The 102,195-nt window shown below is 42.2% G+C and overlaps 1 protein-coding gene across 3 annotated transcripts; it reads left to right on the top strand.

Annotated features, from left to right (window-relative positions):
• Positions 1 to 14,261: 14,261 nt before the first annotated feature.
• On the top strand, positions 14,262 to 83,589 carry ZFC3H1 (zinc finger C3H1-type containing). 3 transcript variants are annotated; one of them, XM_075856956.1, is made up of 35 exons: positions 14,262 to 14,778; positions 18,217 to 18,627; positions 19,439 to 19,494; positions 25,828 to 26,062; positions 26,156 to 26,400; positions 28,601 to 28,721; positions 29,191 to 29,270; positions 29,399 to 29,602; positions 29,775 to 29,933; positions 32,584 to 32,721; positions 35,978 to 36,096; positions 36,704 to 36,847; positions 43,715 to 43,889; positions 44,940 to 45,071; positions 46,530 to 47,084; positions 48,733 to 48,842; positions 50,501 to 50,632; positions 51,610 to 51,731; positions 56,837 to 56,938; positions 58,124 to 58,240; positions 58,415 to 58,598; positions 65,069 to 65,255; positions 66,220 to 66,411; positions 71,941 to 72,178; positions 73,337 to 73,442; positions 73,525 to 73,723; positions 75,319 to 75,413; positions 77,692 to 77,802; positions 78,094 to 78,198; positions 78,276 to 78,441; positions 78,991 to 79,091; positions 80,912 to 81,013; positions 81,377 to 81,416; positions 82,402 to 82,464; positions 82,588 to 83,589. In XM_075856956.1, exons 1-35 carry the CDS (start codon positions 14,376 to 14,378, stop codon positions 82,714 to 82,716), a joined length of 5,778 nt encoding a protein of 1,925 aa, XP_075713071.1. In that variant the 5' UTR covers positions 14,262 to 14,375; the 3' UTR covers positions 82,717 to 83,589. The 3 variants fall into 3 exon arrangements, with proteins under 3 accessions (XP_075713071.1, XP_075713070.1, XP_075713072.1); XM_075856955.1 differs by having other exon boundaries at positions 14,263 to 14,778; positions 65,066 to 65,255; XM_075856957.1 differs by having other exon boundaries at positions 14,265 to 14,778; positions 26,177 to 26,400.
• The last annotated feature ends 18,606 nt before the right edge of the window (positions 83,590 to 102,195 follow it).

The raw sequence follows: 102,195 nt of genomic DNA, 5'->3' as shown, positions 1-102,195 counted from the left end.
GACTATAGAAAAACAGCTCCAAAATCACGAGTGGCTTAAAAAACGTCTGAAAATCAGGAGCTGTTTTCCCTTGAAAACAGCTCCGTATTTTCAGACGTTTTTGATTTTGTGTGTGCACATACCCTTAGACCCCCTTCACACGAGCGTGAATCACGTCCATGTGCTGTGCGTTGAAACAACGCGCGGCACACGGACTCATTGATTTCAATGGGGCCGTTCACACATGCGTGATTTTTCACGCAACAAGTGTCCGCTGCGTGAAAGATACTGCATGCCCTATATTGGTGCACTATCACGCACCTACGCGCCCATTGAAGTTAATGGGTGCATGAAAACCACACACCGCACATGCGTGTTCGGTGCGTGATGTACACATCAATTCAGTTGAGAATAGAAAAAGTGCTTTGCGAGTGCATGAGGCCTTAGGCCTCATTCACACGGCAGGGTTTCCCGGCCGGGTGCCGGCCGTTCATAAATCGGCCGGCACCCGGCTGCATTAGGAATGATAGACCCCTAATGGGGCTATTCACACGACCGATTTTTTGACGGCCGGAAAATCCGGCCGTCAAAAAATAGGACATGCTCTATCTTTGCCCGGACACCCGGCCGCCCGGCTCCCATAGAAGTCTATGGGGCCGGGTATTACACGGCCATCACCGGAATGTGTTCCGAGTGATGGCCGGGTTTCCCGGCGCTTGCGCTCTATCTCCTCCTCCTCACAGCGCAGAGTGCATGTGAGGAGGAGGAGTTGATGCCATTCTGACGAATGGCATCACTGTACACTGTGTTGCAGGGCCGGGGTGTACAGCAGGTGGAGGGAGCGCTGCGCTGGCTCCCTTCCCCTGCTTGTTAAAAGCACCCTGGCTCGGCGACACCTTCGATGGCGCCGCTAGTAGTAGTAGCAGCAGCTGCTGCTGCTACTACTGTAGCGACGCCACTATAGCAGAGCAGGGAGGTATCTCCCCGCTCTGCTATGTGCTAGCCGCACTTTAGCTCCTTGAAGGAGCGGAATCCCCGTGTTTTCGGGGATTCCGCTCCTGGACAGAGCGCTTGATGTCTCTGTCCATATCTGGGCAGTGACATCAGGGGAAACTCCTGAAGCGGAATCCCCGAACACATGGGGATTCCCCTTCAGGAGCTGCCGCTGATGTCACTGTCCGGATCTGCCCGGCCCGGCACGGATGCATAACTTTATGCAAACCGGCCGGGCAAAATGGCCGATTTTACCGGCCGGGCAAAATGGCCGATTTTACCGGCCGACACTCGGGCTCGGGAACGACCCGGTCGTGTGAATCCCGCCTTAGTCTTTTTTGAGCCTCCCAAACCTCGCTCCCCAAACCACACCCACGTTTAACATGCAAAATTGCAGGAAAAAACGCTACGTGTAAATACACCCTGATCTTGTTCGGTATTTTCGGATGGAAGAGGTGGCAACCCTACATGTGAGTCTGTGTTCACATCACTGTCGCTTTCCACTGATGGGTTCTGTCTGAGGTTTCCGTCGGGTTAACCCCTCAGTGGAAAGGCAAACGGATACCTCAGCTTCTGTTTCCCTCACCATTGAACTCAATGGTGACGGAAACCTACCTAATGGTTTCCATCTGTCACCGTTGTGACAGGGTTACGTTGTTTAGAAATAGCGCAGCCGACTGCGCTATTGGTTCCATCAAGAACAACAGAACCCTGTCACAACGGTGACAGACGGAAACCATTAGCTCAGATAGAACCCCTCAGCGGACGGGCAACGGTGATGTGAACAAGCCCGGACTCGCAAAGTATGGGGGCACGGTTCTATGGCACGGACACCTATCCGTAGCGATACAGAAAGGTGTCCACAGCCAATAGGACCAGGTGGGTCCGTAATTGCGGACCGTATTACGGTTCGCAATTAAGGAGATTTTTTACGGTCATGTGCATGGGGCCTTAGTAAGGCGAGAGCTACATCGCGACTGGCTGCAACACAAGTCGCACAACTAAAGATCACTGTGTTTCATGCTGCCTGTATCGCAGGTAATGAAAGTAAATGCGGTCACTATGACCTGTAAGTTGCTACCACTGCTACACCACAGTCGCGTGGAAACCAAACCAGCTGGATTTCTTGCGGCTGTGGTGTCACGGTCGCAGCAAATCACTTTCGTTACCTGCATTGCAGCCAGCGCAAATCACAGCAATCTTTGGCTACCATGCGGGCTGCGGCTGGCGTGCGGGCTGTGATTACGGGCACGGCCGTGTGCATGAGGCCTAATACTGAGGCAGATTTTCTACTGTCTGTGTCTAGAAAGACACGAAAAATGTGTGAAAACACACTAGACAGTTTCCCTTATGCAAATGCACCAAAAAGAACAAATATTTGCGCCTCCCTAGACACTTTTAGGGCTTGTCCACACACAACGAAATTGCTGCAGAATGCCGTTGAAGGTAGCAGACTTAATGCAGCAGAAAAAACGCACCATTTACTGCATTTTTTACTGCAGAAAATTGTGCGTATTGTGCTGCGTTTTTCACAATGTAAGGAGATGGTGACATCTCCTTTGGAAAACGCAGCAATTCAGTCCTCTTTCCGCAGCATGAATTGACATGCTGCGGTCTGAAATATACACACCGCAGGTCAAGTTCAACTTGGAATTTTTACGCAGCGTGTAGATGAGATTTCTTAAATCTCATCCACTGTATTTGCGTTTTTTTCATCTGCAATTCCGGATGCAAAAAACGCATTAATTCCGCAACGTGTGGACGAGCCTTTAGGCTATTTTCACACGCTTAGCCAAAAACTTCTGAAAATATGGAGCTGTTTTCCCTTGAAAACAGCTCCTGATTTTCAGATGTTTTTTATGGCTGTTTTTCTATAGAGTCAATGAAAAAGGCTCCAAAAATGGCTCAAGAAGTGACATGTACCTCTATTTCGCGGGCGTTTTTTTACGCGGCCGTTTTCCAAAAGGGCCGTGTGAAAAATGCCCCATCGGAACAGAACGCCGTATTTCCCATTGAAATCAATGGGCAGATGTTTGGAGGCGTTCTGCTTCCGATTTTTCAGCCGTTTTTCGAACGTTTACGGCCCGAAAAACAGCCGAAAATAGGCTGTGCGAACATACCCTTATAGTGCAGTCACATGTGGCATATTTGCCTATTGAGTTGCGGAATATTTTTCTCATAGGATTACATTGTGTATTATTAGGGTATGTTCACACGCTTAGCAAAAAACATCTGAAAATACGGAGCTGGTTTCAGAGAAAACAGCTGATTTTGAGGCGTTTTTGAAGCTGAAAATGAAGCTTATTTTAGGCTGGATTCACACGAGCATGTTACGTCCGTAAAGGACGGAACGTATTTCGGCCGCAAATCCTGGACGGAACACACTGCAGGGAGCCAGGCTCCTAGCATCATAATTATGTACGACGCTAGGAGTCCCTGCCTCGCTGCGGGACAACTGTCTAGTACTGAAAACATGATAGTCGCTTGGATTACATCCTCCTTCAACATCATGCCCTTCCCTAGGTTGTCTCTACGTCCATCGGTAGTCTCCTCTGGTCCGATCATGCCCCTGTGTATTGTACCTTCCACCATCCTTTCCTCACTAAGGGCCCCTGGTCCTGGAAACTTAATGAGTCTCTGCTCTTGGACGGGGTTTGCAATGCTGAACTGCTACAAACGGTTGAGCATCTCACATCCGATCACGACCATGTTGCCACGTCTCCTATGATACGGTGGGAGGCCCTTAAGTGTGTACTCAGGGGTGTCCTCATAAAACATGGAGCGCGCCTTAAAGGACGAGTGTCGCGGAAATTTTTTTTTTATATCAATTTGCTTTTAGTGTTTTATTAAAAAAAAAAATATTTATTTGTGTGTTTGTGTTTTACTTTTTTTTATTTTTTCACTTTTTCTTGTCTATGGGGGCTGCCATTTTTTGTCCATCTCTGTATGTGTCGATTAACGACACATACAGACATGGAATACAGCACATACAGTCCCATAGTGAATGCGAACGGGGCCCGTTCCATCCACTATGCTGTACGCCGTCTGTGTGGGAACGGCGCATGCGCCGCTCCCACACAGTCCAAATTGAAGGTCTTCGGCCGAGCGACGTCCGGCGCCATTTTCTTGTGGACCGGAAGCCGCGGCCGGACAGTAAGATTACTACTTACGGTCGCGGCTTCCGGACTTGTGCACTTGGAGCGGAGGGAGCGGCGGCGGCAGGAGCAGGTAAGTGATTTCTATGTATGTTCGTGTTTTACTGTGTGTTTACTACTGTATGTTAACCTACTACACTGTGTTAGCTCAAAAAATGGCAACACACAGTGTAGGAGGTTTGACCGTTCAATCCCCTCCTTTCTCCTGGCACTAGCCAGGATAAAGGAGGGGGGATTCTGTGAGCTCACTAGAGCGAGTGTGTATTCTCAAATTTTGCAGCATAAAGCAATGTGGTTGCTTTACCACATGCCAATGCTGCAATTTTGGGAATTGCTCCATCTAGTGACCAGCACTGGGAAATGTTATAAATTAGAATCTAATTTATAATATTTCCTGACTCGTGAAAAAATTAAAAAAATTAGAACAATGTTTAATCACCTACACACTAAATGTTTAACTAAAAAAAAAAAAATGTCATTTTCTAGTGGCACATTACCTTTAAAAGAGAGAGGGCTCACTCCCTTAAAATTGCTCTCCAAAAAAACTGTTCCCTTGAACTGGCTCACAAGCGTGCGCTTTCCCTTCCAATATTACGGGAGTTACAGAATGCCTGGCAGGAAGCCCGACGGCTATTAGACCCGGCCCAAAAGCGTACCCTCCAAGTATGTCGCAGTAAGTTTTATGAATTTGGTAACAAAAGCTTTAAAGGCTTGGATGGCCCAGTCGCATATACCGAACACTAAATTTCCCTCTGTCCATGTTGTCCATATGACCCCAGAGATTTCATACATTTTATTCTAACCTGCGTCCTTCCACTCACTCACCCCCACCGGGTCAGGACTCTTTGGCCTCTCCCTTCACACCTTTGTCCAGTGAAAGGGCTGAGGAGTTCTATATGCATTTCACCTCTCCAGAGATCCTTGCAGTTATCACAGATCTTCCCTGGGGAAAGAGTCCTGGACCGCATGGATACACTGCCAAGTTCTACAAAGCATTAGCTGAGCGTCTGCTGCCACTTCTGCTCCAAGCTTTTAATTATATTTCCCCCGAAGGCCTGTTCCCTCCTAGCTCCACTTTGACCCATGTCGCTGTTATCCCCAAACCGGACAAAGAGCCTCAACTTTGCTCTAGTTACCGTCCCATCTCATTACTCAATGTGGACCTTAAAATATACGCCAAATTGCTTGCCTCCCCTGGTTCACCCGGATCAAGTCGGGTTTGTGCCCGGTCGGGAAGCACGCGACAACACCCTTAAAATTTTAGATATTATTCATCATGCCCAGACTCAACGCATTCCACTCATGATCCTGTCCCTCGATGCTGAAAATGCGTTTGACAGAATATCCTGGCCAGCCCTCTACCAAACCCTTCATCACATAGGACTAGGACCTTCCCTCCTTGCTAAAATGATGGCCCTCTATCACTCTCCTTCCGCCCAATTAAAAATAAATTGCTCCCTCTGCACCTTTCACTATTCATAATGGCACCAGGCAGGGATGCCCCCTATCCCCATTGTTGTATGTCCTGATCATGGAACATCTCATGGCCTCCATTCGGAACAGCCGGGATATTACAGGCATTACCATAGGAGAGACGGAATATAAGTGCTCTGCTTTTGCTGATGACTTATTGGTTTACCTCACGGACCCGCATGTCTCTCTCCCCTCGTTGATGTCCGAGCTGTCCCGTTTTGGAGCATGGCTTAACTTCAAGTTCAAGTTCTTCAAGTCTGAGGCTTTGAATGTCTCCCTCCCGGCCTCGGTAGTATCACTTCTCAAATGTAATTTCCCCTTCTCTTTGCCCTCTAGGGGTATAACATATTTGGGTACACGTATAAGTAGTGATCTCACACAACTGTTTACCAATAACTTCATTCCCCTGCTAGCCAAATTTCGCAATCTTAATTCCTGGCATAAGAAGGAATTCTCCTGGTTTGGCCGTATCAATATTATAAAAATGTCTCTCCTCCCCAGATTTCTGTTCCTCCTGCAGACGATCCCCATTTCCATCCCATCCTCTTATTGGTTACATATCCAACAATGCTTTGGATCCTTCATATGGCCAACGGGTCGTCCCCGTGTGAGTAGGACTGTTCTTACTCGATCCAGAGATGCGGGTGGGGTTGGTCTGCCGGACTGTCGTCTCTATTACCTGGCGTCGACTCACGCTCGTGTTCTTGATTTTTTTCACAATCGCGACTCGGAAACTTTGATTCGCTTAGCCCAACGACTCTGCCCTCATACTCTATCTACCCTGCCGTGGACCCTGTCCGGGAACAGACTGACTCAAGCCTCATTTGTTGTTTACCACACTCTCCTGACATTGCGGTCTTCTGGGGTGGGAGGCTTACTCATAGACCCTTTGGGCCCTTTAAACCCTATTACTGACAATCCAGCCTTTCCTGCTGGTAGCGCTCGTCTCTCCTTCCTGGGCAGGTCATCCACCAATCCTATGTATTTTACTCAGGTCCTGTCCGATTCCTCTTTACTCCTTTTAGCCCCCATTTACCCAGCTGATACACTCTCCCCACGCCACATGTTTGAATAATCCCAATTAAGGGTAAGTTCACACAGAGTTTTTTTTACACGTTTTTTGACGTGGAAACCGCGTCGGAAAATGCGCCAAAAAACTTCAGAAAATGCCTCCCATTGATTACAATGGGAGGCGGAGGCGTTATTTTGCCATGAGTGGAAAAAACGGCTCTCGGGAAAGAGAAGCGACATGCCCTATCTTCGGGCGTTTACGTCTCTGACCTCCCATTGACATCAAAGGGAGGCAGAGAAAGCGTATTTCAAAAAACGCTGCGAAAATCGGCATGCAGGCAGAGTAAAATCTGCCTCAAAATTCAAAACGGAATTTTGAGGCAGATTTTGTACCTGCAAAAAACTCTGTGTGAACCCAGCCTAAAGCATTTTTATGGTGTTACTAATCGCCGCACTCATCTTCACCGGCCGCTTACTGACTTTGAACGATTATGTGTTTTCACCCTGTCCCCTACCCACGCCATCTTCACGTTATACAAACTACTCTGCTGCCAACGATCCCAGCATCTCCCATCCTTCTGCCGGGCTTGGGAGAAAGAATTGAACACGCCATTTACTGACACATAATGGAAAAGGTGTTTCTCCCTTTCCCAAAAAGCCTCTATAGCCATAAGGGCCCAGGAAACTAGTTACAAAATTGTTTCCAGATGGTACCGGGTTCCTGCTGCCCTTCATAAATGGTATTCATCCGTGCCAGACACTTGTTGGCGCTGTGGAGCTATGGGTGGCTCCATGTCTCATGTTTGGTGGAGTTGCCCCTCTTTGCAGAGTTTTTGGGATGTGGTCCTTAACCCCTTAATGACCGCCGATAAGCCTTTTCACAGCGGTCATTAGTGGGCTTTATTCTGATGCAATAGCCTTTTCACGGCGCTGCATCAAAATAAACAGAGCAGGGAGCCGTTAAATCTCCCTGCTCTCAGCTACCAGCGGTAGCTGAGGGCTGGGGGAGTCCCTGCCCGAACAGATGAGATTGATATTTAAATCGATCTCACCTGTTTAACCGCTCAGATGCGGCACTCACTAGCGAGCGCTGCATCTGAGTGGTTTTGGAGAGAGGGAGGGAGCACCCTCTCATCCCACTGACACCCGGCGATAAGATCGCCGAGTGTCTGTGTCTCCGATGGCAGCCGGGGGCCTAATAAAGGCCCCCAGGTCTGCCTGTAGTGAATGCCTGCTAGGTCATGCCAGAGGCATGGCCTAGCAGATGCCTGTCCGTTGTAAACGGACAGGCAGTAATACACTGCAATACAAAACTATTGCAGTGTATTATAAATGCGATCGGAGAATCGCATATTAAAGTCCCCTAGTGGGACTAGTAAAAAAGTTAAAAAAAAGTTTCAGAAAGTTAATAAAAAAAATGAAAAACCCACTCATTCCCCTTACAAAATGCTTTACTATTATAAAAAACAAAAGAAAGCAAAAAAGTTACACATATTTGGTATCGCCGCGTCCGTAACGACCCCGACTATAAAGCTATTACATTATTTAACCCGCACGGTGAACGCCGTGAAAAATAAAATAAAAAACAATGGAAAAATTGCTGTTTTCTGTGAATCCTGACAAACAAAATGTGATAAAAAGTGATCAAAAAGTCGCATCTACTCCAAAATGGTGCTATTAAAAAATACAACTTGTCTCGCAAAAAACAAGACCTTATACAGCTATGTCGACGCAAAAATAAAAAAGTTATAGCTCTTCGAATGTGACGATGGAAATCTATAAAAATTGCTTGGTTATTAGGGCCCAAAATGCAAGCAGGAGGAAGGGGTTAAAATAATATTAGAAATCACTGGAGTCTCGGTCCCGAACTCCCCTGAGGTGGCTCTTTTATTTATGTTCCCTATGCCATTACCCATTTATAAACGTTCCTTAACCAGGCATCTCCTCCAGGCTGAAAAATCGGTAATCCCACATAGGTGGAAAACTTCAGTCCCCCCATCATTAGATGAGTGGTTTCAGGAGGTTGCCTTAATACAGAGAATTAAACATCTGTTGGCCCATTCCCCAGCTGCTTCTACTAGGTACTGTCACGGCGCGAGGTGTGGACCCTCTGGGCCGTACCGCGTAGCGGAATAGCAGCTAGCCAAACCGGTTATATGCAAAGTCTATAGTTCTGAAAGTATACCTGAGGAAATGTAGACATTAGCGGTGGTTTCAGGCTAAGATGAGGCTCCGGCAGTAGACAGACCCGGCGAGGTGCGACACAGTAGATGCAGCGGAAAGCACAACACGACTCCAACTCTTCAAGGCACGGTAGCACGGGATACAGGGTACAGGCAGCAGGAACGGGGAAACACTCCCACTGGGAACTGGAAAACACTTAGGAGACCATTTGCAAAGACAAACTATGCTAACAACAATGCTCGGGCAATGATTGGGAGGGCAAAGCCCCTTTTATAGTCCAGAGGCATTCTGGGCTAATTTTCAGCTATTCTGCATTTGCGTGTACTAGCCCTTTAAGGCCAGGCACGCGCGGGTGCCGTCAGAGGGTAAGTTAGGACGACGGTCCGCGGCCATAGACGTTACAGGTACACGTCCACATGGTCTCAATGGATTACATTCCTCTCTTCTTCCACCTATCTTAACCCCTTCCCGTTCCTGGACTTACTATTAGGTCATGGTAACTATCGTTCGCGCTCCATGACCTAATAGTACGCCATTACGGCTGTCCTCCCGACACATGCAGGAGCTGCATCAGAATAAATAGAGCAGGGAGCCGTTAAATCTCCCTGCACTCAGCTACCTCCCTCAATAGCGAGCGCCGCATCTGAGTGGTTTTGGAGGGAGGGAGCTACCTATCTCACCCCACCGGCATAATGCGATAAGATCGCAGGGTGCCAGTGTCCCCTATGGCAGCCATGGGCCTAATAAATACCCCCAGATCTGCCTCTAGTAAAGAGGCTCTGTCACCAGATTATCAAATCCCTATCTCCTATTGCATGTGATCGGCGCTGCAATGTAGATAACAGTAAAGTTTTTTGTTTGTTTTTTAAAAACGATCATTTTTGGCCAAGTTATGAGCAATTTTATATTTATGCAAATGAGCCATTCTAATGGCCAACTGGGCGTGTTTTCTCTTATTTCCAACTGGGCGTGTATTGTGTTTGTAACATCTGGGCGTGTTTACTTGTTTTACTAGCTGGGCGTTGTGAATAGAAGTGGATGATGCTGACATATGATTCTGACAAACACTTCTATTCACAACGCCCAGCTAGTAAAACAAGTAAACACGCCCAGATGTTACAAACACAAGACACGCCCAGTTGGAAATAAGAGAAAACACGCCCAGTTGGCCATTAGAAAGGCTCATTTGCATAAATATAAAATTGCTCATAGCTTGGCAAAAAATGATTGTTTTAAAAAAACAAAACACGTTACTGTTATCTACATTGCAGCGCCGATCACATGGAATAGGAGATAGGGATTTGATAATCTGGTGACAGAGCCTCTTTAATGCCTGCTAGGCCTAGCAGATGCCTGTCCGTTTTACATGGACAGGCAGTAATACACTGCAATACGAGCGAGGACACATCGGCACCAGAGGCTACAGTTGATTCTGCAGCAGCATCAGCATTTGCAGGTAAGTAGCTACATCGATTTACCTGCAAACGCCGATGCTGCTGCAGAATCAAATGTAGCCTCTGGTGCCGATGTGTCCTCGCTCGTCCGACACGATGCAGGACCTGTGAGTGACGTCACAGCGTGATCTGCCAGAAGCTGGGCGTTCTGAAGAGAAGTGGATGATACTTCTCGTCAGAACGCCCAGCTAGTAAAAGAAGTAAACACGCCCCGATGTACGCACATAATACACGCCCACTTGGACTTTTACTTTTAAACACACCCACTTGGACTTTTGCAAGCCTCATTTGCATAAATACAAAAATGGTCATAACTTGGCCAAAAATGCTCGTTTTTTAAAAATAAAAACGTTACTGTAATCTACATTGCAGCGCCTATCTCCTGCAATAGCAGATAGGGGTTGCAAAATCTGGTGACAGAGCCTCTTTAACCTACTCGGCGAACGCCATAAAATAATAAAATAAAAATAATGCAAGAATTGCTGTTTTCTGTGAATCCTGCCTTAAAAAATTTTGATAAAAAGTGAGCAAAAAGTCGCATGTGGTCCAAAATGGCACCAATAAAAACGACAAGTCGTCCCGCAAAAAAAAAGTCGTCATACAATTGCATTGCTCTTGAAATATGGAGACACAAAATCAAATAATTTTGAAAAAAAAAGGGTTTTTACTGTGTAAAAGCAGTAAAACATACAAAAGCTATATAAATTTGGTATCGTTGCATTCGCAACGACCCACTGAATAAAGTTATTGTGTTATTTATACCACACGGTAAACGGCGTAGATTTAGGACGCAAAACAATTGGCAAAATTGCTGTTTTTTCTATCCCCCCAAAAAAAGCAAATAAAAAAATTATATGTACCTCAAAAAATACATCTTGTCTAACAAAAAACAAGACCTTATACAGCTATGCGACGCAAAAATAAAAAGGTTATAGCTCTTTGAATGGGACGATGGAAAAACTTAAAAAATAGCTTGGTCGTTAAGGCCTACAATAGGCTGGTCACTAAAGGGTTAATAAAAAAAGTTTTGGATCGTCACTTATCGTGAGGTTGTTCCTTCATCACGGATTATCTTGGTAAATGAATTTTGCGCAGGAGCGCCTTCACAAAGGAGCGATCCCCTTTTTTAAACATTTGGAGTAGTCCTTTTCATCTGACCACGCTGGTCCTGACAAGCTAACGTTGCCCACTCCGAAGGCCAGCAGACTGCCCACCGATTAAGTCTACGTATTCTACACGCTCTAAGGCCTCATTTACACGAGCGTGTGCGTTTTGCGCGCGCAAAAAACGCTGCGTTTTGCGCGCGCAAAAGGCACTTGGCAGCTCCGTGTGTCATCCGTGTATGATGCGCGGCTGCGTGATTTTCGCGCAGCCGCCATCATAGAGATGAGGCTAGTCGACGCCCGTCACTGTCCAAGGTGCTGAAAGAGCTAACTGATCGGCAGTAACTCTTTCAGCACCCTCGACAGTGAATGCCGAACACAATATACACCAACCTGTGAATAAAAAAAGACTTTCATACTTACCAAGAACTTCCTGCTTCCCCCAGTCCGGGCTCCCGGCCGTTGCCTTGGTGACGCGTCCCTCTCTTATCATCCGGCCCCACCTCCCAGGATGACGCCGCAGTCCATGAGACCGCTGCAGCCTGTGATTGGCTGCAGCCTGTGCTTGGCCTGTGATTGGCTGCAGCTGTCACTTGGACTGAACTGTCATCCCGGGAGGTCGGACCGGAGTTATCGGTAAGTCAGAACGTCTTTTTTTTTTACAGGTTCATGGATTTTCGGAGCGGAAGTCACTGTCCATGGTGCTGAACCAGTTTAACGCTTTCAGCACCGTGGACAGTGATTGTCTCCTGACGTCGCGTTCCCGAACATTTTTTACCGGTTTCGGTCAAAACGAGTTTGGCCGAACCCGGTGAAGTTCGGTGCGCTCATCTCGAATTTGACACTCCGTTTGGATGTTTGTAAACAGAAAAGCACGTGGTGCTTTTCTGTTTACATTCAGGAGTTTGACAGCTCTTGCGCGAATCACGCAGTTCGCACGGAAGTGCTTCCGTGCGGCATGCGTGGTTTTCACGCACCCATTGACTTCAATGGGTGCGTGAGTGCGCGAAAAACGCACGATTATAGAACATGTCGTGAGTTTTTTTCTGCGCACACGCGCTGAGCGCAATTCACGCATCGTCTAAACTGCCCCATTGACTAATATAGGTGCGTACGACATGCGTGCAAAGCACGCGCGTCGCACGCGCGTATATTACGTTCGTGTAAATGAGGCCTAAGTTTGTGTTGTGCCGACTATCATGCACAACTAAAGAAGGTGAGTGTGCTCCAAACCCTTTGTTCACACACTCTTCTGTCTATCTATCCCTTTTACCCTTTGATATCACCTTAGAGGAGCGCCTTGTCTCTCCTTATTTCCCACTCTACACATACGATATATTTTTTGGAATGCGCGATTATCCCACGTATAATTCCTGTATAGCCCTGGCCTTAAAGACCCATAGTTGAAATCAGTGTGCCGGACACTACTGCGTGCTGCTGTCAGACAGCGCAGTATGAAGTGGTGACAGATTCACTTCATTTGCACAGAATGTAAATCTTTTTAGATTGAAAAATGTATATTGTATTCAATGGTGGCCATTCCCTTCAAGGTCCTCATCACTAGCTCTAAGGTTTTGATATATTCCTTATTAACAATTCCCATCAGGTTTCCATTTTTGCTTTTTTAGGATGGATCCACACATTGCATACTCAGGCTGGGCTCACATGACCTATTTTCAGACGTAAACGAGGCGTATTATGCCTCGTTTTACGTCTGAAAATAAGGCTACAATACGTCGGCAAACATCTGCCCATTCATTTGAATGGGTTTGCCGACGTACTGTGCAGACAACCTGTCATTTACGCGTCGTCGTTTGACAGCTGTCAAACGACGACGCGTAAAATTACAGCCTCGTCAAAAGAAGTGCAGGACACTTCTTTCAGACGTAATTTGAGCCGTTCTTCATTGAAGTCAATGAAGCACAGCTCAAAATTTACGAGCGTCGAAGACGCCTCGCATAATGCGAGGAGGAGCTTTTAAGTCTGAAACGAGGCAGCTGTTTTCTCCTGAAAACAGTGTCATTTCAGATGTAAATGCCTGCTATCGTGTGCACATACCCTTATAGTTTTAACAAACCCCATTTACTAGTGTAAAAAATGCAAATTGTAGACATGCGTATTTTCAAATCTGCAGCGTGCCCGTTCTGTGTCGCTGAAATGTTGCAGATTTCATTCTTTGTAAAGGAATGAAAACCCACGGGTAACTGCACAAAACTCCACACTGAAATACATGTACCCTTCATTGCAGATTTTGGTACAGATTTTTAAAACGGTTCCACAACATAATATAAGGATCAAGTAACAGTTTTTCGGCACTGATTTTGATGTGGAAATCGCGTCGGAATCAGCGCCAAAAAACTGACAAAATCAACCATTGATTTCAATGGGAGGCAGCAGCATTTTTTTTCCGAGTGGCATTTGGCAGCTCGCGGGAAAAAAGCAGTATGTTCTTTCCGGCCACGGTTTCCTATTGAAATCAATGGGAGGCAGAAAAATCTGCGGCGCTCCTTCCTGAGTGTTTTTTTGCAGCGTTTTTTGCCCACGGTCCTTAAATTATATTCAATGGCCACGGGTGAAGGAGTTCTGATTAAGATTTTTTCTTCCTCCAAAAAACTCAGTGTGTGCCTGAAAAAAATCCACTGTGAACAGCACCTAACACAATGTGTGAACCTTGGCTGTCTGGGGAGAATAAACGCAGCAGACTGCACTATCGCCATAATGTGGATATGCACAACATTGCAATGTCTCTAGCTGGCTGTATTCCAGGCTATGGACCATTTTATAGGATCTGAGCTTCTCCGGTCACTAGCCTATGAATAATATTGTCTCGTTTCCTACAGCTTTCATTTCTCCAGGATGACGTACATGAACGGGGAATTCCGCCACTCCAGGCAGATTGACGGCGTGAAATGACGTAACGTGGGTGGAAAAAACCTCTCGCGAGAGCTCAGCAGGTCGAGCCTGGATCTCGCACTTTCCTGGTAGCAGCTGACTCTTCGTTGCGCTTCGGACCGCTGTGAGCCATGACTGAAGCGGCTCGCCGCTGCGCTTCTCCCAGAGAAGAGGGTGAGCTGGAGGATGGGGAGATCAGCGATGACAGCGTCAGACCCGAGAGCCCGAAACTCGTCCGCCGCCGACCTAGCAGTCGTGGACACCCGCACCAGTACCGAGCTCGTCCTTCACGGCCGCTGCCTCACGGCTATAGGCCTAAGGAGCAATACCGAATGCCTCCCCGAATTCCGCAGCACCCGCCATTAGGGGATATCGGCTCCAGGCCTTCCTTCTGGGAGCGCAGCCATGACACCCTGGGACGGTTCCGGTCCCGGGGAAGGGGGGGTCGCTTCTGGGAAAGAGAGTGGATGGACCGGGGTGTGAAGCCCGGTAGGCCGAGCAACTGCGGGTGGAGGGACCCTTCCCCCAGAAAACGTATCCTTTCTTATCGCATGCTGCCAGGGATCATGGTGGGTGGGCTAGACAGCATGGTGATCCTGAGGCCTACTGGATGATCGCATTACTGCTGACCACACTACTAAATGTACAAGTATTGCCTCACCCTGTACAGCTCCTCCAGCTCTTCCCTATGTCTAGACCGTAAAACTGGCTACATATGAGAGAAAAGTCACACAAATGAACGGGTCAGGCCAGCGCTCGCGTGTATTGGGGACTGCAATTTTAAAAAGACCCTGTCCGCTCCTATTTGCCTGTCAAACTGGTCCCAGCGTTTGGTATGTCTTGTAACACTATGTGCCCACATCCCTTCTGATTACTTTGTATTCCCTTGTTTGTCCAGATATACAGCTTTATTGGCATAAGCAAATGACTGCAGGTGCCACTAGGGCGGAACTGCAAGTGCCACTCGGGGCGTTCCGTTTACCCGCAAGGGCTCCTGTTCTCGCCATTTTAGCTTGCTCAACTCTGCCCCCTGCGCAGGATTGATGTCAGCACGCTATGGCAAGATGGAGGAGATGAGCAGGTGAAATGGTGATAATAGGAGTCCGTGCGGCGAAACGGACCGTCTGAGTGGCACTTGCAGAGTCATTTGCTTATGCCAATAAAGCCGTATATCTGGAGTAATACAAAGCAATCAGAAGGTATGTGGGTGCAAAGTCTGATGAGCTACCAAACGCTGGGACCGGTTTTAGAGGCAAATGGGAGCTGACGGGTGCACGATAACATGTCTAATCCTATGTTCCTGTGGGAGATGAGCCGGGGTCTGTCAGCAGATTATTCCCTTCTCATTTTAGAGGCTCTGTCACCACATTATAAGTGCCCTATCTCTCACATAAGGAGATCGGCCCTATAATGTAGGTGCCGGTAATGCTTTTTATTTAATAAAACAATCTATTTTCACCACTTTATTAGCGATTTTAGATTTGTGCTAATGAGTTGCTTAATGCCCAAGTGGGCGTGTTTTTACTTTAGACCAAGTGGGCATTGCACAGGGGAGTTTATGACGCTGACCAATCAGCGTCATACACTCCTCTCCATTCATTTACTCAGCGCATAGGGATCCTGGTAGATCCTTATGTGCTGTCTTATACTGACACATTGACAATACTGAAGTGTTTAGACAGTGAATAGACATTCCACGGGATGTCTATTCACAATCTCTGCACTTCGTTACTCCGTCTGTGTTTGTTACAGCAGAGGAAGCGTAATCTCGTGAGATTACGCGCTAAATGACAGGTTACAACGAGATCACGCTTCCTCTGCTGTAACTACCATAGAAACAGTAACGGAGTGCAGAGATTGTGAATAGACATCCCGTGGAATGTCTATTCACTGTCTAAACACTTCAGTATTGTTAATGTGTCAGTATAAGACAGCACATAAGGATCTACCAGGATCCCTATGCGCTGAGTAAATGAATGGAGAGGAGTGCATGATGCTGATTGGTCAGCGTCATAAACTCCCCTGTGCAACGCCCACTTGGTCTAAAGTAAAAACACGCCCACTTGGGCATTAAGCAACTCATTAGCATAAATCTAAAATCGCTAATAACGTGGTAAAAATAGATCGTTTTATTAAATAGCATTGCTGTCACCTACATTATAGCGCCGATCTCCTTATGTAGGAAATAGGACACTTATAATGTGGTGACAGTCTCTTTAAATAAACCTACACAGGCAGCTGAGAGAACATTTAGGGCATGTTCACACAGTTTTTTTGACGCGGAAACCGCAATGCAAAACTTGTCAAAAACGGCCCTAAAATGACTCCCATTGATTTCAATGGGAGGTGGGGGCGGTTTTCTCCCGCGAGCGGTAAAACCGCCTCGCGGGAGAAAGAAGGGACATGCCCTATCTTCGAGCGTTTACGCCTCTGATCTCCCATTGACTTCAATGGGAGTCAGAGAAAGCGTATTTCGTGGCGTTTTATGCCCGCGGCGCTCAATGGTTGGGGGTGAAAATCGGCGTGCAGGGAGAGGAATATCTGCCTCAAACTTCCAAACGGAGAATTTTGAGGCAGATTTTCCGCCTGCAAAAAACTCAGTGTGAACCCAGCCTTATGGTGTTGGTGCACATAGCTGCTTGGACCCCATTACTGCACGTAATGGGGTCCAAGAGTATGTTATTTTCATGTGATCGCAAAATGCCTGACGGTATTTGTTCAGTCATCGCTTGGCTTTCCCTGGGGCCACACATCAGGCCCACGAGGACTGCCATTGGGGCATCTCTTAGGGTAAGGCCACACTGCGGTCACGGTGCGTTTATGTTGCGTTTTTAAACTGCAGCAAGTCATTTTTCAATAGAAGTCAATGGTGAAATGTTTATGGACAGACGGCTGCTATTATATTACAATGTGTGTTTTGTGCAGTTAACTGCATCTTCATAATGTCCGACCGCATGCAGTTAATGACCGCGCTGCCAAAGTGGTTGCTGAACAACTTTCGTTTTTGCTACCAGTTCTGCAATGCCTTGTAATGAACTATATACAGGAAGCACCTAACAAACTTCAACACGGGTGAAAACTATGTCCATCAATTATTTCCTTCAAAAACGCAACAGAACTGCAGCATTACAGAGACAAAAAAAACGCATGCAGTTTTCAATCGCAACAAAACTGCATCGACGAAGCACTGTGTGGCCTTACCCTTATGTGCACTCACAAACTCCACCTTGGTAGGGTACTGTTTAGTGGAATAAAAGACAACCCTTTTTGCTCTGATGAAACATTTAGCTTAGAAAATAGGGACTGGCAGACATCCTGTGGATGATCGATGGCTCCCATACCCATGTATCTTGTGGCTTTGTATTACAGTTTATTCAGAAGAGCGCGTTCCGCGTCTGTGTGCTGTCCGTTACAATAACGTCCCATTCAAGTCAATAGGTCTGTTTGGACATGTTATTGTTTTCACGCAGCGAGTGACCGTTGCGTGAAACTCACTGCATGTTCTATTTTGGTCTGTTTTTGCGGACCTTGTCGCCCATTGAGATTTATGGGTGCGTGAAAAACATGCATAGCACATGGACGACGTGTTCTGTCTGTTTTACGCATCAGTTGCTATAAGAAATGCAGAGAAGTGGAGGGGAAAAAAAAAGGGCTTGCAGAGGAGAATCACGGACGTGAAAAACTGATGCCATACGCAAAGCACGCTGGTGTGGAACAGATGGCACATGGACATGAAATGCAGGAAATACGGTCTGTTTTTTGGGCAAGCAAATAGGACACGCTGGTGTTTATGTAGCCTTAATGGGACAGTCTGTCTATGGGTACTTTTAGTTCGGCATACAAGGATGTTTTTACTGCTAAACCAATACACTACAATTACTTCACTGTGTTTATTTGGTAACGGATTTGTATGTTTTGTATTGCCCCCTGCAATCGTTTTTCATAGTTATGATTTTTAAGCATGCTCTTCAGTTAAAGGAAGATCTCCACCAAGGAAATTTACTCATATATCAAAAAATGAGAACTGTGAAGAAACCTTTGAGGAACTGCTCCTAAAATATAAGCAGATCAAACTTGAACTTGAATCGATAAACAAGGATGAGAAACTAGCTCTCAAAGAAGATTATGTTAAAGGAGTAGTAAGTGTTGTGGAAAAAACTGCAGCGCCCCCTGCTCCAGAAGAAAAAACTATTGTGGATGAAGTAACCCCTGTGGTAGAAGAGAAACCACCAGTCAAGACATTTCAGGCGTTTGAGATTAAACCTCTTAGGCAAAAGTTAAAACCAATCCCTGAACAAAAGAAACCAAGCGCCTTGGAAGAAACCAAGCCAAATGAAAGTACACCTGAGGGAGATACTCTGCTAAATACTGTATGTTTAATGGGTATGTCCACCTTTTATAATTATTATTATTATTTAGCATTTATTGTTGCTCCAATGCGTCTAAAATAAAGAAGCAACTTATCAAATAGTTTTGATTAAAAATATCCTGCTGTTTTCGTGTTTACAGCTCTTATGCACACCTATGCATCTCCATGGTAACAGACTACAAACAAACCCTCTGTAGTCTGAAACTGCAGTTACAGTTATTCTCCCTTACATCATTCATTTTAACACACATTTCATAGGATAGCAAGAAGTAAGGGATAGATAGAACGGGGAATCTTTGCAGGATCAGTCTAACGAGTTTTTATGGTTACAAACCGTGAGCAAAGCCACTGTTACCAGAGAGCAGTGCATTGTGGAAGCTCAAGTAAGTTAGATGTAACGGGACAGCTTAGCTTTAGCTGTGTGACGAGATATATAGATAAGCCAGTGGGCAACCAACCGAAGTAGCTTTGATTTATGAATATAAGAGCAACGTGAAATGGATCATAGACCTTCGAATACTTGTGTAGTTACGCAACATCTGTTCTATCTTCGAATAACTTATATTGTGCGCTATCTCTGGAAGAAAGCAGCCATGTTTTTCTAAACCTGTATGAACATTTAGAATCTGCAGGTTTTGTTACATCTTTGCAAAGAAAAATTAGAGATCTATTGAACTTGTCAGTTAATATATGTTCAACCCAAAACTAAATGAGAAACGTAGCGCGCTGCCCTATTTGGGACAAAGCCCTAGGTTAATATATTTATACAAAATTTTATTGCTATGAAATCTGCAAAAACCTCTAAATGCTTTGTTTTTTTTCCAGAACCTGATCAGATTGAGCAGACCATTCCTTCTGAAAACAACGCTGCAGATTTAGTTGTAAGTAAATTTTTTTTTTCTTTGGTGTAAGGCTGTGTTCACATCACCGTTGCCCTTCCATTGAGGGGTTAGATTAGAGGGTTAACCCCCTCAACGGAAAGGCAAATGGAAACCTAAGCTTCCGTTTGCATCACCATTGATATCAATGGTGACGGAAACGTTGCTAAAGGTTTCCATTTGTCACCGTTGTGACAGGGTTCCATCGTTTTTGACTGAATCAATAGTGCAGTCGACTGCGGTATTGATTCCGTCAAAACAACGGAACCCTGTAAACGGTGACCAACGGTAACCATTAGCGTTTCCGTCACCATTGATATCAATGGTGATGCAAACGGAAGCTTAGGTTTCAGTTTCCCTTTCCGTTGATGGGTTAACCCGACGGAAACCTCTGACTGAACCCCTCAACAGAAGGGCAACGTTGATGTGAACAGGCCCTTAGTTGGGGAACCAGTTTTGCAATATTGAAATTGAATTGTAAGATTGGGGTTTTAATAATGAAACTGCTACGTTGTGTTAGTCGTTAATTTCTCTGTACAGCAGTATTTTTATATAGTATGTCAGTTTTCTATCTATACCAATTAGCTCTATACTTGTAGCGACCTTCTGAAGACTTTTACATTAACCCATGTTGTGCCATTAAATTTAGGTTCAGCTACCTCTGCCTCCTTTTACTAAGCACAAAGGATAGGCAGGGTTTCAAATAACTTAGACTTCACATCAATCACGATTTTCAATTGAGTGCCACTATTTTATTAAGCCTATTATTAAAAGTTCTATTTTATTTTCCACTTTTGCTTCAGTGATGGGATTTTCATTCAAGTGGATACTAACTTACCTACTTCATTCAATGATGGCTAGTTGGGGAACCGGTTTTGCGGTATTGAAATTGAACTGTAAGATTGGGCTTTTAACAATGAAACTTATTTTGCCATTGCAAAGAGTATACCTAGTGCAACCCCCAAAAAAGGTGTAATGACTATAAATTGTTTGTAGTTTCAAATTTTAATTTCCAGCTCTTCTGGGTAGGTCGAGTGCCTTGCTGAGGGATCTTGAAAATGTAACATTTATATAAGGTTTGTGTAGAGCTATAGATAGATATATTGTTACAGGTAAGGACTTGGATAATATTAAGTAGTGTGTCTAGCAGAGGGTGAGTGGTTGTCAATAAAATATAAACAAAGTACGTGTCCAGATTCTTTACTCTGGGTAGAAAAAAGATTCTGAGGCGGTGTATCATTGTAATGGCCGAAAAGCAATTCTGTATATTTCACTTTCTTTTAGTCACATAGCAAACATGATAGACAAAATTCCAATTTTCCTGAAGAAAAAACAAACAAACCGGTTTTCTTGCTGTTTAACCCCTTCCCGACATGCGCCGTACATGTACGGCGCTGTCGGGAGGTGCTTCCCGCAAAGCGCCGTACATGTACGGCGCAGTGATTGTGCGGGCTCAGAAGCAGAGCCGGCACCATCACCGCGGGGTGACAGCTGTATTATACAGCTGGCACCCTCCTGTAACTGCCAGGACCGGAGCTATTCTCCGATCCGGCAGATTAACCCCTCAGATGCTGCGCTCAATAGAGCGCAGCATCTGATAGGTTTTCACCCGATCGGCAACCCAGTGATGCAATCGCTGGGTTGCTGTGGCAATCGGACGCCAGAAAATGGCGTCCGAGTCTGCCTTGTACGGGAGCCCATGAGGACCCGCCTTCGGCGTGTCCTCATAGGCTTGCTGTCAGTGAATAACTGACAGCGCTAATACACTGCACTACGTCTGTAGTGCAGTGTATTAGAGTAGCGATCGGGGCATCAGGCCCTCATGTCCCCTAGTGGGACAAGTAAGAAAAGTAAAAAAAAGTTAATAAAAATGTGGTAAAACAATAAAAACACACACATTTCAAATAAAAATAAAGCTAAACTGACTTTTTTCCCATAGTTAGTCTTTTATTATGGGAAAAACCGTAAAAATTAAAACTATACATAATTGGTATCGCCGCGTCCGTAACGACCCAAACTACAAAACTATTATGTAATTTATCCCGCACGGTGAACGCCGTAAAAAAAAAACATGAAAAACAACGCCAGAATCTTTGTTTTTAGGTCACATCTCCTTCCAAAAAATGCTATAAAAAGTGATCAAAAAGTCACATTTACTCCAAAATAGTACTAATAAAAACGGCAATCCGTCCCGCAAAAAATAATCCCTGACACCGTTTAGTGCACGCAAAAATAAAAAAGTTATGGGTCTTAGAATATGGCGACACAGAAAACAAATGATTTTATAAAAAGTGATTTTATTTTGCAAAAGCCGCAATACATAAAAAAAACCTATATAAATTTGGTATCGCCGTAATCGTATCGACCCGCAGAATAAAGCAAACATGTAATTTAGGGCGCACTGTGGATGCCGATAAAAAAACCAATAAAAAACTATTCCAGAATTGATTGTTTTTGGTAATTTCCTTTACCAAAAAATGAAATAAAAAGTGATCAAAAAGTCGTATGTGTTCTAAAATGATACCAATAAAATCTACAGCCCGTCTCGCAAAAAACAAGCCCGCACACCGCTCAATCAACTGAAAAACAAAAAAGTTACGGCACTAGTAATGCGGTGATGAAAAACATCTCAATGCGCAGGCCGGAGGGTAACATTCCTTCAGTTTCAGGGCCCGAGTATTGAGGAACTAGGAAAGGGAAGGGACACAGAACATCCGCTGGAAGCGAGGGCGCCCGTATTATACCAGCGCAAAACTTTCCCAGTAATATTTCCCAAACTAGGAAGGAGAAAAAGTCCCCAAAAGGTGCAGAGCGTTACAAAAGGGGGATAAGAAAGAAAACCGTTTATCAGTGCGACACCGGCCTGTGCATAATGGATCGCTTCACAGCGTAACACACATCTATGGATAATTGTATTATTTACCCCATGATTATACCCTCTTATTATGCCCTGATGTACTCCGCACAGATTACATATACCCCTGATGTACTCCGCACAGATTACATATACTCTGATGTACTCTGCACAGATTACATATGCCACCACATTATAAACTGAAATACCAGCAAAACCCCAAACAGAACTATTACCAAGCAAAATCCATGCTCAAAATGGCGGTCTATTTCTTCTTAGCCCTACAGTGTGCCCAAACGGCAATTTATGTTCACAAGTAAGGCATTACCATACCCGGGAGAACCCGCTTAACAATTTATGGGGTAAGATTCTCTAGGGGCACAACATATTGTGCGATGAATAGGCAGATCAGTGGAGAAATTGCAATTTTCACTTTGCACCATCCACTGCGTATTCATTTCTGAAAAACACCTGTGATGTCTAAATTCTCACTACACCCCTTGATAAATGCCTTTAGGGGTGTAGTTTCTAAAACGGGGTCACTTTTGTTTGGTACATCAGGGGTTTTGCAAATGCAACATGGCGTCCGCAAACCATTCCAGCATAATCTACGCTCCAAAAGATAAATACCGCTCCTTTTCTTCTGAATGCTCCCATATATGTAAACAGCTGATTCTAACCACATATGGGGTGTTACCGTACTCGGGAGAAATTACTTTACAAATGTTGGGGTGCTTTTTCTTCTCTATTCCTTGTAAAAATGAAAAATGTTGATCTAAAACTACATCTTGTTGGAAAAAAAAAATATTTTTCATTTTCATAGCTTAATTCTAATTAATTCAGCAAAAAACCTTTGGGATCAAAATTTTCACTATAACCCTAGATAATTCCTCAGGGGGTGCAGTTTCCCAAATGGAGTCACTTTTGGGGTGTTTCCACTGTACTAGTACTACAGGGGCTCAGCAAATGTGACATGGCGCCCAGACACTATCCAAAATCCAAATGGTGCTAGTTCCATTCTGAGCCCTACCGTGTGTCCAAACAGCCGTTTATGACCACATGTGGGGTATTGTTTTACTCGGGAGAAGTTGCTTTACTAATTTTACGGTGATTTTTCTCCTTCAGTCCTTGTGGAAATGAAAAAAAAATACCTAAACCTACATTTTATTTGAAAAAAATGTAGATTTTCATTTTTACGGCCTACTTCCAATAAGTTCTGTAAAACACCTGTGCGGTCAAACTGCTCACTATACTCCTAGATAATTTCCTCATGGGGAGTAGTTTCCAAAATGGGGTCACTTGTTGGGGGTTTCCACTGTTTTATCCCCTCAGGAGCTTTGCAAATGCGACATGGCCTCCGCAAACCATTTCTGCTAAATTTGAGTTCCAAAAGCCAAATGGCGCTCTTTCCCTTCTCAGCCTCGCCGTGTCTCCAAACAGCCGTTTATTACTACATGTGGGGTATTGTTTTACTCGGGAGAAATTTCTTTACAAATTTTATAGTGCTTTTTCTCCTTCAGTCCTTGTGGAAATGAAAAAAAATTAGCTAAACCTACATTTTTTTTGAAAAAATGTAGATTTTTCATTTTCACAGCCTAATTCCAAAAATTTCTGCAAAAAACCTGTGGGGTCAAAATGCTCACTATACCCCTAGATAATTTCCTCAAGGGGTATAGTTTCCAAAATGGGGTCACTTGTTGGGGGTTTCCACTGTTTTGTCCCCTCGGGGGCTTTGCAAATGCGACATGGCCTCCGCAAACCATTCCTGCAAAATTTGAGCTCCAAGAGCCAAATGGCGCTCTTTCCCTGCTAGCCCTGCCGTGTGTCCAAACAACCGTTTATTACCACATGTGGGGTATTTTTTTACTCGGGAGAAATTTCTTTACAAATTTTATGGTGCTTTTTCTCCTTTAGTCCTTGTGGAAATGAAAAAAAATTAGCTAAACCTACATTTTATTTGAACAAAAATGTAGATTTTCATTTTCATGGCCTAGTTCCAAAACTTTTTGCAAAAAAACTGGCCGGTCAAAATGCTTGCTACACCCCTAGATAAATTCCTCGAGGGGTATAGTTTCCAAAATGGGGTCACTTGTTGGGGGTTTCCACTGTTTTGTCCCCTAGGGGGCTTTGCAAATGCGACATGGCCTCCGCAAACCATTCCTGCTAAATTTGAGCTCCAAGAGCCAAATGGCGCTCTTTCCATTCTAAGCCCTGCCGTGTGTCTAAATAACCGTTTATTACCACATGTGGGGTATTGTTTTACTCGGGAGAAATTGCTCTACAAATGTTGTGGTGCTTTTTCTACTTTAGTTCTTTTGGAAATGAAAAAAAATTAGCTAAACCTACATTTTATTTGAAAAAATTTAGATTTTCATTTTCATGGCCTAGTTCCAAAAATTTTTGCAAAAAAACTGGCCTGTCAAAATGCTTGCTACACCCCTAGATAAATTCCTCGAGGGGTGTAGTTTCCCAAATGGGGTCACTTTTGGGGGGTTTCCACTGTTTTAGTTCCACAAGACCTGTTCAAAGCTGACATGGTGCCTAAAATATATTCTAATAAAAAGGAGACCCAAAATCCACTAGGTGCTCCTTTGCTTCTGAGGCCGGTGCTTCAGTCCAGTAGCGCACTAAAGCCACATGTGGGATATTTCCTAAAACTGCAGAACCTGGGCAATAAATATTGAGTTGCATTTCTTGGGTAAAACCTTCTGTGGTACAAAAAAAAATGGATTCAAAATGAATTTCTGGAAAAAAATAATGAACTTTGTAAATTTCACCTCTACATTGCCTTAATTCCTGTGCAATGTCTAAAGGGTTAAGAAACTTTCTAAATGCTGTTTTGAATACTTTGAGGGGTGCAGTTTTTAAAATGGGGTGACTTATTGGGGGTTTCTAATATCTAAGGACCTCAAAGCCACTTCACAACTGAACTGGCCCCTGTAAAAATAGCATTTTGAAATTTTCTTGAAAATGTGAGAAATTGCTGCTAAAGTTCTAAGCCTTGTAACGTCCTAGAAAAATAAAATGATGTTCAAAAAACGATGCCAATCTAAAGTAGACATATGGGGGATGTTAGTTAGCAACATTTTTGTGTGGTATAACTGCCTGTCTTACAAGCAGATACATTTAAATTGAGAAAAATGCGAATTTTTGCAATTTTTCGCTAAATTTTGGTGTTTTTCACAATTAAATACTGAATGTATCGGGCAAATTTTGCCAGTAACATAAAGTCCAATGTGTCACGAGAAAACAATCTCAGAATCACTTGGATAGGTAAAAGCATTCCGGAGTTATTACCATATAAAGTGAAACATGTCAGATTTGAAAAATGAGGCTCTGTCAGGAAGGTCAAAAGCGGCCAAAGAGGGAAGGGGTTAACTATTGGCGTTGAGTTCATTCTGCTAGAATGTTTTTTTTAAAAAATGTAAACGGTTTGTGACCAACATGCTTTCTTTGTAAACAAATGTTTCAATCCATTCCAGATACCTGTCGTAGAGGAAGAGGAATTGTCAGAACTCCACTTACGGCTATTGGCTTTGCAATCTGCAAGTAAAAAATGGCAGCAGAAAGAACAATTGGTAATGAAAGAAAGCAAGGAGAAACTGTCCAAGGGCAGGGTAGAGCCTCAGAAAGATGGGGTAAAGCCGGAACCTCAGAAGGAAAAGAGCAATACAAACTCTGTTTTGCCGCGCAAAGTCAGTATTGCTGCTAACGCAGGTAAGACAACAAACTACACAACTACGAGGGTCAGGTGTGGGATTTCCACTAGGCTTTTAATGGTGTGTCTGATATGTGCATTGTTTCTGGAAGGCAAATGTTCTCTCCTTCCAGCTAAGCAAGCACGAAGAAGGCAGCAGACAAAAGCTTGGAAAAAACTGCAACAACAGAAAGCTGAAGAAAAACGTAAAGAGGACGACGAGAAAAAGAAACAAGCTGAGGAGGAGGAGAGAAGAAAACGAGAAGAAGAAATCCGAAAGATTAGAGATCTCTCAAATCAAGAAGAGCAGTACAATAGATTTATGAAGCTTGTAGGGGATAAGAGTAAACGCAGCAAGGTGCGCTTCGTATGATACATGTTACAAAGACTGGGCAGTATAACCTGTTAAAACATAGTCAAGCGCTTCTACAGGTCTAACCTGTTTAACCCGAGCTTCACATTTACAAGCTAAAATTTTGTCTTTAGATATTAACAAAAATAGGCTGCACAGCTGCAACGCACAAGACCTAACCCTGCCACATCCTTGTTGCACCCCTTTTTAAAGACACAATTCAAAATGGGCTTGGGCAGGCATGAACACATTTTTTTCATATCTAAGAGCCAGCAAAAGGTATTCCCGCCTGAGATATTATGGCATAACCCGTGTACATGCCGTTAAATGTCTAATAGGTGGAGGGCCCAGCTTGGAGACGTCCATCTAACTGGAGCATTACCCTAAGGCTAGATTCACAGGATGGTGGGGAATCTCTGACATGAAAAACTTGAGATTCTTCACGTCCGAGGTGCCCCCGTGCGTGTTCCGTTTTCACGGATCCCCATAGACCTGAGTCTATGGAGGGTTCCGTGAAAACAGAACAAAATAGGGCATGTTCTAATTTTCAACGGACCCTTCACAGGCTCCGTTGAAACAATGGCCGTGTAAACGGCCCCATTGAAATAAATGCGTCTGTTTGATGGCTGTTGTTTTTAACGGTCGTCACACAAACATAAAATACTTTCGTGTGAATCTGACCTTACGCTGGTTACCTGATGTGGCTGCTCATGTGCGCAACTCTCCAAGTCTATAGGAATTTTGCAAAGAGATGAGCGTGCTTGGTTTTCTGTACCTGTGACCCCCAGGCACATGCATGGCTACCTTTTCATTTGGTCTGTGACTGGATGCAGCCACCTCGACTAGTAGACTGGCATCGGGGTATCCCCCGCCCCCCCCCCCCCAAGTGGCTGGTACCCAAACCTGTCAGATATTTAAGTGTTTAGTGTATGTGCTCCTGTCCCGCAAAAAAACACTTGAATTGTATCCAAAGGGAAAAGGGATGTTAACCAGTTCAGGACCGGGCTATTTTGAGCCTTCAGGACCAGACACCGTTTAGCCATTTTTAGCACGTGTTAGTTAAATGGCTATAACTTTTTTATTTGTTGGGCTAACGACGTGATTTTTGCGACGTTTTTTCCGTAGACAATGCAGGTTTCATTTTTTATCGTTTTTATACGCACCTTTTTTGCTATTTTAGAATTTTTATTCATAAAGTTTGAAAATAATAGTAAAAAAATAAGCTTTTTTACGTTTCAGCTATTTTTTTTGGCTAATAACATAGTTTTACCCTAAAATAGACCTTTTATTTGTGATCGTCATTGTCTACCGTAAATTTTAATTTATTACATGTCTATATTAGGGTAATTGGGTCAGCGCTAGCGTTACAACAATGATTGGCGGGGGGAACGTTTTTTTTTTGGGGGTGGGTATTTTATGTGTATTTATTATTACATTTTTTTTGCACTTTACTTTATTATTTTTTTATTACTATGGTCTGTTCCCCAAAGGTCAAAAAAGACCTTTGGGGAACTTTATATATATTTTTTCTTTCTTTTACACCATCTTTTTCCACACTGACTGAGCTGCACAGCTGCCCCAGTTACAGGGGAAATCAGCCCTCTCATAGTGACGATTGTCACTAATAGGGCTGTGCTGGGTCTAGTAAGACAGTCTGTCACTAACGGCACCCGGCGATCATGTGACCAGTCACATGATCACCGGGAGGAATAGAGACAGCGCCGCTGCTGTCTCTATTCCTATACACAGCGTTCATTGAACGCTGTGTAAGAAGACATCGGAGAAGACAGAAGCAGCGAAAGCTGCTTCTGTCTTCTCCTCCGGGTCCCCGGCAGTCACTGACAGCCGGAGACCCGACATTCAGCTGCCCGATCGCGCGGGCAGCAAGTTAAAACCCGAGCCGTAAAAAGTCTATGGCTCGGGTTTTAAGGACCCTGACCGCAGGCCGTAAATATACAGCCAGCGGTCGGGAACCAGTTAATTAATCTAATTGATCTCTTCTGTTAGACCCAACCTGAATAGTGTTAAAAACAAATGCCCCCCCAAAATTAAAGGGAGTCTGTGAATAGACTTCACGCTATCAATCGTCTGACACTGCTAGGTAATTGTCAGGTAACCGATAAGGGACATACCTGTGTGGCTGCCGGTAGTTTCACTATTAACAGGACTTTGTCAACTACTTATTGTGTATCCTACTTTTCTCCAGTCTTATGATGCAGAGCAAAAACGAGCTGAAAAGCAGAGCTTGGAAAACTCTGGTGGTATTTACCAGTATGATAACTATGAGGAGGTTGCAATGGACACAGATAGTGAAACAAATTCTCCAGGTAATTTCACCAGCCTACATGTGGTTTCTGATCAATTTCAAAAAGCGTATAGCATTAAATGTTTGATACCCCATCATGCTTATCGTTTTAGGGTAAGGCCACATGTTGCGGTACATTTTTTTTACCACCAATCGGCACAAGTTTTGCAGGTGAAACTGCTGTGTACCTGCAAAAAAATGCTTGAACATAAACAAAGATTCAAGCAAGCACTAATGTGTGGTAAAAAAATACATGCCAGCGTGGTTTAGGGCCGCACATTTGATAGGTGTGGCCTTATCCCGACATTGTCATTTTCTGGACTCTTGGGTGTTGTATGTTCTTCAACAACTTACCAATATTGATGATTTCTCATTTTTAGCTAATGTGAAGCTTTAAATAAACATGTTCCGTATATTCTAAAGATTGGGGCATAAACGTTTGTGTAAAATCTATATTCTATTCCTATTTTGTATATTTATCTTCTGCCTAGGAGCTTCCCCATCTAGATCACCTTATTTTCCTGGAAGTACAGTAGGATGTGTAACTGAGAAATTCCCTTCAGAAAGTCGGGTACGTTTTTTTTTTTTTTTTTTTTCCTTGTGATTTTTAGCGCTAATTCTCAATGCTAGAACATATTGATATGCTCCATAGTTTCAGTAAACATGTTTTATGTAAACAGTCATATGTTTATTTTGCAGCCTTCCCGTTGTGAGGGTTCACTGTATGACCCAGTCATTTCAAAGAGTTCTCCAGATGTGCAACTACCGCTTCCCCCACTTCCACCTGAGGAACCGGAGCAGCCGCCTAAACCGCCATTTGCAGATGAAGAGGAGGAAGAGGAAATGCTACTGCGCGAGGAGCTTCTAAAGTCTTTGGCGTGCAAAAGGGCTAACCGAGTAGAGGTATAATTGAATTCTTTATGATTATTGTGCTCAATTATTAACCTAGAAAATGAGAGCAAAATATGAGGATGACCCAACAGTACAAAGCCTTTTCTTAAGATGGTTTCGTCCTTAAAAAAAAAAAATTACACTGGTAGTAAATTCTATTTTTATATGTTTATTTTGTTTGTAGGAACAAACCAGTAACAGTCCACCTCCATCACCACCTCTCACCAATATCATGCCTGTACAAAGAATTATACTGACGTCAGCGATTGCTAATTCTACCACACATCGCAAAACAACCACTCAGATAGTAAGAGTTCTGAGACCAATCAGGCGTGTAATAAAGGTATGCATTTCTCTACCAGCTAGCTGTATTCATTTACATAGTCTAGGATGTGGACACCTGTCTGCAACTGAAGTGAATGTAAAGTGCTTTATTTATGAATAATATGCTAGATGTCTGAATAGGAAGATGGAAAGAAATTTCCTTCAGGTGCTCATTTCATCACATGACCATATTCCCAATGGATTTAGTGTTGCATCGGGTCCAGAATAAGAACTTCTTTTTTCTACTAGCGCACAATATATTTGGGTGCATGAATAATTATGTAGCACTGGAAAGTATGTTGAGGTATTGCAGCATCTTGTTTATATGCATGTTCATGTGGCTGTAAAACTTAAAGGTCTTAGCTACTGGGCCTAATCTCCAATATACATGCTGCTGTCATGTTATATCTGATCAGTATTGAGTGTGTGTGTATGTATGTATGTATATATATATATATATATATATATATATATATATATATATATATATATATTATTGATAAAGAAAATCTCCGGGCATCAATAGTATTATAAATGTTGATGTTGGATAGCCAGTCCCAATTCCTTGATGCTGAGTGCTTATCTGATACCTGAAGCATTTAGATTGACAACACCACCTAAATTATCCTTCACAATAACTGAAAGCCTTCTTTACCATGAGAACTAAATGTAACGTTATGCATCTGGGGACAAATAATCTGCAGGCACCATATGTCCTAGGGGGAGATACACTGGGGGAGTCACTTGTTGAGAAGGATCTGGGTGTACGTGTAGAGCATAGACTAAATAACTGCATGTAATGTCAATTGGCTGCTTCTAAAGTCAGCAGGATAATGTATAAAAAGAGGCATGGATTTGCGGGACAGGGATATGATATATTACCACTGTACAAAGCATTAGTGCGGCCTCATCTAGAATATGAAGTTCAGTTCTGGGCTCCAGTTCATAGAATGGATGACCTAGGGATGGAAAAAATACGAAGAAGAGCAACTAAACTGATAAGGGGCATGGAGAATCTAGTTATGGGGAAAAATTAAAAAAAATAATGTTTATTTTACCCATTCCAAAAAATATGGTGAAATCCTGTTCCATGTAAAATCCCTTCAAAAGGCAAGGACTCACACCCTCTGTCTAGAGAAAAAAAACTTTCAATCTCCAGAGGGGCCTTCTTTACTGTGAGAATGGTGAATCTATGGAATAGTCTACCGCAGGAGCTGTCACAGCAGGGACAGTAGATGGCTTTAAAAAAGTCTTAGATAATTTCCTAGAACGAAAAAATATCCGCTCCTATGTCAATGTGTAGAATTCTTGTTTAAAAGGTGATCCAGTCTCATAACGCTTTGAACCAGGAGGGAATTTTTTCTTTTTTTAGGGCAGACTGGATTATGCCTCGTCTTTTTTTAACCTTCCTTTGGATTAATAGGGGTGAAGCAAAGTTCTATAGTTTCTCCCATCCCTTTCCTTTCTGCCATCTCTTGGTTGAACTTGATGGAGATATATCTTTTTTTCAACCATAGTAACTATGAACCAGAACTCGAGCCATCCATGTATTACATGGATGGCCATTCATCTGAATGGCCACCATATATAACACTACATTTCCCCTGCATCGGCTGTCAAAGGGGATGTGTCTAAGGGTGGATTCACATATATCAGTTGGGTCCGGCCAGTATTACCCAAGCCGGACATAACTGATTTATATTTTTATGCAGGTCCGCAGTCTATAGTCGGGCAGGAAAGTGCTGCATTCAATGGCGAATTTAGACATTCGGTGTTAAAGCAGAAGCAACTCATGCCAGAAATGATCCCAAAGGGAACCATTGAATCAGTTATGGCATCCATTTCCATCTGCCGTTTCTGTCGGAGAAACGCCAGGTCGGAGGAAAATTATGCCGGATCGCCGGACATATAGGAACAGGGCCTGACTTGGCCGCAGCTTACCTTGGCAAAATCTGCTTTTTGTTGGGGTAGTTGGGAGCTCGACCTGTAATCAGTTGATCATCATGGCATCTCCCATATGAAAGGAGCGGTCTGTGGTGATACAACCCGGTTAAGACAATCCTATTTTCTCAGTCAGATCGGTTACAGCGAATGATGCGAATGACACCCCTACATTGTATACCCTATAAATGTAAATAGTGCTACTAATAGCAGAATGCCTCCACATTGGGGCCACATAGTACCTATAAAGTAGTGTCATCTTTCAGCTATTTCTGCTGAAATCAAGAAGTTAAGGCCAAATAGTAGTGCCTGTGCAGTTATAATATAAACCCATTTGGCCCATAGTATTGAGCCTGTAACACAAAATTGCCCATAATAGTATGCCGATCACAAAGCAATGTATTTACCGTTGCATCAATTCCCATTTTAAAGTACCAGCCAGTACTTTAAAAAGTCGTGGCAATCTGTTAAGGTATGCGGGTCAAACCAGTTTCTTCCAACCCTACATCCTCATCGATAGTCATGAGACCTAAACATGTCCTCACTCATTTTGAACTTCATGAAAGCTGAGGTGTACTCTGTCAGATTTCTATAAAGAAAGAAAATCACGTTGCACTTTGAGCTTCTAATAGTACCTTTCAACAAGGTACTATATGAATATTTAACTTAATTGTATAATACACTTATGATATATATATATATATATCTTTTTATTTTTTTCTCAAAAGCTTCCAAAGCACAAATCAGTTGTTGTTACTCTGAATGCATCTGATGACAGCGAATCTGATGCAGAGCCAGCTAGTCCACTAGTTGGTGTTTTTGGAGGACTGGAGTCTATGATCAAAGAAGCCAGAAGATCTGCTGAAGTAAGAAATCATTAAAAATATATATGTGAACACCCCTCTCGATTATTGACTTCAGGAGTTTCATCCACAGTGAATAAAATCGAACACACAGCCATGAAGTGTCCATGACAAACAAACATTTAGTAGTAGTTGAAGTATGGTTCATAGTAAAGACTCCTGCATACTCAGTGTGTTTCACTGGATGAATACCAATGGGAATTTTTTGGGTTAGAGCCTAACCTTTAATGTGAGATTTATTTCACTTTTTAGCAATTTAAGATAGTGATACAATTGTATCCATAAAGTTCGTTCACTAGCGCTTGCGCACTTTACATTGACATATGTAATAAGTTCAGATAGGACAAGGATGAGATTTAAATGGTTAATACCATCACACTCTAGTATTTATATTTTATTTTAGAATTTTCCTGGTTTTTATTTATTTTTATATTTTTTCCAAAAATATTATGTTTAAATATTTTAGTTCCAAGTTGGGACCGGTGCCCTCCTTGTCACCAGGTGTGTGCCAGGAACTGAAGCAACATGAGCAGCTGCTCTAGGAGTTCCTCTATATGAATCTCTTGTATTTCAGCTACTGCTGCTATAGAGATCTCTGTGCAGCTCTCTTATTAGCAGATCAGCTGCTTTATCAAGCCCAGTACGTGCCAGGAGCTGATACAGCTTCAGCTGCTGCTGCTGTGGATTTAGCAACACACTAATCCTGCCTATCTGTAGTTATCTAGCCCTACGCGTTTCCTTACTCATAAGTAACTCTGCAGTAATTCATCAGGGGCTCACAGAGTTAATAGATTAGACCTTCTGGCATTCCAGAGGTCTGTGTAGACAATGCACTGATTCTATGATCAAATGTGGACATAGTTGCTAGCCTACATACTCAGTGACTTGAAACGTGGCACTCCTAGGATGCCACGTTTGCGACAAGTCAGTTTGTAAAATTTCTTATCTGTTCGTCAACTAGAAGTACTATTCTTGTTGAGCAGAAACGTGTAAGGCCTCATGCACACGACCGTAAAAACTCCCGTTATTACGGGTCGTAATTACGACCCGTAATAACGGGCTCATAGACTTCTATTGGCGACGGGTGCCTTCCCGTTTTCTCACGGGAAGGTGCCCGTGCCGTTGAAAAAGATAGAACATGTCCTATTTCAGACCGTAATAACGGCACGGACAGTCCATAGAAGTCTATGGAGCTCTCGTAATGACGGGTGGCTACATGTGTGCACCCGTCATTACGGCAGCGTTGCTAAGCGACGTCAGTAAATAGTCACTGTCCAGGGTGCTGAAAGAGTTAACTGATCGACAGTAACTCTTTCAGCACCCTGGACAGTGACTACCGATCAGTATAAACCTGTAAAAAATAAAAATAAAAGACGTTCATACTTACCGACAACTTCCTGCTTCCTCCAGTCCGGTCTCCCGCCCGTTGCCTTGGTGACGCGTCCCTCTCGACATCCGGCCCGACGTCCTGGATGACGTTTCAGGCCATGTGACCGCTGCAGCCAATCACAGGTCAATCACAGGCTGCAGCGGTCACATGGACTGCCGCGTCATCCAGGGATGTCGGGCTGGATGTGAAGAGAGGGACGCGTCACCAAGACAACGGCCGGGTAAGTATGAATTTCTTTTACTTTTATTACAGAAAAGGCTGTCCCTTCTCTCTATCCTGCACTGATAGAGAGAAGGGGCTGCCGATTAGTGCAGTGCTATTTTGCCGCCAAAAACGTGCTCGTAAATACGGGTGGAATACGGGTGACACCGGACCCATATTTACGGGCACGGGTTCGTAAATACTGGTGCAAAACGGGTGGAATACGTGTGACACCGGACCCGTATTTACGGGTGGGAAAAAATACGGTCGTGTGCATGAGGCCTAAGAGTAACAATAGCTCAGCCGTGAAGTGGCAGACAATCAAACTCCAGAGCAGGGATGATGAGTGCTGAAGCGCGTGGCGTGTAAAAGTCTTCTATCCTCTGCATCACTCACTACAGACTTCAACTCAAGAACTGTACGTCGAGCTGATGTTCATGAAATAGGTTTTCATGGTCCAGTGACTGCACACAAGCCTTGAAATCACCATGCGCAATTAGTGGACCTCTCATTAGCTGTCCTCCGGTATGGAGGACACTGGATGGAATGGCTCCATCCAAATTTTATAGGAATGACGGACACAGCAGAGTATGGCGCTCGGCCCTTTAAATCAGTCCTGTAGACATTTAATGGAGCGGCGTGCATGCACGACCGCTGCTCCATATAGGCTCTTTGTCACTGCAGGGGGGGCAGTGAGTAGGAACGGGTATTCGGAACCTCCATTCTTGCGATTGGTGGGAATTCCAACAGTGGGGGTCCCAGCATTTAAACTATTATCAACTTCTCTGCGGATAGGCGACAATTGACGAATATCCCTTTTAATGATTCGTTAGCATACAGCGCGTGAGTAATTTTAAAGATAATTGTCTCCGGTATACTTGGTTTATGATCACAAAGATGAGGATGTTTAAACTGGTTTCCCCAGCACCTATTTAGCAGTGTTAAGTTTTATGGGGGTCAGATCTACTGAAAGAATCCTTTTTAAAGCCATTGAAAAGGTTTAAAGAACTTTGCAATTTGTTTTAATTGGAGATATTTACCCATAAAAAAAATCTTGTGCGAGGAGGTTCACTTATCAAAGCTAATGGTGAACCATTCTGTTAACATTGGCCTGTCTGTGTCCTAACGCATCCTTGTTGCTTGTCTCTACGGGCAGCCGGCGTCCACAGTGTTTCTGCGTGGACTTAAGGAGCATGTTATGCCGCCATTATTGAGGCAATCTACTGAGGGAGAGAGTGCGGCATCAGCTTGTAGTCCATGCATTCCGCTATTTGTAGTCCATGCTTACTTTCTGCAAGATACAGAATGGTTTGCAGTAGTCTCAATGTTCTCTAGTCAAATAGGTATTCTTGGAGAGACTCTTTTGGAAGGAAGAATCCAGTCAAAAATAAGTTGGCTCCTTGCAAGCTTTTGTGCTGCCTTGATGATCTGTTATAGCGGGGTCTCAACAACACAGTAGCTCATCATTGATCTTCATGAAACACTTTTTTTTTTTTTTCCCCTCACTAGCAAATGTTCCGTCCCTTTGAGGCTTTTCCACTATCAAGGACCTAATTTTCATACGGATGTGACTACTAAACTTCACCACTATAAGAACAATAAATAGTAATATTTTATATTCTTGCCATAGCAGAATACATTTGAGTTGATTTTACTATGTATTTCTAGGCATCCAAACCAAAGGCACCTTCTAAGTCTGAAAAAGAAAATGACCCAATGAGGACCCCAGAAGCTTTGCCAGATGACAAGAAAATGGAGTATCGTCTGCTGAGAGAAGAGATTGCCAGGTAACCGTGCTGTCCAGCTTCTCTTATGTTGCTTTCTTAGGTTCAGTTTATATGTTAGTGGTTGGCCAAGAATAATTAGTATTTTTATTTTGCTTTAAATTGCCTTTTAAGAGTAATTTTGTAATATACTACCTGTTTCCCGGTGCCGGCGTTACTTTGTTCTGTAATGTGGTCACGTGACCGCGTCGGCTGTGAAATTTTTACTTCCTGTGCCGTTCCTCAGCCCAGCCTGCACTTTCGGCTGAACCAAGGCACGGCTCGTTGTCAATTACGTCAACAGGCAGTGGGCATGGCTGGGTGGCTGTAATTAGAGCGGGGGGGACCCTGGGAACATAGAGGGGCATGGAGGTAGGAAGGGGGGTGGGACGGTAAGCTGTCTTCTCAACTGCAGCAAGGGTATGGTGGGTTACAAGATGGGAAACAGCCAGAACCGGAAGCAAGGGATGTAAACTAAAAGAGCAGCAGCGACGATTGAGATCAAACAGAAACTGGTTAGGTTAGTAGGGTGTATTGGGGAAGGCAAACCAAGGCTGGGGGATACTTTTGTTTAAAAAAAAAACAAAAGCAACCCCTGTAACTTACATTTTTTGGTCTTGTTTTTGTTCAGTCGAGAAAAGCAGAAACTCTTAAAAACGGACCAGTCAATGGCAAGTTCATCTCCAACAAATTCTGACTTGGAAGGAGATGGAAATAAAAGGCTTGTCAAGGATCTAAAGGTGACTGAGGCTGAATCAAGACACCTGAAACAGAAGTAAGTCAGTAGGATTTGGTGTTAATCAATATTTCTGTAATTTTCCATAGTTAAACACCTGTTTTAGAACCTATTCCTTAATTTGCTGCCTAAATAACTATCCGTAGTATAGACAGTTTGCCCATCCTCTGCTGTGGTGTACCTTTTTCTCACGGTAATAAACGGAGGTATATATCTGCAGAGTACACGTGTTAAATTCATCCTGATCCTTCTATTTTCAGCTTTAGGGTTTGTTAGCACCTAGCTGATCTGTTGCACAAATTTCTGCGACTGCTTTGTTTATCTGAATGAGGCTTTCAGAGATCCTTGCACGTGCTACAAAACAAAGCTATTAAGATGTATAGGAAGGATTATTAGTTGCAGAAATATGTGTAAATAACCCTTAGGCTGAGTGCCCACACAGCGTAAATACTGCAGAATTTCCGCAATGGAATTTTGTGCAGAAGTTCGGCAGCATTTACAGTAGCAGCAAAGCGGATGAGATTCCTGCAAATATCATGCCCACACTGTGGGGAAAAAAAAACACCTAAAAGTTGTGCGAAATGTGTTCTGTGGTGAGACTTGCAAATCTGTAGCGTTTCAATTTATGCTGCGGCTTTTGTGTGGAGATGCTGTGTGCTTGGGCCATAGACTTGAATGGGGAGTAGAAATTTCCCACTAAAATACGCAAGTTGAGTCTTGTTGTGGTTTGTACAGCGTTTACGCAGTAGAAACACTGTAAACGCTGTAAATCCGCAGGTGCACATTAAGTTTGCTATAATCAATGCTTCACACTAAATCCGCAGGTAAAGCCACTGCAGAAAATCTGCAGAAAAAACGCACTATTTGCTGCGGATTTCTGTGACAGATGTAAGTGTTTTTTTTTTTTGTTTTTTTTTTAAGATGCTGCAGATTTTCTGTTGCAACGTCTATTCCCTGTTGGAACATAATTTTAGGGTGGATTCACACGTGGCAGATTTTGTTGCAGAAATTTCTGCGACTGAAATTCAGTTCGATTCATCTGAATAGAATTTGCTGAAATCCAGGTGTTTGCTGATGAAAAATTCCCATTCCGATGAATGGAACTGATTTTTGCTGCCATTTCTGCACAAAAATTTGCCACATGTTAATCTACACTTAAGCCTAATTCACACAACCTTGTTCGGTCTGTGATATACGGTCCGCGTGTCGGCCGTGTCTCCCGGACCGGACATGGTGCAGGGAGCCAGGCTCCTAGCATCATAGTTATGTATGACGCTAGGTGTCCCTGCCTCCCTGCGGAGCTACTGTCCCCTGCCGAAAACATTACGGTATGAAACAGTTTTCCGCAGCAAGGCAGAGGCTCCTGGCAAAGTACATAACTATGATGATAGTAGCCCGGGTCCCTGCACTGTGTGCGGTCCGGGAAATACTGCAGACATGCCGACCGTGTATATCACAGACCGAACACGCTCATGTGAATTAGGCCTTAGGATTCTTGGTCCTTCAGAGAGCAGTGGTGAAAGGCTCCTTCTGCAGCCAGTTGCCTTACAACCTACACAGGTTTTTGATCTGGAGGAGGTGAATGGCTGCTTTGCTTGAATGCATGTAGAAGAATTCTATTTAAAGTTTTCTAATTGCAATATCAGACTTGAATAGCCAAAATGAGAGGGGATTTTTTATCCTTTAGGTATTTTCTTTGCCTTTGTGTTTTCTTAAAAAAAATTTTTTAAAATGGCTCCACAGCACTTTACAAGAATAATTATGTGTGTTTCACGCGACAAAATACGCGTCGGGAAACGCTTCATTAAGCTTCCGATTCAAATCAATAGGAAAGCGCAGCGTTTTTGTTTTTTTACACAAGCGTATTTTAAAAAAACCGCGTTGTTAAAGAAGCATCAGGTAAATTCTTTGTCGTGTAAAACGCGCTGAAAACTTGCCAAATGTTCCCATAGGCAATGGGAGCCCTAATTGCGCATCAAAAAACATTAACAAAATGCGTAAATTTACACGTCGGTTTTTTTAAGCGCCGTGTGAACATGCCCTTGGGGTTATCCAGTGACCAAAATTGCATTGCAATAATATATTTATGTGAAACTAAGTAACTTACTAATATACTTTTAATTAAAAATTCTGTGCTAAATGTTGCAGTTCAATCCTCATGAATTATTCCGGAAAGGCTGGAGCTTTACGAATAGTAATGATGCTCCGACACTGTCCCACGTGACTGAGCTCTTGCTTCATGTGCTGTTCGTGAACATGAACTCAAGGGGCTGTCACATTGCCTATTGCTTGAGTCCCGAGTAGAGCATCAGCTAGTGCTTTGCTTGGGACTCTAGCACTGCTTCCGACGTCCATATTTGGTCAATTCAGGGGTTTCCTATCGCTGGAGTCCCTGAGCCGAGCATCAGCTGCCTGTGGACTCCATCTCTTGCCGACGTCACTGTCCATATATGGACAATGACATCGGCAGAGCAGTACTGGAGTCCCGTAGCAGAGCCTCAGCTGATGCTCTGCCTGGCGACTCCACAACTTCTGCCCATGTCATGGTCACTGTCCTTATATGGACAATGATGTCGGCAGCACTACTGGAGTCCCCGAGCAGAGCATCCGCTGATGCTTTACTCAGGGACTCCAGTACTACTCTTCCGACATCCTTGTCCATATAGGGACAGTTACAATGATGCGGGCAGAAGTTGTGGAGTCGCCAGGCAGAGCATCAGCTGAGGCTCTGCTCGGGGACTCCAGCGATGGGAAACCCTTGAATTGACCAAATATGGACGTCGAGAGAAGTGCTGCAGTCCCGAGCAAAGCGCTAACTGATGCTCTGCTCGGGACTCAAGCAATAGGCAATGTGACAGCCCCTTGAGGTCATGTTCACAAACAGCACATGAATCAAAAGCTGTCACGTGGGGCCGTGTCGGAGCGTCATCGCTTTTCGAAATTCACCAGCACTTAGGCCCCATGCACACGACCGCGTTTTTGCGGCCGCATTTCCCCCGAAAATCCACGGGAGAATTGCGGCCCCATTCTTTTCTATGGGGCCATGCACACGACCGTAGTTTTTGCGGTCCTTGCACGGCCCGGGAGCCCGGACCGCAGAAAGAACGGGCATGTCTTATTACGGCCCGGTTCTGCGGTCGGGGCTCATTGAAAACCATGGCGGCGGCCATGTGCATGTCCCGCGATTTGCGGGCAGCCTGCAGCTGACAGTCCGCTGACAGTCCGCAGCCGGCCGACCCGAAAATCACGGCTGTGCACATGGCTACGGTCGTGTGCATGAGGCCTTAGTGAATAATTCATGAGGTTTGAACTGCACCATTTAGCACAGAATTTTTAATTAAAGTATATTAGTAAGTTACTTAGTTTCACATAAATATATTATTGCAATGCAATTTTTGGTCCCCAGATAACCCCTTTAATGTATACATAGCAGTCCGATCCATCAGCCAACAGGGCATTTAACCCCTTAGTGTCTAAGCCTGTTTTGGCCTTCAGGACCAGCCCCATTTTTGCCAATCTGACATGTGTCACTTTATGTGGTAATAACTCCAGAATGCTTTTACCTATCCAAGCGATTCTGGGATTGTTTTCTCGTGACATGTTGTACTTTATGATACTGAAAAAATTTTGTCATTAAATTCAATATTTATTTGTAAGAAACGCCAAGATTTAGAGAAAATTAGCAAAAATTAGCATTTTTCTAAATTTTAATGTATTTACTTGTAAAACAGATAGTAATACCACACAAAATACATACTAGTTTATATTTCCCATATGTCTACTTTATGTTTGCGTCGTTTTTGAACATTCTTTTATTTTTCTAGGACGTTACAACGCTTAGAACTTTAGCAGCAATTTCTCATATTTTCAAGAAAATTTCAAAAGGCTATTTTTTCAGGGACCAGTTCAGTTCTGAAATGGCTTTGAGGGCCTTATATATTAGAAAGTCACCATAAATCACCCCATTTTGAAAACTGCACCCATCAAAGTATTCAAAACAGCATTCAGAAAGTATTTTAGCCCTTTAGGCGTTTCACAGGAATTAAAGCAAAGTAGAGGTGAAATTTACAAATTTCATTTTTTTTCTTCAAAAATTCATTTGTAATACATTTTTTTCTGTACCACAGAAGGTTTTACCCAAGAAATGCAACTCAATATTTATTGCCCAGATTCTGCAGTTTTTAGAAATACCCCACATGTGGCCCTAGCGCGGTCATGGACTGAAACACCGGCCTCAGAAGCAAAGGAGCACCTAGTGGATTTTGGGCCTCTATTTTATTAGAATATATTTTAGGTACCATGTCAGGTGTGAGGAGGCCTTGCGCTGCCAAAACAGTGGAAACACCCCAAAAGTGACCCCATTTTGGAAACTATACCCCTCAAGGAATTTATCTATGGGTATAGTTAGCATTTTGAACCCACAGTTTTTTTGCTAAATTTATTTGAATTAGTATGTGAAGATGAAAATCTACTTTTTTTCTGAAAAAAGGTAGCCATTTTTAATTTTTACAAGGAATAAAGGAGAAAAAGCGCCCCAACATTTGTAAAACAATTTCTCCTGATTACGTAAATACCCCATATGTGGTAATAAACTACTGTTTGGACCCACACCGGGGCTTAGAAGGGAAGGAGCGCTATTTGGCTTTTGGAGCTCAAATTTAGCTGGAATGTTTTTGGGTGTCATGTCGAATTTGCAAAGCCCCTGAGAGACCGAAACAGTGGAAGCCCCCCAAAAGTAACCCCAGTTGGGAAACTACACCACTTAAGGAATCTATCTAGGGGTATAGTGAGCATTTAGGCCCCACACGTCTTTTGCAGAATTTATTAGAATTAGGGCGTGAAAATTAATATCAACATTATTTCCACTAAAATGTTGAATTTTTTCAATTTCACAAAGGATAAACGAGAAAATGCACCCCAACATTTGTAAAGCAATTTCTCCCGAGTACGGCAATACCCCACATGTGGTCATAAATGTTTTTTCATTAGAAAGTAATTAACCCTTTACGAACTGATTCATGTTTTGCTTTTTCGCTTTTCCTCCCCGCTTTCCAAGAGCCACTACTTTTTTTTATTTTTCTGTCAATAGAGCGGTGTGGGGGCTTATTTTTTGCGGGACGAGCTGTCGTTTTTATTGGTACCATTTTTTGGTACGATGCCATATCGGTGGACATAAACGGCTGTTTGGGCACGCTGTAGGGCTCAGAAGGGAGGGACGCCATTTGGCTTTTGGAGCGCATATTTTGCTTGGTAGTAGCTCTGGTGTTTTGCTGGTATTTCAGTTTATAATGTTGGGGCACATGTAGGCTGGGCAGAGTACATCAGGGGCATAATAAGAGGGTATAATAATGGGGTAAATAAATAATAATCCACAGATATGTGGCCAGTGTCGCCCTTATAAATGGTGCCCGATCTTATCCACTTTTGGAACACTCCGCACATTTTGCATCGCCATAATCTGGGAGCCGGAACTTTTTTTATTTTTTCACCACCGGAGCCGTGTGACGGCTTATTTGTTGCGGGACAATCTGTAATTTTCATTGGTACCATTTTGGGGTACATGCGATTTTGTTGATCACTTTTTATTCAATTTTTCGGCAAGCCGGGTGACCAAAAACCATCAATTCTGACAATGATTTTTATTTATTTTTGACGGCGTTTACCCTGGGCTATAAATGACTATTATACTTTATTCTGCGGGTCGGTACGATTACGGCGATACCATTTGTATATACGTTTTTTTATGTTTTGCAGCGTTTGAGCAATAAAATAACTTATTTAGAAAATAATGTATTTTCTGTGTCACCGTATTCTGAGAGCCATAACTTTTTTATTTTTCAGTCAAAAAAGCTGTGTAAGGGCTTGTTTTTTGCGGGACGGGTTGTAGTTTGTATGGGTACTATTTTGGCGTACATGCGACTTTTTGATCACTTTTTTATTGTATATTTTGGGAGGGGTGGTGACCAAAAAATAGTGATTCTGGCATTGTTTTTCGTTTATTTTTTTTTGCGGCGTTCACTGTGCGGGAAAAATAATATTATAGTTTTATAGTTGGGGTCGTTACGAACGCGGTGATACCAAATATGCGTACTTTTTTTTTACGTGTTCATTTTATTTCCTATAATGAAAGACTTATTATAGGAAAAAAAGCAGTTCTTGTTTATATCACTTATAACTTTTATTTTTACATTTTTTTTAAAACATTTTTATTCTTTTTTTTACTTTTTTCACTTGTCCCACTAGGGGACACTTAGACTTGCAGCTCTGATCGCTGCTGGAATACATTACACTACCTACGTAGTGTAATGCATTTCAACTGTCATTGTGACGTGACAGTCACACTGACAGGAAGCCTACGACGACCACCCTCGTGGTGGTCCTCATAGGCTTCTGTACATGGCAACCCGCAAGCCATTGTCTGGCGTCTGGTTGCCATGGGTACCATCGCCAGCCCCCGTGATTTCACATGGGGGGCTGCCGATCGGCGCTAAAGACCTTAATTGTGGCGTTCAAAATCGAGCGCCGCAATTAAGGGGTTAACAGCCGATATCAGCGGCGACAGGCCGCTGATCGGCAACGGGGAGAGCAGGGCTGACACCCTGCACAGTTAACCGCCGCTGCGGTGTAGCGCCGCGCGCTGGTTAACTGTCAAAGCACTGACGTAACTGTACGTCAAGGTGCGCAAACTTACTGCTCACCATGACGTACAGTTACGTCATGGTGCGTTAAGGGGTTAAAGAAATAGAAAAAGTGCTGTCTATTTAGAAAGTAGAACTCATTCTGAAGAAGTCGCTAGTTAGAGTACTAAAGGTAGCATTGCAGATTTCAATGTTGGAGTAATAATCGTTTAGATGGTTATATTGGCTGGCTGATTATTATTTTTTTATTGATATATTTTTGATTTAGAATGTTGCTACTAAAGGATGAGTCTCTTTTAAAACATCTCTTGCAACAAGAGGAAAAGAAGAAGGAATCCATCAGGACTGCTGAGTTGAAGATCACTAGACTCTCAGAACAGCTGCAAGCAACGGAGAAGTTCCTAAATGCAAATCGGGTGTTTCTGAAGAAATTGCAAGAACAAGTGAGCACAGAACAGTCTGTCTGAAATTGATTTGGGGTGGTTTTAGTGTATAAAACACTATTCCAATATGTAAACCTCTTTGTATTGACCAATTCTCTCAGGATATGTTGTAGCTAAACCAAGGAAACGTTTGGGATGTTTCAGACGTTGTGGTTTATCAGAATACTCTTGCTGCTGTAAGGAGTGATTTCCCTATTACTCTATTTGTAGCCTTTTATACAGTCCATAATGTGTTCTTGTGATTTTACACGGTGACCCACATTAACCCTTCTACATGTGTAGTTTATATTTTCCCATGTTCTTTTTATATTTAGATTAGGTGAGCTCACAGGACTGAGTACTGTCCAAAGCCACGTGTGCAGAAGAATGGCTACACTACACTTTTTATTTGCTTTGGAAACCAATCGTTGAACAACTATTTTTGCATGACCCGGCCAAATAATTATGACCAACGATACATTTTCAGGCAACAGTTATTCCATTAACTATCAATTTCTTGATCATTTACTCATGATTAATAGATACATTTATATATTAAGCTTGCAGGTGAAAGAGAACCTGCCAGGTGACTTATACTGCCCTATCGAGGAGCAGCATGATAGAGGTGTAGAAGCCAAGTTCTGTGATATGTAGGTTTATGGGATTTGGTACATTTTTTCAGAGTAATAAGCAGATCAAATCCTGACCGGACTCCTAGGAGAGTCAGTGAGAGTCCTGCTTACCCTGCCCCCACACACAGTGATTGACAGGTGTATCAGTGTGTATACAGAGAATGCTGTCAATCGGCCTGTGTGCATGGGGCTCTATGAGCACTGTCAGGATTTACTCTGCTTCATATAAACCTGTATATCACAGAGCTCCTCTACTATCCCTCCATCATATGCTGCTTTCAGCATTAATCCCGATACTAATTTGCTTGAACTTTAATGCACGATACTTGTAAGGATGTCTGTCTCCCACCAAGCATCATAACCGTTTGCCTTATTAATTCTTCTTCCTGCTTATTGTTTATTCCTGCTCTAATGTACAACTACACACCTATTCTTTTAGATTGCTAAAGTACAGCACAGAGTTGGAGAAAAAAGGACCCTCTCTTTAAAATTTGGAGAAGAACTTGCCCGAGCAAAAGCACTGGCTAGTCAGGAGCTAGGGAAAAGAAAATTGGAGACCAGCAATATTAAAGTGAGTACAACATAGTGACCGCATGTGTTTTTGAGGAGATGGTCATAAAAAAAAAGCTTATGCTATGAATTTGCTTTTTTGCTGTTTCCTATGTTAGAACTTGGCACGTGTAAGTTATGGTTGTCGTCCGGTATTTCACGCATGTGGCATAATGGCATGTCAATTTGCATTGTTGGGTATGTTTACACCCTTCCTGCTCTCTTTCCTACTATTCTGTCAGTACTAGTCCCTATTTTGTGCTGGGATGAAAAGTACTATAGGTTTACACAGGAAAGAGTGTTTGATGCTGTTTGGCAAATAATTTTGAGGACGAACAAATACAAAAATATGTCTCACCCTCTGACATCTGAAGTTAATTCTTGGGGGGGGGGGGGGGGGGGATTTCCATTATTTCTATTTAGCTGGATGGTGCATTGTAGGTAAATCCATGCTGATCTCCCTGCTCTCAGCCAGTCAGGAACGCGAGGCGTGATGACTGACGTTGTTTGAGATCAGGGATCAGAGCCGTGTTTTGTAAGGACTGGAGAAGTTTATCGCCTCGCTCGTGGTTCCAGGAGCTGTGTAGTGGGAGCATTAGAGGCTCTGTCACCAGATTTTGCAACCCCTATCTCCTATTGCAGCAGATCGGCGCTGCAATGTAGATAAGAGTAACGTTTTTTTAACGAGCATTTTTGGCCAAGTTATGACCATTTTTATATTTATGCAAATGAGCCTTTCTAAAGTCCAACTGGGCGTGTATTGTGTGTGTTACATCGGGGCGTTTTTACTTCTTTTAAGTAGCTACATCGACTTACCTGCTAACGCCGATGCTGCTGCAGAATCAACTGTAGCCTCTGGTGCCGATGTGTCCTCGCTCGTCTGACACGATGCAGGACCTGTGAGTGACGACACAGTGTGATCTCTCGAGAACACGCTGTGTCTGCACTGCCAGAAGCTGGGCGTTGTGAAGAGAAGTGGATGATACTTCTCGTCAGAACGCCCAGCTAGTAAAAGTAGTAAAAACGCCCCGATGTACGCACATAATACACGCCCACTTGTACATAACTTTAAACACGCCCAGTTGTACGTTAGAAAGCCTCATTTGCATAAATATAAAAATGGTCATAACTTGGCCAAAAATGCTAGTTTATTAAAAAAAAACAAAAAAGTTACTCATCTCCATTGCAGCGCCGATCACATGCAATAGGAGATAGGGGTTGCAAAATCTGGTGACAGAGCCTCTAAGTGACCATTGATATACTCTGTTTATAGCGTATGATAAATGGTTTGGTACATTGGATTTTCTTTGGCACTTTTGTGGTCTGTACAATGTTTACTGTGCTCCTACCTGACTATATAAGAAATTTGTGGAATTGCTCATATTCCGTAACAAATATTTCCATGTTCATTTAGAGTTTTAAAGTCTAGGGGTAAAAAATTCAGTGTAAATTGACTTTTTTTGTTTGTTTTTGTTTTTAGAGCAGTAAAATGTTTAAATCGGACACCGGCCTGGCTGTCAGCCCAAAAAGACAATCTGCAGAGGCTATTGCACGGGAGAAAAAGCGACTGCAAGAACTGGAACAGGAGTATGCCCTTAAAATCCAAAAACTTAAAGAAATGCAAGCTCGAAAAACGAAAGAGCAGACTGTACACCACCCCCCTGTGGCAGAGGAGCAGGCAGAGTTTGTACTGCCACAGCCATCTTTACATGACCTTTCTCAGGACAAAATCACATTAGACTCCGAGGAGAATGAGCCGGACGATGAGGATTTGTCTGTCTCTGTTCAAGAAAGGAGGAGATCGTTCCGTGACACAAACTCTTTTACTAAACCTAACCTGAAGCATGCAGAGCTTACTCCCCACAAGGAGATTTCTAGCACGCCCTCCATGGTGGCGACCGAAGCACCAGAACTTTTCCTGGGTTTAAATATGGATAAGATTAGAAGACTTCATTCTAGCTCCAGTAACTTAACACCACTCCTGTCAATAGGCAACGCACTACTGGTGTCTCCGGATAAACTCTCCTCCGGGAAGGTGATTAGATCCAATTTTATTTTTGAGTCCGCAGTAGCTTTTTTTTTTTTTAATATATGAACAGTTAAATTTATTTTTAAGAGGTAATAAGATTAACTATATATTTTTTTCTGTTCTATCATCGCCCAATTTTCTCCTTTACCAGAAAATATCTGTATTTGGGAGTATTCAGAGGCTGCGTGTGATCAGAGCAAAAAAAAAAAAAGCTTACATGGGGTCTTTTCCTGCCATATCAACCTCCTGAATTAAACTAACCAAATGTAAAGGAAATGTTAACCAGTTCAGGACCGGGCTATTTTGAGCCTTCAGGACCAGACACCGTTTAGCCATTTTTAGCACGTGTTAGTTAAATGGCTATAACTTTTTTTTTGTTTGTTGGACTGAAGACGTGATTTTTGCGATTTGTTTTTTCCGTAGACAATGCAGGTTTCTTTTTTTTATCGTTTTTATACACACCTTTTTGCTATTTTAGAATTTTTATTCATAAGGTTTGAAAATAATAGTAAAAAAATAAGCTTTTTTACGTTTCAGCTATTTTGTTTTTGGTAATAACATAGTTTTACCCTAAAATAGACCTATTATTTGTGATCATCATTGTCTACTGTAAATTTTTATATATTACATGTCTATATTAGGGTAATTGGGTCAGCGCTAGCGTTACAACAATGATTGGCGGGGGGAAAGTTGTTTTTTTTATTGGGGTGGGTATTTTATGTGTATTTATGAATAATTTTTTTTTTGCACTTTACTTTACTATTTTTTTATTGCTATGGTCTGTCCCTCAAAGGTCAAAAAAGACCTTTGGGGAACTTTGTTTATATTTTTTTCTTTCTTTTACACCATGCACAGCAGCCCCAGTTACAGGGGAAATCAGCCCTCTTATAGTGACGATTGTCACTAATAGGGCTGTGCTGGGTCTAGTAAGACAGTCTGTCACTAACGGCACCCGGCGATCATGTGACCATTCACATGAACACCGGGAGCAATAGAAACGGCGGCGCGGCCGCTGCCTCTATTCCTATACACAGCATTCACAAGTGATCAGAGAAGACAGAAGCAGTGACAGCGGCTTCTATCTTCTCCTCAGGGTCCCCGGCAGTCACTGACAGCCGGAGACCCGACATTCAGCTGCCCGATCGCTTGGGCAGCAAGTTAAAACCTGAGCCGTAAAAAGTCTATGGCTCTGGTTTTAAGGACCCTGACCACTGGCCGTAAAAACACAGCCAGCGGTCGGGAACCAGTTAAGTTGTTTTTTTTTCCAGATTGTTTCCATTTTAACCTATATACAATCTACAAAATAAAGATATATGATCCATTTTGAAAAGATCAGATAGTCCAATGTGTCCCGCCACAAAAAGACAAGCGTGTCAATAGACTAAGAAATAAAAATACATCTCTTTACAGTGCAGCATTCCAGAAGGTGAACGGCCCAAAACACCCCCCCGGTCAAAAGGGTCAAGCAGCAATCTGGGCAAAAAATATTTATACATTGATGAAATCTGCATTAAGCTTTACTGCAAGTCTATACATAGTGATGTCTGAAATACTGGAAAGATCTTGCAACCTGTCTGGGAGATTTGTTACCTTTTTTAATTTCTCAATCACTCTTACAAAAGTTTTTTTTTTTTTTTGTTTTTTTTCCCTTCAGGAAATTCCCATGGATGTAGATTTGTTTAGCATTCAAACAAAGCAGACTGATGCAAGACCATTACCTTTTGGTCAATACCGTAGTCCCCTTCTGGTTTTCAAATCCTATAGGTAAGATTAAAACGATACAGTTGTAATCATGCAGGAAATATCTTACTATACATAGCCAGTTTTTTTGCTGTTATATTTCACTGGTAGTAAATACGATGGTATTATGTTAAAATTATCTTTAGCTTGTACGTGCCATGTGTCTTAATATATCAGTTTTGCGTTAAATTTAAGGCGTACAACCATGATTCTTTCATTATAAATAAAATTGTCTATCTGTTTACCCCTTAACGACATGTCACGCACACTGAGCGGGAGACTGCTGTGTTATACAGCCGACCAATCACTGCAACGGGCAGAGTCAAAGACCACTTTGATTCTGTCCATTTAACAACTTAAATTCCACTGTCAATCGCAACCTTGGCATTTAAATTGTTAGACTCAGGTGGGGGCCCCCTCAAACACGCCATCGCACCCCCACGCGACGGGATCGGCCGGTGACTATGGTTGTCATGGCAGCCTGGGGGCCTAATGAATGCCCCCAGGTCTGCCATCTTTGTACTCCTTTGAAGCCTTGCGCCTGGCAACCCATCGCCGGCTTGTGATTGTGTCACAGGATGTCGGAGGGAGCCTCCTCACTCTGTAGCCACTTAGATGCTGAGGTCGCCAGTGTCCATTCTAGCCGGCTCCCGCTGCGGATGGCGCGAGCACAGCTCCTGCATTGGGCGAACTATTACGCCCTATTTCGGTCAATGGACCGCAGTTAGGGTGTAATGGTTCCCCCGTTTGCGTAAACAAGTCAATGAGAAAAATAGAAAGACCACTAGAAACTACTAGGAACTGTCACCCATATAGAACTACCATAAGCACAGCCTTAATGACATGTTTCCGTGAGGTTCATTTACACGGGTCAGTGATCGGCCGAGCACTTGTTCCCAGGCATCGCCTGCATAAACAGAGCAGCGATCAGCTGACGTATGAGCAAATGCTTGTTCGTTGGCTGATTTTTTTTTTTTTTATATTTTTTGCTGCCCTGAAAATCATCGTTGTCGGCAGCATATCTCCCCATGTAAGCGAAACATCCTGCTGACATTGTGTAAACTGTATGGGGACAGAATGATCGTATAAACTCTGGTGTGTCCCTTACGTTGGCACATGTAATGGGCCTTTTAACTTGCGCCGATCGACCTGTAATGATTGGCGCTCGTTAAAACCCAGCTTTAGTTTTGTCTGAAGCAAAGGTCATTTATGCCATACACGCACAGAAGGTGTCCCCATTTCACTATACTTTGATCATCTGCAGCATGTATTTTCAGGTTTAAGATTTTCTGATTACAATTTATGTATAGGTTAAAATACCTCTGTTCTATACAGTGAATAGTTTCCAAAACTGGTATTTAAAATAAGTTTTTTCTACTTTGCAAAAAGATAGAAACTTTTGCATTTTCTATATGGACTGTTACAAATAATATACGTGAACATAGTTCATCTTTTGGCGCTTACATTCAAATTAATTCCAGCTTACTAAATAATAAAGCAACATCTAATAGTCTGTTGCTGAGTGGAAGAGAGAAATAATGCAGCGGAACTTGGACGTAATACGTAACATATTGATGTATCTGTTCGACTTGTGGACTACAGTATGTAATACAACTTCCTTCCAACTCTTTTTAAATGGCCAAAAATATAAGGGGTTAATTGTTTTGTTGCATATTTTACAGGTTTAGTCCATATTTTCGTACAAAAGAGAAACTGTTCCTGAGCTCTGTTTCTTACAGCAACATGATCGAACCCAAAACTTTCTTCTGTCGATTTGATCTTACTGGCACATGCAATGACGATGGCTGCCAGTGGTAAGTAGTCTGTTTACCGGTTTTCACTTAAAGGGGGAACCTGTCAATATGGTCATGCAGCTCTCAGAGGGTAGCATTAGGGCCGGTGACCTTAAGGAGAGAGAAGTTTTAATTCTGCACTGTCATTTTACAGATATGACATAAATCACGGCGAATCCAATGTTTACGTCGGGCTTTTTCTACGTACTAAGCCATAATATCTGGGAAATTATGTAGGGGTTAGTTAAAACAGCTCGCTTTGTATGGTCAGCAGCCTATCGCAACTCATCCTATTTACACAAGCACGTATTCCTATTAGCAATCTTCGATATGATTGCTTTAATCAATCGAATAACTATTACAGACAAGAATTTACACACCGCGTTATCGTCTCAATAATCGTTAAAAATTAATAATTTGGTCGGCTATTTAACAATGTCACATTTCTGCTATCTATCAAACGATTTGTTTACATGATTATATATTATCGTGCATGATCGCTCGTTCGCATCTGACTACCCGCTTGTGTAAATGGTCCTTGAAGGAATCTGTCACATGAAACATTCCGATTAATCTGTAAGGTATAGAGCAGGAGGAGCTGAGCATTGATGTATAGTTTTGTTTGGAGAAGAGATTTGATAACCTGTAATTTATTTACATCCTCTGCTTATTCTGGATTTAGGAGTCCAGTGGGTGGTGCTAATCACTGATGTTGATCTCTGCATGCACACTCACATAGCAGGCTGTTAATCACTGATTAGGACCGACCACTGGACACCTTATCCCAGAATGAGCAGGAATTTAAATTAATCTACAAGTTATACTGAATCTCTTCCCACAATCCTATATTTCAATCTCCTCCTGTTCTATGACATGCTGCCCATAGATTGGACTGAAATTTTGAACATGACAGGTCCGCCGCTCAGGGCAACATACATGTAGTGACTGGTTAGTTTTAATGCAGTGGATGACTCCCTGTGTAACAATTTGCTTTCTAGGCAGCATATGCGTGACTGTACGCTAAGTAGGAAACAACTATTTCAAGATATTTTGTCATACAATTTGGACCTTATTGGACGTTCTGAAAACAGTACAGATGAAGAAATTATAGCTGCAACAGGTATTCCTGATTTGTGCTTTTCTAAAAGGGGTAATACAATCAAAAATATTAATGGCCTATTCATCGGATAGGCCATAAACGTCTGATAGGTGTCTGTTCCAGAGCTGGGACGCGCGTCTATGTCAAGAAAGAGGGTCCTTACATTCAGCTGGCGCATACATGTGGAGAATGTATGAAGAGGTGGCCGTTCTTTGGGATTTATGGAAACCGTTGCGTAGTACATTGTTCCCACACAGTCATAATGCCAAAATATTATCACTACACAATTATTTCATAGCATTGTCCCTTAATAGAGTCTTCGCAGAAACTCTACATAGCATGTTTAAAGCTTACCTAACTTTTTAGGTGACTTTTCAGAATAAGCTGTCATGTCTGTAAATCGGGAACAACACTATTTATGGCCCTTTATATGACCTGTATGTGTCATTTTTGGCCTCTGCAGGCTCCATCTCTAGTTCTCAGTTCTCTCTGAGCTGGTGGCTGGAGCCTAATTGCTATCATGTTTGCCATACACTGCACCCATAAGAGAACATACTTACACACACCCCTCTGGCAGCACTTATATTTTCTCATTAATATAATTGGGGGCACAGCACCATGGGTATAATCCCTTGCCACTAGGAGGCTGACACTAGGTAGGAAATGTTTTTGCTCTGCCCAGGCCGACCATACACTTTCTACAGACACTTTCTAAATCCGTTTTAGCCTAGTGTACTCAGGAGGCAGACATGACCTGATTCTCCAGCCTAGTCAACCCACTGTGGGAGCCAGGAAACAAAGCAGTTCTCTGAACTGACTTTCCCTCACCGCCAATTACCTAATTTGTTGTCTGCATCCGCAGGTAGAGTGCCAGTAACCCCACTACATAGGCAACGTTACTAAAGAGGTGACCCTGCGTACACCTGAAAACTATGGAGGACGAGTATGACCATTTCCCACCCCCATCCCTCCACTGGAGACTCTAGGAGGATACTTAATGGGAAAATTACATCCTATCTAAGAGGGCATGCTTTAATGGGAAAGTGAAGTCCCTATCTACGGGACAAACTATGGGGAACAATGCTGCACCTTATTCAGACTTGTGCCACATATGCGGCCATTCTGCTTCATGTTGGCAGTGAGGAAACGAGCACTGTGCCAAACATGGAGGTCACCTTATTCTTGACACTGTTGCTTGTCTGTTGTTCCCCCTCTTGCGTGTGACATGTCTCCATTTCGGTAGGATCTCACTAGGCCGCCGGCACAGGTGGGCTTGGCTACATACTATGCCTGTAGCGGGTGTAATAATTTTACAAGCGGCCAGTCTACCCCATTCTTATTACAGTATCTGCAATTCAGACCCTTGAAGATGTAGCATCACCTGATTAGGTGATTTTGCTTTGCTCAGACCTTAGGGGGGGATATTTCATTACTCCCAAACCATGGTTGTGTCTTTGCAGTACTTGCCTTCCCAGAAAGTAGACATTTAAATACCCCTCCGTTAGATAATACAGTCTACCTTTCATGGTAGATCCCATAAGAGAAGCAGAAGTGCCAGGGACAAGTCCCTCTCCTAGACAGGTTCTATGCAAGGGTCTCCTTTTTAGGGTCATCAATGGAGAAGAATCCGTCTCTCTTCTCCAGTGTATCCTATTCGAAGTCCGAATAGGACTCACAATTGACAGCTACCATATAGGCGATGATACATGCTGTCATGGACACCTTTCATGTAAATTATGGCCCCATCCACCCCTTCTCAAGCAGAGACACCCTTGCAGTGCCCACCGTGCCAAAGGCTATGCTTCTCCACACCATAGTGAGTTTTAGGAAATCTTATGTAAAAAAAAATGTAAATGTCCTGACTGGCTGTTTCAAAATGCATTACTATGTTTCCTCTCCAGGAGGACTTGATCTCAAAATGGTCTGTTTCTTCTCCTGTGGATCCGCCTCATGCCTCTCGAAGAGCCACACCATCCCACTGTCAGATGTGGCAATACTTGTTGACCCTCTTGACTAGATGTTGGATTCACAAACCATGACTGCATTTCTGCTTTGCGCCCAACTTTTGCATCTGATTGGGTGAGTAAGGCTTGCTCGGTTTGATGAAATCGCTGAACCATGGTATCCTGGAGTGGCTGTATATTGCAGAACTTTACTTCTGAGGTGATCCATGCATCAAAGTTCTTGTATGAGGCTTCCCTTTACTCAGCCTGCTTCAATGACAGTGCATCGGCTAATTTAATTGCCATTCCGCGCTCTCTTTGTCTGAAATCTTCGGCATCTGATCTGGCTTTCAAAAAAACCATAATTTACCTTCCCTTCGTTGGCAGATTTTTGGGAAAGTGTCTGGACTAAATTATTTCTGAGACTACTGGCAATAAGTGTTTCTCTACTGCTTCCAAACCGCTTGCGCCATCCAGTCTTCCCTCAGAGATTTTGGTTCCTAACTTCCTCCAAGAGATCATCCTCTTCAGAGACCAGACAAGAGGACTAGCCACGCTAACAACCCCAGATGCCCATCTTTCAGACCTAGACTTGCTTCAGGACCAAAAGTCCTCTGTCAAGACATCTTTGACCTAAAGATGATTTTTCTATTCGTGTCATCTGTCCAAGTGGGGGGGGGGGGGGGGGATTATTTTTCCTTTCAGGAGACCTGGCTCGCTCATGTGGATGACACCTGGGTTCGGGAGGTGGTTTAGACCGATTACAAGATAGGGTTCTCGACCTTCCCCCTGGAATATTCTTTTTGTCTACTCCAACTTGCGCACCAGATTGTGCTTCTGCTTTATCCCAGGCTATTAGTTCCCTTCTACAGAAAGTTATCGTCCCAGTTCATCAGTCGGAACGTTTTCATGGGTTCCATTCGAATCTCTTTAGTCCCCAAAAAAGGATGAATCAGTCTGTACAATCCTGGATTTTAAGTAGTTGTGTAGCTTCCTTTGCATTTGGAGGTTTCGTAAGGAATCCCTAAGGCATAACCCACATTCCTATTGCAAGGCCTCCTTCATTTTGCAATAAGTTTACAAAATTTCCCGTTTGTCGCTTTCTCCTTCAGGCTCGCTAAGGCTCTGCGAGTCTGGGTATTTACCAAGATCCTGACGACTCTCATAGCATTTCTTCGCATCAGGGGGGTCGCTGTCATCCTTTACCTGAATGACCTCTTAATAAAAGCCCCCTCCAGACAGCAACCTTTTCACTGTCTCAATATCAATCTGGACATATTGAAAGGTTTGGGCGTGTGATCCCAGGGCAATCAGTCGATGTCCTGGTCACTCCATGGGACAAGTTCTCTTGTATCTCTTCCCTTCTACTCCTGCCCAAAGGCCCAAGAAGGGAAGACTCACGGTTCTGGTGTTACCGGACTGGCCTTACCAGGGCTGGCACGCTGACCTAGTCTACCTACTCGCTGATGAACCTTGGTGTCTTCCATCCAGACCTCCTTACCAGGGCTGGCACGCTGACCTAGTCTACCTACTCGCTGATGAACCTTGGTGTCTTCCATCCAGACCTCCGAAGGACCTCCGAAGGTCTGCTTTTGCACCCTACTATACCTCAGATGCGTTTAATGGCACGGCTGTCGAAGCCAAGGTTCTGAGGGCCTGGGATCTCTCTCAACCAGTCATCTAGACGATGTTAAGGTGAGGAAACCTCAATCAGCCAGAGTGTACCACTGTACGTACGTGGAAGGCTAGTTTCTGCTGGCGAACATTCTATGGTATAATCCACATCTAGGATTCTGTCCTTCCTGCAATAAGGACTTGGTCTATTTTTCCTTAAGGGTCAGGTTTCTGCTTTGTCCATACTTTTTCAGCAACCTTTTGGCCTTTTTAGTTCTGAGGTGAAGACTTTTTTTTTCAAGAGGTGGCTCATGCGGTCCTTCTGAAGACATCCCACTGAGCCTTGGTATGTTATTTTAGTGCTGGAGCCTCTTCAGGTGACTTACTTTTGAGCCCTTGAGGGACATTTTGCGTGATCTCCTTACCTGGAAGGTTGTTTTCCTTGTGGCCGTCGACTCCATCAGACAGGTTTCGGAATTGGCTGTCTTCAAAGTTCCCCTTTTTTGTCATCCATACAGATAAAGTGGTCTGATCTGTCAATCCTATCTTCCGACGGTGGTCTCTACCTTCCATATCAATGAGATTGTCCTCCTTTCCTTTTGCCCCTCATCTCATTTGAAGGAGTGAGCTTTGCACTGTCTTGCCATAGTAAGCAGTTTGTGTTTATCCGGCTGCGACTTTGTGATTTCGGAGCTCTAATTCTTGTTGTCCTTCCTGAAGGGTCACGCAAGGGATTGGCAGCATCTAAGGCTACCTTTTGCGCTTTGGATCTGGTCTGTGATTGTAGAACGCTGTCTATCCAAGTTCAATGTTCCTCCCCTTCTGGTCACTGCCATTTCTACAAGGTCTGCGGGTGCTTCCTGGGCGGTCAGACATCAAGCTTTAGTTGCTCAGGTCTGCAATCTATCTGGGCTTAGTTGTACATCTTTACCAGATTCATTGTGTCCTCTGATGCCATTCTGCAGGCAGCTGTGCATTAGGCAGATCACATGGCTGTATTTTTTCTTCCCACCCTCTGAGACTACTTTAGGGCGTCCCATGGTGCTATGTCCCCCAATGATGTTAACAAGAAAATAGGATTTTTGTACTCTGTTAAATCTTTTTTTCTTGTTCTATTCATTGGGGGACACAGGTCCTGTTTTTTTTTTTTGGTTTTTTTTTTTTGTTTGTTCCGGGATCTGTTGTTCTGGCTGTTTAATTGTCTACAGTGTCCCAGGAGAGAAAAAACATGGTGTGTTTTTTTTGTTTTTTTGTCTTCTGATTGTGTACAAACTGATTTAGCCAGTGCCTTTAAGAAGGGTATGGCCTGCCTGGGTGAAGCCAAGACTTTTCTTCCCTAGTTTCCACCTCCTAGTGACAAGGGCCTATACCCATGATGCCATTTCCCCCAATGAATTCACCAAGATAAAGAATTTACAGTGAGTACAAAAATACTATTATATTCGTGCCCAGTCCTTGATTCCCCCAACAGTAGACATGAGTTTAGTTGGGATATCCTTTACACATTATATTGCAGGTGTTTTTGCATAAGTGTTGACTTTGTCTTTACTGGCTTTCATTTTATTTCAGAAAAATATGTTGGCAAACTCTTTGGTGTTAATCGGGTCGACATGTCCATGGACCTGATGTCTGTTCTTCTTGTTAGTCATGTCAATGATAGCCGACATCACAGTGAGTAAGCTTCTAATTCTTGTCTTTCGTTGTTAAAGGGCATAGTGGGGAGTGGTCAAGAGTGGTTGCAGGTTGTACCCTGCATCATAATGCGTCATGCACACGACCGTGTGCGCTGTTCGAGTCCCCTCAATGATCCGAGGAAAGATAGGACATGTTCTATCTTTCCTTGGATCGGAGACTCGGATCATTTTTCACGGACCCGATTCACCCGCTAAAGAGAATGGGTCCGTGAAGACTATCTAGTGCCACTCGGATGGCGTCAAAAATGGCCCGAGTGGCACAACGGTCGTTTGCATGAGTCATTCTACTACAATACTACTTTTTCCAAGGCTAGAAGTCGGATCCTTGTTTATCGCTTGATTGAAGACTTCACATTAACAAGGGATTGTCAACCCCAATTAACCAGTCTAGACCTCTGCATTTTTCTTTGGTTTTACTATCTTTTTAACCACTTCCCGACATTTGACGTACATGTATGTCATAGGCGGAAGGGGTATGTATTAAACTAACTCAGGAGTTTAGCAGACTCCATACGCAGGGGGTCTCTTACACAGCGGGTGCATATTACAGCTCACACCTCCCTCTAATGGCCCCTATTGTAGACAAACCCTATCTTGACCGTTTAACCACTTGGATGCCACATGTATGGCAGTAAAAAATGAAAATAAATGCCAGAATTTCTGCTTTTTGGTCAACTTGCCTACCAAAAAAATGTAAAATAAAAAGTGATCAAAAAGTTGTATGTACCACAAAATGACACCAATAAAAACGACATCTCACCTTACAAAAAACATACAGCTCCGTTGCTGAAAAAATAAAGTTATAGGTCTCAAAATATGGTGACACAAAACCATTTTTTTCCCCCCCTCTCCACATGAAGTGGTGCCTTCAAAAATAAAAAAAATAAAAATACTACTCATCCTGCGAGAAACAAGCCCTCATAACCAAGTTATGGTGGCGATTGCTTGACCTTTATGTCAAAAATTTTGTTTGGCTTTTTAAAAAAAAAAAAAAAAATCAAACTAGAATTTCACTATTCTGCATCTGATGTTAATCGCTACTGTTTAATGCACTGAAATGACATTAAGCCCCATTTTAATTTATTGCTATATGATTATTAGTTTATTGCATGGACCTTATTTATTCATCCATCCATCACAGTGTAGCTTTTGTGTCTCACAGCTCCACCCCACACTACTTATAAAGAGAAGCGAAAATGGAGACCCATGTATTGGAAAAAGCCATTATCCGATAGTAGCAGTAGTGATGAAGACGATGCTTCAAAAGCAATAAGCTGTGGTAAGGCTAATGACTGTAAATCACTATTTACTTTGGGAATAATTGTATGTGATTTGTCTCAATGGTAAACTTTATTTACTATAATAGTAAAAATATAGTAGCAATGCTAGCTATGGCTGCTCATTGTTAACTAGTCAGTCGGAGTTGATTTTTTTTTTAAAATACATTTTACAGCACGTCTTCCAGAGACCAAGACAAAGGTTCCTATTCTTGATGCCGTTGTCACTTCAGATGATGTTCGGTATTTCACAAATGAAACAGATGACATTTCCAACCTGGAAGCTAGTGTTCTTGAAAACCCACAAGATATACAACTATGGATCAAGCTAGCATACAGGTGCTTAAGCCAAAATGAGGGGTAGGTAGCTTTTTCTTGTCTAATATATTTTGCTAATTTGGCAATCATTTTGTCTGTAATGTATGTTTTGTTATTACAATTTCTGGTTCTAATTAGCAATACCACAGTCCCATTAAAAAAAAACTGTAAACTTAGAAAATTTACAAAAAAATTTAAAATATATTCCTGGATTTCTTCCCTTTTATCTCTTTTTATTTGATCCCATTGGTCTCATATTACAAATAAAACTGAGAAATACAAAAATCTTCTCTGTCTTTCAGGAGATTAGCCATTTTCCCCCTCATCCTCCTCAACGAGCGCTCATAGAACACTTGTTGCCGATTTATTGCCCTGTGTAACCAGGGCAGCGATCAGCTGATAAACGAGCAAACGCTCATTCATTCGGCTGATTGTATAGTTTAAAATTGCTTAAATATTAGCGTTGTCGGCAGCACATATCCCCGTGTAAAAATGGTGGATCACTGAAACAGTCTGCTTTTTTAGGCATTGAAACTGTGTATAAACCTGTGTGAGGAGGGACTTGGAAGACAGGGTTTGAACCGGGAGACTTTCTGGATCCTGCATCTTGGTGCACATATTTCAGGAGGCCTCAATTATGAAAGTGGCTTATATGTCTATTAAATTACCAGCTTCCCTTAATTATCATGTCTGCACATTTAAACTAATCGCTTTCCAGTTTGCATATCTTTTCTCCGTTATAACATGTTTTCGGGTTTTAGAAAAAAAAGCTGTATCTGTTTAAGGGAATACTGGTGCATGCTGGATCCAGGATGCTTTTAAAAATCTCATGTTTGTAATTTCACTTTGTGCTGTGATCAAGAACTGTAGAGTTCGAAATGCGTAAGGAACCTTGCATTTTTTTCTGGACTTTCACTTTGTAAATGTTTTACTAGTTTATAAATAAAACAACATTTTTTTGTTTGTAATGTTTTACTAGTTTATAAATAAAACAACATTTTTTTTTTTTTGCTAACAAGTCCTGGATCTACATGCTTTTGGAACAATTTCATTTTACTCCAAGCCTGCAGCTTTCCGTGCATTTGATTATAAGTACTTGGATTTAATCGGCTAAATGGTTAAAGCAAAAGAGGGTCCTCCGCTCACGCTCCACTAATACAACACAAAATGATCCACTTTAGGGACGGTCCTCCCTTCAAATCCAGCTTGTAGTAAAGGTGTAAGCGGTCCTACTTACTCTAGCAGTGCAGAAAATGTTTTTCAGGCCAAACTTCCGTTCAGATCAAAAGACAACCGAGTCTGCCCGTATGCTTCTCCACAATGTAGCCTCTCACTACAATAACGTTTAAAATGGCCCAAACATAGTGTAACTCCACAACTTCAGATAAAATACAAAAAAAATTTGTTAACCGTTTATTATACTCCCAAACATGAATAAAAACAGCGCTTTTTCATAATATGCAAACAGCATGCCTCACATGGACCTGACGCTGGGTTTCGCCTTAACGGCTTCTTCTTGGGGCATCATTTGATGTGGAGTGTGAGTCGGAGGAACTTTTTGATTTAGTTTGGAAATTTTTTTGGACATTGTCTTTGGACCTTGTGCTCCATTTTTCTTTTTTGTAGTGTCCCGTGGTTAGTAGCTACATCATACCGTAGTTTCTAAATATTCAAAGCGGTGATCTCTGCAAACTTTTGTTCTTAAATGGACACTCGCTTTCAAACAACTTATTTTAGTCTAATGGTAAACCTGATTATATATCAACTTTGTAATATACTTACTGTTAAAATTCAGTTTGATCCATACAGATTCTGTGTGAAGTTACTGCCATTAGGTGTTTCCCTTCCTGTTATTTTCTGTCTACCTAGCCCTGTTATGCAACCTCTGTCCGTAGTAACAGACGGACTGCAGAAAGGGGGGGGTCTCTTCACAGCTTTTCTGTAGAAGTCTATGGAGAAAGGAAGGATGAGCAGGAGGGAAGTGAAAGCGCTAGACACACAGACAATGCAGCAACTGCTGGTAAATTTTGTCACCTCAGTGCTGGGTTCTCTGCTACACTGCTGTATAATCTCCTCCGATGTTGCAACTGCTTTTATATAGGTGATAGAGATTGGGGAGCAGGATTCTCCTCTTCTATATGTGCTGTACAAAGAGGACATTATAGCAGTTAGGTTCTACCCACTAGCTCAGAGACAACTGGGAATTAGAGAGCCTGCAGAGGATAAAAATTCGGTATACAACTCATTTTATGGTCCGAAATGGTGATTTTCCTCATGCACACAGATGACCGCTTATTCTGAAAAGTTAGGTACGCTTTAAGGAAGGACATATATTTGTAGCTGTAGTCCCCTCCTCTTTAGCTCTTAACGCTCCTTCCCCGGGTTCTCAAGCGGGTCAAAGCGTAGGGTATTTCCGCAGCATTGGTTGCCCCAGACTGTCCTTGCAAGGCCTGGTATGACTATCTCCTCAATCTGCTTGCGCACATGTGATAGCTGCTTTTGCCTTGAACTGACTTCCCCAAGGTTCTGCTATTCCATTCCACTTCTTACTTCAGCTGTGTTTAATGGCCTTGCTGCTGAAGCTGAATATTTTGAGGTCTCTGTCTTTTTGAGTCTGTTATCCAGACGATGCTCATGTAAGACCTATTTCTGCTGGTCTGAGCAGCGCAGTCTCCGTTCCCCAGGATCCTATCCTTCCTCCATTCCGTTCTGAAACTGGTTGTTGGCCTGGCCTGGCTCAAGGGCCAGGTCTTTACGCTCTCAATTCTTTTTGCTGGGTGTGGCCCATACTGCTCCTCTATTTCCACATCTTACAGAGCGATGGGATTTTAACCTACTGGGAGACCTTCAGGTTTTCCCTTTCAAGCCATTTCTTGACATTTGCTTAAGCGCCTTTCCTTGTGGCCATCACTTCCATCAGACTGTTTCTGAATTGGCCGCTGTCTCCTGCGAATCTCCTTTCCTCGTAATCCACAGGGAAATGGAAGTGTTCCACCCTGTCCCAACCTTTCTCACAAAGGTGGTTTCTGCCCTCCACATCAATGAGGAGATTGTCCCTCACCCATTCGCTAGAGCGTGTCCTCTACTATATCAATGTGATATGGGCAGTTCCCTTCTACTTTGCTGCAACGGAGTCGTTCACGCTCTCTGATTCCCTATTCTTGCAGAAGGACTGTGCAAGGGCTTGGAGGCCTACAAGGCTATCATTGCTCACTGGATTAGATCTGTGATTATGGAATCCTATCGGTCCGAGGGTAAGGTTCATCCCTTTTGGGTTATTGGCTATTGGACATGAGCCACTGGTACATCCTGATCGGTATGGCACCAAGCATCTGTCAAGTCTTCCAAGCTGCTACCTGGACTTGGTGCACATGTTTATGAAGTTCTACGAGATCCCCCCCCAATGCCATCGATGGGAAAACTGGCTTTTTGTGCTCACTATAAAATACATTTTCTGATTTCATTCATTTATGGACATAGATCCTGCTCTCATTTTACAGGGTATTGTTATGTTCCTTCTCCTACTGGTTTTGCACAAGTGGACTAGACCACTCTCTGGGAAAAGTAGGAGCTGCCTGGGCGGAGCCAACACTACTTTCCTACCTAGTGTTGGCCACCTAGTGGTAGGGGTATTTACTCATGGTGCTGTCCTAATTAATTTAACTGGGTATTCTCATCTGAAACATTTATGGCATAGCCACATGCTGCGCTATTAATGTCCTGGTAGATGCGGGTTCCATCATCCGCTGCCACTCGGCTCCAGCCTCTGATTGACAAGGTGGACAGGTTTTCGTTTCTGTAATCAGTCAAACGTTTTGCGCTACGCCGTTTCCGGAACGCTCATAGAAGCGAATGGAAGATTCAGAAACTGCAGCACCGGAAACTAAGTTATTTCCGTAGATCCAGAGTACCGCAAATGGCCTAGCTTTTTTATATATATATATATTTTTTTTTTTGTTAAAGCATTTTGCAAGTCGAGGAATTGTTTTCATTTTTATTTTTTATTTTTTTATCCCTTTTATAATACACTGCAATATTTTTGCATTGCAGTGTATGATGTCTGTCCGTCTTAAAGTGACAGGCATTCTATTAGGCCCTGCCTCTGAAATACATTGTTGGCAGACATGGGGGCCATTGTTAGACCCCTGGCTGCCATGGAAACGGCAGCCCACCAGCACATCACGGGGGTTAACAGGAGCCCTCTACCTCTTAAACAACTATTGACCACAGCATCTAAGGGGTTAAACATCCAGGTTCGGAGGTAACTTTAATACTGACCGTTCGAGCAGGAGTCAAGTTGTCTGTAGATAGCCCGGCACCCACTCAAGCCGGCATAGGACACCCGGGCCAGGCTTGTGACACCCGGGCCATAAAAAAGCGGCTCTATGGCAGAAGTACCCTTAATGACCACTGTAAAAATACCTGTTGGCCATCATTAATGGGTTAATCTGATGTACTTGTTTTATAGTAGACCCTGTTTTTAGACATGGCGGTGCAAGTTATGCTAGGTTTTCTTCACAACTTTGTGTTAGAATGTGTTGTGGTGCATGTGTAATCGGTTGTTTTACTCCAGGTTCTTTACAAGTCATGCAATACATATTTGACAAAGGAGTTCTCATGTCCGCTCTACATGCTGTACCTCCGTATACATCACTGAGGTTGATATGTTAATTATAGTGGTTAGCGGAGAGTTCTGTACATGTAGGTGATCATGTAGGGACTAGGGATGTCACCATACCAGAATTTGGATTTCGATACTTTGTGTAGTATTGTGATTTTCAATACCAAAACGATACTTTGCCAACAGTAATAAAAAAAAATAAGTTCCTCCATTTTCTGACGTGAGGCACAATATGCTATGATTTGTGCCTCACATTAATAGTAATTCCATCATGTTTCTCACTCATAATGGGTTAGTGTAAGGTACATGATGGGGTTAATTACTATTAATGTGAGACACATGGAGGCACAATTCATCACACCTCGTTCCTCACAATAAGTGAAAAAGCAGTTTTTTTGTTTTTTTTTTACAGCGTACACATCATAAATGACGCAAACAAATTGTTGTGCAGGTTATTACGGCCGCGCCAATACCGAATGTGTATATTTTATGTATTGAGACTTCTTTTAATCTTTATTGTATAAATGTTTGTGTATTTTTTTAAAATTTATTTAACAAGGGAAAACAGCTCCTGATTTTCAGGCGTTTAAGCAAACTCGTTTTTCGCGGCGTTTTTTACGAGTAATAGTCAATGAAATACTGCTCCAAAAACGTCTCAAGAAGTGACATGCACTTTTTCGCAAGCGTTTTTTTATGCAGCGGTTTTGAAAAACGGGCGCGTAAAAAAACCCAGTCGGAACAGAAAGCCGTATTTCCCATTGAAATCAATGGGCAGATGTTTGTAGGCTTTCTGCTTGTAGGCATTTTCAGCCGTTTTTCGGGACGTTTATGGCCCGAAAAACGGCTAAAAACACTACGTATGCACATGCACTTAGGGCATACTTGGGTAAGACAGCCCTGGGGTCCTTCAATGGACCCTGGTGTGTCTGCCCATATATGGTATGTCCCTCAATCATGTCACAGGCATTCCCTGTGATGCGTTCCATGGGCATCCCCCCATTCTCATTTTCCCCTTGAATGCTGCTGTCCGCTTTGATCGCAGCATTCAGTTCTCAGGAGCGGGGCAATGACTATTACTCAGCCGCAGCCCCACTCTCATACATTTATGTGTTACAATGCTAAGCTGTGCGTCCGCACATCTTGGTATCGAAATACATGAAAATACGGTATGGGACTGTTTGAGGGTGCGCTGCATCGAAACCGTATCAAAGTTTTTATGCATGGTGCATCCCTAGTAGGGACGGTCCATGGACTGAGGCTTGTCTGCTAACAATACTACAGGGCCAAAAACTCCTTATTGGAACGCTATGCAGCTAATGGGAACCGTTCTGCTAATAACGATTGCCATATTTCTGAAGATAAAACAGCAGTTCTAATCTAGAAAACTGTTCTTTGGATTATTTATAAGGTTTAGCTTTCAAAGTTATGCTGTACTATCTAAATGGCTGTCATTTTATCAGTAACACTTGATCTAGCCAAAAGTCATTGCCTTTTCCCAAGAGGATAAGCTATTTCAATCGTAATTTACAGACTGGCTAAACCACCAAAAAGTGTACATTTCTTATCTTTCCAGAGATTTTTTTTAAACTTAATTTTAAAAGTGTTCTGCAAATATGTCTCTATATTGCCAACATACTCTGCTCTTCGAATTTATAATTTTTTCTTTATTTTATATTGGTAGCACAGTAATTGCTATTATGCTGAAAGAACTCCTAGTGCCAAAATTCTCAGAAATGTCTGTAACCTATTTTTCATATTCCTCAAAGCAGATGGTCAAAATTGTATTTTATATTTAAGTAATAATGCAGGGTGTTTTTGTTTTCCAGTTTTCTCAAACTCCATGAAGGCTCAAGATTGATCATTACATTTTTCTTTTGACTTCTATTAGCAGGACTTTATCAGAGTGTTTGGATTCAGCACTGAATATATTATCCCGTGCACTGGAGCAAAACCGAGACAATCCTGAGATTTGGAGCCACTACCTCAAACTATTCTCCCAAAGAGGATCTAGAGATGAAATCCAAGAAATGTGTGAAATTGCTGTAGAATATGCCCCTTCCTATCAGACTTGGTGGACAGTGAGTATTTTCTTAATAAATGTAGACTGCTTCTGGATTATTAGTATTATTATTATTTGGAACTTTAATGTAGACTTTCGCACGACTAGATTCCGAACACCCGCTTTCTGGTTTGTAGTAATTTACATCAGCCCGTATGTAATTTACCCATCTCTGACATACTCTAGGGCTAATGTCATAGGAAGCAAATGGAGTTTGGAAACACCAAGCGTCTAAAAGCTTCTGTACCCTTGCGGTTCAGCACTTTTCCGTAATAAACCACCACCTATAATTCCCGTTAATGCCAGACTAAAGGAATTTTACTTTATATGTCAAGTAAACGTTATACACGCGATTAGATTTATATATGGCAAATTTTAAACCTAAGGCGTCATGCACATGACCGTAGTGTTTATTTACTATCTGCAAATACGGATCTGTAGTCACTCGCATATCTGGGACACTGTCCACAAATACAGTCCGTAGTGCGATTTCTCCCGTGTTATTTACGGAACCGCAAAAAAGGGAGGTTTCGAATGTCACCAACATGTCGCAACCCCTTGAAAAAGGTCACATGATCGTTCAGGCGCCATTTTCTTGGGGAATCCGCAATTAAGGGCTGCTACGAATGCACATCCGTAGCCGTCCAGTTTTGTACGTGCCCATAGACTTCTATTCGCGAGCACCGTGTCACAATTGCGGACAGGAATAGGACATGTTCTATATTTTGCAGATCATTTCTACGGCACGGACACACCTCCATAAGTATACTGAAAGGTGTCCGTGGCCAATAGAAATGAACGGGTCCGCAATTTCATCCATAATTACAGATTTGTTATTACGGATGAAAACTACGGTCATGTTCATGGGGCCTTAATAATCTGCAATGTCACTATTTTTTTTCCTTTGGCACTGCTTTTTGGATGTGTACCTGTCCCACCTCTTATATACTTTTGACTGATTAATATCCTTTTTCCATCTGCAGTTCCTTACTTTGGAGAATTCCTTTGATGGGAAGGACCAAGTGTGCAGTCGAACACTGCAGTACCTGGTGCAACAGGTAGAGGCAGTGCAGAAATGTGACCTGCTTTCACTGCAGTGTCTCGAAGTTTTATTGTACCGTGTACATGTGAACCTTTTCACAGGAAGACTCCAAAATGCTCTTGCTATTTTACAGGTGAATTGCTTTTATATTTTTACTATGATTTGTATCTGTGGAATTTGATGCACTTCAAGTTTTGAAGAGTTTTACGCTATCCCTCACGTGGTTTATGGCCCCTGCCAGGTTTCTGAACTCTGGTGACATTAATGGTATAACGTGCATTGCCATTAACCCGTTACTGACCGCCCCGTAGTGTTTTTACGGCGGCCACTAACGGGCTTTATTCCGATGCAATAGCCTTTCTACGGCGCTGTAGCAGAATAAATGAACAGCAGGGAGCCGTTAAATCTCCCTGCTCTCAGCTGCCAGAGGTAGCTGAGGGCTGGGGGAGTCCCTTCTCGAACGTGTGAGAATGATATCCGTATTGATCTCACCCGTTTTAACCCTTCAGATGTGGTGCTGAATAGCGAGCGCCGCATCGGAGTGGTTTTGGAGAGAGGGAGGGAGCTCCCTCTCATCCCACTGACACCGGCGATAAGATCGCCGAGTGTCTGTGTCTCTGATGGCAGCCGGAGGCCTAATAAAGGCCCCCAGGTCTGCCTGTAGTAAATGCCTGCTAGGTCATGCCATGTCCTAGCAGATGCCTGTCCGTTTTACACGGACAAGCGTAATACACTGCAATACAAAAGTATTGCAGTGTATTATAAATGCGATCGTAGGATCGCATAATGAAGTCCCCTAGTGGGGCTAGTAAAAAAAAAAAGGAACAAAATGAAAAACCCATCTTTTCCCCCTTACAAACTTCTTAATTAAAAAACAAAATAAAGTTAAACCTATTTCGTATCGCAGCGTCCCTAACGACCCCAACTATATAAAGTGATTACATTTAACCCGCACTGTGAACGTTGTGAAAAATTAAATTAAAAAACCATGCAAAAATTGCTGTTTTCTTTGAATCCTGACTCCAAAAAAATTTGATAAGTGATCAAAAAGTCGCATTTACTCCAAAATGGTACCGACAAAAACTACAAGTCGTCCAGCAAAAAAAAAGCCCTCATACAACTGCATCGGCGGAACAATAAAAAAGTTTTGGCTCTTCAAATATGGAGACACAAAACAAATAATTTTGAAAAAAAAGTGTTTTCACTGTGTAAAAGTAGTAAAACATACAAAATCGATATAAATTTGATATCGTTGCAATTGCAACAACCCGCTGGATAAGTTATTGTTATTTATAACACACGGTAAACGGTGTGAATTTAGGACGCAAAAAAATGTGGCGAAATCGTGTTTTTTTTTTCTATCCCCCCCCCCCCCCCCAAAAAAAAGTTCATAAAAGTTAATCCATAAATTCTATTAAAAATTACAACTTGTCCTGCAAAAAACAAGACCTTCTACATATTATCTTATATCGACGAACGAAAAATAAAAAAGTTATAGCTCTTTGAATGAGACGATGGAAAAATTTCAAAAATGGCTTGGTCATTAAGGTCTAAAATAGGCTGGTCACTAAGGGGTTAAGGGACATAAAGGTCTCCGATTTTATTTTATTTTTTTAATTATTGGAAAGAACATGCGACGTCACTAGTTCCTTATTTAAACAATTTGCTGATCAGATGCCAGCCATTCCTTAACTCGAGGTCCTGCTGTGCCGTGATTTAACCCTTTGGTTTCCAGGTTTTTATGACATTTTGTACCTTTGGTAGACGGGACAATTTTTATACTTTTGAAATGTACAAATTAAAAAAAATATCCTACTAAAACCTCATACCAATTTATATTCTCTGAGAGTAAACACCTGGCAAATTGTTAAAATTCCAATCGGCTTTTTATACACAGACACAAAATTGCATATAGGTACCTAAATGTAATTTCCATAAACATTGATATTTGTGGCTAAAAATGTGAATCAAGCAGAAAATGAGACAACACATCCTAGAAATAAGATTCCAAGATGGTTAGCGTTTGTCTCTGCATTCACATGTCTTTTTATAAAATCCCCAGAATTTGAAAGACCAAGGCGGGATTCACACGACCGGGTCGTTCCCGAGCCCGAGTGTCGGCCGGTAAAATCGGCCGTTTTGCATCCGTGCCGGGCCGGGCAGATCCGGACAGTGACATCAGCGGCAACTCCTGAAGGGGAATCCCCATGTGTTTGGGGATTCCGCTTCAGGAGTTTCCCCTGATGTCACTGCCCAGATATGGACAGAGACATCAAGCGCTCTGTCCAGGAGCGGAATCCCTGAAAACACGGGGATTCCGCTCCTTCAAGCGGCTAGCACATAGCAGAGCGGGGAGATACCTCCCTGCTCTGCTATAGTGGCGTCGCTACAGTAGTAGCAGCAGCAGCAGCTGCTAGCGGCGCCATCGAAGGTGTCGCCGGGCCAGGGTGCTTTTCAAGCAGGGGAAGGGAGCCAGCGCAGCGCTCCCTTCCACCTGCTGTACACCCCGGCCCTGCCACACAGTGTACAGCGATGCCATTCGTCAGAATGGCATCAACTCCTCCTCCTCACATGCACTCTGCGCTGTGAGGAGGAGGAGATAGAGCGGAAAACCCGGCCATCACTCGGGACACATCCCGGTGATGGCCGTGTATTACCCGGCCCCATAGACTTCTATGGGGGCCGGGTACCCGGGCGAAGATGGAGCATGTCCTATTTTTTGACGGCCGGTTTTCCCGGCCGTCAAAAAATCGGTCGTGTGAATAGCCCCATTAGGGGTCTATTATTCCTAATGCAGCCGGGTGCCGGCCGATTTATGAACGGCCGGGAAACCCTGCCGGGAAACCCTGCTGTGTGAATGAGGCCCAAGAATCTAAGTCTAAACTAAAAAAAACATCTGTACAACCCCCAGTTGGTAAAAAGTAAGAACACGCTGGTTATTAAGAAACTAATTAGCATAAATCTAAACTCATAACTTGCTCAAAAATGATCGTTTTTCAAAATAAAAACCACTGTTCTCTACATTACAGCGCCAATCCGATTATGTAGGAGATAGAGCATTTATAATCTGGTGACAGAGCCTCTTTAAAGGGAAGGTGCCACTAGTTTATTAATTCCCTTTCTCCTAACTAGTCTAATAGACGCTATTGTGCTGGTAACTACAGTGTGATTTGTTTTGTTTTAAAAAAAAAAAAAAAAAAAACGTTTATGATTTGCAAAGTTATGAGCATTTTTCTAAATATAACCGATAAAAACACAGGGACATATACAAAAACACCGAAAAAGGCCATACTTACAAATGGACACAGCCAGGCCAGAAATGCATTTCTGGCCTGGCTGTGTCCATTTGTAAGTATGGCCTTTTTCGGTATTTTTCTAAATATGCTAATGTGGCTCGAATAGCCAAATAGGAGGTGACTCTTTCTTTTCACGCTGGGCGGTGTCATGTTTTCTGTATGACACTGTCCAATCAGCATATAGCTTCTCCCGCCTTCTCTGCCCAGCAACACAGCCTGATCTTATAATATACAGCGTCCATTCCCGACTGTGTATTCAACAGGTGATATCTCTGGTTGTGTCACAGCTACAACTGGGAACCTGGTGCCATATGAAAGATTAGAACCTCCTCTTCATATGCCACCAGAACTGAGATATGGCTGTTTCAAGTGATCCCCCATCCCTCTAGAATGTGTCTCATACTATGTGAAGCAGCTTCATTGTTATGTCACACGTAAGAGGCGGTGAGGCAGCTCCACCTCAGGAGAATCGCTGCTGTTACCTCCCACTTGTCTAATAAAGGTTTATTTACATATTTAGAAAAAAAATCTCATAACTTTTTTTTTTTTTAAATAATAAACTTTTTGGGACACAATTTTCACTAGCATTATCAGTGTAGCCTATCAGATAAGCTAGGAGATAAGGCATTAGTGACAGATCCTCTTTTAAGACTCATTCAACCTTTTGTTCTACAGTCTAAGGCCTCATGCACACATCCTTCACTGTTTTCACATCCGTTTAAAACCGATCCGTGTGTCCGTTGTGACATCTGTGTAGTTTCCATTGTTCCGTTTTAAACGCACGTTGTGCTTCCGTTTGTCTTCAGTTCTAAACGGTCTGTTACAATCCATCTTGTGTGTTGAATGCGGGGAACTTTGGCACGCCATGTCGTTGCTTGGCTACGGATGCGTGAAAAACGGACGGCACATGGATGCATACCGTGTGCCGTCTGTTGTTGTGACAGACCCATAGGCTTCAAAGGGCGAGACTGACACTGAACAACGGACAGACGAAGTTGGACATGTTCTACTTTTGCCGGAATGGACCCACGGAACAAGGCCCCATAGAAATTAATGTCCGGTGCTATCCGTTAAAAAACGGATAGCACCCTGATGAAAATAACTGGAGTGGGCATGAGGCCTTAATGCATGAAGAGTGGAGGAAACCGAGAGCAGAGTAGTTTCATAGTAACATTGACTTTTCACTCTCCGTATAATATCAATAATACGATATTCATAAGTTCTACTTGGTTAATACATTTAGAATTTTTAAGTGTCCAATTTGCTGCTTTGATCCATTGGTCTGCTGAGAAGGAAGTTCCTAATTCCCCCTTCCACTTAAACTTCTAAATCGATTCTCCACTTGGACTTATGGTAAAAAATAAGTCCTGACTAAAAGTAAGCCGCTTTGGATAGCCAACCATCGAAGAAAGTATTTATGGGAAGAAGATTATTTGGTTTCATAGGTAGCTTTACCTGGCCAAAGTGTCGTATTTGAATATATTAATAGTGTAGCCTAAAGGGGAGATTATATGAAACTGCCAGATTTTCAAGGGATTGTGCTGCCCCTGTTTGGAAACACTCAAACAATACTTTCAGTTCAGCATTCATACAAGGTTGGGCGCTTATGCCTAGAATAGCTAATTCAAATATGTTCCAGGGAATATGTTTTAAAGTTAAATGTACCCACTTATGTTAACATACATATTTTGTCCACAAAAGTAAAGAGACCGATACAGACGTTGGTGGCAACGCTGCTCCTAAATAGGCAGCCGCCAATAATTACTTATATGAAGAACAAGAAAGAACCTGTTCTTCCAACAAATGGTCTACTGCCACGTGTGGAACCCCTAACCCTCCATACTTTATTCTTTGGTATAAATATTTTTTTGTTATGAATTCTTTTTATTCCAAATAAAGTTCAGCAAGAGAGGCTGTATTTGTGCCACTACGGAAGAAGGGATAAGAAATGGTATTGGAAATCTTTTTTTCATCCATCAGAAATGCATTAGACATTCATCTCTAGTGATATCGTTATCGCTATGACTGTAGCATGTGACGGCGAACCCTAGGGAAGTTGTCAGTGGATTTTGTGCAATAAATGTGTAGGGGGCAGTGTAAAATGTCCAAACTTTTATTGATGCGTATGTGTTACGAGTGCTTGTTGCAACTTATTTGACGTCACGAGACAGACGCTGTTCGGACTGAGTTCACACTTTGCAGTCAAAATGAAATAATATGGAAGCAGAAAGTGTACCCATATTATGCTTGTCTGAAACAGACCTTGGGATGTATTTACAGACTCTAGTTATATAATGTATTCCGAAAGCATTTAATCAGCTGAATGTTTGCATCCTTTAACTTTTGTGTTTTAATGTGTTTTACAGAATGCTTTAAAGTCCCCTTGTGAGAAGAGTATAGCAGATCACCTCACTCCCAAGGATCGCTGCTTAGCATGGCTTTCTTACATTCACCTCATGGAGTTCAGTAGTCTTCCTGCTAATTTCTATGACCCAACTGTTGCAAACCCCTCCAGGATAGTTAACAAGGACCCGTTTCTAATACCTTGGCTGAATTCCCAAAGTGTAACGACAGATCCTGCCATGCTGCTTGCTCTATTTGAAGGTGTGTCATATCCGTGTGCTTGCATACAGTGTTAATCCTGTTTTTGTTTTTTTAAATTTTTTATATGTATGTATGTATATTTTTTATTTTTATTTTTTGTGCTTTGTTTGCACCGTGTGTATTTTTTCCAAATCCTCATGCACACAACAGTGTTCGGTCCGTGATCTACGGACTGCACGTCGGCAGCATTTCCCGTAACGTACACAGTTCAGGGAGCCGGGCTCCTAGCATCATAGTTATGTATGACGTTAGGTGTCCCTGCCTCGCTGCGGGAATACTGTCCCTTACAGAAACGTGTGCATGAGGCCTAATACAAGACCCCTACATTGCCATATGTAATATACGCTCATTAACTGGAAGTGACATAAGTGTCACTCTCTTATGAATACAGATGACCAGCAGAGTCGGGGGAGGGCTGGGTATTTTTTTTTATTTTTATTTATTTTTTGTGTTCGTTTGATCCAGTCATAAATGATCCCTTAATCCTGCATTGTGACTGTCATAGATCGCAATATTTTTATACACAATCCTTATCTACTTAGTAGAATGGAGTAAGTAGAGGGACTGTAACTTAACATTCCTAAAATCACATCTGGTTTATAGGTTGTTATAATTAAAGGGTTTTTCCCATGAGACATTTGACATGTCATAAATGTCAGATAGATGCGGGTCCTCTAAACCTTGTTCTGCCGCAGGTGATTCCAACCATAGTAATGCATGGTAGTTACGGAAACCGCGTAGCTCGCATGCTACACTGCTTCTGTAACTACCATCCATTACTATGGGAGTTATAGAAAAATGGAAACCACTTAGCTCAGCGTGCTACGCTGTTTTCGTAACTCCCGACCATATAGTCAGGAAGTGTCCGGAGAGGCATCGAGAGCGATGGGTAGAACGGGGTTTGGTGGCCACGTTCTGGAGATAGGTGCGGGTCCCAGAGGTGGAAGCCGCATCTATATGACACTTATGACCTATCCTGTGGATAGGTCATAAATGTCCCTGATGGGGAAACCCCTTTAATAGTAGCAGGAATTAAGTCTAGACACATTTCTAACCTTGCATTTGTAAAGGAAGCTACGACGTTCAATGTAAAGTGTCGAAATATGTGGCCTTTTTACAGAAGTTTATTAAGAAATGTTGTCTTTTCTCATTCAATAGCTGCTGTTTTTTCCTGTTCTGATGAAAACTTGAATACGGAGGAAAGTGTAGAAGTTTGTCTACCACTTTATAAGAATATGATCTCGCTGCATCTTATGCATGACAGGTAACAACATAAAGACGTGTTGACACTGGAAAATTGGATGTCTGCTATGGAAATTGACTTCTTGGCTTTACTTCTCTTTAAGGCATTTGGCTGCAGTAAATCTTTGTAAACAGCTCCTGAAGCGTTCCAGTGCAAACTGCGACCTACTTGAAGCTTTGTGCTCTCTGTATCTGAAGAAAGGACAGACTGAAAATGCCATGGATGTCTGGATCTCTGCGTTCAGAAATAATCTTTGGAATGCACAAATCCTCTATAATGTCTGCAAATTTCTAGTACAGCAGGTAAATTGTGTCCTGTCTACATGCATGGAAAGTAACCCAAACTAGTGAGAACCTGCCGGGGTATATTGGTGCTGTTCTAGCCAGGTAGTGGCAAAATGTGGAACTGACAATAAATTTCATATTCACTGCTACATTATGCGGTCTTTCCAGCTTCTCCGCTTTTATTTCTCTGCAGCTCCATGTTTGTGTCCATAGGGTAAAGTGTTTTAGTTGTTGATGCCGCTGTACTAAATATATGAAACCGTGTTGTCAGGCGAACATCTATATAGACTTGCCAATTTCGCTTCTGGTGTCATTTACATGCATCTACATATTAGAGTAAAAAAAGAAAGATTGTAAAATGTGTCTGCCATTGTCTTGAGTAGGGTTGCACAATGCATCGAAATAGCGATAATATTTTGATGCTGTGCACCCCAAAACGGTTCAATACCGTTAATTCATGTATTTCAATACGAAGATGTGTCGCTGCACATCTTAATACTGTAATACATTAATTTAGTGATCGGCATGATGCGCTGCACTAATGAGAGGTGGCGCTGGCCCTGAAAACAACATGGGGGTGTGGACTGCACAGCGCCCACATGTTCTGTCTTCAGCACCTGCCGCTCATTAGTGCAGCATCGGCCACATCAAATCAAACTGATCGCGCAGGCACAGCGAGTTTGCCCGCGAAGACTAGGGGCAATGGCTGTAATACAAAGCCCCGCTGTAACGGCAGAGATCAGAGATACTCCTGATCTTTGGCGTTATCCTCTTGAATGTCGCGATCAAAACTGACTGTCGTATTCAAAAGGAAAATTGGAAACGGAACACCCCCTTTGAGCACATAACTGGCAATCCCTGTGATGCGATAGAGGGAAATCCCATATATGGGCAGCCAGCCCAGGGTCCATTAAAGGACCATAAGGCTGTCTGACCATATTTCCTGTTAGGGCATACCTAGGCATGTCTTAACTACTGCCTGTGTACTATCAGTCGACAGGCTAATGTACTGCCATATAGACATATGCCAGTACATTAAAGTTACAAAAAAAAAAAGTAATGGTAAATTTTTAAAAAATCCATAATAAAAAGAATACACAAATAGAAGTGCCAATACATAAAATAATATGCACACATATGGTATCGTTGCAACTGTAATAACATGCACAACAAATTTATATTGACATTTATGACGATCGGTGTATGCTGTAAAAAAAACATTCAAACTCCTTTCTTTTGCATTTTTGACAAAGTTAAAAATGTATAAATTAAACGATCATGTAAATGTACTAAAAACTGGCACTTATAAAGCACAACTCATTCCGCAAAAAACAGTGTCTCTCACAGCTGTGTTGCGCAAAAGCTAAATGTTTGAACGCGTGGATGCAAAGAGGGAAAAAATAAAAAAGGATTCTCACCTCTAGTATGGTTTTGGTATCGCAAATCGTAATACTACACAAAATATCGGAATCGAAGTACAAATGGTATCTGGTATAATAACAACCCTAGTCATGAGGAAATTGAAATTCAGAATAAAAAAAAAAAATCGCAATATTAATTTACGAAACTTTTTTTGTGACGGACGCTAAATACTAAACCTTTCACATTCTCAGGACCGCTTAGGTTGCATGTCGTCTTTAATGGAAGGATTTGTGCTGCTGTACTTTGAAAATACTGGTGAAAATTATACTCCAGCAGATCTTTTAAGGTAGTGTTTTTTTAACTTTAAATGTGAAAATATCTGAAAGTTATCATACAGGTTACAGAAATTCTTTTTATCTCCATTTCACACAGGGCATGCATGATAATACAGATTTGTGTAAGATATATGGTCTAGAAGTTTTTCATCACTGCAAATGTTACAGTATCTGATAACTATTTGTGTTCAGCATTACCCTGATCTTTTAATGAGACAGGATCACCAAACTAGATGGAAAACGTACACTGTAAGGCCCCATGCACACGAACGTATTTTTTTGCCTCCCGTAAATACGGGTCCTTTGTCACCAATATTCCACCCGTATTTATGGACCCGTTTTCTCTGCACTAATCGGCAGCCCCTTCTCTCTATCAGTGCTGGATAGAGAGAAGGGGCAGCCCTCTCGGGCAGAGTTTCCGCAGCGATTGAAAGTAAAAGAAGTTCATACGTACCCCGGCCGTTGTCTTGGTGACGTGTCCCTCTTTTGACATCCAGTCCGACCTCTCTGGATGACGCGGCAGTCCATGTGACTGCTGCAGCCTGTGATTGGGCCGAGAGGCCGGACTAGAAGAAGCAGGGAGTTCTGGGTAAGTTAACTTTTAATACTATTAACTCCAGCGGTAGTCACTGTCCCAGGTGCTGAAAGAATTACTGACTATCAGTTAACTCTTTCGTGACTATCCCCTGACGTCGCCTAGCAACGCTCCCATAATTACGGGTGCGCACACACGTAGCTACCTGTAATTACGGAAGCCCCATAGACTTCTATGGGCCTGCCCGTGCCGTAATTACGACCTGAAATAGGACATGTTCCATATTTTTCAACGACACTGGCACCTTCCCGTAAGCAAACGGGAAGGTACCCGTGGCCAATAAAAGCCTATGGGCCCTTAATTACGGGCGTTTTTACGTTCGTGTGCATGGGGCCTTAGATGTTGCTCTGTCACACATGCAGGACTTTTTGATTAAAGCTGCAGGTCACTTGGATATGTTTCTGCAAAATTACTATGGACACATTTATCCTGTACGTCGGGAATACATGCTAAACATAGGGCCAAAATGTGGTGTGCACAGAGCCTTACTCATAAGTTTATATCATCTGAAGCAGTATTTCTATTTTACAGAGCTCCATTATTATCCATTTGTTTGCTGCCTTCAGATAGGGCTGCAGGAATCATCTGACCGGTTCTCTTTAACAAACAGGATGGTCTGATAATGAAGCGGGGAGACTGGTGATTTCATGTTCTCTACAGCTTCCCTGTAAGGATCACTTTGCAGGTCTATAGGTAGAATAGTAGGGAATTTTTAATTTGCTTTTGCTTACATAGGGAAAGATTATGATAAGATGTCGCTGTTCAAGGAAGTGGTTTGTATCGAAGTTCCTGAAGTCCCTTAAAGAGGCTCTGTCACCAGATTTTGCAACCCCTATCTGCTATTGCAGCAGATAGGCGCTGCAATGTAGATTACAGTAACGTTTTTATTTTTAAAAAACGAGCATTTTTGGCCAAGTTATGACCATTTTTGTAGTTATGCAAATGAGGCTTGCAAAAGACCAAGTGGGTGTGTTTAAAAGTAAAAGTCCAAGTGGGCGTGTATTATGTGCGTACATCGGGGCGTTTTTACTACTTTTACTAGCTGGGCTTTCTGACGAGAAGTATCATCCACTTCTCTTCAGAACGCCCAGCTTCTGGCAGTGCAGACACAGCCGTGTTCTCCAGAGATCACGCTGTGACGTCACTCACAGGTCCTGCATCGTGTCAGACGAGCGAGGACACATCGGCACCAGAGGCTACAGTTGATTCTGCAGCAGCATCAGCGTTTGCAGGTAAGTAGCTACATCGACTTACCTGCAAACGCTGATGCTGCTGCAGAATCAACTGTAGCCTCTGGTGCCGATGTGGCCGACACGATGCAGGACCTGTGAGTGACGTCAAAGATCTGCACTGCCAGAAGCTGGGCGTTCTGAAGAGAAGTGGATGATACTTCTCGTCAGAACGCCCAGCTAGTAAAAGTAGTAAACACGCCCCGATGTACGCACATAATACACGCCCACTTGGACTTTTACTTTTAAACACACCCACTTGGACTTTTGCAAGCCTCATTTGCATAACTACAAAAATGGTCATAACTTGGCCAAAAATGCTCGTTTTTTAAAAATAAAAACGTTACTGTAATCTACATTGCAGCGCCGATCTGCTGCAATAGCAGATAGGGGTTGCAAAATCTGGTGACAGAGCCTCTTTAAGATGCTGTGAATTTTTTTTTAATTTGTATTTTTTATTTTTAGATACCTCTTGAATTTCTCAGTGCCACTAGATTTCATTGCACCAGCGTTTAAAAATGACGGACCTCTCAACATTTTAGATATGCAAAGACCATACCTCTGGCTTCTTTTCTGGTAAGCACATTGTCCGCAGTCTAAATCAAAGTATACTATAGCTGCAATGAGTGTTTTAGGTGTGAATTTATTATGCCTGATTTTTTACTTTTATTCCTTCATCCAGTAAAAAAAAAATATATATTTTTTTTTTCTTTTGCAAACGTTTGGTTACTTTAGTGTTTTTAAAGTGTATGTTGTGTTGTCTCTCTGTAATGTGATAATGTTTATAATAAGATGGCAAATCTATGGATTTTCACTCAAGTGGTTAGCAAGCTATATGAAGTTACATCCTTTCTTTATAACTTGCAGCTTGTGGCAATCTCTATATGCCACCAGAGAGCAGGCAGTGGATGCATATGAAGCCGCATTAGGGGCTGTGATGCAGCAGGATATGCTGCAGAAGCTTTGGATGGAGTAAGTGTCCACAGTGTTTGTATGTGCGAATTGTCACATTTACAAGTGTCAATAATTACTGGCCCTTTTCTTTTCAGTTATCTTGTCTTTACGAACAGCAAAATAATTGGATGCAGGAATACAGTTCAAGATAGTAAGCATTTTGCAGATTTAGTTAACCGATGCCTAATGACTGTTCCCACGCGGCGGCCCACTCCTTTTAGCACCGCTGAATACTGGACCAACTATGAGTTCCACAATTCGGTAAGATGTCAAGGATAACTAGATTGAATTGTGAATGTCATTGATGTTTTAAAGATGACCTGCCACCTCCCTTGACATGTCTGTTCTAGTAAATACTTGTATTTCTCATAAAATCACATTTCTGGTGCATCTTTTCTTAAAAAAAACTTCAGTGTGCTGTTCCTCTGTTATTACTCCTAGAATTTTATGAAGGAATTGACAAGTGGGTGTTAACATATTGATGTTCAAAGGGGTGTGTTCATAGTCTGGTCCTGTCAACAGTGATTGGACATTGTCATATTGTTTAGGGACACACCCCCAACTGGTAACACCTAGATTTAAACTTCTGCATAAATTTGTAGGGGGGAATAAGAGGAATGGTACAACGCAGAGTTTATTTTATGGGCAATGCAAGTATTTACTAAAACAGACATGTCAGAAGAACAAACCGGTCCTCTTTAAGCAAAAGAGTTCTTGTGTGTGATTGTGTATGCATGTGTGTGGGCACATTACTGCGGGAACTTTTAGCAAGGTATCATTCCCATTATTATCTCTGATTCATATTTCCAGGTCATTTACTTCTATTTGAGCTGTGCACCACAAACACAGCATTCTAAGATACTGGAGCGCCTCTCTTCCATGATGCCTATGAATCTTGGACTTGCACTCAGGTATGTGGATTATGTTGTCACGCTGGCGAGATCTACGTCATGAATTTTGATTAAATGTGGCCCGTTCCCTCCTATTTTATAATAATGATAACCATGTGCACTATTTGCTTATAGAACTGTTTAAATCTGCCGGCTTTCCAAATATATGTAAATAAATAATTTTTTTGTTTTCCTCCCCGTATTTGAAAGATTGTTATATTTTACTATACTAGTTTATTTTGTTTATTTAGAGCAATAACGATTATTTCTTCAGCACTGTGAAATTGTAAACTTCCTGTTGGAAAGGCAATGTCTTTAGCTCTAAGGCTGGGCTTATTTGTTAAAGGGAATTTCCAATCATTATAAAATGCCTGATACAAGGCGCTAAATCACTAACAATAACAAAAAGCAATGTATTCACCTCTTAAGTTCTGTGACGATGTTATGTGGATATACGTATGACCGCACAGCAATCGACCCCAACAGCATTGACAACAGTACCAAATATGTTGGCCATCATGTCTTTACATCACGTGTGGGAGGTCCCCCTTATTTATCTGTTATTATTATTAGGATTAGGATTTTTTTTTTAACTCTTGACATGTTTGAGTTGCTAAGTACTTGTGATCCCCCATCATGAAAAATATTGGGGCACCTTTTCTTAAAGGCTATGGACACCTTGTATGCTTTTTTATTTTTTTATTCAATGTATTTTTAATTAACATTTCTTTTTAAACTTTTTATTAAAAAAATGTCAATCGTTTTTCAGATTCCGCTTCATATGTATCCTCTATACATAGAAGCTGCATCATTCACTATCAGCCGAATCTGTCACTCAGCTGAACTGAGGGCTCGGCTGAGAGTGGGTCCTGTGTGTCTTTTACACATGATCACCATAATATCGATTACATCCAAGTTCATCAATTTTAGAGACACGCAGGACCCACTCGCAGCCGAGCCGTCAGTCTAGTTCACTGATCGAATCGGCTGATAGCGAACAATGCATCGATACATAAAAGCTGCGTCTGAAAAACAATTGAACATTTTTAATAAAAATTTATTTAAAGAAGCTTTAAAAACGCTTAAATTGTCATTCCTCTGCCATGCCTAAATTAAATAGTCAGTGGTGTGATCATACACAATCAGCACGGTTTGGACATTGTCAGTATCAAGGGGGAATAATAACACTTAGTTGTAGATTTATTCATACATTTACAGGAGGTATAACAGAGCAACGTCACATTGCAGAGTTCTAAGTCATGTTGCCCCAACATTGTAGGGTTCTAAGTCATGTTGCCCCAACATTGTAATTTTATTGGGAATACAAGTATTTAGTAAAACGAACATGTCAGGAGAGGTGAAAAGTCCTCTTCATTCAAAGGGAGGATCAGAACATGTCTCCCTTGTGCCGAGATCCGAACTGTCAGAGGTGGGTCCCAAAGTCCCAGACCCCACCAATGAAAATATTTCATTTGTCTCTACAATTCGTCTAAAGTTTTCAGTAACTAGAGAGATACTTCAAATGTTAAATCCCTAAAGCACAGAGGAAACTCTGTATAGCTCCAAGGTAGTACACAAGCCAGCTCCTTCCATTATCCACAGCACTGTGGCAGCATAACCTTCTAGCACAGCACATATTAGAGGTTCCGTTTTTGAATTTTATTTTCAAACATGTTAAAATATCGACCATGTAGCAGTCTTCACTCTCTCTTCTGCTAATAGGACGAACGACCATTTCCACATTGACGCACCAGTTTAATAAACATGATTTGGCCAAATAAAAGGGTATCCTTGCATTTCCAATCACAATATACAATGTTTATTACAATGTTTATTTACAGGGTACTTAAACAAGAAATGGATGACAACAATATACAAATTGTGAAAATGCAATCCAAGATGTTTACATATAACTTCCCAATGTGCCTGACCATCTGGAAAATGTAATGTACTAAATTATTTTTTTATTTTTTTTATTGTCTTGTAATATGCAGGTAAAGCTGATCTACATAATGCATTATCACTCCGCCAATAGTGTTTAGGATTTTAATTATTATTTTTGTCTAGGAACAGTTACCCATGACCATTATTTATTTGACCTAAATGACCCTATCAGCTTAGTTCTACTTTATGGCGGTACAAAGGTTCAGAGGTCGTTTTGTTACCTTTAGTGTGGAACTTGATGTTTCAATTCCTTTTTATGAACGTTACTTAATTCTGCTTAACTATTGATCTTATGCTGTTTGTCAAGAGATTTGTATAATGAAGAAATATAACCTGTCTTTTATTTTATGTTGTGCCTTTAGAGCCATTGCAGTGGAAACGTTCCTAAAGGGACATAAGGAGGTGAGATTTGATTTTAAACTCCAGTACTGTAAGTTGAGCTTGACTGGCCACTTATTATTCATAAGCTGGCACAGCATTAGGGTACGTTTCATACCCTAAAGACAGCAAATAAACTTCCTAGCATTGTTCATGGAGTTTCGCTTGAATTTTTGGCTGTTACGTTGTAATTTAGTTTGACATAAAGTAAACAGAACGTGGATACCCTCATGCAGGAAGTATTAAGTTATATGTGATAAAAGCTAGATTTGTCTTTTTTTAAAATGTAGCAGAATTTATAGGATTATAGAAATGTATGCTTTTGTAGGGCTCTGTTCACACTTGCATTTTTTCCATCAGGATTCTATAGCTTTTTGGTGATCACAATAACACTGTGTGTTGCTCTCTTCTATCCGGTAATAACAAAAAACCTGATGGACCCATTGTAAGTCTGTGTTTAATGAATCTATCTTGTACATCATGAATTCATGGCGCCAGTGTGAACAGAACTTAACAGTATGTGAGTACACTCACTAATATACATTCTGGCCTCCCGTCGTGCTGATTATGAGATTTTAATAGGTTTTTATTTCGCTGGCGGGGGACCAGTTGCACAGTCTTCCTTGAGGACCCGACTCTTCGTCATGTGACCGGCCCCGCTGCTAATAATTTTCAGTCCCCACATTAACCCCTTTTATTAAGAGTTATACTTTTTATTTTAAGAAAGGGCATGCTGTTTGACACCATATAAAATGTTAAAGTAGTTTTGTTATACAAAATAAGGACGAATGTATCAAAATGTTAACAATTCTGTAGATATTAAAAGCAGAAAGCCATTCTGAAACTTGTGTATTGATGTGTGCCACCAGCACTTTGACCACATGCGTTTCTCAGGCTGCCGTTTACCAACACTGGAATGGAGATTATAAAGCGAGTGGATTGTATTTTTTGGCTGTAGAAGGATTGCGGACTATTTATTTTTTTCTTTAATATATGTTTTGTTTTACAGGTCCAGCACTTGTACCAAAGGGCCCTGCAGAAGTTGCCTCTGTGTGCTGAGCTCTGGAAAGATGTAATGTTTGCTTCTGTTCTTTTTCTCTAAGGGGGTTTTATTAGTTTTACTTTTCTTTGCCATACCTGTCGGTGCGTGTGCGAGACGCAAGCCTTACCACATGTGCTTCCCCATCTTTTGCAGCAACTCTTGTTTGAAGCATCAGGAGGAGGTAAAACTGATAACCTGAGAAAACTAGTTTCCAAGTGCCAAGAGGTTGGAGTCAGCCTAGATGAGCTCTTAAATTTAAACCCAGAAAGCAAGAATCGCTGAACACTGGTTGCAGTCAGGCTAAAGTCTTATTCTAAATTGCCAAAATGGTCAAGAATAGTTTGATTCAGATTAGGATGTGAAAATCAGACCTACTCTGAGTCAACCATGCTTTCTGTAACTACATACACTGCCCACCTTTAACTGGAGAAATGAATTCCAAACTCAGGCCTGCTTCATGGCCCCACAAGATACTCTATACATCATGTACGTAAGTATAGTTCATCTAAGTGACTGCTGTTTTATTGTTTTTGTCTGTTTTTTGTCTCTATTCTCCTCCCCTTTCCCTCTTCATTTATTTTACAAGCCCCTTTGTTGTGATGTTTCTAACTTACTTGACTCCCTCACTGATGCCTGTGAGACCCTGTGTCTGAGATTAGCTATGGGGGCTGCTGTTTACAATCTAAAAGCAATCAGTCTCTCGTTCGAAATATTTAACCAATTTGGTCATTTCTTGTTTTAATATAATGGTGGGAGGTTTCAGGGAATTTGAGTTAATGCAAAAAGCAGCAGGTCTTCAGCCAGGTTAAGGCCATCCGACTGCTAAGTGCACTTGAGGGACTTTTTCTTTTTTTCTTTTTTTTTTTTTTTTGCTTTTTATTTCTTTTCATATTTCTGCATTTTGGACTTTAAAGCCGAGACTGTTAAACTTGAAGACAAAAGATACTAAGTACAAAATGCCAGTGCATCAGAGCCGAAGAGTGGTCAATTATGTGCAATTTTTCTTTGTGAAGAAGGTTAATTTATAATAAAGTTTAACAGTTTAAAGTAAAATATATAATGGAAAAAAGTTTTGTATCACAGTACTACCTCGTGTAGTATTAAAATGTTTATGCAAACCTATTTTAAGAATTAAACATTTTTTTTTTAATAAAACCTAGTGTGTTGTGGATTTTTTTACTTTTAACATACTATATTCTGTTGCATTGCCAATTAGGTTTGAACGAAGGAGTTTTTCTTAGGACTTCACATGGGTCAGATTTGCTATAGGCAAATCTAACAAATATTTTACAGCAGGATCTGTGGCAGGATTTCTGAAACATATCTCTGATATCTGCTGCAGATTTGCAGTTTGATGTACTGCGTTTCAGCACAAGGATTAGCCTCATTCAATGGGTTAATCTGTGTGTGGAAATCTAGCAGCTTCACCATGCACAATCCGGTGGAGAAAGTCGTATGCTACTCCTTCTCGAAGATTTTTCTTCGCACCGCAAGAAAAGTCTGTGCAGATATTTTTCACAGCATCTGAACGAGGTTGCAGATATCCCATTTACATGCATGGGATGCGGATTTCAGCGCAGAATTCGCATCAAAAAGCCATGTCAAATCCTGAAGGTAATAAGGTGAAGAGCTAAATAATCACTTGTTTGAATTACATATGTAATTGCATATTTCACAACCAGATCCTCATTACAAACATCCAGCTGGTGTTAGGATGTATTTAAGGCAATGGTCACTGGGAAAAAGTATGCAAAGGAAGAAAACTGTCTCTAGTGCCACCTATAGGTGACTATTCTGAAAATCAATGTCTGACCTCAAAGATCCTTGAAACATGACACCATGGTAAAATGAAAAGATTTTTCCAGCTCATCAGTGTCCAGCATCTTCAGTAATCCAGTGGCTCAGGTGTCTTCCACAGTAGCAAACAAAACATATGATCCAGCACTTCATGAAGCAATCTTCGGACTTTATTGTAGAAACGTTAAAAATCCACCCAGCACAAAGACAGAGGACCAGTTGCTTACGTGTAAGGGCATGTGCTTTTTAAGCCATGCACGTTTTAGTATGTCACGATTCACAACACTGTTAAAGGGTTTATTATTCTAATTTTTTTATATATATATATATATATATATATATATAGATTTAATTTTTATTTATATTAATAACATGGTCATTTTATACTTTATCACACACTTCTTATGTATCATTTATTATTATTATAAGCGGGGTACACATTGCAGTTATCGCATACACCACTCTACACATTCACTTTCCCTGGGGCTGCATCACTCCTATTACTGGACTTGAACCGTCTGGCGCTCGTCGTACATACAACATGGCGCCGGTTTCTGACGCATGTGCACAGCGGTCTGACGGACGCCAATTCATACACCTGCCTGTCACTCGTGGCAAGGAGGGAGAGGTAAGTGTGTGCCACTTTGCTCACACCTCTTTATAATTACAATCAAAATATTACCTATATAACACTGCTTTTCACTATAGCAGTATCCCTTAGGAAGCCAAGTAGTGGCGATATGCGTGGCGCACCGCTTCATATGGTGACACAGAAAATAAATAATTTTATAAAAAAGTGATTTTATTGTGCAAACGCTGCAAAACATAAAAAAACCTATATACATATGGTATCGCCGTAATAGTACCAACTCGCAAAATAAAGTAAAACTGTCATTTATAGCACACGGTGAACGCAGCAAAAAAATTAACTAAATAACATTGTCAGAATTGCTTGTTTTTGGTCACCCGGCTTGCAAAAAAATGTAATAAGTGATCAAAAAAATTGCATGTACCCTAAAATGGCACCAATGAAAAGTACAGATTTGTCCCGCAACAAATAAGCCCTCACACGGCTCTGGTGGTGAAAAAATAAAGAAGTTCTGGCTCTCAGAATATGGTGATGCAAAATGTGCAGTGTTCCAAAAAGCAGATTAGATCGGGTTCCATTTATTAGTGTGACATCGGCCACACATCTATGAATTATTATTTATTTACAGCATTATTATGCCCTGATGTACTCCACACAGCTTACATGTGCCCCCACATTATAAACTGAAACACCAGCAATACCCCAAACAAAACTATTACCAAGCAAAATATGTGCTCCAAAAGCAAAATGGTGCCCTCCCTTCTGAGCCCTGCAGCGTGCCCAAACAGCAGTTTGCGCCCACATATATGGCATCGCCATACCTGGGAGAGCCTGCTTAATGGTTTGAGGTATTTGTCTTCAGTGGTACAAACTGGGCACAACATATTATGCACTAAAATGGCACATCAGTGGAAAATTCACACCGCTGTGCATTAACCCCTTTGCGCACTATGACTTAATAGCACGTCATAGTGCGGGGGTTGATGTATGGAGCGGGCTCACGTGCTGAGTCTGCTCCATACGCTGCGGGTGTCAGCTGTGTATTACCGCTGACACCCAGGATTAACGGACAGGAACAGCGATCGTGCTGTTACAGAAGCCTGTAAAAATAACGATATACTGCAATACATTAGTATAGCAGTATATTGTACCAGTGATCCAATGATCGCTGTATCAAGTCCTCTAAGGGGACTAATAAAATGTGTAGAAGAATTAAAGTTATTAGTAGTGAGAGAGAAAAACTTTAAAGTTAAAAAAAAAAAACTTTTTCCCATTTTTCTTCTAAAGTAATGTAAAAAAATAAACAAATTGGTATCACTACGTCCGTAAAAGGCCGAACTATTACAATATACCATTATTTAACTCGCACGGTGAACACCGTAAAAAACGTAAATAATTTAAACCGCCAAAATTGCCGTTTTTTTTGTCACCTTTTGGCGCTCAAAAAAAAAAATGTAATGCAACTTTTTGATCACTTTTTATGTACCAGAAAATGGTACCAGTTTAAATTACAGCTCGTCCCGCCGAAAATAAAACCTCCCACCGCTCAATCAACCGAAAAATAAAAAAGTTACGGGTCTCAGAATGTGGTGAAACAAAACCATTTTTATTTTAACAAATATTTTTCTTTGTAAAAGTAGTATAATATAGTTTTTTTTTTAATATCAATTTGGTATCACCGTAATTGTATTGAGCCGCAGAATAAAGTAAAGTTTTAGTTTTTACCGCACGGCGAAAGCTGTAAAAACGAAAACCCAAAAAATTTTGTTCAGATTTTTTTCCTATATCAGCCCGCAAAGATTTTCTTTTTCAGTTTCCCAGTACATTTTATGACACTTTAAATGGTGTCAATAGAAACTACAACTCCTCCCGCAAGAAATAAGCCCTCACACCGCTCTATTGACGGAAAAAGAAAAAAGTTACGGCTCTTGGAAGGCGGGGAGTGAAAAATGAAAAGAAAGCAAAAAATGGATCAGTGCTGAAAGGGTTAATTCATTTCTAATGAAAAAAAATGTATGACCACATGTGGGGTATTTCCGTACTCGGTGAAAAATTGGATTACAAAAATTGGTTGTTTTTTTTTCTCCTTTATCCCTTGTGAAAATGAGAAAATGCAACATTTTAGTGGGAAAAAATTGGGATATTCATTTCCGCAGCCTAATTCTAATAAATTCGGCATAAGACCGGTGGGGTCTAAATGCTCACTATACCGCTAGAAAAATTCCTTGAGGGGTATTTCCAAAATGGGCTAACTTGGGGGGGGTTTCCACTGTTTTGGGCCCTCCATGGGGGTTGCAAATGTGACATGGCACTGAAAACCATTCCAGCAAAATCTGTGCTTCAAAATCCAAATGGCGCTCCTTCCCTTCTGAGCCCTGCTGTGGGTCCAATCAGCAGTTTATTACCACATGTGGGGTATTGCCGTAATCGGGAGACATTGCTTTACAAATGTTGGGGTGCATTTTCTTCGTTATTCCTTATAAATATTAAAAATGTCTGTTTTTTTCAGAAAAAAAGTAGATTTTAATTTTTACAGACTAATTCCAATATATTTAGCAAGAAACTTCTGTGTGTTCAAAATGCTAACTATACCCCTAGATAAATTCCTTGAGGGGTGTAGTTTCCAAAATGGGGTAACTTTTGGGGTGTTTCCACTGTTTTGGCACCACAAGACCTCTTCAAACCTGACAAGGTGCCTAAAATATGTTCTAAAAAAAAAATGAGGCCCAAAATCCACTGGGTGTTCCCTTTTGCTTCTGAGGCCTGTGTTTCAGTCCATTATCACACTAGAGCCACATGTGGGATATTTCTAAAAACTAGTATCTGGTCAATAAAATATTGAGTAGCATTTCTCGGGTAAAACCTTCTGTGTTACAAAAAAAATTTATTAGAAAATTAATTTTGGCAAAAAAATAATAATTTGTGAATTTCACCTCTACTTTGCTTTAATTCCTGTGAAACGCCTAAAGGGTTAAAACACTTTCTGAATGCTGATCCGAATACCTTGAGGGGTGCAGTTTTCAAAATGTTGGTGACTTCTGGGGATTTTCTAATATATAAGGACCTCAAAGCCACTTCAGAACAGGAACTAGTCCCTGAAAAAATGGCCTTTTGAAATTTTCCTTAAAATATGAGAAATTGCTGCTAAAGTTCTAAGCCTTGTAACGTCCTAGAAAAATAAAAGGACGTTAAAAAAAACGATGCAAATATAAAGTAGGCATATGGGAAATGTTAACTAGTAACTATTTTGTGTGGTATTACTATCTGTTTTACAAGCAGATACGTTTAAATTTAGAAAAATGCTAATTTTTGCAAACTCTTTCAAAATGTTGGTGTTTTTCAGAAATAAATACCAAAATTATCGACCAAATTTTTTCACTAACATAAAGTACAACATGTCACAAGAAAACGATCTCAGAATCGCCTGGATAAGTAAAAGCATTGCGATGTTATTACCACATAAAGTAACACGTCCTATTTGAAAAAATTGTCTGTGTCCTGAAGGCCAAAACGGGCTGGGTCCTGAAGGGGTTAACTGATTTTATCAGGTTTTTGTGGAGTACTTATTTTCAATAAATGTATTTGTTTTATCATATCTCCAGTGTCTATAGACTTTTCGGTGTGTGTTGTGTGTTGTGTGTGTGTTTTCTTTAAACCCTGGAGACTGAGCATATGTGGTTCTTCTATTGGATCTGAAGAAAAGATGTCTGACTCCCCGTTCCTTAGCCTGGAGTGGTTCTGCCTCATGGATAAAGTGGCTAATTTGCAAAACAATGTGTGATCATTGTCCCTGCACTTTGGGCAGCAAGGAGCATTTGGCTGCCATAGTGATTTGCCCAGGTATATATGTGTATATATATCTTTTTTGGGCCGTCCTATCAGAGAGTTATGTTTATCACCTCTCCACATTAACGCGGTTCACTGTTATCCAGGCTCTCCTCAGCGATATGATCGTGTTATCTGATTACAGGCTCTGTGCAGTCTCAGCACTGCTGCATATCTCTATGCCTCCATCTTCCCCGGCTTGTGGCTGCTGGGCATGCCCAAATGGTCTGTAGTGTGCAGTACTGCATATGTGCAAGTCTTTATGAGTTCTCGCGAGACCTTGGGGATTTAAAAAAAGACAGCGCTCCGCTGCTAACTTGCACTCTGCCAAACCAGCAGAACCTGCTAAGTGGTCACAGTAAGGATATGTTCACACGCTGTGTTTTCGGGGCGTAAACACCTGGAAAAAATGGAAGATGTTTGAAAAACCCAGCGCATGAAAAAAACGCCTCGTGAAAAGAAGTGCATGTTACTTCTTGAGTTTTTGGAGCTATTTTACATTGTGCCTATAGAAAAGCGGCTGCAAAAAACGCATCAAAATGTTTGGTTCTTTAAAGACGGCTGAAAATCAGACGCTGATTTCTCTTGAAAACAGCTCCGTATTTTACAACCGTTTTTACTTTAGCGTGTGAATATACTGTAAGGGCTAGTTCCCTGCTCTGAGTTCCCGGACCCATTCACTTTAGTGGGTGAATCGGGTCCATGAAAACTGACCCGATTCCCCGATCCGAGGAAAGATAGGACATGTCCTATCTTTCCACGGATGACTGACAGGCGCACACGGAAGCCCTCCTCTTCCTCTAATGTTCAACCCCTTTCTGAAGGATAAATGTCTGATGCCTCTTCCAGTGATTCTGATGAATATTGTATGTTTAATAAAGACAAGGCTGGTAAATTGCTGAAAGCTGTGAAGAACACCATTGAATCTGTAAACAAACTGTTTTCCAAGAAAGAGGCTTTATATTATTTCCCCAAACAAAAGGGTAAAGTGTTTCCTGAACATCCAGTATTAAAAGAGCTTATAGAAGCAGATTGGGGTAAACCTGGGAAAAAGATGGCTCCGGGAAAGAGATTCAAGTCTGTATATAAATTGGACCCTAAAGCCAGTGAAGTTTAGAAATTGCCACCCAAAGTTAACCTTGCAGTTGCCAAGTTAGCAATGAGGTTAGTTTTTCCTTCAGATGATTCCTCTTTATTTCGAGATCTCATGGACAGGGAAATTTACTCGATGGAGAGAAGCTATCTATCTACTTCTAATGTATGCAAAACTTCTTTGGTGTCTGTCCTGGTGGCCAGGGCATTTAGGATTTGGCTAATCCAGTTAATCCAGGATCTGCAGGAGGGGGTGCCAAGAGAGTCTATCTTGCAGAACATCCCCATGTTAAAAATGGCATCTGACTTTTTATGTGATATGCCAATTGATACCTTAAGGTTCTCTTCTAAAAACCTTGCTACTATTAACTCTGGCCAGACGGCCTTATGGATTAAACAGTGGGCAGGGGATGGTCCATTCAAATCTCATTTCTGTTCACTCCCCTTTCAACCAGACAGCCTGTTTGGGCCTCAGCTAGGAAAAATACTTGAGATCCTAAATTAAACGAAGGAATTATTTTTCCAGGAACAGAAATAAAACGTCACGCCTTTTCATTCTAGGTGTCACGATGCGGGGTGTGGACCCACTGGGCCGTACCGCACTGCGTAGCGAGATGGCATCTGGCCAAACAGGTAAGTACAGAGTTCAAATAGTTCAGCGAGGAAACCTGAGGCAATCGTAGGCAGTAGCGAGGCAGGCACGTCCAGGACCAGGCGGCGGGAAGACGTCAGGAGAAGCGTAGCAAATCAAGCGAGACTGTAGCACAGCACGGCACTAGAACTGGGTAGCACGGAAACAGGATACGGGATACAGGAACAAGGTACACTGGGAAAATAGAAGATACTGGGAGACTATTAGCCCTTTTTTTTATAGCCCAGGGCATCCTGGGCTAGATTGCAGACTTCCTGCAAAATGCACGCACTGGCCGAGTATGCTCATCCGAGGTAAAACTCAGCCCTAGGTCCGTCTCCCACTGAGCTAAATATGATGGGTGTGAGTCAGTCGCAGGGGAGTTTCTAAGACTATAGTTTACCGATAGGGCGTGACGGAGTGGGCCCGACATCGTGCATTCGGCTGCCGGATCAAGGGATATCAGAAAGTGACGGAGCTGTACGGCTTGCCAGATCGGAAGGTGTCCCGGATCCGCCCCGTCCACTAGGTGAGGTGTCGTCTGCCAGCTGCCATCAGTGATGTAATGGCGAGCCTGCGTCGCCCCTACTAAACTTTTGCGGGAGAATGGCCCGGGTTCACAACCCGGCTGAAAAGAGGGATTGTCTAAAACAGGGTATAGCGGAGACTGACTCGGCGAGATCCGTAAATGTTTGAACGCCTGTGCTGCAACTCGTAGGGTGGGGCCTATAAGCGAGTGCGATTTTGCCGAAGATGGGATCTGAGCCAATAGCCACGGTGCCACAGAGAGCGGAATGGATATGAAGGATTGTTCCAGCTTGACCCATGGTTTGGACTCGGCATGTCTACACCAATCAATTATACGTGTCAAATGCGCCGCCTGATAGTAACGGTGGATATCAGGCAAGCCCAGACCACCGTCAAGCCTCGTGCGGGTTAAAATCGTTCGTGCAGTGCGTGCGGGTTTGTACGACCAGATAAACTTAAGCATCATAGAAGAGAGTGAGGTAAAGAAAAGACGCATTATGTAGATTGGGATAGCCTGAAAGATGTACAACAGCCGAGGTAGCACATTCATCTTGAATATGGCGCAACGACCAAACCAAGTGAAAGTCCCTTTCGACCATCTCTCAAGATCTCCCTGGAGTGTTCGTAATATGTGTGGATAATTACAGGTATAAAGGCGTGAAGTCCGGCTTGCGAGCCGAATACCAAGATATTTAATGGAACTAGTCGCCCATTTAAAGGGGAAGGAATCCGCCAAGGCTGCCACTTCCCGTGGTGTAAGGGAGACATTCAAAGCTTCAGATTTTTGGAAATTAATTTTGAAGTTAGACAGGGCTGCAAATGACCGGAATTCAGCCATCAGATTCGGCACCGTAATACGGGGCCGGGAGAGGAAAAATAATAGGTCATCCGCATATGCCGCGACTTTGTGGGTCGTGGCCCCCACCTGAACCCCTGCAACATCTGGGTTGGCTCTGACATGACATAAGAAGGGTTCCAGACATAGCGTGAAAATCAAATGAGATGGTGGACAGCCCTGGCGGGTGCCATTAGAAATGCTGGACCATTGATCCTCATCAATATCAGGTCTGTCTCTTTCCCATTTATGCATGGACACGAGGATATTTATCCAAAAATTTGATCAATAAGAGCTGGTATATCCATGATATAATACCTCTTGTATGTCCCGAAGGGCCAAGAGTTTGAACAATAGCGTCCTGCTGTATATTTACAGGTTACTGTGGAAATTGCGCCTTGTACGCATGCCTGAGTTGTAGATACAGGTAGAACGCGCTATGTGGAATCTGTAAGTCATCTTTCAGCTGTTGGAAGGATTTAAAATCAGATCTATTGACAACTGAGAGATACTAGTAAGCCTGCAGCCTTACAGAATTCCGAGCCATCCAACGAAGCAAACTCAGGAAGATATCTATTCCCCCAGAGGGTTGTGTAGCCCATGCATCCAGTTATCCTTCTCAGTTGTTTAACTTTCCCACACGTTTTGTGGATAAGATCCAACATCGGAAACATAGAGCGATTACTAATATATCTCCCACCTTCAACAGAATCCTGCCTTTCAGATGGTGTTGTAGTATTAGTTCAGAGGCTCCCTCTACTGTATCTGTACCCCACCCCTTAACATGTTGGCTTTGCGTGGCCAAGAAGAATAGCCAGGGATTTGCGAGGGCGAGGCCCCCACAGTCTTTGGACCTGTGCAGAGTTTCCAACCACAGTCTAGTGTGTTCCTGTCGCCAAATAATGTCTCGGAAGTGGGCATTAATTCTATGGAACCTATTTAGAGGTATCCACACTGGTGCATTGTGTAACAAGTATTGCAGTTGTGTCATCATAATTTTTTATAAGGTTTAACGGGCCTATGACAGAAAGAGACAGCGTGCTCAACGCACCAACCTTGCGTTTAAACTTCTGTAATATAGGAGACAGGTTGTGTTCTTCAAAGTCAGATATCCTATTAGTAACCTCTATACCTAAATAAAGTATCTGTTCAACCCATTGGACAGAAGTCCCTACATATTCTAGAGATCCGTCTGGGGGATCATTCGGAAGCAATGCCGACTTATGCAAGTTGATAGTAAGCCCAGTGAGACGTCCGAATTCATCAACCAGAGTCATAACCGCCGCCAGGGAAGGACCTGTATCTCTCAAAAATAACAATGCGTCATCCTCATATAAGGAGATTTTGTTTTCATAGCTACCATAATTAAACCCTTTAATGGTCGAGGACAGTCTAACTGCAGCAGCCAAGGGCTCTATAGCAATGGCGAACAAAAGAGGCGAAAGCGGGCACCCCTGTCGTGTTACCCTGAAGACCTGGAATTTTTCCGATAGACCACCATTAGCTCTAATCCTTGCTTTGGGACTGGAGTATAAAACCTTAACCCATGAGATGAATACAGAGCCAATCCCCACACTATCAAGCGTATGCCAGAGATATTGCCATTCGACACTGTCAAACGCCTTGGTGCCGTCAAGCGAGAGGATGGCCCTGTTCCCATCATTATCTGGTGGGATCTGCAAGCTAAGAAAAAATCGACGAATATTTACAGATGTCGTTTTCCCGGGCATAAAACCCATTTGATCAGGGTGTATAATAGTCGTAATGACCTTATTCAAGCTATTGGCGAGAGCTTTCACAAGGATTTTCACATCTGTTGCTAATAAGGAGATAGGGCGATATGATTCACGGAGCTGAGGGTCTTTGCCCTCCTTAGGTAACACTACAATGGTAGCTTCTTGCATGGACACTGGCAAGGACCCCAACACAAGGGATTCCTGAAAGACCTCTAAAAGCTTAGGGAGCAGTGTCTCCCCATACGGTTTATAAACCTCTGTCGGCAAGCCATTGACTCCTGGGGCCTTTTCGTTGCCCATGTCTCTCACGGTCTCCTGTAGCTCCTCCAAGCTGAGAGGGGCATCCAGTGGAGACCTATATTCGTCAGTCAGTTTAGGCAATTGGGCACCATCCAGGAAACCCAAGATGTCTGCAGTGGTAGGAGTCACATTGGAGGAGTACAAGGAAGCATAGAAGGATTTCAGTATACCCAAAACACCTGATGTATCAGAAACCAGGCTCCCCGCAGATTCTCTCAGAGCACTAATAGGTAAGGATCCCTGCTGGGCCCTAAAAATCATAGATAACATATGATCAACCCTCCCCCCTCCCCCCTCCGTGAAAAATCTTTGCTAGGCAAACTCTCCCGTTCTATTCGCCACCTCCAGAAGGTGAATCCTCAGGCAAGATTGAGCTTGCTTCAATCCGTTACTAGTATCTGGTGTCGGACTAGCGATAAAGGCCGCTTCTGCAGCCATCATATCCTCATGTAATGTGGCAACTAATGCCTTCAATTTAGATTTAGTGATGTTAATGGCCTTGATCACCACACCTCTCAAATAAGCTTTCATAGCCCCCCAAACCAAATGCACCGATGCCGATCCCGCATTAAAGTCAAAATACTCTGCTAGTAATAGTGGTACCTTCCCTTTATCATGCATAATAGACAGCCAAAATGGGTTAAGTTTCCACATCCGTGGGCCCTCACCCACCCCCGTAAAGCTATAACTATTTTCAGGGGAGAATGGTCCGACCAGGACCTGGGCATGTATTCATCATAGGGAGCAGTGAGTGGCTGCACAGGGCTAGGCCTATACGAGATAGCGAGGCATAGGTTGAAGAGCAACAATAAAACTGTCTACCCTGAGGATGTTTATCCCTCCACATATCCACTAGGCCAACTTCCTCAAGAAGAACACCAAATGTAGTCCGTTCCGAAACTAAAGGCAGAGTGGCAATATGGCATCTATCCCAGGCAGAGTCAGGGACATTGTTAAAGCCCCAAACTTGAAGGTAAGAGATCCCAGGATGATGAGCCACAAATTTCAGTATCTCTCTCAACAGGACAGTAGAAAAGGGGGGAGAAATGTATAGTGACACTAGAATGACGACCTGCTGTTCCACCATACGGAGAAGGCATATATAGCGTCCTTCCTCATCAGTTTGCTGTACAAGACACTGAAATAGTACATTTCTATGCACCAGGATGCTCACACCTCTAGAGTTATTAGAGTAGACAGCATGACACGCAAAATGTATCCATGGTCTGCACATTAGATCAACTCTATCGTTCGTAATATGCATTTCCTGCAGCCAATAGATAGCAGGCTGACATCTGAACAGGTATCTAAAAACACCATGCCTCTTGGTAGCATCAGATAACCCCCTGACATTCCAGCTAATTATCGTTACGGATATAGACATATTACATATGAGTATCAATAATTCGCAAGCATGTGTATCCCTATAGCTCCCCAAATCTCAGGTACATCAAAATAATAAGATTGAGCTCCACACCCCAATTTCCCCCCCAGATCCCTTCCCCCTATAACAAAACATATCTTCAGTTAGTTTAGCAACAGAAATATTCACACCCAGTAGGTAGGCGTCAACGCAGAACAATGCCTGACTTAGACAGTATCAATTGGTGCATAACCAGCGAAAGGAGCAGCAACATCTACTCCCCCCACTACCCTTCCCCATCTGGGTAAACTCCCAGGTGACAAGGGTTTATCACAGCATTAGTATGATACTGAAACGGAGCATTTGAACGGTCCCTGTAGAACACGCCAGGAATCCCAAGGCATTAAATAGGACATTCTCCTTGCATATACATCTCACGTATCAGGTGGTTCAGGATCCACTCTGTTGTCGTTCATGCTGGTCAAGTCATTGCAGGGCTTCTTTAGGATCTTCAAAGAAGTGGGTACTGCCCAGGGCCGCCACTCGCAGTTTGGCGGGGAAACCGCATAGAGTAGACCACTTTCAGATCTCTCAGTCTCCTTTTAACATGCAGGAAACGGGGCCCTTCTTTTCTGCACCTCAGCCGAATAATCCAGAAAGAGGGAAATTTTCCGTCTATTGATGCTGTTCTCTGGCAAGTCATGGGCTCTGCGGAGTAAAATGCCACAATCTTTATAGTGGATGACTTTGGCCAATATAGGGCATGGTGCCCGGCCAGGTAGCAGTGGTCTATTGGGGACACAGTGTGCCCTCTCAATGGCAAATAATGACGACAGTGCGTCTTTTCCAAACTGTTGTGTATTCCTCAATAAATTCTGTGGGGTTAGGCCCTTCAGGATCACTTTTTCCTGCAGCTCTAGGGCATGGTAATGGGGGCGACTTGTGCTCCCTCATATGCCAATTTGTTCCTGGGGTTGTGGGAGAGAGAAATAGTCCAAATTACTCCTGGACATGACGCTTAATTTGCTTATATGGCAGGGCTCCGCGTTGCAACTTGAATCTTTTGTGTCCTCTCTTAATGTTAATGATTTTAACATTAAAGAGGCTCTGTCACCAGATTATAAGTGCCTAATCTCCTACATAATCTGATCGGCGCTGTAATGTAGATAACAACAGTGGTTTTTATTTTGAAAAACTATCAATTTTGAGCAAGTTATGAACAATTTTAGATTTATGCTAATTCGTTTCTTAATAACTGGGTGTTTTTTCACTTTTGACCAAGTGGGCGTTGTAAAGAGAAGTGTATGACACTGACCAATCAGCGTCATACACTTCTGTCCATTCATGTCCATCTGTATTCACAGCACAGCGTGATCTCGCGAGATCACGCTGGGCTGTCACATACACCCACAGTAACTTTACCGAAGTGTCTTGAGAGTGAATAGACATTGCCTCCAGCCAGGATGCGATGTCCAATTCACACTACCGACACTTCGGTAAAGTTTCTGTGGGACTTACTCACAGCACAGCGAGATTACGCTGTGCTGTCATTCGCGTGATCTCCTCTTTAAAGAGGCTCTGTCACCACATTATAAGTGTCCTATCTCCTACATAAGAAGATTGGCCATATAATGTATGTGACAGCAGTGCTTTTTATTTAAAAAAACGATCTCTTCTCACCACTTTATTAGCGATTTTAGATTTATGCTAATGAGTTGCTTAATGCCCAAGTGGGCGTGTTTTTACTTTAGACCAAGTGGGCGTTGTACAGAGGGGTGTATGACGCTGACCAATCAGCGTCATGCACTCCTCTCCATTCATTTAGTCAGTGCATAGGGATCCTTTTATATCACTATGTGCTGTCTTATACGAACACATTAACAATACTGAAGTGTTTAGACAGTGAATAGACATTCCACGGGATGTCTGTTCACAATCCCTGCACTTCGTTACTGTTTCTGTGGTAGTTACAGCAGAGCAAGTGTAATCTCGTTGTAACCTGTCATCTACAGCGTAATCTTGCGAGATTACGCTTGCTCTGCTGTAAGTACCACAGAAACAGTAACGAAGTGCAGAGATTGTGAATAGATATCCTGTGGAATGTCTATTCACTGTCTAAACACTTTAGTATCGTTAATGTGTTAGTATAAGACAGCACATAGTGATCTAAAAGGATCCCTATGCGTTTACTAAATGAATGGAGAGGAGTGTATGACGCTGATTGGTCAGCATCATACACTCCTCTGTATAACGCCCACTTGGTCTAAAGTAAAAACACGCCCACTTGGGCATTAAGCAACTCATTAGCATAAATCTAAAATCGCTAATAAAGTGGTGAAAATAGATCGTTTTTTAAAAATAAAAAGCACTGCTGTCATCTACATTATAGCGCCGATCTCCTTATGTAGGAGATAGGGTACTTATAATGTGGTGACAGAGTCTCTTTAAGCTTACCCGGAAATTCAGTAAATCATGTTAATACGTTTTGATTTCTAAAGATTATGATGGTGTCATCTTTACAGATATTTTTAGGAAAGAGACCTCGACTAATTCACTTCTCCATGCTACTTCCTTCCACTACCCTAAAGTCAAGAAGGCCATACCAACTGGCCAATTTTTAAGGGCTTGGCGCATCTGCTCCAATGTTAGTAACTTCGAATATCAAGCATCTGACATGTCAGAACGTTTTCGCAACTGTGGATATAACCAGAGGGATATTAGACGTGGGTACCTGAGAGCCAAACACTCATCTCTTGAGGGATTGTTGGTGAGTAAGCCTAAACAGAAACAAACTTTTGACCATAATGTCAGGTTCATTACCACGTTTAACTCACAATGGGTGGAAATTCGCAAGATTATACAAAAGCATTGGAGTGTGCTCCTTACGTATCAAAATCTATCCATTTGTTTGCCCCAGAACCCCTCCATTATGTGGAGGAGATCTAAAAATCTGCGAGCAGACCTTTGAAGACACGAGTACTTGAACATGTTAGTAAGATTCAGACAGCTGTTAATGCGAAAGAGTTAGACCAACTGCAACCCATTCCCCGTAATTTTCGTCAGTATGACTCATGCGACCCTAGAGGCCTAAGGATTCGGGGTATTTATAGTGTTAACCTGGGGTGCAGGGGTGGTGATATTCGTCAAGCCCTTTTGAAAAAGGAAATGAAATGGATCACGTTGCTCAATACCACCACACCTTTTGGCCTTAATGAGGCCACAAGCTTCAAACCCTTCTTGTAACATATACAACTTGTGCGAGTTTTATATTGTTTTCCATAGGGGTTTTTTGTTTTCATTTGTTCTAATTTATATTTCTTGTATTTCAGTTATGCTGGCCATTTTATTTACTATATTCGTGTTTACTGATGTCTTTCTTGGCACGAATAATATGTATATCAATTCTAACGCCAATCTGCTATGAAAAATTAGATAATCGGCTGATTTTACCTTTTTTGGGATAGCATTGGATCGAATATAATAATGTCAATATTATGAAATTGTATACATTTATTTGGTTATGTAATATGTATGCCTTTGTGGTCTTTTTGGAACTATTTGTTGTATTTTTTTATGTTTATTACTTTTTTATTGTATGAAATGATGTATTATACTCATATTTCTAGTACTTTTATAATTATTTGTGTATGTTATGTTTTTTATGGTACTGTGCACACACTATTTAGCACACAATTATGTATATTCATGATTTCTTTGTATATAACTTGTACAATGTTTCAATTTTTTTATTCTTATTCACTTCGCCTTTTTTTCAAGTTGTTTCACTTTTTGTTGTATAATTTTTATATATATATTTATAGTACAACATTTAGTATTATTCTTACACTTATTTTCACTTAGTATGATGTTTTGACATTGCATACATACTCAATTTATGTGGTCTATATTGTGTATATATATTTTTATATTTGATCTCACTGTATAAAGTATTTTATATTTTTTATTATATGCTTTTGCCCAGCACGGTTTCATGTAAAATATCATAATTATATTTTGATGTTAATTATTAATCACATATGGTAATACATATTAATTTTCTATATTTATTTATTATACATATTATATATTTTCTTGCATTATAAATATGGGTATATATATATATATATATATATATATATATATATATATGTTTGTAGTAACTCTGCTTATCTTCAGTATTTATTATCAAGTATTCATAATTATATTAATTGATGCCAAGCTTTTGCCTACCTTTATTTGTGAATCCAATATGTTCGTTGCTTTTATAGTAAATATGATGTTCTACTAGCTCGTTCGCCTGTATTTTTTGTGCACAGATGCTCATCCGCGCATGCGCTGAGGGCATTGTATTCCGGAGTGCCGTTTTGTTTGTCTGCATTGCCATGGTGAATTGCGTCTGACGTCTTTTGACGGGGCATTCCGTCACCACGCAGACACGTGGCGCTTCCGGTGATGCGAAGCTCTCAACATGCAGACTGAGCGCCGATTTGCATATCATCCACAGGTGAGAGCTGTTTGCGTCTCCAGCATTTTTATTTAAAAAAAGCCTGGTATTTTAATTTAGTCAGCCTCCTGACGAAGCCGGTCTTAGGCGAAACACGCGTCGAGGTGTTATTTTGTGCCACATCTCCTAACTTTTCCCTCCTTCCTCTACCATGACTCTGGGTAAGTTTTCTTGTACATTCTTCTGGTTGTCCACTTAGCCCTGTTATTGATTAGTGTTGCATTGCTGCATCTAGACTTTGCTATATACATTCCTTACCAGTCGTATTTCACTCTCTGTACCTATAGCCATATATTACACTATCTGGCCATTGCTGCGATAGTAGAATTTTTGTATTTAGTGGTGAGGTAGTTTATGGGACGTCATTTTTGAGATGGGTTGTTCTGTTAACCCTTGGGTATATTTAACATTTATACCTTACTGATGTTGCTCTCCGCATATGACCTTTTTTATTCAGTTTCTTTACATTTACTGTTGATACCATGTATTGTTATTATTTATCATTAATAAAGATTTCTATATTGTTTACATTCGTGGTAGTCATATATATTTCTTTGGGTGCTACGTTCCCTGTGCTTTTGCACTTATAGGTTTTCTACTAGTTTTGTAGGGAACCCCTCTTTTCTTTTATTGAGGTCCTTTGTAGGTTCATAAGAAAAGATGCTCCAGCCTGGAGTTGAGCTTCCCCTCCAATCTGAAGGAATTAAGAGCGGTCTGATTAGCCCTTCTTCACTTTCAACCACTTTTTCACAAGGATGTCCTAGTACAGTCCTACAACCTGGCAGTGGTATTCTATATCAACAAACAGGGGGGCACGAGAAGTCATGCTCTTACGTTGGAATGCTCTCCCGTAATGCAATGGGTAGAAAAGGTAGTGAGAAACATCTCAGCAGTCCATATTCGGGGTTCCTTGAATGTGGAGGCAGACTGGCTCAGTCGGAGCCTAGTCAAGCCATCAGAGTGCTCCCACAACCAGCAAGTGTTTCAAATGATTATCCAAAGGATGGGAATTCCTCTAATGGCGACAAAAGAGAACTCCCAACTGCACCAATTTTTCTCTCTGAGCAGGGCAGATCACCTGCATGCAGTAGATGCACTTTCCATCAGCTGGGAGAAGAAATTCCTTTATGTCTTTCCCCCTTTTCCACTAATTCCAAAAGTACTTTAGAAGATCAAACAAGAAAAGACAGTGCTTTGATGCCATTTTGGTTCCCACTCTTGTTGACACTTTCGAGGGGAGAATATTGGAAGCTGACACTCAGAAAGAACCTGCTAACACAGAAAGGATTGTTTCATCCAGGCCCATCTTGACTACATCTTACGGCTTTGAAGCTGAAAGGGGGAACTTAAGAAGTTCAGGGTTTTCAGTTGCAGTTATAGAAACTCTATCTGCTGCAAGAAAGCCTGACACTGTCAAAATATATAATAGTGTTTGGAAGACCTTTGCTGAGTGTTGCTCTTCTAAGAGTGTAGTTTCTACTTCAGTTCCGGTCTTCTTACAGTTTTTTTCCAGAAGGTCTTCAGAAGGGGCTCAAGTTTAACACCTTAAAAGTCCAGTTTACAGCCATAAATTCATCCTTACAAGGACAGTTTTCCAATAATCTACTTCTAAGAAGATTTTTTAAGGCCGTAAACTATATTAGACCTCAAGTCCATGCACCGTCTCCATCTTGGGATTTATCACTTGTTCTCAAATGCCTATGCCAACCACCATTTGATCCTCTAGAAAATCTCAGCCTTCAATATATTTCTTGGAAAAAACTATTTTTAGTTACAATTCTTCTGCCCGCCGGATAAGTGAAATACAGACCTTCTCCTGTAAAGAGACATATTTTAGAGACCTATCTGATTGCCTAGTCCTGAGAATTATGCTTGTTTTTTTTTACCAATGGTGGCTTCTCAACTAGCCATAAATCAAGAAATCTTCCTTCCTGTTAGGAAAACACCTGTTCCCTTAAAGGAACAGTGTCATCACAAATTATTTTTTTATATGTTAAAGATGTTAGTGCTTTATTAAAAACGTTTATATTTATTTGTGTGTTTGTGTTTTACTTTTTCTTATTTTTACACTTTTTCTTCCCTATGGGGGCTGCCATTTTTTGTTCCATTTCTGTATGTGTCGATTAACGACACATACAGACATGGAATACGGCAGCCACAGTCCCATAGGGACTGCGAACGGCTCCCGTCCCATTCAGTTGTGTGTACGGCGTCTGTGTGGGAACTGCGCATGCGCCGCTCCCACACAGTCCACTTTGAAATTGGCGCCGTCCGGCGCCATTTTCCTGTGGACCGGAAGTCGCGGCCGGACAGTAATATTACTACTTCCGGTCGCGGCTTCCGGACTTGTGCACTTGGACCAGCGGCAGCAGACGGAGCGGACGGGCCGGAGGGAGCCGCGGCGGCAGGAGCAGGTAAGAGATTTCAATGTATGTTCGTGTTTGTGTGTGTTTACTACTGTATGTAAACCTTCTACACTGTGTGTTAGCTCAAAAAATGGCAACACACAGTGTAGGAGGTTACACCGTTCAAACCCCTCGTTTATCCCGGCACTAGCCAGG

Source organism: Rhinoderma darwinii, chromosome 3, assembly GCF_050947455.1.
Source record: "Rhinoderma darwinii isolate aRhiDar2 chromosome 3, aRhiDar2.hap1, whole genome shotgun sequence".
Taxonomy (NCBI): Eukaryota; Metazoa; Chordata; class Amphibia; order Anura; family Rhinodermatidae; genus Rhinoderma; species Rhinoderma darwinii.
The sequence above is the reverse complement of the archived record's forward strand: the minus strand, read 5'-3'. Positions and strand labels throughout refer to the sequence as shown.

Excerpts from the sequence above, each read along its gene's own strand:
- ZFC3H1 (XM_075856955.1), top strand. The coding sequence starts at position 14,376 with ATGACTGAAGCGGCTCGCCGCTGCGCTTCTCCCAGAGAAGAGGGTGAG. Across the intron at positions 28,722-29,190 it reads TAGTGAAACAAATTCTCCAG|GAGCTTCCCCATCTAGATCA; the intron begins GTAATTTCACCA and ends TCTTCTGCCTAG. Across the intron at positions 75,414-77,691 it reads ACTCCAGCAGATCTTTTAAG|ATACCTCTTGAATTTCTCAG; the intron begins GTAGTGTTTTTT and ends TTTTATTTTTAG.